The sequence below is a fragment of the Sinohyriopsis cumingii genome, chromosome 19 (assembly GCF_028554795.1).
Source record: "Sinohyriopsis cumingii isolate HCF-2022 chromosome 19, ASM2855479v2, whole genome shotgun sequence".
In the NCBI taxonomy this organism is placed as follows: Eukaryota; Metazoa; Mollusca; class Bivalvia; order Unionida; family Unionidae; genus Sinohyriopsis; species Sinohyriopsis cumingii.
Window position 1 is genome coordinate 70,953,137 of NC_142979.1, and position 144,179 is coordinate 71,097,315.

Here is a 144,179-nt window from a genome sequence, read left to right on the forward strand (position 1 = left end):
GGAGCCACATGGGTGTCCCTGTCGTCCCATAGTCCCTATTAAAATATGGTGGTGTCCACTGGTTGTGTGACTGCATGTGCAGTATTTATGGTAGGAGACTGGTAAAATGTTTAATGGAATAAACAAGAAGAGACTGAGCAGATACCGCATATGTTGCCATGGTGGCAAATGTGATGCAGTTTTGTAGGCGAAATGTGGCTCGAAACTATGAATTGACTGGCCTAATGTGGCGTAGTAAAACTAGTTCCCTTTGTTAGGGGATAGTTGTATAGTTTTACGGCGTGAACTGCTGACGGTACAGAAAATTTATGAAGCGAAACCGTGCAGATGTGCGGTTGATAGACAATCAGTTAAGTTGTGTGTTTATGTTACAGTGATCATATGAGTAACACATATCTGCTAGTATCGGATTTCGGATGCGGGAGGTCGTGTGCTCGAACTCCGGCCGAGTCATAACAATGGGAACATTGGGCTTTCTAATTTGCAACAGAAGTTGAATAGAAGACTTTCGAAATTTTAGGTAAACTTATGTGTTCTAGCGGAATCGCACCAGGGTTTGACACCACTCGGTCAAAGCAAATACCACTGGTTTGTAACAATATGTTATAAACACTGTCCAATGAGTTATATACTTTATGAGATATGCTAAAAACATTGTCCAATGAGTTATAAACTGTATGAGATATGTTATAAACAGTGCCCAATGTGTTATAAACTTTAAGTGACATTCAATAAACATTGTGTGATGACTTATCAGCTTTAGAAGATACAGTAAAAATACAATGCGATTTTTGAAAAATGTATCAGATGTATTATAAACACTATGCCATGACAACATCCCTTCGAGATATGTTATAAACACTTAAAAAATATTTTATAAATTTTTACATGATTTTTTTTTCATAAATAATATTGGACATTTTATAATCCTACTCAAATTAAGCACCATTATTAGAGATGCTAATATATTTTTTATTGTACGTTGCAAGCTAAATCATTAGACTTATAAAATACAGTAGAAACCCAATAGTATTTCTTATCCATCAAATAAAATTAAGGTATCAATTATATCTTATATTTATCAATCAACTAGTATTTTTTTTTTTTTGGTGCTTAAAATACAATAGAACTGTCTTATTTAGCTTGTATCTTATAAACGTTTTAAGATATTTATTTATCCTTATTATATATATGTAGTAAATTTGATATGACATCTCTTTAAGAAATATATCACAGATCTTAAAAAGTATATATCTTCTGAAGTTTGACAGATGTTATATAACAGTGTACTAGCATGTACTTCCATGCAGCGAAATTAGCCCACTATACTACTAAGATCATGGAAAGTTCCAGCTGCAAAGAGCTCTTCGGGATTACTAACAAGCTAATGTCAAGGAACAGATCTACACCATATCCATCTACCTTCTCTCCAGTCGACCTTCCGGACATGTTTGCAAATTTCTTCCGTGAAAAAGTACAAACCATAAGAGATAAGCTTGACAGCACAATTTCAATTGACTCGTCGTCACCATACAGCTGGGAGACAGAATTTCAGCGGCAACCATTACCAGCATTTGAACCTGTCTCTATGGATTTTGTATGTACAATCCTGATGAAGAGTGCACCAAAGTCATGTGAACTTGATCCAAGTCCAACATCAATGTTGCTTGAGTGCTTAGATCCAGTATTGCCTTCACTAGCTGATGTTATTAATAAATCTCTCTCATCCGGGGAATTCCCATCATTTTTCATAACTGCCATTGTAAAGACTCTGCTGAAGAAACCAACACTATGCCATAACGATTTAAAGAACTACCGCCCAGTTTCTAATCTCTCATTCATATAAAAATCTTAGAAAAGGCTGTTCTATCCCAGCTTGTATCTCATCTAAAATTCAAACAGTCTTTTTAGCAATGTACAATCTGCATATCGCCCTTGCCACAGTACTGAAACTACTCTTCTAAAAGTAGTTAATGACATTCTTTCTGCGTTGGATAGCGGAAAGATTACATTCTCACCCTCCTTGATTTGTCTGCAGCATTTGACACAATAGACCATGCTATATTACTTCACCGTCTCCAGCATGTATTTGGCATTCATGATACAGCCATATTGTGGTTCAAGTCCTACTTGGTCAACAGGACACAAATTGTTTCTGCAAATGGAATACACTCCAGCCCAGTTGATCTATGTTGTGATGTTCCACAGGGGTCTGATCTTGGACCTGTTCTCTTCATTTTGTACACTCAGTCGATCTCAAGTGTCATAGATCATCATCCAGTGTCCCACCAATTGTACGCTGAAGACACCCACATATACAAATCTAGCCACCCAACTGAAGTTGATGCTACCATCCAAGGTGTAGAGAGGTGCATTTCTGATGTAAAATCATAGATGACTTGTAACAAGCTGCAGATGAATGATGATAAAACTGAGGCCATTCTGATCACAACACAAAGACTTTCTCATTCACATACTTTACCTCAAACAATAAATATCAGCAACGCCAACATTAAATTCACACAATCAGTACGAAACCTAGTTGTTACTCTAGACAGTACTCTCAAATTGCAAAAACATGTCATGAACATATGCAAGGCTGCATATCTTGAGCTGAGACGCATCAGCTCAGTTCGCAAATATCTTTCAGTTGATGCCACTAAAACACTTGTGTGTTCATTAGTACTTTCAAGACTGGACTATTGTAACTCATTTATGTCTGGTTCATCTCAATATCTACTCCAGAAACTTCAAAAGTTCAAAACACAGCTGCTCGGATCATACTTAGAGTACCACGATCAGAGCACATCTCTCCGCTGCTCTGTACCCTACACTGGCTATCCATTCGATCCAGAATCAAACACAGATTTGTTTCTCTGGGCTACGTTTCACTGCTGGACTCTAGTCCAACATACCTATACGACCTCACCCATGTGTACACACCAGCAAGATACTTACGCTCCTCTTCTGACAACCGTATACTCACTATTCCAAGTATGAAAACAAAGTCATATGGACATCGTTCTTTTGCATAACAGGGCCCAGCAACGTGGAATGAATTGCCCACTGAACTTAGACACAAAGACACAGTGACCACATTCAAGAGGTTTCTCAAATCTCACTTATTTCGACTGCAGGAACAAACTTAAAGACCTAATAATGTTTCCTACCTTAAATATTCTCAGCACGTTTTTTAATGTTTTCTAATTTCATGGTGTTTGTTTTTGTAATCATGTAATTATATGTTTTTTATCTTATAGGTGTTGCCTAATGTTTTAAAGCGCTTAGAGCTTCTAAAGATTAGGCGCTATACAAAGTCATTATTATTGTTATTATTATTATTATTATTATTGATTATATCATAAGCATGACATTGATCATATCCAAAGCATCGAGTTGACTGTATTATCCATATATCACTAATCATATCGTAAGCATATCATAGCCTGTATCACAAGAATGACATTGTCTGTATCATAAGCATGCCATTGACCGTATAATAAGCGTGTTTTCGCGTGGAAGTCTTGCTTCTCAAGGCTGCGGGATGCTCACAACCGGAGTTAGTGGTCAGGGTAATCGTGATAGGTAAGCATTGTCTCAAAGAAATTAATTTTCAATGTAGTCACTGCAACAGATAAAAATACTGTTCCAACTATGTTTCATCCCCTATTTCATTTTCTATGGCTTCTGTCATCAGTTGGCCTTCTTTTCCAAACCGTTCTTTTATTTATTTAAAAAAAAACTCTCTTCGAGTATTTCAATAACGCGTCCGGATACAGCTGAAATTGTTGCAGGAATTAGAAACTTTTTAACGGCCTTCAAAGATTTTCCATTTTTATATTCTTTGATCCAGCGATGATTTCTTTCTGTCACATCATCAAATTCATTTATGGGCTATAGATATGTCATCTGTCCATGTTGTCTTGACTTAATAATATAGATTATAGACTGCATAAAGTTTTGGTAGAAAGCAAGTGTTTGTTGTTTCTTTATAATTGCTGGCCATTAACTGAAAACATTCTATATCTGACAATCTTGAGCTAATTCCATATAGTTCTTGGATTTCTTGTTCAGGAAAGGAACCATGCAGCTTTGGTATTTCCGCAATAATTTATGGCATAAGGTCTACTTGTTTTCTTTGCATTGTATATACTATTCAACATTTTAAAACGAACTTGCTTTGTTGCGTAAGATGGGAATTTCCGCAGACATTTTGACCAGATGAATTTATTTGTTCGCGGAGACGTCGTTGCTTTTCCATTTCAAACCAGCATCTATTCAAACTCGCCATGGTAATCGCTTTATCTTTGATGTTCATCTAGTACAGCTTAGCAATTCTGCAAAATAGATATGTATTCACTAATGTAATCGTAACGAAATTATTTTTTTTTGCCGGCGGATTTAGAAATACCGGTTACTGTCGATATGGCCCCTCAGTGATTTCAATTATCTTACCTATCTTGCCTTAGTCGCAATTCCCGCCACACATAGGTGATCTGTTGCTGCTGCTAAGAGTCCTTAAAGAGCATCAAAGAAAATTCACATGCATTTGTATTTCAGGACTAAAACGGATTTCGTGGTGATTTCATCTCGCAGCTGTTCTTCTGGTTCTATTAAAATACTTGTGTCGGTAGCTTTTAATGTCAATCACAATTCTTCTGGTGATAATGTGATCGGGTACTGTAATTGCTCAACAGGATGTCTTATCTAGGAGTAACACGTACGTGCACTTCTAACCAATTACCCTATTTTACTAGTACAACTGCAATGCAATCACATCAAATATCTGCCTGGGGAATATTTAAATCTCCGACGAGTGTGCGTCTGGGGACCTGACACGACATTGATTATGCCATTGATTAATGCAGAAACGATCGTTCTCGATTTCGTCCAAGAACCGTTACACGGAGAATTGCGTTCTTGTTGAATAACAGCCGTCATTATCTTTCTCTTCTTAGTTTAGTAAATGTTGCTTTATCATAAACAATGAGAAATGTAACTTGTGAGGATTTATCATTATAGAAATAATCCCTGGGTGTTTTCACGACATGTAGTGTAATCTTCGACCTACTTTGTTCGCGTGCTGATAAGATGAGTGCATACTGGTAGTGGTACATCAGGGTGGTTTCAACGGTTTATTACTATTTGACACTTAGCAATATTATATTTGAGCGTATATGAGAGTTTGGTAAAACTATTCTGAAACAGATGTTCGTCGAAAGGAAATTTTAAAAAGAAATCCGTTCATTTTAGCATCCCCTGCCACTTTCTCCAAAACATCGAAGGTATATTCTGCAACATCATCATTTATTGGTTGTTCAAAATCCATCACGTATATGTAATAATATAACACACAAACACCAAGTACATTTAAGTACTCGCACGTATAGATTTTGAGTCGTTGGAACTGACCAAAGACCCCCGATATTGCATATGTGAAAGAGATCTATAACAACGTAGTTTTTGATGGCACGCAGTACCGTTATACCATTAAGCCGTATCATTTATTGATATTGTACGCTACCCAGTTTTAGATCCGCTTAAGATTAACAAGTACGATCGAGACTCCTACACCTTTATGAAGTGAAGTTTAGGTATAGTAAAGTAAACTCCCTTAGTAATGAAAATAATTATACTATTTGCTACGCCGTCAGATTTTCCCCCGTTTTACCGGTTAAATTTCCCTTAACTCTGCTCCATAAAGTTACTACGTTGCATTAATGAGATAGGACGAATACCACCTGGGTGTCCTTTACATCCACGTATAGTTTCGTTGCAGGATCAGCATCGTCAACATATCTACTATCAAAGGTAACATACACGCCAGAGTAACTGTTTTATCTGGCTTCGTTGAAATCACACACGATAATACTCGGCAACATAGCAACTCTGTCGCCAAAGTTCATTAGGCGACATGACCCCAAAACAACATTTAAGACATGGCCAAGCAACCTGGCCAGCATGTTGCACGAGCAAGTGCGATTTACATTATTCGTGACGATATGTTCAGTTGCAAAGTTCTCGTTGTCTAAGAGATACAGGGAATCCATCCAGTGACATCCAATATTTTATGTTATAATAATCTGAAGTTTCAGATAAGGCTTTTGTGAGTAAAAAGGCTTGCCCAATCCAGGATCATTAAATTAGCTGACAAGCCTAATAACATTTTTCAGTATGTCTCACACGCAACGAGTTCGAATGGTCCATCACCGAGTATTACACCTACTAGAATAGGGTCAGACATTGCATGTTTGTATCCATCAAAATTAAATATCTTTAAGTTTTTGTATACCTAAGCAATGCTGTTTCCCTTATTAGACTTGGGAATGGCTTCGGATAATTTCTCCCATTGTCTATCCTGCTCTGCCTCTGAGACGTTGAATGTCAGTTTCCATACCACTTGAAAGTTGGATGAGGATGTCATAGATATATTAAACAATGCAGACATTTTTTTTTCTAATTGATTTTTACATCGCAGTTATCTCGCTGTCTTTACTGTCTTCACTGAACGTTAAAATATCATGGCCGTCTCTGCTGGGAGAATCAGTTTACCTTCGCAACTCAATATTAGTTTTCTTGCGCGACATCTTACAAGGACGTTCCTAAGTCTTTGTCATATTCTTCACCTAGGTTTTGTCGCGTTTCTTCCAACACGATCTCTAACCCGGTTAACTTTTCAAGGTAAACCGGATACATTTTGTAGCCTCTTTGACAAATCGATATGACACGTTGAAACTATACAGCGGTTTAATCTTTTCTGTTACGTTCTGAATGCACCGGGTAAATTAACTCCCACATACGATATGCGTCAAACTGCGTCTCTTCTAACGGTATTGTATAATAGTCAGCTGCGGCTTTCTAATAGTGAACCAAGTATATGTTACCTTATCTGTCTTAATAAGTAGCATCAGAATGGCCTGTTTTGAAACCATACCTACCTTTTAGGGTTCCCCATCCCATGAACCCCTGACCAGTGCTTCCCGAAGACATAAAAAGCCAAGTTTGCAGGTGGATGCACACGTCTGTAAAACATCACAATGGGGGGAAATGTTATGGGGAAATAGAAGGGGTTCTGAACAGAAGAGTCCTGATAGGTAAGCATTTGTCCCGACCGATCATTATGATACTACTTAATTAGGACAAAAGCGCCGGTTCAAATTGCTTTTCGTGAATGAGGTTGTCATAAGTGATGAAACATGGATATACCTTTCTGAACCCTACTCAAGATAAACACTATAAATTAACGAGCAGAGACCTCAAACTGCGCGTCGTGGTGTAAATGTCAAGAAAGCCATATAAACATATTTTTCCATGCAAGGGACCCAGGTCCACGTTCCTATGCCTGTCTCTGCTAGTGTCATTAGACATGATTTGAAAGGCTGTTCGTAAAGCTTCTTGGTAGTAAGCTTGTTGTTGCAATCTGGAAATTATGCAAGATATGAACCCTAGCATTATGTCCAAAACCAAGAAGTCAAAAACAGGCTTGAGGTGACAAATGGTATTCTAACTTGTAACACGATTACAAGAGCATTTCAGAGGAATTTCCGCGGAATTCGGATGATTCATCTGAAGAAAATATTTCCGTGAGAAATAGTTGTGCTATGTGAAAAAGTTAAACATTGCGGTTGAGAAAAAATATTATTTTATTGCAAAACTCTTTGAAATGTTGATAAGCTGTGACTTTTTATGAACTACTACTTTAAATTATGGTGACAGGTGTGTCTAAGACTGCAAGCGGGATGCATGTAGTACACAAACGACTGAGCCAGTGGGATTAGTCGACGTTTTCTAAATTTCATCGATTTTAAGAAGAAGAAAAAAATTTATAATTTTTTGTCTTTCTCTTACATAAGACAACTTAATCTTGGCAAGTATGTCGTATAAGAAATTATCTGATTAGTAGATATCATCGGAAATATTCTACGATATAATCATTTCCTCCATACATATTTTGTATGAATCAATTTCTAAAAAAAGTTTCAGTTTTCCATTACAAAATACTACAAGATTTGACTCTGAATAGATGCAATAAATTTCAGTCTGACGAAGCATTCCAAACATAAAGACTAATGTCTTCAATTAAAGTAACTAGCTAATAGTTGTATCGGTTGGGAGGGACACCAGATGATTGTGTTTCCTTTACATTTTTCAGACTGAAATGCGTTCAAGGCAGAAGGATGCACCACTACAATTCCTGAAACTTACCCAACCGCAACTTAACAAATATTTGGTGGCCGGGCGGACATAAATAATACTACAGGACCCACCACTGTGGTAAGACGGTTCCAAAATGTAACAAACAGAGCCACGGCGCAGAATTTTTAATTTGACGAAAATTATATCTGTTCATTGAAATGCATTAGCGCCTGAACTAAAACACATATTTTTGTCCAGTGGTTGTAAACTAATATTGTTCGACAGTTCGGGTCATATCAGTGCTTACATGCACATGTGAATTAATTTCCTCCTGTGTTTGTGGTCTTTGGTTTGTAATATGAAATACCTTTATATCCTGCGTGAGACTCTGGATTGGCTCTTAAAAGCGATATCGGTCTTTTCTTAAAATAAACTAGTTTCAACAGGAATACACCAGTTACAACATCGACTAAGAAGTTCCAGTGGACTGACATCTTGTATTTTTAGGATACACTTTAATATGAATAATACGTTAAAGAACCTCGCATACTGTGTACTAGTTTCATAACATGTCTGCAAAACGAGCATTTAGCTGTGTATATTTAGTGAAAAAGGAACATTGTATCTCCTTCACAAGACTTCGTCACATTTTTGTATTGAAAGTAAATTGCTTTGTACAATACAATGTATATTCTTATTTAACGTGTACTGTTAAAGATGAAAGTGAACATTAAAAATCTAGCAGCGACCCAACTGGTCGATTGAGACTTACATTTTGCCTACCAGTTGATTATTCAAGCTGTCAAATAGAAACCTACACATTATTCAAGGTACTGCAAATATTCATTTCAAGAATTACATCTAATATCATGTGTTAATACAGTGTAAGACGTATTATATATAGAACAAACAAAATGTTGGAACGGGATAGTGTTAAAATGTATCCCTTGTATTCCAACCAACTAAGGAAAGTACCTTTCAAGGAATAATTCCCCATAGGAAAACTATTTTTCGGATACAACTTTTCCACAAGACAAATGTCGTTCCAGCGTCAATTGGGAGACAGAACTGCTAAGGTCAATGTGACCAAGGGGAAAAAAGCATGTGAAAATAAAGTACTTCCCAAACTGGAATGGACAGTTGTCGATTTTTGAGCTTAAACCTGGAAATATGATTGTATGTCTACTTCAAAGCGTGCCTATTTCACATCAGTAACCAATTACATGTACTTTTCGCCTCTTCTGAGACATTTTTTTTTATGAACAAAAGCACTAATCAGTTCACCGTGATATTTAGTGACACGTAGGGTTTAGTTTAACGTAAGCCAAGCTCGTGACATACGAAGATACAATTTTTATATTATAATTTTTTATCACTGCAGTTCAAACATGAGCTTTTTATTGTACCACAACGGGAATATATTCATGTGCTTTAATATTGGCATAGTACCACTTTTCATTGTTACACTTAAAGAAACAATTCATTGTATCACCGATTCTGAAGAGCAATTTCCAATTTTGGCTTTAATAATGCAAGCATTTTTGTCCGTTTTCAGGAACAGGTCTATTTGATACGTGCCACAAACTGTTATGCTATACCAGTATTTGTAAACATCCAATATCATATAGCTATGAAGTCAGTAACAAAGTCACCCCTAATTTACGTGTGTAAGAGGAAGATTATGTTCTTGACTTTGCTAGGTAAATACAGAAATGTAGAATAATGCCTGATTGAAAAAAAGGGGATTCTATCTCATCATTCAGCACCTAATTATAAAGGAACACGTACATTGTACAGAGGATTTCTGCTGCCACAACAATAAACTCCTGTAATAACATGTTCTAATTTAAGATATCGTTATGTATTCTTGAAATATAATTGATGTTAGATGCTAACAATGCGCCAGATTTAGTGCACTCATATAGACTGGTACAAATTCAACTGCTCCGACCAGTCAGTCTTATGAAAGATTGTAATTGAGCCTGCCTGCAAAAGAAGCATCTGAAATATGAAGGGGTTATATCATTGTATTACTTACCTGTTTAATCACACCGCTCCGGTGGCCTAGTTTTTAGAGCGTCCGCCTGGATGCGGGAGGTCGTGTGTTCGAACTCTGGCTGAGTCTTAACAAAGACTTATTAAAAATGGTACTAACAGCTACATCGCTAGGAGCTCAGCATTACAGGTTAGTGTTAGGACTGGTCTGCCTGGTGTCAGGACAATGGATCTGGGTGAGGCATCATGCTACATGTCTGCGGCATGATGCCCCAGTGCTAGAGATCACTATAAATTGCCACACTACAGACATTGTAGTGATATGACTGAAAAATTGTCTAAGTTACGTTAAAAGACTATATCACATCACACCCATATAATCTATCATGGCTGATCTGGTGTTCGATGCAGATGTTCAGTCCGTATTTTCGAATTGCAAATCAAGACTATAACCATCTAGGTGTCATCTCCAATATAATTTTGATTGAGAGTCGACTGGATCCTATACTACTGTTCCATTTCGCTTATACCGTACATTTGCAAAGTAAAACCAGGGTCAACATCAATGGCGTCTTTTAAAAACACGAGGGGCATGTTGTGGGTATATTTTACATAAAATGTATTATAACAACACTCTTTGTTTCCATAATTATTAGCTAAGCATTGCATTTTCAATATGATTTCATTCCGTCATCAAACTTTGATATTTCAGGAAGAATTGGTGGTAAACATGCAATTCAAAACTGATCCGACCGAATAGTTATTTTTCCTTTACGTGGTATGTTTTCAAAAGTATATAACTAGCTTTTATTGCTATGCAAATTGGAGTCTAACTGACAGCAGAATTTCTTCCCTATACAATGATATAATCATTAGTCCCAGGGAATCTTTTAGTTCTTGTTCTTCTGCGCAAGGTTGTAACTCGGTCATTCTGTAGTACTACCATTATTAAAATTCATTGAAAACAAAATCGTTTAGCTCAGCATGTCGGTTTGCAGAGTAACAGGAGAAAAAATAGACTCACATAAGTAACAAACTAGCGAGGTTGAAGTGAATAGATTTATTTCTAGCGTTGTATTAACACCGTCCTAAAATGTCACACTGATAAAGAAACAAGTCAGTAAATGCTAGTGTAAAGCGCGCATAATGGGAATGGAAAGAAGTCAGGAACAATCACAGAAGTATTTATTGTATCCTGTTGGATATAATCACCTGGACTCGAGGTTGAAATTTGTTTTGTTGCTATATTGTCTATTCGTTTTATTTACTCAATAGTGAAATTTGCACCTTGTCCAAATTATAATAAGGCATAAGTTAATATAAAATACCTTAAAAAATGAATTCATTGTTTAGTTCTTGTCGTGTTATCCAACACTTCTTTGACGCCTGTAAAAATGGCTTAGCTGTCGACCTGAGCAGGCATCTACTACCATCCTCTCATTAAATACCAAATTACTATGTTTATAAACAATTACTGAAATCCATACTAGCAGATCCGTGTTACTCATACGATCACCCCAACATAAACACACAGTTTAACTGATTGGACCCGTAATAAATAGTATAAAAGACCTAACGGCACAATGTCAAACAGATAGATGTCTCCATGTGTTTTGAATGAAGGCTTCATTCTAGCTTTGAAAGATATTTTATCGGACAGAATTTCAGGTATATCCACCACTGCAGATTGTATATGCTAGTTTTTGTTAATTTTTTATATTATTTTTTACATTAGTTTATTATTGCCATCAATATACACATACAAATATCACAATTTCATGTTTCTGTCGCTGATAATGCTTTTTTATATCAGTTTAAACTTTCACACATGTAGCACTTAGTAATGAATTTAATACCATTTTTTCATATATATAGGCTCTTCATTTTTGTACATGAGCACCGAACTATCAACTGTGTCTAAATCATAAATACCTTCAAAGATAAATTCAGGGTGAAAATGTTGCCATAGTTTATTAGGCATTTCTTTGACAGGCTAGACTGTGACCAAAGCAAAGTGCAATAGATCACAGATTTTACTTCCGGGTCATCATCGATACATCATTATTCACTGTGCATTATCACAAAAATACACACAGACAGCCACACCATAATGCTCAAATTTTAAAGAATAAACAGTTACCTTTAAACAAATACCAAGAATGACAAAATCTACCTCTTGTAGGGGTGTAGGGTCAGAGCGCATTCCCTATCGAAAAGTTCGAATTCGCCGACACCATTTGCTGTCGGCATGGGGTAGCAGCTTTCTAGCCGACCCAGCACATTTGAACGACCTTTCATCGAGATATACCTGCATGAAATCGATAGGAATGTAATTTATTTTCTCAGAAATTGCGATCATAGCATTCGTTATGTATTTAATCCGCTGATACACGAGACGAAAGTATATTGTTGCTAAACTTTGACCTGGATCTGATCATTTGTATTCTTGGTCACGTGACTACACAACTCTCGCAACCGACATCTCAGTGATATCAGAGATCTTACAGTCACGTGACATCAACAACAGACCATTTTTAGTGTTGCTGTAGGAAAACAAATCGAACATATAAATAAAAGTCATGTCATTTTGATAGAAAAATGAAAAACATAAACTTCTCAAAATATTTATGTGAAAACAACGACGAAAATCTGTAAATGTTGCAGAAATTGGAAAAAAACCAGATTCACTAAGAAGAGCACGTGTCAATGTGGCAGTCACGTGACACCAACACAAAAAAAAAATCGCTGACACCTGTTCGGTGCTTCTTGAAAATGGTTTTCTCCACCCTGCTGCGATACCGACAGGTTTCTGTTCGTTGTTCTCATAATAAATATGTTGAGAATTAATTGTGCATTAAATTTATTTACAAACATTAAGTGACTTCTACATAATATGTCCATAATCTATGTACAACAAATTGGGAAATTTGTTTAATGTCGATATCACGTGACTATATGACCTCTGATATCAATGACATGTAGGTTCCGAGATTTGTGTAGTCATGTGACTCGGAATGCAAATGATCAGATCTAGGTCAAATTTCAGCAACGATGTACTTTCGTCTCGTCTGTCAGCGGATTAAAGACATGACAACTGCTATGCTCACGATTTTGGGGAAAATAAATCATATTCCTATCGATTTCATGTAGGCATATCTCGATGAAAGGTCGTTCAAGTGTGCTGGGTCGGCTAGAAAGCGGCTACCCCATGCCGACACCATATGGTGTCGGCGAATTCGAACTTTTCGATAGGGAATGCGCTCTGATCCTACACCCCGACATAAATGTCCAAATATCAAAACTGGGGTGGCAAGGGTCAGAGGAAACTCGGACTAATATGGTACCAAAACCGCCGATATCTGTACGTGTACAAATGTTTACTCCTTGGCCTGGGGGTTCAATCCTCCTCTCATGTTACTTAAACCTTAAAGAAACCACATCAACTAGAGGCTATGATAACCTTTTCCCTCTTCACCTGTACTATCTGAGCATATCCAACTTATCATAAGAATCCAAACATGTTCTGCACACGTGAGAAAGATTAAATTGCAACTAAACCTGATGAAACAGTTTTACATTGAGATGGATTGAACAATCAAATTGTATGAAGGTAGTACTGCACATAAGTAGTGTTATACTTTCTCTTTTTGATATCAGATTGGACCAAATCTTTACATCACCGAATATATTTCAATCATTACATTTACACAATTAACAATGTCTGTAAAATATGGTATTTATTTTATAAGATTTCTTATAAACTTAATAAGAGGTCTTGTAGCTTTATCATAAATGACACAACATTTAGTACATGTCATTAAAATTTATATATATGGTTACTTCGTATATTTGTAAATCTTATTAGTCAGGTTATTAATCAAGTTCAGTTTATATATATATATATATATATATATATATATATATATATATATATATATATATATATATAATACGTCCTATTATCGCGCGGCATCTGAACATTTCAAACAACTTCTACTCAGGCTTTTTTATAATAAGAAATATTTAATAATATACTTACAACGGCGTCCTTTTTTGCGTCATATCTAATACACAGGTGTTCGACGCGAGCTTGATGTTGAGAAAAAAAAACAATCATCCAAAGGAAAAAAGGTATACAGAGTGACAAAAATACCTTAGATTACCCCCATGACCCGTTCTGACATAGGACCCTCTCTATCATAATATATGTGCCTTTAAAAACGGAAATAGTAGAAGGAAATTGAAGGTCATTGGTGGAACGAAGTATTTGGAAGTTCCATACCTTCTCTCTTATATATTATGATAGAGAGGGTCCTATGTCAGGACGGGTCATGGGGGTAATCTAAGGTATTTTTGTCACTCTGTATGATTCTTTCCTTCAGATTATTGTTGTTGTTTTTTCTCAACATCAAGCTTGCGTCTAGACCAACAAGTTGCTCTCCGTCTTCTTTTTTTGACTGGCAGCGCAGTCAACAAAAAAAAAAGGTGGAGAACAACTTGTTGGTATAGCTCGCGTCGAGCACCTTGTGATCTAATACGGCAGCATCTGAGCATTTCAGAGAACTGTTTTGAGTAAGTGTTGCATTTGAATGACCCGTATGTGAATGTATACTCAAGAAATCCATCATGTAGCCGTCTAGTTTAAAAGTTGAAAGAAATACTTAGGCCCTTGCTCAGACAATAAATAATAAATCTTTGTTTTCCTTTTCATGTACACATTTAAGTATGTGCTCAAATCAGGTTCGTACCAGATCAAGATCCAATCCCGTTTTTGTTTAATTTTTGGATAATAAAATAGTGCCTAACACAATGTCATCAAATCACTTGCTTCACAATGTGAACAATACCAGTACAATTGGTCACCGCTTCGACAAAAGATTTCCATCCGACTTGTGGGGGGACTATTATGGGTATATTGTCAACTTGTGAGTTTCGTTTCGGTGTGGGTTCTAAGATTTAGTAGCATCAAGACAAGTTGATGAACCCTGCCATTTGTTCACATTCATTACAGTTGCCATCTCATACCTGTGGCATACAATTGAAGCATACGGAGTTGGGGTGAACAACACATATGTAATGTAATATAATATAAGACTCTGTTATTAATGGTACATATAAAATCATAATCAAATTTATGAAGTTTGAAAGATAATATTATATGTGTTATATTTACGAAATAGTTCCCATAATTATTTTTAATTTGATACCATATTAACGACGGTCACTGTACTTCTCATTTCTAACAGGACTTTCTCTTTTGAGCGCCTCCCTTCAATGGCCACATCAACATAACTAGAGCTAATAGACGTACCAGTTTGTATTTAACATAAGCACAGTCCCTTGATTCATGGGGAAACCAATGATAACACACTCTCAATTAATTGTGAACATAGTTGACAATATTTTATACGACACAACAGGTGGATAATCTCACTAATAGAGTAAATTGTTTATTTAATTTGCTTGCGATCCAATCTCAAAATTAATTAATTAATTATATCTGCACTCACAAAGTTGCACTTTATGCATATTTGTGTATACAGCAACCTATATACGGTGTGCACATTATTCCACAATAGTTAATTACACGCTGCAAATTATTGCTTCCTTACATAAATTTGTAGGTTCTTAAATACGGGTCTTTATGGCAATGCAAGTTTGGAAGCAATCATGTTACCAACATGATGCGTTTATCGTCGCCAAGATCGCCTACTGGTTAATCACATTTCATACAGAATATTCAATGATGTCCCTGTACTGATCTCATCCGTAGCCTGGCTTCTCGTGCAAACTGTTCCCCTCTTTAACATGCACCCCTCTGCAACATGCTCATTTCTGTACCCGGACCTCCCGTTACTTGAATATATGTAATCAGGTTTCCTATGTACACTGGCGTATGTTTTTGGTCTCGATAGGACCTGTCTAATAAAAACACAACCTGCTATCAATATCAGTTAATTATTATTAATCAAGCTGGCCACCTCTAAAAAGTCTCAAACATTTTGGCTCTATCAGTGTAAGGTTTAAGTAAATTTCACAGTACAAAATCATTCTTACTGATACATTTCAACCGGAGGTTACATTCAGCTGCAAATATATAATACGTTTATCAGAACATTTATACGATACCTTTAAAATGTATAAGATATGTTATCAACAATGCGGTGACTTCTAACCTATATGAGAGGTGTAATAAATACTATGCGATGAGTTATAAACTTTATGATGCATGTTACAAACACTATGTAATGACTTCTAAAATTTATGAGAATTGTTATAAACACTGTCCGATGAGTCTATACACTTTGAGATATGTTATAAACACTGTCTAGTGACTTCTAAACTTCATGGGAATTGTTATTACACTGTCGGATGAGTTATAAACTTTACGAGACATGTAATAAACACTATGTAATGACTTAAAACTTCATAAGATATGTTGTAACCATTGTTCAATGAGGTAAACTTTATGATATATTGTAATAAATTCAGAGTGTGCACATTGGGTTATAGCACCTCGTTTAAAGGAATTCTTAGATTTTTGTGATTACTTGTTTGATTATTGGAACTCGATCCAGTGGAAATATTCCTTAGTCCGAAATAATTAGCCTGTTACTAGAATAGGGATATACAAAGTAATATTTTAAACATAACCGCAAAAATTGATTATTTACAAATTAAGGGGCAAAAAGCTGCTATGGTACTTTTTGATCAGGAAAAAACCTTTGATAGAATGGAGCTCAATTATATACAAAAAGTCTTCGAAAAATTTGGATTCGGAGAACCTTTCGGAAAATGGATTAAAATACTATATAATAATATAACATCCAGAGTACAAAATAATGGAGCAATGACAGAACAATTTGACATAAAAAGATCAGTGCGGCAAGGATGGCCACTATCAATGCTATTATACGTAATAGCAATCGAAATGCTGAGCATTAGCATAAAACTAAACAAAGAAATTAAAGGTATAAAAGTTCCAAATATTACAGATGAAGTGAAAATGCTACAACATGCAGATGATTGCACCAACTTTTTAGATGATCCGAAATCCTTTGAGTACCTAATAAAGGAATATGGAAAATTTGGACAAGCGTCTGGATCTAAAATAAATCATGACAAAACGGAAATATTAGAGACAGGTAACTGGCGTGGTAGGCATTCAAGCATACCAGCCCATGTATTCAAAGATACTGTTAAAGCACTCGGGGTGTGCTTTGGCAAAAATGAAGAGAAGGATAACTGTAAAAAGATGGAAAGTGAGATAAAACGGAATGTCGATATCTGGGCACTTACGCCGTTATGTTTAATGGAACGGGCCCAAGTGGCCAAAACATATATGTATGTAAATCTTAATTATATAATGAAGTCCACCAACATAAGTAATATAATATTGAATAACATAGATAAACTTATAATTAATTATATATGGGATTTTAAACCACATTATGTAATAAAAGAAACTTTGTACAAAGCAAGAGAATTAGGGGGAATAGGGATACCAAGTCCCATAATTTTAAAAATTACCAATATTTTAAATAGATTTAAACTACTGAATGACGAACCTAAATTACCATGGGAGGGGATATATATATATATATATATATATATATATATATATATATATATATATATATATATATATATATATATATATTGGTTTGGTTTCGTTTTGCAGAACAGGGAGGGGATATATAAAAATAATAAAGTAATGAAATTATTAGAAACACCCAGGAAGTTTAAAAGTATAAAAGATTTATTAATGAAATATAGGGATAAAAAAGAATTTTGGGACCTGGACGAAAAACTCTCATATAAATGTATTCGGAATGACATAACCAAAAATATACAATGTAAAGTTGAACGGGAGAATTTATATGTTAACTGGAAAAAGGCATGGGGGCACTGGTCACAATTAGGATCTTTAAAAATACAAAGCCTCGCCTTCAAATACATGCATGATGCGTGGTTGACAGGAGGGGTTGCAGCGAGACGGCATATGGTCAGAGCACCGCCAAAATGTCCGCTGTGTAAAATAGGCACTTTTAATAAAAAACATGTAATTTTAAATTGTAGGGAAACACAGAACGATAGAAAAATTATAATTGATGAAATTAATATAAACAGTAATTTTAAACCACAATGTCTACTATATCTTGATGGTGATTTTAGCAAACCAACCTTATACAAAATTTCAAGTTTTATTGTCAATAATATTAAAAAGTGTGGCCCAATTAAATTTTAACTTAGAAAATACCTCAAGAGGGAAAGTACAGATAATGATGCCATGGGGCTATGTCACATGGCGCTACGCGAAGTGAACAGGCCCATGGAAGAGTCTGGAAAGGAACCCTCTTGAAAATAATCTAAACCGAATATCTATCCTTTCTGTCTCTAACTTCAACAAATATTCTTGTGAAATGAAATTGAAATTTAAATTTAAATTTATTTTAAACTTTAAAAAATGTTTGCAATTAGAAGTTCGGATTGCAACTCAAATCAAGTTAAATTTAAATTTAATTTTTTTTTATATTTTTTTTTAATATTTTTTTTTACTATTGGACCAATTTAGGAATATTTATAATTAAAAGATAGACCAGCTCCATGGGGGAGAAGCATAATAATTAAAAAAAATGTGAACCCTTCCTGGAGCTCAGTCTAATCTTATTAAGAAAGGTGATTTAACACATTCATAAGAATCAATAAGATTCAAAAATTAAGGGGACATCACCGTTCTTCCAAATTCATAAAAGTATAATAACGATCTTCCGTTGTATATAAACACGGAATATAATAGGAAAACCTATACACTACAAGAATTTGATCCAACAAGCTATCCCAACAAAAACACTATATAGCATACATAACCCATAACACAAACATATAACAAACATGGGATGTAGGAGACCCTAGCAAGGTCACAGGAAAAACGAACTAGGGGAAGTTAAACCGAGAGGATAAGTGAAATCATGCTCGGAGATACTCCCCTATAGATACACTAGGGATTGGAAAAATACCCGAACTCCTAATTCACGTTATAAAAACGATGAAATAATACATTACAACAAATCTGGGGGAATACAAAAACACATAAACAATCAATGTAATTAGGATGGGGGGGGGGGGCATCTGTCTGGTGCCCCCCCCCCCCAAAAAAAAAAAGTTACTAGAAGCAAACGTCAGAGAATGAAGTGTTAGTGAGTTTCCATGATGCTATGATTTACTTGTCGTAATTTCAGGTCGGAGCCACATGGGTGTCCCTGTCGTCCCATAGTCCCTATTAAAATATAATGGTGTCCACTGGTTGTGTGACTGCATGTGCAGTATTTATGGTAGGAGACTGGTAAAATGTTTAATGGAATAAACAAGAAGAGACTGAGCAGATACCGCATATGTTGCCATGGTGGCAAATGTAATGCAGTTTTGTAGGCGAAATGTGGCTCGAAACTATGAATTGACTGGCCTAATGTGGCGTAGTAAAACTAGTTCCCTTTGTTAGGGGATAGTTGTATAGTTTTACGGCGTGAACTGCTGACGGTACAGAAAATTTATGAAGCGAAACCGTGCAGATGTGCGGTCGATAGACAATCAGTTAAGTTGTGTGTTTATGTTACAGTGATCATATGAGTAACACATATCTGCTAGTATCGGATTTCGGATGCGGGAGGTCGTGTGTTCGAGTCATAACAATGGGAACATTGGGCTTTCTAATTTGCAACAGAAGTTGAATAGAAGACTTTCGAAATTTTAGGTAAACTTATGTGTTCTAGTGGAATCGCACCAGGGTTTGACACCACTCGGTCAAAGCAAATACCACTGGTTTGTAACAATATGTTATAAACACTGTCCAATGAGTTATATACTTTATGAGATATGCTAAAAACATTGTCCAATGAGTTATAAACTGTATGAGATATGTTATAAACAGTGCCCAATGTGTTATAAACTTTAAGTGACATTCAATAAACATTGTGTGATGACTTATCAACTTTAGGAGATACAGTAAAAATACAATGTGATTTTTAAAAAATGTATCAGATGTATTATAAACACTATGCCATGACAACATCCCTTCGAGATATGTTATAAACACTTAAAAAATATTTTATAAATTTTTACATGATTTTTTTTTTCATAAATAATATTAGACATTTTATAATCCTACTCAAACTAAGCACCATTATTAGAGATGCTAATATATTTTTTATTGTACGTTGCAAGCTAAATCATTAGACTTATAAAATACAGTAGAAACCCAATAGTATTTCTTATCCATCAAATAAAATTAAGGTATCAATTATATCTTATATTTATCAATCAACTAGTATTTTTTTTTGGGTGCTTAAAATACAATAGAACTGTCTTATTTAGATTGTATCTTATAAACGTTTTAAGATATTTATTTATCCTTATTATATATATGTAGTAAATTTGATATGACATCTCTTTAAGAAATATATCACAGATCTTAAAAAGTATATATCTTCTGAAGTTTGACAGATGTTATATAACAGTGTACTAGCATGTACTTCCATGCAGCGAAATTAGCCCACTATACTACTAATATCATGGAAAGTTCCAGCTGCAAAGAGATCTTCGAGATTACTAACAAGCTAATGTCAAGGAACAAATCTACACCATATCCATCTACCTTCTCTCCAGTCGACCTTCCGGACATGTTTGCAAATTTCTTCCGTGAAAAAGTACAAACCATTAGAGATAAGCTTGACAGCACAATTTCAATTGACTCGTCGTCACCATACAGTTGGGAGACAGAATTTCAGCGGCAACCATTACCAGCATTTGAACCTGTCTCTATGGATTTTGTATGTACAATCCTGATGAAGAGTGCACCAAAGTCATGTGAACTTGATCCAAGTCCAACATCAATGTTGCTTGAGTGCTTAGATCCAGTATTGCCTTCACTAGCTGATGTTATTAATACATCTCTCTCATCCGGGGAATTCCCATCATTTTTCAAAACTGCCATTGTAAAGACTCTGCTGAAGAAACCAACACTATACCATAACGATTTAAAGAACTACTGCCCAGTTTCTAATCTCTCATTCATATAAAAATCTTAGAAAAGGCTGTTCTATCCCAGCTTGTATCTCATCTAAAATTCAAACAGTCTTTTTAGCAATGTACAATCTGCATATCGCCCTTGCCACAGTACTGAAACTACTCTTCTAAAAGTAGTTAATGACATTCTTTCTGCGTTGGATAGCGGAAAGATTACAGTTCTCACCCTCCTTGATTTGTCTGCAGCATTTGACACAATAGACCATGATATATTACTTCACCGTCTCCAGCATGTATTTGGCATTCATGATACAACCTTACTGTGGTTCAAGTCCTACTTGGTCAACAGGACACAAATTGTTTCTGCAAATTGAATACACTCCAGCCCAGTTGATCTATGTTGTGATGTTCCACAGGGGTCTGATCTTGGACCTGTTCTCTTCATTTTGTACACTCAGTCGATCTCAAGTGTCATAGATCATCATCCAGTGTCCCACCAATTGTACGCTGAAGACACCCACATATACAAATCTAGCCACCCAACTGAAGTTGATGCTACCATCCAAGGTGTAGAGAGGTGCATTTCTGATGTAAAATCATGGATGACATGTAACAAGCTGCAGATGAATGATGACAAAACTGAGGCCATTCTGATCACAACACAAAGACTTTCTCGTTCACATACTTTACCTCAAACAATAAATATCAGCAACACCAACATTAAATTCACACAATCACACAATCACACAACCTAGTTGTTACTCTAGACAGTACTCTCAAATTGCAAAAACATGTCATGAACATATGCATGGCTGCATATCTTGAGCTGAGACGCATCAGCTCAGTTCGCAAATATCTTTCAGTTGATGCCACTAAAACACTTGTGTGTTCATTAGTACTTTCAAGACTGGACTATTGTAACTCATTTATGTCTGGTTCATCTCAATATCTACTCCAGAAACTTCAAAAGTTCAAAACACAGCTGCTCGGATCATACTTAGAGTACCACGATCAGAGCACATCTCTCCGCTGCTCTGTACCCTACACTGGATATCCATTCGATCCAGAATCAAACACAAATTTGTTTCTCTGGGCTACGTTTCACTGCCGGACTCTAGTCCAACATACTTATCCGACCTCACCCATGTGTACACACCAGCAAGATACTTACGCTCCTCTTCTGACAACCGTATACTCACTATTCCAAGTATGAAAACAAAGTCATTTGCATAACAGGGCCCAGCAACGTGGAATGAATTGCCACTGAACTTAGACACAAAGACACAGTGACCACATTCAAGAGGTTTCTCAAATCTCACTTATTTCGACTGCAGGAACAAACTTAAAGACCTAATAATGTTTCCTACCTTAAATATTCTCAGCACGTTTTTTAATGTTTTCTAATTTCATGGTGTTTGTTTTTGTAATCATGTCATTATGTTTTTTATCTTATAGGTGTTGTCTAATGTTTTAAAGCGCTTAGAGCTTCTAAAGATTAGGCGCTATACAAAATCATTATTATTGTTATTATTATTATTATTATTATTATTATTGATTATATCATAAGCATGACATTGATCATATCCAAAGCATCGAGTTGACTGTATTATCCATATATCACTAATCATATCGTAAGCATATCATAGCCTGTATCACAAGAATGGCATTGTCTGTATCATAAGCATGCCATTGACCGTATAATAAGCGTGTTTTCGCGTGGAAGTCTTGCTTCTCAAGGATGCGGGATGCTCACAACCGGAGTTAGTGGTCAGGGTAATCGTGATAGGTAAGCATTGTCTCAAAGAAATTAATTTTCAATGTAGTCACTGCAACAGAAAAAAATACTGTTCCAACTATGTTTCATCCCCTATTTCATTTTCTATGGCTTCTGTCATCAGTTGGCCTTCTTTTCCAAACCGTTCTTTTATTTATTTAAAAAAAAAAAACTCTCTTCGAGTATTTCAATAACGCGTCCGGATACAGCTGAAATTGTTGCAGGAATTAGAAGCTTTTTAACGGCCTTCAAAGATTTTCCATTTTTTATATTGTTTGATCCAGCGATGATTTCTTTCTGCCACATCATCAAATTCATTTATGGGCTATAGATATGTCATCTGTCCATGTTGTCTTGACTTAATAATATAGATTATAGACTGTATAAAGTTTTGGTAGAAAGCAAGTGTTTGTTGTTTCTTTATAATTGCTGGCCATTAATTGAAAACATTCTATATCTGACAATCTTGAGCTAATTCCATATAGTTCATGGATTTCTTGTTCAGGAAAGGAACCATGCAGCTTTTGTATTTCCGCAATAATTTATGGCATAAGGTCTACTTGTTTTCTTTGCATTGTATATACTATTCAACATTTTAAAACGAACTTGCTTTGTTGCGTAAGATGGGAATTTCCGCAGACATTTTGACCAGATGAATTTATTTGTTCGCGGAGACGTCGTTGCTTTTCCATTTCAAACCAGCATCTATTCAAACTCGCCATGGTAATCGCTTTATCTTTGATGTTCATCTAGTACAGCTTAGCAATTCTGCAAAATAGATACGTATTCACTAATGTAACCGTAACGAAATTATTTTTTTTTTTGCCGGCGGATTTAGAAATACCGGTTACTGTCGATATGGCCCCTCAGTGATTTCAATTATCTTACCTATTATAGTTGCCTTAGTCGCAATTCCCGCCACACATAGGCGATCTGTTGCTGCTGCTAGGAGTCCTTAAAGAGCATCAAAGAAAATTCACATGCATTTGTATTTCAGGACTAAAACGGATTTCGTGGTGATTTCATCTCGCAGCTGTTCTTCTAGTTCTATTAAAATACTTGTGTCGGTAGCTTTTAATGTCCATCACAATTCTTCTGGTGATAATGTGATCGGGTACTGTAATTGCTCAACAGGATGTCTTATCTAGGAGTAACACGTACGTGCACTTCTAACCAGTTACCCTATTTTACTAGTACAACTGCAATGCAATCACATCAAATATCTGCCTGGGGAATATTTAAATCTCCGACGAGTGTGCGTCTGGGGACCTGACACGACATTGATTATGCCATTGGTTAATGCAGAAACGATCGTTCTCGATTTCGTCCAAGAACCGTTACACGGAGAATTGCGTTCTTGTTGAATACCAGCCGTCATTATCTTTCTCTTCTTAGTTGAGTAAATGTTGCTTTATCATAAACAATGAGAAATGTAACTTGTGAGGATTTATCATTATAGAAATAATCCCTGGGTGTTTTCACGACATGTAGTGTAATCTTCGACCTACTTTGTTCGCGTGCTGATAAGATGAGTGCATACTGGTAGTGGTACATCAGGGTGGTTTCAACGGTTTATTACTATTTGACACTTAGCAATATTATATTTGAGCGTATATGAGAGTTTGGTAAAACTATTCTGAAACAGATGTTCGTCGAAAGGAATTTTTTAAAAAAATCCGTTCATTTTAGCATCCCCTGCCACTTTCTCCAAAACATCGAAGGTATATTCTGCAACATCATCATTTCTTGGTTGTTCAAAATCCATCACGTATATGTAATAATATAACACACAAACACCAAGTACATTTAAGTACTCGCACGTATAGATTTTGAGTCCTTGGAACTGACCAAAGACCCCGATATTGCATATGTGAAAGAGATCTATAACAACGTAGTTTTTGATGGCAGGCAGTACCGTTATACCATTAAGCCGTATCATTTAGTGATATTGTACGCTACCCAGTTTTAGATCCGCTTAAGATTAACAGGTACGATCGAGACTCCTACACCTTTATGAAGTGAAGTTTAGGTATAGTAAAGCAAACTCCCTTAGTAATGAAAATAATTATACTATTTGCTACGCCGTCAGATTTTCCCCCGTTTTACCGGTTAAATTTCCCTTAACTCTGCTCTATAAAGTTACTACGTTGCATTAATGGGATAGGACGAATACCACCTGGGTGTCCTTTACATCCACGTATAGTTTCGTTGCAGGATCAGCATCGTCAACATATCTACTATCAAAGGTAACATATACGCCAGAGTAACTGTTTTATCTGGCTTCGTTGAAATCACACACGATAATACTCGGCAACATAGCAACACTGTCGCCAAAGTTCATTAGGCGACATGACCCCAAAACAACATTTAAGACGTGGCCAAGCAACCTGGCCAGCATGTTGCACGAGCAAGTGTGATTTACATTATTCGTGACGATATGTTCAGTTGCAAAGTTCTCGTTGTCTAAGAAATACAGGGAATCCATCCAGTGACATCCAATATTTTATGTTATAATAATCTGAAGTTTCAAATAAGGCTTTTGTGAGTAAAAAGGCTTGCCCAATCCAGGATCATTAAATTAGCTGACAAGCCTAATAACATTTTTCAGTATGTCTCACACGCAACGAGTTCGAATGGTCCATCACCGAGTATTACACCTACTAGAATAGGGTCAGACATTGCATGTTTGTATCCATCAAAATTAAATATCTTTAAGTTTTTGTATACCTAAGCAATGCTGTTTCCCCTATTAGACTTGGGAATGGCTTCGGATAATTTCTCCCATTGTCTATCCTGCTCTGCCTCTGAGACGTTGAATGTCAGTTTCCATACCACTTGAAAGTTGGATGAGGATGTCATAGATATATTAAACAATGCAGACATTTTTTTTTTCTAATTGATTTTTACATCGCAGTTATCTCGCTGTCTTTACTGTCTTCACTGAACGTTAAAATGTCATGGCCGTCTCTGCTGGGAGAATCAGTTTACCTTCGCAACTCAATATTAGTTTTCTTGCGCGACATCTTACAAGGACGTTCCTAAGTCTTTGTCATATTCTTCACCTAGGTTTTGTCGCGTTTCTTCAAACACGATCTCTAACCCGGTTAACTTTTCAAGGTAAACCGGATACATTTTGTAGCCTCTTTGACAAATCGATATGACACATTGAAACTATACAGCGGTTTAATCTTTTCTGTTACGTTCTGAACGCACCGGGCAAATTAACTCCCACATACGATATGCGTCAAACTGTCTCTCTTCTAATGGTATTGTATAATGGTCAGCTGCGGCTTTCTAATAGTGAACCAAGTATATGTTACCTTATCTGTCTTAATAAGCAGCATCAGAATGGCCTGTTTTGAAACCATACCTACCTTTTAGGGTTCCCCATCCCATGAATCCCTGACCAGTGCTTCCCGAAGACGTAAAAAGCCAAGTTTGCAGGTGGATGCACACGTCTGTGAAACATCACACTGGGGGAAAATGTTATGGCGAAATAGAAGGGGTTCTGAACTGAAGAGTCCTGATAGGTAAGCATTTGTCCCGACCGATCATTATGATACTACTTAATTAGGACAAAAGCGCCGGTTCAAATTGCTTTTCGTGAATGAGGTTGTCATAAGTGATGAAACATGGATATACCTTTCTGAACCCTACTCAAGATAAACACTATAAATTAACGAGCAGAGACCTCAAACTGCGCGTCGTGGTGTAAATATCAAGAAAGCCATATAAACATATTTTTCCATGCAAGGGACCCAGGTCCACGTTCCTCTGCCTGTCTCTGCTAGTATCATTAGACATGATTTGAAATGCTGTTCGTAAAGCTTCTTGGTAGTAAGCTTGTTGTTGCAATCTGGAAATTATGCAAGATATGAACCCTAGCATTATGTCCAAAACCAAGAAGTCAAAAAGAGGCTTGAGGTAACAAATGGTTTTCTAACTTGTAACACGATTACAAGAGCATTTCAGAGGAATTTCCGCGGAATTCGGATGATTCATCTGAAGAAAATATTTCATTGAGAAATAGTTGTGCTATGTGAAAATGTTAAACAATGCGGTTGAGAAAAAATATTATTTTATTGCAAAACTCTTTGAAATGTTGATAAGCCGTGACTTTTTATGAACTACTACTTTAAAGTTTGGTGACAGGTGTGTCTAAGACTGCAAGCGGGATGCATGTAGTACACAAACGACTGAGCCAGTGGGATTAGTCGACGTTTTCTAAATTTCATCGATTTTAAGAAGAAGAAAAAAAATTATAATTTTTGTCTTTCTCTTACATAAGACAACTTAATCTTGGCAAGTTTGTCGTATAAGAAATTATCTGATTAGTAGATATCATCGGAAATATTCTACGATATAATCATTTCCTCCATATATATTTTGTATGAATCAATTACTAAATAAGTTTCATTTTTCCATTACAAAAAACTAAAAGATTTGACTCTGAATAGATGCAATAAATTTCAGTCTGACGAAGCATTCCAAACATAAAGACTAATGTCTTCAATTAAAATAACTAGCTAATATTTGTATCGGTTGGGAGGGACACTAGATGATTGTGTTTCCTTTACATTTTTCAGACTGAAATGCGTTCAAGGCAGAAGGATGCACCACTACAATTCCTGAAACTTACCCAACCGCAACTTAACAAATATTTGGTGGCCGGGCGGACATAAATAATACTACAGGACCCACCACTGTGGTAAGAGGGTTCCAAAATGTAACAAACAGAGCCACGGCGCAGAATTTTTAATTTGACGAAAATTATATCTGTTCATTGAAATGCATTAGCGCCTGAACTAAAACACATATTTTTGTCCAGTAGTTGTAAACTAATATTGTTCGACAGTTCGGGTCATATCAGTGCTTACATGCACATGTGAATTAATTTCCTCCTGCGTTTGTGGTCTTTGGTTTGTAATATAAAATACCTTTATATCCTGCGTGAGACTCTGGATTGGCTCTTATAAGCGATATCGGTCTTTTCTTAAAATAAACTAGTTTCAACAGGAATACACCAGTTACAACATCGACTAAGAAGTTCCAGTGAACTGACATCTTGTATTTTTAGGATACACTTTAATATGAATAATACGTTAAAGAACCTCGCATACTGTGTACTAGTTTCATAACATGTCTGCAAAACGAGCATTTAGCTGTGTATATTTAGTGAAAAAGGAATATTGTATCTCCTTCACAAGACTTCGTCACATTTTTGTATTGAAAGTAAATTGCTTTGTACAATACAATGTATATTCTTATTTAACGTGTACTGTTAAAGATGAAAGTGAACATTACAAATCTAGCAGCGACCCAACTGGTCGATTGAGACTTACATTTTGCCTACTAGTTGATTATTCAAGCTGTCAAATAGAAACCTACACATTATTCAAGGTACTGCAAATATTCGTTTCAAGAATTACATCTAATATCATGTGTTAATACAGTGTAAGACGTATTATATATAGAACAAACAAAATGTTGGAACGGGATAGTGTTAAAATGTATCCCTTATATTCCAACCAGCTAAGGAAAGTAACTTTCAAGGAACAATTCCCCATAGGAAAACTATTTTTCGGATACAACTTTTCCACAAGACAAATGTCGTTCCAGCGTCAATTGGGAGACAGAACTGCTAAGGTCAATGTGACCAAGGGGAAAAAAGCATGTGAAAATAAAGTATTTCCCAAAATGGAATGACAGTTGTCGATTTTTGAGCTTAAACCTGGAAATATGATTGTATGTCTACTTCAAAGCGTGCCTATTTCACAACAATAACCAATTACATGTACTTTTCGCCTCTTCTGAGACATTTTTTTTATGAACAAAAGTACTAATCAGTTCACCGTGATATTTAGTGACACGTAGGGTTTAGTTTAACGTAAGCCAAGCTCGTGACATAAGAAGATACAATTTTTATATTGTAATTTTTTATCACTGCAGTTCAAACATGAGCTTTTTATTGTACCACAACGGGAATATATTCATGTGCTTTAATATTGGCATAGTACCACTTTTCATTGTTACACTTAAAGAAACAATTCATTGTATCACCGATTCTGAAGAGCAATTTCCAATTTTGGCTTTAATAATGCAAGCATTTTTGTCCGTTTTCAGGAACAGGTCTATTTGATACGTGCCACAAAATGTTATGCTATACCAGTATTTGTAAACATCCAATATCATATAGCTATGAAGTCAGTAGCAAAGTCACCCCTAATTTACGTGTGTAAGAGGAAGATTATGTTCTTGACTTTGCTAGGTAAATACAGAAATGTAGAATAATGCCTGATTGAGAAAAAGGGGATTCTATCTCATCATTCAGCACCTAATTATAAAGGAACACGTACATTGTACAGAGGATTTCTGCTGCCACAACAATAAACTCCTGTAATAACATGTTCTAGTTTAAGATATCGTTATGTATTCTTGAAATATAATTGATGTTAGATGCTAACAATGCGCCAAATTTAGTGCACTCATATAGACTGGTACAAATTCAACTGCTCCGACCAGTCAGTCTTATGAAAGATTGTAATTGAGCCTGCCTGCAAAAGAAGCATCTGAGATATGAGGGGGTTATATCATTGTATTACTTACCTGTTTAATCACACCGCTCCGGTGGTCTAGTTTTTAGAGCGTCCGCCTCGGATGCGGGAGGTCGTGTGTTCGAACTCTGGCTGAGTCTTAACAAAGACTTATTAAAAATGGTACTAACAGCTACATCGCTAGGAGCTCAGCATTACAGGTTAGTGTTAGGACTGGTCTGCCTGGTGTCAGGACAATGGATCTGGGTGAGACATCATGCTACATGTCTGCGGCATGATGCCCCAGTGCTAGAGGTCACTATAAATTGCCACACTGCAGACATTGTAGTGATATGACTGAAAAATTGTCTAAGTTACGTTAAAAGACTATATCACATCACACCCATATAATCTATCATGGCGGATCTAGTGTTCGATGCAGATGTTCAGTCCGTATGTTCGAATTGCAAATCAAGACTATAACCATCTAGGTGTTTTCACGGACACCATATATATATATATATATATATATATATATATATATATATATATATATATATATAACCATCTAAGTGTTTTCACGGACACCTTATATATATATATATATATATATATATATATATATATATATATATATATATATGACAGGATGAACTGTAACAATGGCTTAGTTTTCAGCCTAAGTAGTCATCTCCAGTATAATTTTGATTGACAGTCGACTGGATCCTATACTACTGTTCCATTTCGCTTATACCGTACATTTGCAAAGTATAATCAGGGTCAACATCAATGGCGTCTTTTAAAAACACGAGGGGCATGTTGTGGGTATATTTTACATAAAATGTATTATAACAACACATGTAACGAAGGGCATGTGGTGGGTATATTTTACATAACATGTATTATAACAACACTCTTTGTTTCCATAATTATTAGCTAAGAAATGCATTTTCAATATGATTTCATTCCATCATCACACTTTGCTATTTAAGGAAGAATTGGTGGTAAACATGCAATTCGAAACTGATCCGACCGAATAGTTATTTTTCCTTTAGTGGTATGTTTTCAAAAGTATATAACTAGCTTTTATCGCTATGCAAATTGGAGTCTAACTGACAGCAGAATTTCTTCCCTATACAATGATATAATCGTTAGTCCCAGGGAATCTTTTAGTTCTTGTTCTTCTGCGCAAGGTTGTAACTCGGTCATTCTGTAATACTACCATTATTAAAATTCATTGAAAACAAAATCGATTAGCTCAGCATGTCCGTTTGCAGAGTAACAGGAGAAAAAATAGACTCACATAAGTAACAAACTAGCGAGGTTGAAGTGAATAAATTTATTTCTAGCGTTTTATTAACACAGTCCTAAAATGTCACAAGACATGAAAGAATGTAAGGAAGGAATGTAATGCTCAAGTCTTCTTATGATAGACTTGGAAATGAATTTGCATGCTACATTTTTAAAATATCTTGATTACCTTCGTACACTGATTAAGAAACAAGTCAATAAATGCTAGTGTAAACCGCGCATAATGGGAATGGAAAGAAGTCAGGAACAATCTACTACCATCCTCTAATTATATACCATATTACTATGTTTATAAACAATTACTGAACTCCATACTAGCAGATACGTGTTACTCATATCATCATCCCAACAGAGACACACAACTTCACTGATTGGACCCACAATAAATAGTAAAAAAAGACCTAACATTACACTGTCAAATAGATAGATGTCTTCATGTGTTTTAAATGAAGGTCTTAATCAAGTATTGAAAGATATTTCATCGGACAGAATTTAAAAAATATCCAACATTGCATATTTTATATGCTAGTTTTCGTTAAATTATTTTTTAAAATTGTTATTTATATTGTTTTATTATCACAGTCAATATATACAGTACATCAAAATTTCATGTTTCTGTCGTTAATAATGCACTTTTTAAAGTTTCACATATTTAGCACTTACAGAACTTGGGTCAATACCATTTTTCCTATATATAGTTTCTTCATTTGTAACTGAGCACCGAACTATCAACTATGTCTAAATCATAAATAAATCTAAAATACCTTCAAAGACAAATTCAGGGTGAAATTTTTGCCATAGGTTGTTAGGTATTTCTTTGGCAGGCGGGACTGTAAACAAAGCAATGTGCAATAGATCACAGATTTCACTTCCGGATCATCATCGATGCACCATTATTCACTGTGCATTGTCGCTGAAATACACTTGTTCTGCCACAACATAATGCTCACATTTTAAAGAATAAACAGTTACCTTTAAACAAATGCCAAAAATGACTAAATATAACTCCTGTATCACGACCAAAATAAGAGAGCAAGAAATGCGCTAAAAATAGACCGGCACTATATGCATGGGTACTGAACGGGAAGTAATAATAGTGACCCGAGTCCACGTATAACCGGTTTGGGGTATATATAGTACAAAACGGCCGATCTGTATATGTAAAAATGTTTACTCCTTTGTTTGGGCGTTTAATCCTACGTTCCTGTTATTTAAACCTTAAAGACACCAAACCACATAAAGGAAGATGTGGTATTACTTCGATAATTTTCTCCCTCTACACCTGTACTATCTGAGCATATCCAGCCGATAATTAGAAACCAAAAATTTTCTTCACACCGGGGAGAAATTTTTATTATAGCAACTAAATCTTATGTAACAGTGTTACACTGAGTTTGACTGGATAAATTCCATAAAGATAGTACAGCACATAAACAGCATTACACTTTGTCTTATTGAAAACAAATTGGGCCAAAACTTTACATCAACGAATATATTTAAATCAACTGAATTAACAATGTTTGTAAAATATTGTATTTTTTTGATAAGCGTTCGTATAAACTTTTAAAAGATGTCTTGTAAATTTAGTTAAAAACATTATGATACATGTTACTATCTGAGTATATCCAGCCGATAATAACACTATGTAATGCTTTCTAAACTGTTTGTGAGAATTGTTATAAACACTCTTCAAGTAGTTATAAACTCTATGGTATATTATAACAAATTTAGAGTACACGCATTTGGTTATAGCTCCCCGTTTTAAGGAATTCTAATATTTTGTGATTGTTTGTTTGATTATTTAAACTCGGTCCAGTGGAAATATTCCTTAGTCCGAAAAAATTAGCCAGTTACTAAGGGCAAACGTCACTGAGCGAAGTGTTAGTGAGTTTCCATGATGCCATGATTTACTTTTTGTGAGTTCAGATCGGAGCCACATAGTGTCCCTGTCGTTCCATAGTTCCTATTAAAAACTATTATGGTAGGAGACTGGTAAATTGTCCAATGGAATAAACAAGAAGAGTCTGGGAAGATACCGTTTATGTTGCCATGGTGGCAAATGTGATGCAGTTTTACAGATGAACTGTGGCTCGAAACTATGAATTGACTGGCCTAATGTGGCATAATAAAACTAGTTCCCTGTGTTAGGGTATTGTTGTATAGTTTTACGGCGTGAACTGCTGACGGTACGGAAAGTTGATGAAGCGAAACCATGCCGATGTGCGATTGATAGACAATTGGAAAGTAGTGAGATATGTAACCTTGCATTGATTAGAGTAAAATTTATATATAGAATGGGCACATTGGGCTTTCTAATTTGCAACGGAAGTTGAATGGAAGACTTTCGCAATTTGAGGTAAACTTATGGCTTCTAGTGGAATCGCGCCAGGGTTTGATACCGCTCGGTCAAAGCAAATTCCACTGGTTTGTAACACTATGTTATAAACACTGTTCAGTGAGTTACGAACTTTATGAGATATGTTATAAACACTGACCAATGTGTTATAACATTTATTTGATATGTTATAAACACTGTGAGATGCCTTATCAACTTTAAGAGATATAGTAAAAATGCATTGTGAATTTTATAAAATGTTTCAGATACATGCCATGACAAAGTTTATTCGATATCTGTTATAAACACTTTAAAAATATTTTATAAATTTTATATAATTTATTTTTTTCATAAATAATATTAGACATCTTATAATCCTACTCAAATTATGCACCATTGTTAGAGATGTTAATATATTTTTATTTTACGTTGCAAGCTAAATAAATAGACGTATAAAATACAGTAGAAACCCAATAGCATTTCTTATCCATCAAATAAAATTAAGGTATCAATTATATCTTATATTTATCAATCTATTAGTATTTCTCTTGCTTCAAATAAAATTGAACTGTCTGATTTAGCTTATATCGTATAAACGTTTTAGGATATTTAGTTAACCTTATTAGATATATGAAATAAATTCGATATGAATCACTTTATACAATATATACCAGATCTCAAAAGGAATACATCTTCTGAAGGTTATCAGATATTATTTAACATTTACTATTATAACTAGCATGACTTATGTTATTGATTATGGTATAAGCATGACATTAACCATATCCAAATCATCATGTTGACCGTATCATGACATTAACCATATCCAAATCATCATGTTGACCGTATCATGACATTAACCATATCCAAATCATCATGTTGACCGTATCATGACATTAACCATATCCAAATCATCATGTTGACCGTATCATGACATTAACCATATCCAAATCATCATGTTGACCGTATCATGACATTAACCATATCCAAATCATCATGTTGACCGTATCATGACATTAACCATATCCAAATCATCATGTTGACCGTATCATGGCATTAACCATATCCAAATCATCATGTTAACCGTATCATGACATTAACCACATCCAAATCATCATGTTGACCGTATCATGACATTAACCATATCCAAATCATCATGTTGACCGTATCATGTGTATAGCAATGACCATATCGTAAGCAGAACAGACCGTATCATCAGGATATCAATGACCGTATTATAAGCATGACAGGATGACATTTACCTAATCATAAACATATTGCTGCATCATAAGTATTACACAGACTGTATTATAAACGTACTGGTCGTATCTCATGCGTGACGTTGACTGTATCAACAGCATGACACTAACAGTATCAGAAGAATAATCATGTGCGTTATCCAATTGCTTATACTAATAAAAATGAAATTATCCCCTAGAGCAATTGTTTTATATATATATATATATATATATATATATATATATATATATATATATATATATATATATATATATATATATATATATATAGATAGATAGATAGATAGATAGACAGACAGAGGGTGAGAGATAGAGAATTATAAATATACACCAGACAGAAAGGAAAGTGCTATCCCTGGATTCAATAAGAGAATGCTTGATAATAGTAGGCAGAATTAATATTTAATACAATTATTACTATCATACAGGTTAGAGAATTTGTAATTCGTACTCTACGGACATTCGAACCCAGGTCCGCGGGTAAATGACACCCATCACCTTGCCTGCACACACGAGACCATATTCCATTACGACTAAGCACAAATCACCAAGAAATGATGTTACTCAATCGGTGTTATATGCACTCGTGTATAGCAGACACACTCGCATAACAACCTAGTAATTAATTTTCATTTATTTACAAAGTCTTTCCGGATTCCTATGAAAGAATTCCCTGGAGTATATAGGAACACGCTTGATAATAGAAGGCAGAATTAATATTCTCCTATAGAATCCATGGATAGCGATTTCCGTTCTGTCTGGTGTTTATTTATAATTCTCTGTAATTAATCCTATATACCTTGTCTGCTACACAAGAGTGATTGTAACACCGGTTAAAGATTTTCATTTTATGGTGATGTGTGCTTGGTCTTAATGGCAAATGGTCTGGTTTGTGCCGACAAGGCGATGGTGGGTGTCGTTTACCCGCGGACCTGGGTTCGAATGTCCGTAGAGTACAAATTAAAAATTGTCTTCTCCTGGATGATATCATTTTTTGTATTACATATATATATATATATATATATATATATATATATATATATATATATATATATATATATATATATATATATATATGTGTGTGTGTGTGTGTGTGTGTGTGTGTGTGTTCAGAATGTGACATTTATGACGGTTATAAAATGCATGTTAGCGTCAAATTCTTACATAAATGACAAAGACTGAAGAAGAAAAGAATTTATTCTAAAAGTTTGATGCGTGACTGAAAACTGTGTATGCAAATCATGTTATGGTATTTTGTTATAAGCCAGTAATTCTACAAAACACTTCCAACATATTGTCCTTAACTTCAAAGGACGTGTTTAGTGTCGACTGCATGGGTGAAATGATACTCAGCGAATGTACAGTAAATATCTTTTGCAACTATAGTCAAGGGTTATCAAATTATTGACCCGATTCTTGTATTATGGCATTGTGTGTACATAATCTTGTATATACTGACTCTGTTACAGGTCTTCGTTGTCCTGTCAATTATTCCGGTCTCGGCTCACAGTTACACACAAAATAAACAGTATGATTTACAATGCAGTAAATCACATGAAGCAGAAAATCGTTTACAGACACGTATATAATGATATGTTATAAACACCAAACATCCCTCTCTCTCTCTCTCTCTCTCTCTCTCTCTCTCTACAGTAGTGTGCACACTGTTGTACAAGATCCGTGTTGTACTGAGCAATGTAATCCTTGTGCAAACATTATAAATATTCGTATAGCCGTGAGATGTGTAATAAATACCAGTATCATTAGATTATCTATTTGCAGGTAAAATATACTTTGCGTGAAAATTAGCACAAAAGGCCATCGGGTCAGCGTCAAGATACAATATATTAACCGTAAATGAATATCTGTCATGGATTAGACCAGGTCACATGACATAAACACTCGTATTCCAGATTTGCATGTACACGCAAGGACATTTGGGACATCCAGTGTTTGGACTGAATCTCTGGAGCACGGTACGAGGATAACCATGGGCTTCCTGGGTTGTTGTAGATCCCTATGGCGCTGGAAAAATCCTCTGATTGTGATACTTCTGCCTCTTCTTCTTCTTCCATTACCATTGGTTGGCGAATCTAAGGTTAGTGTTTTATGGCATTGTACAGGCACCTGTATGATAATACTTAGAGATCTGGGCGGTATGGCCACTCTGCAACACGTGTACTATTTTCATATCCATTTAACTGTACATCTGTCATCTGTCCATGCAATTGCTCTGTTGTGTGTTTGTATGTATACACGTCTGTCCGTTTGTGTGTCTGTCTGGACCTAGTTGTAAGTATTAGACTGGTAGGCAAAAGGTCGGGGAGGGGCAGACTATAACCATGTGTAAATTCTGGACTTTGTTTTAGGGAGGAGAGAGGCATAACGACAGGACTGTGATTCTTACAAATATCCCGGCTCTTTCCCCGAATAACCTGAAATTAAGCATTATTATTACTTTGGACGTAGAAAAAGAATATAATTATGTTTATTACAATAGTTAAAGAAATAATAGTTATTCTGAGGTTAAAAAACAAGAATATCTTGGATGTATAGAAATCCACAGTCCCCACCTCTCCCCGAAATATAAATGGTTGATTCTTCATTAGTGTGATGAAAATTAAAATATGCGACGGGGAGCATAACAATTTGCGGTGGTTTATCCATTATTGGCACAAAGTGTATCCAAAATTAGCACTGACATTTGTTAGATTTTTTAAAAACATTTATGGATACATTACATATCAATGATTTCAACGTTTTAGCTTTATGGCAAAAATAGTTCTGGTGAAAATAAAGTCTAAATTACAGTTTCCTCAATTTCTGAGTAGAAAATTAATTTTCAACGTGTCTGAAGGCGTGAATGCCTGAACGACTTGTATCACCTGACGTAAACTAAAACCCAAAGGCGAGTCTAAAAGAAACATATTCATATTACTTGGACAGACTCGGACAGTTTCCAGATGAAAGTTATATTCACCTGTGTTTTGTAGTAGAATTCATAAGTAAACAGTACTCCTTGTACTGCTTGTCAGCGACTACAAAAGTGAATATTAAATTATATTTCAAATTCATATATACTAAGAATAGCTAAGAACTAATAGTCTATCCATCCATCCATCCATCTATCTGCACACACACACATCTATATATATATATATATATATATATATATATATATATATATATATATATATATATATATATATATCCCGAAACATTTAAATTACTAAATATATACCATTTACGAGCGTACATCTTATATATAGAGAATGCAACTCTAGTCAAACATACATTTTACATATTAATAAATTAATTAATTTATTTCTTAAAAGTAAAAGTTAAACATAAATGCGTTATTATGTTGTTTTCTGTTTAGTTTAGACGCACTTAAATGTTTTTAAAACATTCTTTATGGCGGAAAATAAGGAACAAGCAGTTAAAACAGTGTTAAGAAAATTTCAAGACATCGTTCCACACGTAACGAACTCAGATGTACTTTTTTAACCTCCTATACCATCTGAAATAAGGACAATGCATATTGACTATTTGACATATCTGCCCAGTATCTTTACAATTTATCTTCCAAAACCACATAACCCATTAGCGGGGACGTTTACAAATATGTACAGAAATTGACACTAAGGTATATACAGGAGCGAAAATAGCAAGGACACGTGCTTAGTATGGATACAGTTGAAGGTGAGATTTAGGATGCAGTACACCTATCTTTGTTCATGACCCGGAACAGAAGAAAATGACTATATATCAGCTTTACCAAAGTCTCTACTTTACATTTTGAATACTGTTACAGCAATGTACATAAACATTTTAATAAATACACAAGTATAAAACATCGACATTTATAAATATTGGAGTCTATTGAAATTAAATAAATAAAACTCAATCAACTTTACTATGCACGGAAAAAGTTTGATTTCTATATCAAAACAGTAAATTTGATCCTATGTGTACACGACAACGTACACGAAAATATAAAGAAAATATTTTAAGAAAAGATTAGATCAGGTGTCGGTTATTATTAAAGCGACCCCTGGAGGAAAAATATAATTCGGTCGTATTCGGTCATTGACATGTTGTAATGAGTACTATACTACAGCCGTTGTGTCAACAACAGTCTTTACATTGAAAAGTAGAAACATTAACCAGTTCTTTATTACCCTGTATTTCAATGTGTGACACCTGTCGACAGCATTTGTCGTCCTAATCAGATTCACCTTTTCACTGCGACGTATTTTGTACTGTTATAAAACTACTTCCCCACATCGTTAAGAATATCACATACCTGTGATCGACAGTGCTCCAAACCCATTGAAACCAGACACTATCTTAACGAAGACTATTGTAACTCCACTTCAACGAAATAGTCATCACATAGTAATAACATATTCGTTGGATTGTTTGTACAAAAATGCAAACTCAGCAGGTGTATTGCGAAATTTTGTAAAGGATGTTGTATGCCCGTTTAAAAACAATTTAAGTCCATGATTGTTTTTCTTGCACCACCAACTGGTCATTCACACGCATGCAGTTTATGAGTAGTAGTAGTAGTTGTTGTTGTAGTAGTTGTTCTTGTTGTTGCTGTTATTTCTTTCCGCAGTTCGCACTTGCTTCGTTAGTAGAGCATTGGACTTACAATTTAAGCATCGCCGGTTCTATACTCGCACAGGCCAGCCTGAGAAGGCTGCTTAGTTCCGTACTTGGATAAAAGCACTTAGCTCCCATTTCCGCGATATGAAATAGCCAGTAATGCTTCAAAGGTGCCATTAAATCCAACAAAAAAGCAAAAGGTCTCAAATTTCGCTCTTTCGCAACTTCTAGGTGGCATTGCTGCTGGTTTTGATGTTACTTGAGATCTAAACAATACGTGCGTTCTTAGATTATTATTATTATTATTATTATTATTAAATATATATATATATAAACAAAATCAAAAGAACACAGACTGTCTAATATACAAATATTCTAAACTGAATCAAAATAACAATCTAATACATATATATTCTAAACAGCATGTTAACAACGTTGTCTAATATACGTATATTCTAAATAGTATTAAAACAACACAGTCTGACTAATATGCATATATTCTAAATAGTATTTAAACAATACTGTCTGTCTAATATGCATATATTCTAAATAGTATTAAAACAACACTGCCTAATATGCATATATTCTATTTAGTATTAAAACAGCACTGTCTATCTAATGTACATATATTCTAAATAGTGTCGAGACAAAACTGTCTAAAATACATATATTCTAAGCTGTCAGTCTATTATACATAAATTCTATACAATATCAAACAACACTGTCTAATATACATACATACTAAATAGTATCGAAACAAACACTCTTTTCTGAATTGATTCAAAAACGCAATATTTATGATTTTCACATTTTGTAATTTCTTCAAAACGTTTACAGTAAAATACGTTTAGTAAGAATACCGATATGACGAATTTACGGTTAGTACGAATACCGATATGACGAATTTACGGTTAGTACTAATACCGATATGACGAATGTACGGTTAGTATGAGCCGAAACTGGGTACAGTTTGCAGCGTTATGAATGTATTATAATACGGATATAATGAATTTGGATATAAAGAAATGATTTTTGGGGGTTTCAATAGTTTCGTTATAAACATGCTTCTGTGTACATTTATTAAATACTTTAGCAAACCCATGTTCTCTGTTATGCTTATGACTGCATTCAATGACTATTAGACTGTGATGGAAATCATATACCGTACTGACGACAAGCCCCTAAATCTAAGGGGCCCATAAGGCAAAGAGGAAGTTACATGAAGCGACTGTTCATGATCTCCTATTTGATGACGACTATCCCCTGAATACAAAAACTGAGTCCAGAGTCAGAAATCTAGCTCTTTAAAAGCAGTTTGAGTTCTCCATATTGCTAGGATGGGTTAATCATGAACCAAGACAATAATCTACGTATTTAATTCTGTTTTGCAGGTATCCAAAGGCGCATATGCAGTTATCTTAATGGGGACTTTCTGGGTCCTAGAGGTTATGCCAATAGCCGTGACCTCGCTGATTCCAATCTTCTTGTTTCCACTTCTTGGAGTTATGGGAGCTAGAGAAGTGTGTTTCAACTATGCTGAGGTAGGAATGTGTTCACGAACTTTTAAGATCGATAGTTATTAAAATCTATATTTCTAGAAGGTAGCAGGGATAGGATTTGGTTGACTATTTACTGGAGACTGAAAATTGGATGTTTCGAATTTTCCTCTATCAATAATTTTAAAAAAAAATTATATGTTAGTGCACAGTTTTAGAAAATTCTTATTTTATATGCATGATTCTTAAGAAAACATCATTTTTAAATAATTATTTTCTATGCAAGGATATATATATATTGTGTGTGTGACAATATTTACTTATTTTTTTAACTAAATGTGTTTTCGAAATCAATACTCTGTCATTGTGTAACAGAGTACTGAGATCGAGTTCATGGTAAAGCATTACTACAAGAAGTTTATACACGATAGACAATATTGTTTCCGTGCACGATATAACCTTAATTTATTGCCATTTCCAACAGGACACTATAATGCTGTTCTTGGGAAGTCTGGTTGTGGCTGTTGCGGTTGAGAAATGGAATCTACACAAGAGGATAGCGCTCAGAGCTTTGACACTCGTAGGCCCGGAACCCAGATGGTATGCTTGTTTTCATTAAATGGGGAAGTAAATTGTATTCTCCAGTCTGAAATAAATATACGTAAATATTAAACATGAGATTGTCTTTCATCGTGTCACGTTTTCACACCGATGTCTTTGCTTTAGTCGTTTGTGACAAATACAAAAAGCTCTGTTGATGAATCAACGGTTGGTTGAATCTTCGTGCCCAATTACATTCACGTAAGTGTTGTTCGATACCAGATGCGCAGTTAGGCTTAATACATAAATTTAAGTTTTATTCCAAACTAGACGAGGGAAGAAATGGAAATATAGTGCTCATTTCTCTAGGTATGTATTATCAATATCTATTCATACAGCATGTAGGTATTGAATTATCTGTTTTGCTGATGTCATTGACCCAGAGTTGTTTCGAATCTTAATTCCAGTATGATTGTGAATGTGTTTTACTAATCACTTGTTTTTCGCTTAGTGATGACGCTCATTGAAGTTTAGGTACTTTTATATTAAATTTCGGCCAAGGAAACTAATGCATTTTTGGTATCACTGATGCGGTATTGTTCGCTTGTGATAATGAAGTGATGGCTTGTGTAACAGGGTTAAGGCCCTTGAAAATCTAAGCACAATGACTTTTTAACACCATTTGATATCTGTTCCACCCGATATTGAATTCTAGGACTTAATATTTTCCCACTTTGCATGGTCTTTGATAGATAATGCTTTCAATATCTTACACGTCATCTACTTTCTTAGTCACTTATTGTAACTCCGGCAAGGCAAAGTTCCTTTCAACACTTCACTATTCATATCTTCAAAGGTATATACTAAAATTTCACACCCATGTGCTTGTCATGTGACACGAAACAGTTATGTCGTCTTGTTAGGTAAATATCTTTTGTCAAAATTGCATTTTGTTTTTCCAATGTGAACATCGTCTCTATTCTTTAACATTTTTTTTCTTTGTCCTAATTTTCTGAACAATGGAATAAACACAATTTCTTCATCTTGATGTGTCAGTTCTTCTGGAGCATATCTGATGCTCCGGTGGTCAGACTGATTGTACGCTTTGACTGAAGCTTTCAGTCATATCGCTACGATGTCTGCAGTGTGGCAGTTTATAGTGATGTATAGCACTGGGGTATCATGCTGCAGATATGTAGCATGATGTCCCCTACACCGTGACACCAGGCCAACCAGTCCTAACACTAACTTCTTAACATTGAGGGCCAAGCAAGGCAGCTGTTAGCACCATTTTTATAAGTCTTTGGTATGACTCGAACCCGCGGCCTCCCGCATCAGAGGCGGACGCTCTAACCACTAGGCCACCGGAGCAGTGCCGATTCTTTCTAAGAAGCTTGGCTAAGAAACTCTCTGCCTTTGTGTGTTGGCCATCGCAGATGGTGTCGACTACTTTTATGAAGACATGTTTTAATGCAAGAACTAACTCTGAACTTGTTTTATAAACCAAAGAAACTGCTTCAGCTCATTTTGAAATCATATCGACGACACAAAACACAAATTTGTAACATCGATTGTAAGACGCTAAATGAGATATCTCAGGTAAATCTGTTTGCCGTTGATGGAGTAGGAAGAGAAAAATGTGTTACAGAGCATGGTTACTGGGACTACGTTCTCGTTCTAGTTGCATTCCTTTCTTTTTTCTTTATGTTGACTTCCTTTTTTTGGATGTGAACTTACTATCTTTCATTTCAGTTTTTGATTAGTTTTATTTTAGGTTTGTTTTCTTAGCAGAAAGCATATTTTTCAAGTGAACTAATAATGACACCCACATTAACACCCGGATCCAATAGGTTTCGAAATTATTTATTTTTGCTTTGTTTTTTTTTTTTTTTTTTTTTTTTTTTTTTCGTTTGCGGAGTGGAGGTGGGAGTTGGTATCGATTCTTGGACCAGGTAATTATGACAATGGTACTTTATATTTTTCCGAAAAACAGTTTGATTGATATGGTATGTGAATGATGCCTTCAGGCATTTGACGTGTTGTCAAAGTAATCAATCGTAACACTTCATGAGACTAGCTTCTAACAAGTGTGAGCGAACTTATACATTTTTTTCGCGACGTATGCCATACAGTGCATAAATCAATATTTCTTACAAGGATGCGACTGACATGACGTTACGACAAATACGGTCAAACAAACCCCGGCCGAACAGTTTAATGGTTCAATTTTAACAAAAGAACAAAGAGACGTGTCAATAACTGACACTTCGTAAAACAAATCCGAACGAATCCTCAGCTATTTGTGAGTGTTAGGTTTCGCATTGATGAGTATGTATGAAATTGAGTATCATCCTGATTAGCACACTTCATCTAAGTGTTCCTAATTAATTGTTTGGTCAATACCTGAACTTGGGATTTATCTCTTGGGCTTTTAAACACCACGACATAATGTGCATTGTGAATGATGGTGCAATGTGTTTGATTTTCTTGAAATCATTTTTGCGCAATGTAAATAATGCTAGCATTAAGAGGCTATTCTTTTCGTGTTTAAACCAAAGTTTAATTTCTTTTTTATCCCCTTCTAAAATGACATCGAAGAAATTTCACTCACGATCCCATCACCTTCGTGAGGAATTCCTTCTGCTGGCGAAATGAATTCTGCTTGGCTTCCTTGGAGAAACGTGCAAAGTGACTGGACAAATCCAGTACACAATTGCCACTCTTTGTATCACCAAACTGTACGTTGTAGAGGACGATCAAGCAGAAATGATTTGTGTTCGATAACATGTTTGACCAATTCGATTGATGACGATAAAGTGCCTCCCATCTTAGAAGATCTGACCTTCCCTCAATCACTTGAGAACTGAGAATGAGCTATGAGAGTCGTGTTGGGAATTCTATAATTTCAAAAACGACACAAGATATTTTGTACATTTTCACCATTATGTTTTCTTTCATGGTGTAACAAATTCACATTTCAGAAATACAGTTCGTAGTAGAACGTGTTTATTTTTTTCTTACAAAATTCATGGGGTAAGCAAGGTACATTTTTAAAAGCAAACAAAAAACTCATTCAGTTCATGGTACACAACGTATGTATATTTCAAACAATACAGTTCATGGTGTAACCAGTGTATTTGAGAAACAATTCATGCACGATATATGAACATTTTAAAACATAAACTTCTTGGTTTAACCAATGAACATTTCAAACAATGCTTTTATGACACAAAACGTATTAACATCTCAAATGCAGTTCATTATGTAACCAACGTACATGCAAACACTTGTGACAAATGTTCATTTTTCACGAAATACAGTTCAATGTTTTCTCTCTCGTGGTGCCACAAATTGACATTTCATAAAAAAAACACCGTTTATTTTTTTCTCCTCCATCATAGCCATCATAGAAAAACATACTGATATTTCAACAACAAAAAATCACATATAGAAAACATGGTCTCTTAAGGTTTGCAATTTATATGGGGCATTAGCTATCAGGTATTCTGTAATGATGACATTTCCAAAGTTTACTCACAAACAATTCTGTATAATGTTTGCAAAAATAGTCTTTGTTATATTACACACACACACACACACACACACACACACACACACACACACACTCCAAAGCGATGGCATCTTAACAGTAGTACCCTACTTCTTCTTTTTCTTCTGGACACTAGCTTCTTGCTTCATTTTCAGAAATTCGCTGACGTAACTTGAAAAGAATCCCGTCACTAGAGACGTCATTGACTAGTTGGTATTGTTATGTTGGAGGAAAGTGCCTAATTGTGTACATTTGTAACACTTTGTATTCATCATGCATAGCATGAAACGATTCGGTACACACACACACACACACACACACACACACACACACACACTTTTTTCTCTTCATTGCGACAAAGTTGGCCTTTATTAAGCGTTTCAACACACCTACAACATGCGACACCCGTTTTCCATGGCAACTTTTAAGGAAAAACAGAAAGGGATACGTTTGTCGGTGGAAAACTTTGAAACTTGAGCAAACTTTCATATCGTTGAATGTGTTTTACGTCGGTGTGTTCTTCAGCATTTCATGGTAACCTGTAGGAAATCATGCATATTTACATACCTAAGAATGCAAGGAACACTCATCGATGTTTTGATTTGTTTTTCGTCGTATGTGCCTGCATTTTACAACAAGCCTGTCGCATTTTTCCGTTATTCAAGCAAACTGTGGCGTAAATTCAAAGGTTCAATGTCCACTACGTTGCACTCTTTGACGATGTCTCTAGAATCCTATAATATTATGGGGACTTAACATTGTTTTCCCCATGTCACTATAATCACTGTGAAATCTATGAACGTCAGGAGTCCTATTGTCACTAATGAAGGGTAATATTTCTCCTCCTGAATGAGCGACTTATCTCTCTAACCATGTATCTATCTCTGCACCCCTATACCTACCCCCTCCTCTATTACACACATACACAAACACACCCACAGACACACACACACCCATAGATCTAAACGAGCTATGATAAAGGACCATTCAATTTATCAAAGATATACTCTATCTCTCTCATAAAAACACACCACTGTCTGGCAGCATGGCTGGCCAAACTGATGTGGGATTATTTTGCGGCAGCAATACGTAGGACTGTTTGTAAAGAGACCAAACCTGAAGTGAAACAAAACTTAAGTCAACCAAATTCAGATTGAGTGCGGTTTTTTACATTTTAGTTTGCTTCTGTTAATGTGTTGTTTAGGAGAGCGAATGTTTTTTTATTTTTTTATTTTTTAGGTTTTTCTTTCTTGTTTATTTAAAATAATATACTGACTATCACGTACGTACCAATTTACTTTCGTTAGAAAGGTTACTGTCCTTACCGTGCCAAACAGACAAACCATTTTGCATTGTTACTATATATAGCCCGACAGACACAATCTACATTATAAACCGAAAAGGTAATATTGCAATTTGCTCGAATGTATCATCCTATACTACTTCCAGATCACACAACAATTCCTTCCTTCAAAATGCACTTATTTATTAGGAATCTGATAAATTCATCACACTAGCGCGATCACTATACTCCAATTTCCAACAGTGTCCAGACTAATCTTCCAACCATGTAAACATTAAGCCATTCATTGGTAAAGACATCATGCATAGCAGTGCTGTGACGGGTTGATGGAACGCATAAGTGCCTTTTGAGTACGAGCTGCAAGCAAACAAAATATGTATCTCCCATGCACACTAGTCATTCTCATCCTTCAGTTAATTAACCACAGTGGCAGTACTGTGCTCTTAACTGTTATTCCATTTTCTCCAAAGTTAAATTAATGAATCCAACAGGATACTTATTTTAGATATTTTCAAGTCATATTTAGTGAGTCTCGCAAGGTATGCTAATAACAAATGCAGATAGTGACTTTAAAAGATGGCACAAAGTGGAAGCTGAAATTTTCGCGACAATTTAGATCTGCCAAGACTTTTATAGGACTTGCGTTAATGGGAGCAAGAGACTTACTGTTAAAAGGTACTGAAGCACCTAGCTCCGAAAAAAGTACTCTATAGACATAATTAGTGTGGGGGTGTAGTGGTTGTCTAGGGGTGGGGTTTTTCTTATAGACTTTAACGAATTATGAGAAGTTCCCCTGGTCCTTATTCAGAAGGTTAATTCTGGACACTATATTATTTATTGACTAAATATATTTATGGCTACGAGCCCCCAGTCAGCAATGCCGACAGTTAAATTAAAAGAAATACAAAGATGAAATTTAAACAATAACAATTTAATAAATGAAATTTAAAAGAATTTAAAGTAATCAATGTCTCTATTTCACCCAATGATCCCTTTGATCATCATTTGAGTTCACAGTGTGAGGAGATTTTTCCCTTCTTGAGTGCTACTCATCTAAATCTCTTCGTTCCCTTGTCTTTCTCTCCTTTCGTGATCTCCACTTCCGCTTCCTCTTCTATAATCCTTGTTCCTTGCCGTTATCTTGACTTCCGGTTCCTCTTCTAGTATCCGGAACCCTTGACGGTATCCCTTGAGGTCACCCGAAATTCACTCGGTATCTCTCACCGTCACCCGAAATTCTCTGAACTTCTCTCGTCCCCCGAAATTCTCTGAAATTCTTTCGTCCCCCGAAAGCTTCCTGTTGAAAGGTATAATGCATTAGCATAGGGTTATAAAATCTTCCCTCACACTACGTCACTGAACTGAACCATCAGTTTAAGGCGGGACATTTGGGTCGCGCATGCGCACACATCGAAATTCCCATACACTTCCGCCGCTTACAAAAATGGCGCCATAACACAATCACACAAAGGATTCAAATATCTACATACTGAGCCCTATCAGTATATACATACAAAATATTTCAAATATGATTGTACTAAAATATTACTACGATTAGTAATATGACTATCTATATATTTATATATATTTCCTACACAAGCGTACCAAATCCACAATATTCACATTCAAATGGTGATAAACGGCAATCCGTTACTCAATGGCAAAATCTATCATTACGTAAACAAATTTCTTGTCTACCAAAATATAACTACGCAAAGAATTACAATATTAATTCTTATAGCGGCTAGCGAGCAATACAATTCTTCACAAATACAAATCGTCCTTTCAAAATGGCGTAAACGTAATAATCCACGAAATAATATGCACACATATTACTAGCGAAAGAAGAGAACATTTTCGCCTCACAAATAAGGTGTACATAGTAACATTATGAATAATGATGCAACGAATCAACATCGTAATCAATCGTAAACAAAAGTACTAGCTAAAGGCATGAAAAAAATGCAAAGTATTAAGGTCATAATTAACTATTCATACTTCAATACAAGTAAAATGTATACATACGACAAATTCTCTTCAATTAACAGCAGTCGTATCAAGCAGAATCAACGTAACATCAAACTTACCTGATCGAAGCTATTTCATGAATTTCCTAAATTCCGCCAATTTTTACGAATGGCTAACGGAGTGTGTGTCACTGCGACTCTTAAACACCAACTGACGAATTTCAGGCTTGTACAAGTCTTATGCCAGTTTCTCGAATCAAGTCCCACCTACAACGCATCCCGATTGGATGGCGACGGACTCTGGTCATTTGATCGAACTGTCAATCATAAAAATGTCAGTCTGTGTGTCCCCATGTACTGTCCAGCCTACCATTGTCGGCTTCCGGCTCTTTGAAGTTGTCTACGTGACGTGTTCCCATGTACAAAGATTCCCGCCAGATTTCCACTCAAGAGCTCAAACAAAGACTGGGTTACGTAAGAGGATTAGCCAACTTAGGTACTTGGAAAAACAAAGCTTACCTGGCTCCACTTACAGACTTATAAATACATGTATAATACAAGGGGTTGGGGTAAAACATCACATCCCCCCACGCTTGAGAATAAAATCAGGATTTTATTCACTCAAACTAAAAAGCAAAAGTGTTACACGATATAAAGAACAAAATCAGCAAAATGAACTAAATGCTAAACTGAGTATGAACACGAAAATATAACAAATGATCTATATCATTTCGGCGCTTCTACTCATGAAATCTGCGCCTACGTTTTCAGATCCTTTCACGTATCTGATCTGCATCTGGTACTGCTGTAAAAACAGCGACCATCGCATCAATCGACCATTGGACAACTTTGCCTGCGCCAGATAGGCGAGTGGTTGGTGGTCGGTCTCCAATATGAACTTACGTCCATATAGGTATCACTCGAACCGTGATATGCCGAACACGATTCCGAGACATTCCCTCTCCGATACTGAGTAATTCTTCTCGGCAGCAGACAACTTCCGGCTGCCGTATGCGACAGGAGAAAGCGTCTTGTCATGCTCCTGGAGCAGTACTGCTCCCAGTCCCGTGTCGCATGCATCGGTGCGCAGAACGAATTCTTTATCCAAGTCCGGTAGACGAACAACTGCGTCGGATGTAAGTCTATCCTTTAGCATTTGGAATGCGTGCTCACACGCATCTGTCCAAACGAACTTACTCGGGGTCCGTTTCTTGGTTAGGTCAGACAACGGGCCCGCAATCGCGCTGAAATTAGCGACATACCTCCGGTAATATCCGGCCAGTCCCAGGAATGACCTCACTTCCGTTTTCGTGGTGGGGCGTGCGGCGTTTCACAACTGCTCCACCTTCGACTTCTCTGGAGACAGCGTGCCTTGGCTCAGGGTATGTCCTAAATAGTCTAATGTCCTGAAACCAAGGTGACATTTGGAAGGGCGGGCTGTCAAGCCCTCCTGACGTAGCCGCTCCAAAACGTCAGCTAACAGAGCGAGGTGTTCACCCCATGTCTCTGTAGCTAACAAGAGGTCATCCATGAAGTTGTGGACACCCCTATCGCGCAAGGGCTCCAACAACTTCCGCATCATTCTGGTAAAGACGCTGGGCGCGTTTTGTACCCCGAACGGCATCACCAACCATTGGTATGTCCCGTCGGGAGTAGCAAAAGCAAGCTTCGGTCGGTCTTCTTTCCTTACCGGAATTTGCCAATACCCCTTGGACAAATCCAGTTTGGAAAAATATTTCGCTTTCGAGACCGAAGCGAAGATATGTTCGGGGTCAGGTAGCATTTCAACTTGAAATTCTGTCACCTGATTCAGCTTCCGGTAGTCGACGCAGAACCGATGGGTGCCGTCCTTCTTCTGCACTAAGACTACTGGTGAGCTGTACGGAGAGTCGGCAGGTTCGATTACTCCCAGAGCAATCATCTGCTCGATTTCTTCCCTTACAACTTGTCGTTTCGCGTGGGGCAAGGGGTAGGGTTTCCGCTGAACTGGTCGGTCGTCCACCATCTTTAACCCGAACTCGACAAGCGTCGTCCTCCCGGGTTTTTCTGTTAGCACGTCGGAATATCCGGCCAGCAAGGTCTCTATCTCGTTCCGCTGCCCTTCAGTTAACATGGGGTCACACTCCACGTCCGACGGAGTCTCGGCCCTCGTTAATGGACAGCTCGGGACAGTGTTAGCACCTTCCGTATCGCCTTCGATATCCTCGGTGACTATCGCTGCGACAACAAAATCGCTGGCGGTCTCCCTTTCCCGGTACCTCTTGAGCAAATTGGCATGGTACAATTTCTCTTTCGTCGGTAGCTGTATCCGGTAGGTTTGACCTCCGACCTTCTTGGTGACGACGTATGGACCCCTCCAGGAAACTTGCAACTTGTTGTGTTCCTGGGGCAACAACATCAACACTTTGTCCCCTACCTCAAACTGACGTGGTTTTGCGCGCTTATTGTAATTTTTCGCCTGTTGCGCCTTAGCTCGTTTGAGATTTTCTTGCGCGAGAGAACAAACCTCTTCCAGTTTGTTGCGCAAGTCCGCGACGTACTGGTAGGTAGTGCGTACTTCCTCTACAGCGTGGTCGTCTGTCCACAGCTGTCTCAGTACGGCGATTGGGCCGCGTACGGTTCTCCCGTACAAGAGTTCGAAGGGAGAGAACCCCAAACTCGCTTGCGGTACTTCCCGGTATGCAAAAAGCATGGCCGGAATATACCGGTCCCAATCCTTGGGGCGGCCTTCGCACAATTTCTTGAGCGTGTTTTTCAAGGTCCCATTAAACCGTTCGACCGATCCGTTACATTGGGGGTGATACGGTGTAGTCGTGAGGTGTTTAATCGACATGAGACGATTCACCTCCGCCATCACACGACTCATAAATTGTGTTCCTTGATCGGTCAAGATCTCGTCGGGCACTCCGACTCTTGACCAGATCGCAAACAGAGCTTCCGCGACGGTTTCCGTGTCAATGTTACGCAACGCAACGGCCTCCGGATAGCGTGTAGCATAATCGACAACCGTTAGAATATATCGATTTCCGTGCGCAGACGCGGGTTTTATCGGTCCGATTAAATCCATGGCAACACGTCTAAATGGTTCATCGATAAGGGGCGTACTCCCCAAAGGGATGGGTCGCTGATCCGTTTTCGGTGCCATTCTCTGGCATTTGTCACAGGAGAGACAGAACCGTTTTACGTCTCCCTGGACCCCTGGCAAGTAAAACTCTTTTACAAGACGGTCACGCGTCTTAGCAATTCCCATGTGTCCACCCATGAGACTCTCGTGTGCAAGTTTCAGTACTTCGCAACGCTTTTCCTTTGGCACGACGACTTGCTTGAAGTGTTCATTGTGTTTCCTGGCGTGGCGATACAAGATTCCCTTCTTGTAGACAAACTTCACCGCGCCGTTCGGAGTTTCCCTTTCTGTTCCCGCTTCTGCGTGTTTGTGCAACTGCGCCAGAGTTGCGTCCTCCTGTTACAGCTTCCTTAACTCCGCTGGAATAACATTACTAACCGGTGTCGATGTAACTTGGATTGGCTTTTGTTTCGGCTGTCGACTCATGGCCCTGGTTTCAACAGCACTCACTGGCATAGGTGTGCAGGTTTCGGGGTTCGGCTGGGGTAACACATAACGGCAACCCAATATGACGTCATGTGATAGCCCCTCCAAGCAAGCAGCTTCAATTTTCCCCTTCACGTATGGTGAATCGAGGTCAATGACAGCTACTGGTAATGAGTCACGCGCGCAGTTCGCGTACTGAACTTCTATTACCTCCCCTGTATAGTCCTCCGGCTTGACATATTTCTTGTCGACAAGCGCGGGGACGCTGCACCCAGTGTCATACAAGATGGTGGCGCCTTCACCATTGACAGTTGCGGCCGCAAGGTTGGCTGGGTTGCGACTCGCTTCCGGCACACATTCCTTCTTAGCTACGACATTCACCTGGGTCTGCCTGCCCTTGGGACAGTCCCTGGCAAAATGCCCCAGGCGCTTGCAACTAAAACATGTCGGCGGCCCTCGCCGACTTGCAAGTCCTGGTTTCGTGGGTGAGGCCTGTCCAGGTCGATAGGTGGCATCCCTACCTGTAGGTGCCCCTCCGACCTTCCCGTCGCCCTGACGGTTACGGACAGCCGGCTCAACCTCCCCCATACGACGCGACTCAGAGGGTCGGGGTCGGTCAGCAACCCCGGAACCTCCACTCTTCGAGTGCGCCTGCTCGTATCGCTCCGCCATGTTAGCGATCTCTTCGAGCGTCCGGTGTTCTCTTTCTGCTAAGAAAACTGTCAACTCGCGACGGTTAGTACCCAGGACATGTTCCTTGAGTATTACCTCGCGTAGCCCTTCGTACGTGCGTTCGACTTCGGCCATTTTCATCCACTTCTCAAATAAACCTCGAACACGGTTGTTGAATTGAGAGTGGGTCTCTGTTACCTTTTTCACCGAGTCCCGGAAAAGTTTCCGGTAAGTCTCGGCGGTCAGCCGGTAATGGCAGAGAAGCGCCTTCTTGAGGGCAGTGTAGTCATCAGCCTCTTCTGCAGTTAAGCCGTGGTAGACTTCCCGAGCTGCACCTTGCAAAAAGGCTGAGACATTAATGGCCCAGTGCTGTTCAGGGACCTGATGAGCGCGTGCGAGTTTCTCAAACTGGACGAGAAAATCGTCAATAGCCTCCTCCCTATCATTGAAGCGTGACATGTTGATCTGGACTATCCGGTGGTCGATGAAAGGTCGGCCGGTTGTTCCAGAGCTTGTACTGGCGTCGTCCCGTCCGTTGGTCCTGGCTTCAACTCTGACCCTTTCCATCTCCAGAGTGTGAGCGAGTCTGGCTAGCTCCAGCTCTTTCTGGGCGTCTCGGTCCGCGGCTATCTTGGCTTGATCCGCTGCGATCTTGGCTAACTCTTGGTCCGCTGCTATCTTGGCTAGTTCTCTCTGGGCTTCTCTTTCCGCTGCTTTTTCGGCCTTCCATTCCTTGATCCTTTCTTCTATAAAGGTTGCCAGGCGATCTCCCTCGTATCCAAGATCTTCCGACCCCATGGCGCGGTATTCCTTTATCATTTGTCGTTCGGTAGCCATTATACTAATGTAAAGTGATACCTTGTCTCAAAATTCAAACAATATACAGATATTTGTAATACCAGTTTAAATACTTACCTGTCGACAACAACTAGTTTCGTTCAGGTAAGATATTTGTTCGATATCTGCTTCACACGTACTGCTATGAATGGAAAATCTACAAAGCCTGCACATATGACAATAAAAATACAAGATGAGAAAATCACAAAATTTCAAATACAAAGAATGGAAAATATCTCACACTGTTCACTAATACTTCTACCAATAACTTTAAGTCCCAAAATAATATATATGTCTAATTCATATCCCGGACGAAGCGCCCACTGTGGGGGTGTAGTGGTTGTCTAGGGGTGAGGTTCTTCTTATAGACTTTAACGAATTATGAGAAGTTCCCCTGGTCCTTATTCAGAAGGTTAATTCTGGACACTATATTATTTATTGACTAAATATATTTATGGCTACGAGGCCCCAGTCAGCAATGCCGACAGTTAAATTAAAAGAAATACAAAGATGAAATTTAAACAATAACAATTTAATAAATGAAATTTAAAAGAATTTAAAGTAATCAATGTCTCTCTTTCACCCAATGATCCCTTTGATCATCATTTGATTTCACAGTGTGAGGAGATTTTTCCCTTCTTGAGTGCTACTCATCTAAATCTCTTCGTTCCCTTGTCTTTCTCTCCTTTCGTGATCTCCACTTCCGCTTCCTCTTCTATAATCCTTGTTCCTTGCCGTTATCTTGACTTCCGGTTCCTCTTCTAGTATCCGGAACCCTTGACGGTATCCCTTGAGGTCACCCGAAATTCACTCGGTATCTCTCACCGTCACCCGAAATTCTCTGAACTTCTCTCGTCCCCCGAAATTCTCTGAAATTCTTTCGTCCCCCGAAAGCTTCCTGTTGAAAGGTATAATGCATTAGCATAGGGTTATAAAATCTTCCCTCACACTACGTCACTGAACTGAACCATCAGTTTAAGGCGGGACATTTGGGTCGCGCATGCGCACACATCGAAATTCCCATACACTTCCGCCGCTTACAAAAATGGCGCCATAACACAATCACACAAAGGATTCAAATATCTACATACTGAGCCCTATCAGTATATACATACAAAATATTTCAAATATGATTGTACTAAAATATTACTACGATTAGTAATATGACTATCTATATATTTATATATATTTATATATATTTCCTACACAAGCGTACCAAATCCACAATATTCACATTCAAATGGTGATAAACGGCAATCCGTTACTCAATGGCAAAAACTATCATTACGTAAACAAATTTCTTGTCTACCAAAATATAACTACGCAAAGAATTACAATATTAATTCTTATAGCGGCTAGCGAGCAATACAATTCTTCACAAATACAAATCGTCCTTTCAAAAGGGCGTAAACGTAATAATCCACGAAATAATATGCACACATATTACTAGCGAAAGAAGAGAACATTTTCGCCTCACAAATAAGGTGTACATAGTAACATTATGAATAATGATGCAACGAATCAACATCGTAATCAATCGTAAACAAAAGTACTAGCTAAAGGCATGAAAAAAATGCAAAGTATTAAGGTCATAATTAACTATTCATACTTCAATACAAGTAAAATGTATACATACGACAAATTCTCTTCAATTAACAGCAGTCGTATCAAGCAGAATCAACGTAACATCAAACTTACCTGATCGAAGCTATTTCATGAATTTCCTAAATTCCGCCAATTTTTACGAATGGCTAACGGAGTGTGTGTCACTGCGACTCTTAAACACCAACTGACGAATTTCAGGCTTGTACAAGTCTTATGCCAGTTTCTCGAATCAAGTCCCACCTACAACGCATCCCGATTGGATGGCGACGGACTCTGGTCATTTGATCGAACTGTCAATCATAAAAATGTCAGTCTGTGTGTCCCCATGTACTGTCCAGCCTACCATTGTCGGCTTCCGGCTCTTTGAAGTTGTCTACGTGACGTGTTCCCATGTACAAAGATTCCCGCCAGATTTCCACTCAAGAGCTCAAACAAAGACTGGGTTACGTAAGAGGATTAGCCAACTTAGGTACTTGGAAAAACAAAGCTTACCTGGCTCCACTTACAGACTTATAAAAACATGTATAATACAAGGGGTTGGGGTAAAACATCACAATTAGTTATATTTTCACAACCTTTGTGATTTTTGCATGCAGATTTCTACTCGCTGCATAACATCTCGGTCTTGATTTCTGGCCAGACTTCGTTCGCATGGTACACTCCCCCATATCCCAAAACAAGAGCAATTATAGTACCTTCCTTTTCAACCGGCCAATAATTTCTAATCAACGGGCTAATTCACATACACACACATAAAAGACAGCAAATTAAACCCAAACATTCGCGGTGTGTACTGCTCTTTCGTGTCATTTCTGCAAGTAACTCGATTTTATTCTTTTGTACTGCCTGTAAAGGCCCGTTTGATTTGAAGAAGGTGTGGGTGCTGCATCACGAGGAAACGAAATAAATAGAAATTGTAATTTAAAACGAAGAGAAAATTTAAAACGTTGAAATCGTCAGAATTATCGGTAAGTAATCCCTTGTCTTCCATAAACTTGCGATAGAATGACAATATCAGTCAAAACAAAAATGTAAATTACCAATATTTGTATGATGCGCGATGATGTGTTATGCCATTTATTAATTGCCACCTTAAATGTAACATTTACTGACTCTATATTCCATTCTTTCATTTTATATTTTGAAGGGGTTCCACAATGACGTTTTCTTTGTTATATTTACATGCGTTTGTAAATGATGCACGAAGTTCTCCAATGACCATCTTGCACTCTTCATTTTGTGCTCTTGTTTAACCTTAAAAAACTATGGAGAAAAAAAGTCCTACAAAATAATAACCACTCGAAATGAATATACATGTTAATGAGTAAAACGAATAATACATTTATTGCTAGGTTTTTTAAGAGGCCATTAATATATACTTGACTGAATGATCATTAAATAGAAACGTTGGCCACTTTGAAGATAAATAATCATGCAATATTTCTCTCTTTCAGTAGACTGTTTTCTGTTCACGGTTTGAGAATTTATCATTTTATTCCGTGAGGTCATATAATACACATGGCATCCACAAATTGCTGTTTTATTATGGAAACAGACATGGATCCAGCAAAAAAACCAAATCCTTTTGCCGACCAGCATATTGGAATGGTTGCGGACGTATGGTGAATTTTCACAAGATATTCCTATTTTGTGGAAAGTTTTCAAGAAACTGTGATCTAACTGAAGTTAACTTTAAAATGAACGGCAGGAATAATTATCAAGTCACCACTGATGCAAAAAAAAGGTTTTCGTTGGGTCCATTGAAGAGGCAAGCTGTATCCGCTAATTGCAGATTTCTGCCATGTGATTGATTTCGATCTCTCTCATCGTTACATTTATTATTATTATTATTATTATTATTATTATTATTATTATTATTATTGGAAATCATTTTAGAAAGTATCTTCTTATTACTTGGTATTATTGTGGCAATAATTCATTTAATTTGGTATCACAAGTGTTTCATAGCATATCACATATATCTGAGCATAACAGTTAGCAAGTGTTTGAGTGTGTTTGAGTGTATATAAAACCACTGAACTACTATTCATTTCTTACTTTTCGTTGGTCTCCTTTCTCATGGGATTTTTGGGGAATTTTAAGAAATTACATTTTTTCGGCACCTGATATCATCATGTTGTTTCCACAAAAGAATCTGTTCGTTTTCGGTAAGCATGAAGCGTATAAAAATTGATACCCAAGGATTTTTTTTTAATTTTACGGCTAATAGATCAATATATCAATCTGCTTCGCTTTCAGATAATTAGAATACTTAAAATTTAATATTCTGAATATTTCACTATTGTGATATATAATTTTTATATGGTGAAATATCATTACAATATTGTGACATATCACTTCAGTATGGTGAGATATCATTACAATATGGTGGCATATGATTACATTATGGTGACATTATATATCAGTATTTTTACATATGATTTTAATATCAAGGCAAATCATTTTAATATTGTGACATAATTTCAGTATTGTAGTGTGGGATATTTCATTATTGTGTTATACCATTTTAATATTATGAAATATCATTAGAGAATGGTGACACATCATTGCATTATGGTGAATGAATTCAGTATGGTGATACCTGATTTTGGTATCATGGCAGATCATTTCAGTTTTGTTGTGTAACATATCATTTCAATATTGTGATATTTCATTTCAGAATTGTGATATATTATTACAGTTTGTTGACATATGATTTCAGGTATGGTGAAATATGATTTCAGGATGGTGACATGGCAAATCATTTTAGTATTGTGACAATTTCAGTTTTGTCGTGTGGCATATTTCAGTATTGTGATATATCACTTCAGTATGGTGAGATATCATTACAGTATGATGCCATATCATCACGTTCTAGTGACATATGATTTCAGTATGCTGTTATACGATTTTTGTATAGTGACATATTACAGTTTGACGACATATCACGTTAGTGTTATGAAATATTACAGTATTGTGACATATCACTTCAGTCTTGTGTACATATCATTTGAATATTGGGACATGTCATTTTAGTAGTGGAACATATCATTTCAGTTCTGGAACATACAGATTCAGATTTGTGACATCATTTAAGTATTGTGACATCGTTTCAGTATTGGAACATGTCATTTCAGTAATGTACCATATCAGTTGAGTATTGTATTGTGATCTATCATTTCAGGTTGCTACTTGGTATCATGTTGCCATGTTGGTTCCTATCCATGTGGATGAGTAATACTGCCACCACCGCCATGATGATGCCTATTCTAAACGCCATCCTGAAGCAGATCAAAGATGTTACATTGCCAGGTAATTTATCTGTTGTTTTTTTTTTTGTACTAAGGACAGAGTTACGGTACGAATTACATCCAGCTCTTCTGGAAAGGCGCTATTAGTGAAGTGGGTCACCTTAGCCTCAATGGGAATTACACTGGACAACAAATTTTTACAAAAGTCATGTTACTGAAATAAAATTAGTCAATTCTTATCAATTTTTATGTGCTGAACACGAATATGACAGTCAAATTGCAAAATTGGCTATAGTTTTTTTGTAATCTGCAAGAAATTAATGTTTACATAACGAAATGCATTCCAATAGTAAAAGGTCAACTGTAATAGCCTACCTATAAAAAATCAAGTCATTGACTACATCTTAGATTTCTTCGCCTGTCTCTTGTACAGCTGTTCGGGAGCATCTCTGAGGAGTGCCCAGCAGTAGTCAGCCAGCATTGTAGTGGACCATTTTCCCTGGTATCTTTGTTCCATTGTTGCGATATCTTGATGAAAACGTTCGCCGTGTTCATCACTAACAATACCACAGTTGCTAGGAAAGAAATCCAAATGGGAATGAAGGAAGTGAATCTTTAGAGACATATTGCAGCCAAGTTTCTTATACTTCATCAACATGTCTTCTACTAGTTCCTTATAGTTTCCTGCCCTAACATTTCCGAGGAAGTTTGTAGAAACTAGGCAAAAAGCATTCCATGCTTGTTTCGCGTCACCTTCCAGCAAGTTGTTGAACCGGTCATCTTTGAAAAGCTCTCGAATCTGAGGACCCACAAAAACTCCCTCTTTAATCTTTGCTTCGCTGAGTCGAGGGAATTTTTCATGCAGGTATCGGAATGCTGGCAAAGTCCGGTCAATGGCTTTCACGAAGTTCTTCATCAAACCTAGTTTGATGTGAAGGGGTGGTAGCAAGATTTTCTGAGCCTCAACCAGAGCTGGGTGTTGGATATTCTTCTCTCCAATGGCTACATTCTGCCTGTGAGTCCATTCCTTCCTCATGTAGTGCATTTCCCTTGCTCGGCTATCCCACTCGCATAAGAAACACATGTATTTTGTATATCCTTGCTGCAGTCCCATTAAAAGGGCAACTACCTTCAAATCACCACAGAGGTGCCAGCTGTACTTGTTATACTCAATGGAATTCAGTAGCTGTCTTAAGTTATCGTATGTCTCTTTCATGTGGACAGCATACGCTACTGGAATAGATGGAAGAATGTTTCCATTGTGCAAAAGCACAGCCTTGAGACTCAGTTTCGAAGAGTCCACAAATAGTCTCCATTCTTGTGGGTCATGAGTGATTTTTAAAGCATTCATGAGGCCCTCAATATCGGAACAGAATATCAGATTACTTTCCTTTCTGAAGAAAGGCTCCAATTGCTGGTGGCGCTTTCGATATGCAGTAATTGTGACATCTTCTTCTAGAAGATTCCATTGTTGGAGTCTTGATCCTAGCAATTCTGCCTTGTTCTTTGATAAGTCCAAATCACGAATCAGGTCATTTAGTTCTTCCTGTGTTATTCTGTGTGGGGTTGATGATGCACCACAGTGAAAATCTGGATCACTGCATGCTGATGGACCAGGAGAAGAACAGGTCAACTCACCTTTGTCTTCGTCAGATGAATCAAGAGAATATTCTGCTGGAGGTTCTGGAATAGGAAGTCCCTCACCATGTGGAACTGGTCTCAATGCAGACGGAATGTTTGGGTAGACTATTCTCGACTTCTTTCGCTTCGTTATTCCGCCGGAAAGAGGAGGAACCAAGCAGAAGTAACAGTCATTTAGGTGGTTGCTTGGCTCTCTCCACACCATTGGGACTGCAAACGGCATTGATGACCTTTTGCAATTCAACCACTGTGAAAGCTGTGTTGTACATGTAGCACAGCATATATGCGGAGCCCAAGGCTTGTCTTGGTCACCAACCTTGCATCCGAAGTAAAGATGATATGCCTTCTTCACTTGAGAATTGATACTTTTCTTCTGGTTGGCAAATGTCACTTCCCCACAAATATAGCAAAAATTGTCCGCGGTATTAACACACTTTCGAGGCATTACTGTTCTTTATTGTACGTAAATGGATAAAATAATAAGTTTTATGTAACAGTAGCTTGAACTGTCTCGCACAACGTCTAAAATATTTTAAATGCTGAACCTATCTGATTGGGCTTTATATAGTACACTGCTTACGTCAGCTTCAGCAGCCGCCTGGCATTAGTATAATAGGCCTACACATGTATAGTACACTGCTGACGTCAACTTACTTCAGCAGCCGCATGGCATTAGTATTGCATTGCATCAGAAAATGATGCAATCAACTGTGGATGATGTGAGCATGATGGTATTATGCAATGTTACATCATTATTCCGGATGTTGCTGCAGTCCTACTGGAGAAATTTACACAGTGAAACATAGAAAATGAGGTATATGAATATCTTCAAAACGAGAGCCAATACAAATTTTTCACGGTTATATTCATGTTCGGCACACCAAAATACTACAGATTAGGGCCTTTTCAAGTCAGTAATGATTTCACTGTTGACCAGTGTTAGCATTACAGACCCCCTTGGGTCACTTTAGCGTCAATGGAAATTTAACATGGAGAAAAATCGTGGGTCACTTTAGCGTCAATGGAAATTTAACATGGAGAAAAATTGTGGGTCACTTTAACCTCAAGGGGAATTGAACATGGGAAAAAAATGGGATTTTTTTTTTTTTTTTAAATTTTATTTTTAAAAAAAGGGGTAGGCAATGGAAAGTCATTCTCTTTTCGAGAAATATGGGTGGCCCTGAAAAGGGCCTTTGGTTTTTCTTCTTCTTCTTCTGCTTCTAATTTCTTCTTTTTCTCCACCAACTTCTTATTTTCTCTCCTACACTCTTTCTCTTCTTTTTTTTCTCCTCCTCTTCTTTCTTCTCCTCCTCTTCTTTCTTCCTCTTCTCATTTTCTTCTTCTTTTTCAATTTTTTCGTTCCATGCTCTTATCCTTATCCTTTCCTCTTCATTCTCCTTCTCCTCCTTTATTTCTTTCATCACACCACTTATCATGTCCTTTACTTTTCTTAAGTTGTTAATCTCCATTTTTACTCTATGCGGACTATAAGAATAGTGGTCTTCATTTAGTCTCACTAGCATTTGTTCCATCATGCCCAAATTGTCAAGGACGTCTTGCAATGTTTGCAATTTATCGAGGTGGTTTGAAGCCATCTTCTCTGTAGAATGGTTTGAACGACGAATACTGTGGATTCTTATACGAAAAGCGCGGACGTGATGGAAAACATCCCCCTAAGACATAAAAAATGATCTTACCTAGATCATGACCAAACAACGCGCGGACGTGAAGGAAAACATCCCCCTACTTTTTCATTTCATATAATAAAACCCAAACTATACTCTCCACATACGCTAAGAAACCCATAATCTACTATTCACACAAACATAGCTGAGCTCTTACAAACACTAAGACACAAACACATACCCTCACACTATGAAAAAAAGAGTCAGTGTTTATATTCACACTACTCTACCTACACACATTGGCAAATTGATTGTTATTTCTTTTCTAGAGTATTGCGTAGCCCTGAAAAGGGCTGTTGGTTTTTTTTTTTTTGAACTCCAGATGCACCTATCTAATGATGGCACCTTCCTGGCCTGGCGCCACACACGCATCTTCTTCCCCAGTCTCCTTTCACCCTTCTTCTTGGGAGTGCAGAGGCGGGATATGTGGCTTCAGAATCCCAATTTTCTGTCTCTGGGATTCTGAAATTTCCTCTCTCCTCTTCTTTGTTTCTTCTCTCCTCCTCTTTCATCCTTGCTTCTTCGACAATGGCCTCCGCGGCCAGTTCATTTAGTATGCGCCTGGCATATTTCAGGTGCATCTGGAGTTCTAGCAGTTTCACAATTCTGGTATTCATTGTTTTGTCAACGAATGAACAGGGTAGCTAGACTGCCGAACGAGTTTCAATTTATAGTGAAAGCGCGGACGTGAAGGAAAACATCCCCCTAAAAAACATAAAATTGTTAGTTAGTTAGTTGGATTATAGTGGTTTTCGTTCTTTTGAACATGAACCACTTTTTTATTCACGCACTGCGTGATTTTTAATTACTCCTGGGGGAAGGAAAAGGAGCCTCATCCCCCAGGCTTTTATGTACTCAAAGAGTACTTTTTAATTTAGCAACTCAGGTGTAGGACTAACTAGTCCTTAACAACCTGACTGAAAGGCTAATAGACATGAGTGGGAATAGTCACACCACACACTCGTGTTTCTTAGTTGGATTGAAATGCCCCAGGTGTCAAACCAAGCAGTATGTGACTCCCGCCACGATTGGTCGGCAGCGATGACGTCACATTAGGACACCCGGTCTTGTGGCATTGACGAAGTGGCCCGCTTTTTTGATATCATCAATTGCCTTTCCCAGTCCCATATTCCGGTAGACAGAGCCTTCCTTTTTTCCACTCTGTTTAGGTGGTGCAGGTTCATCAGCTTCATCGCCGCTGGATGATGATACTTCCAGGGCCGCTGCCAGCGTGGAAGTTTCAAATTCTTCAGGGTCGTCTGCCAACATTGTCTGGATTTGGCTGAGTATGTTAGTAGAAATAGCTGTGGAAGCTTGATTTAAAAGTTCAGCCAGATGTTGTTTAAGAGACAAGGAGACGGTTAGGAGAATTTTTTTTTTTTTTTTTTTTTTTTTCTTTTTCTTTTTTTTTTTTTATTCATGAATTCCTTATTTATTTTGATTCCCTATCTTATTGGTTTGGAATGAAAACTTGTTTTATGGTTGTTTGTATGTTATTATGGAGTCCTGTTTTAATTAATTCCTATTTTCCTATTTTAATTTTTTGTGGCCTTAATTGGTTTTTATTATTCGGGCTATGAACGGCTGTGTCAGTCTGTGAACCCACGAGACCTAGCAGGCCGTCATAATTCCCAAACAGTGATTTTGTAATATTCGTCCTTAACTGGTTTTTATTATTCGGGCTATGAACGGCTGTGTCAGTCTGTGAACCCACGAGACCGAGCGGGCCGTCATAATTCCCAAACAGTGATTTGTTATATTTTTAACTGGTCTTTGATTTACTTTCTTAGATTTTTTTGAGTAGATTGGATTCGTGTATAAAACTTATGATATTTTTGAATGTTAGATTAATATTGGGGTTTGTGTTCATCAAGAATTCTGGGTATGTTGTAGGGGATCCAATTTTATGCTGTTTAACTTTAAACTTAGCCCTTTCTTTTTCAAGTGTATGGCAGTTGTTAAAAATATGCTCTATGTCTTCTGGGACCCTGCAGTGGTAGCAGTTAGGGTTATGTGGTTGTGGTCCTATGTACTGTCCGAAGCTGTTAGCCAGCTTGGTTTTGCCCGTGAGTATTCTATTTATGAATTTTTGTTCACTGCCTTTTGTTTTGGGTGGTTTCCTATTTCTACATACTTCTTTAATGATGGTTTTTAGTTTCCTGCCTTGAGTGCTTGTGTTCCATAATTCCTGCCATTTATTATCAATGAGGGTTTTAGATATGCTATTGAGTTCGCATATGCTATAATCTAGGTTGATGTGAGCGGTTTCGTTTAGTTTTTGTTTAGCTGTTATATCTGCCATATCGTTACCTGGTATGTTAATATGGGATGGTATCCACATAAATTCTACTTGTAAGTTATTATTGTTCAGTATTTTTAACAATAAATTGGTTTGCCTAAGATAGTTTTCTCTTGATTTGGTGTTGTTATTAAGTATTGAGTTTATGACGCTTAGCGAGTCACTTATTATTACCGCTTGGGGTATTTTGTTCTCTTTGATCCATTTGAGTGCTTCAAGTATGGCCCAGAATTCAGCTGTGTATATAGAGCAGAGGTTAGGTAGTCTTCGTCCTACTTTAATGTTAAGTTCGGGGATTACGTAAGCTGCTGCTGTTCTGGGTGGTTCTGTAATTTTGGATCCATCAGTGTAAATCTTAATGTAGTTGCAATATTTTGAGTTGATTTCTTCTGTACAGATTGTGTTTAGTTTGAGTTCCTGTTCGTTTTTATTGCCATATTTCGTAATGAGGGTGTTAACTGTGGGGTTGATATTTATCCATGGTTCTTTGTCATAGTGATTTGCAATTTCTGCTTGGAGTTTGTCTATAGGAAGTTGTTCAACTAATTGATGGACTAATTTCCCTGCTGGTATGTTTTGTGATAATTTAGTTCTAAAAGGTATGTTGCATTTATTTATAGCTAGCCGGGTGGGGTGTGTGTCGGGGTGTGTTGTTAGCCTGGCTGCATATCTGAGGGTGAGTTGTTGTCTTCTAAGGTGGAGCGGCAGTTCTCCAGTTAAGATTTGAAGTTCCACTAGTGATGTGGATGGTAGTGCACCAGTGCAAATAATTAGGGCCTTTCTTTGTATGCTATCTAGTTTTTTGAGGTTATTTTGGGGTGCCTAGTTGTAAATTTGGCATCCGTAATCTAGTTTAGATCTAATTAACGATTTATATAATGCTAGTAAGGTTTCTTGATTGGATCCCCAGGTGGTTCCTTTAAGGGTTGTAAGGAGGTTAAGGTCGTTATTGCACCTTTTGACTAGTTCGTTTATGTGGTGTCCCCAGTTTAGCTTGGAGTCATAATGCATTCCTAAAAATCGTGCTGCATTTACGAATTTAATTTCTTGATTTTGGATGGTGAGTTTGGGAAACTGATTTTGTAATTTACGTTTGGTGGTGAATAATACTGCTATGGTTTTTTCATGGGATAATTTGAAACCCCATTTATCAGCCCATTTCCCTATTTTGTTTAAACTTGTTTGAATATCGCTGATTACTTTGTGGTTGGAGGGGTTTCCTGCTCTCCATAATCCACTATCATCAGCAAATTGTGAGAGTTCAATTAGTTTTGATGTTAAGTTGGTGTCCAAGTCATTAATCATGATGTTGAAAAGGGTTGGGCTGAGTACGCTCCCTTGTGGTGTACCGTTTTCAAGTGTGTGTGGTTCAGAGTAGGTGTCGCCGACTCTGGTTGATATTTTACGGTCAGCGAGGAAGTTTTCAATGAATTTAAACATTCGACCTGTGATGGCGTAGTGGTTGAGTTTGGCTAATAAGCCTTTGGTCCATACAAGGTCTAATGCCTTTTCGAGGTCAATAAATACTGCAATTAAATTCCTATCAGCTTTGCGTTTGGAGTTGAACGCCAATTTAATTGCGGTTTCTAATCGTATTAGTTGATCCGTGGTGGATCTTTTGTTTCTAAATCCGCATTGATTATCGGAGATTAAATTATTGCTCTCTAGGTGGTGTTTGAGTCGGTTGGTGACTATGGTTTCCATGATCTTACAACTGTTGTTTGTTAGGGAAATGGGTCTGTAGGAGCTAATATCGTTAGGGTCTTTTCCTTGCTTGGGTATTGGAATTACTATTGCGTGTTTCCATTTATAGGGTAGTTTGCCTGAGGTCCATATTTGGTTTAGTAATTTAATAATTGTTTGTTTAATGTTATTTGGGATATTTTTGTATATTGTGTATCCTATTTGATCTTCTCCTGGGCTAGTTTCGTTTTTGGTTTTCAGTGCTAGGTCCCATTCGTAAGTTGTAATGTCTTTATTTAGGTTCGAGACTTTGGGACCGAGGTCTTTAAAGAGATTACTATGGGTTCTTTCTACTTTGTCCCTATGTAATTGAAATGCTGGGGTGTGGTTGGTGTTGCTACTCATATCTGAGAAATGCTGAGCTAGTCGGTCAGCCTTTTCTTTATTAGTAATGGCTCCAGCTATTTTTGGAGTGTTGTTAGTTGTCTTTCCTCTAATTGATCTAATCTTATCCCAGACTTGTTTGGTACTAGTTGTGATATTGATATTCGTGCAGTAATTATGCCAAGTTGATTCCTTTGCCTGTTTAATTATGTTTTTAAGGTTTTTCTCCTTTTGTTTATATATAGTGAAATCAATAGAGTTTTTAGTGCGTTTGAATTTATTGAGGGCTTTTTTCTTATCAGTGATGGCTTGTTTGCATTCATCATTCCACCATGGGACTCCTTGTTTATGTGGGTTACCACTAGTTTTGGGTATGTTAGTGGTGGCTGCCTTTAGTATGGTATCAATCAGGTCTTCGTAATATTTATTAATATTATCATTTTCTATGTTTTTGGTGTCTATTTTGCTTAGTGTTTCATTAAATGAGGTCCAATCTGCTTTTGAATATATCCATCTAGGGGTTCTTTTTAGCGAGTTGTATTGGACCGTCATCTGCAGGGTGACTATTACTGGAAAGTGGTCACTGCCCAAGGGGTCAGTTTGATCCACTCTCCAGTCCGCCACCTGGGTTATTGATGGCGAGCAAATGGTGAGGTCGATGGCGGACATGAGACCGTTTTCTGGGTTAAGGCGTGTTTTTGTACCGTCATTTAAAATGGCTAAGTTAGATTCTGCGGTCCATTCTTCAATCAATTTGCCTCTTTTGTCCGTCACACCTCCCCCCCCCCCATAGCTCGTTATGGGCATTGAAATCTCCACAGATGACGATCTGATTTACTCGTTTGTGATCATTTATTTGTTTGTAAGTAATTAAGTTAGCTGTGCCTGATGTTCCCCCTGGGTCATAAATATTGAATATTTGTATTTGACCCTTGCCTGTATGAATTATGAGGGACTGAATTTCGAATGCTTCGTTGCTACCTGGGGTTGGTGTTATGGTTATTGTTGTTACATTCGGGATGTTATCTGCTATATAGATGGCTAAACCCCCACCTCCTTGTCCCGTGGTTCGATTTTTGAAGTGACCTGGGGCATATCCTGGGAGTTTGGGTATTTGTTTGGTTCTACTTGTTATTTTTGTTTCTTGAATGCATATAATATCTGGTTTGTGTTCTAAGCTTTGTAATTTGGCTTTGAGTTCACTGATATTACTTATTAAGCCTCTAGCATTCCATTGCCATATTATAATGTTCCGGTTTGTTGTATAATCCATTATTGGGGTGGTCATTTATTGATTCTTTTGTGTTGAGGGTTATGATGTTAACTTCAAATTTGATTCGATTTTGCTTATTATGCTTATTATCTGTGTTATTTTATCCACGATGTAGTGGTGGTTGTTGATAAGTTCGGCTTTGATCTCTGTGGGTAACTTTTCTAGTGTCGGGTTTGGCAGTGATTTGTTTTTGGTGTTAGTGTTATCTGATTCTTCGGGGTGGAGTTGTGAGTCTTTGTGGGATTTGATTAAGAATGTATCTTGTTTATTTAATCTTGTTTGATCTTGTTTGACCTTGTTTGACCTTGGTAGGTTGGGTGTTTGGGCTGTGGTTAAAATTGATCTTACCTAGATCATGACCAAACAACGCGCGGACCTAAAAGAGACACTCACTCACTTTTTTATACTGCTCATCACTATTCTAAATTTTTTTCTTCATTAATCACTTCAATATACTATTCACATACGCAAAGCAATCCAATCCAACCCCAAATCTACTCTCCCCCACACCTCAAACACCCAAAAAAACCCACATCATTTTAATCTACTATTCACACCAACGTACGTGAGCACTTACAAACACACAATCTTATACACAAACACATACCTTCACATTTTAAAAAAAAGTGTTAGTGTTTATATTCACACTACTCTACCTACACACACATTGGCAAATTGATGGTTATTTCTTTTCTAGAGTATTGGGGTAGCCCTGAAAAGGGCTGTTTTTTTGTCTTTTTGTTTGCTATGGCAATCTTTTTTAGTTTCTAAGAATGCGATGTCCTCTGAGGATAGACTTTCTGGCGATAGGTCTGCTTCTTCGGAAAGAGAAGAAGAACTCTTTGGTGTCGATACGACAATCGACAAAGCCTCTGTCAGGTTCAGGTTGCTGCTGCTGCTGCTGCTGTTGCTGTTGCTGCTGTCTCTGAAGTCTGTACTTCTCTGTCCATTCTTCTTTCTCCCTGTTCACTTCTTCTCTGAAGAGCTCTTCTATCAGGTCTTCAGTGACTTTTAACATTCTCACATTCTCTATCTCTTCTGGCTTCGGTATCAGACTGTGTCTGACCCTATGCAAATTCACGTAGGCTTCGTTTAGCTTAGCTAGTTTGGAGCACATCTTCGTAGGAGGATGAGTCGACAATGGATGGTTAGACTGGAAACAACCCGGTTCTTAAAGTCAAAGCGCGGACGTGAAGGAAAACATCCCCCACACGGTTTTCGAGTCGCAACGTTTAATGAGTGTCATGAGAGGGATAGTAAGAAGTCAAAGAGCATCAATCAAACATTCTTATAGCTAAACAAACCACAAAGGCATTTTTTTTTTCAAAACACAACATTTTTTATTCAAAAATCACTTAACACTAACCAACAACTTTAACATATTTTAAACAATAATCCAACATTATAACATCAAACATTTTTTTCTTCAAAAAATGACAAACATTTTTTCTCAATTCACAATCTACTTTAAACAGGGCTGACAACGTTGTGAATGAAATTGTGATTTCCACTGTTGGAAGTCATTTGGCCATTGATGGACACTACGTTTCCTAGCTTGAGACAAAAGATAAGCATAATGGTCACAGAACCATCGATCTACTTTCACATCGTTTCTTGAAGAAGAACGAGGATCAAAATGAGTCACTAAATGTTCTAAGGAATAGCCCAGGCTGCGATGATGCAGAAAATACACACAATATTGTCCACACACCAAAGAATCTGTGCCTTGTAATTTCACATTATTGAATCGGGTGGTCTGAGCATTTCTTCTCATAAAGTCGATGATATCGTCTTCCAAAGGGGGCAATCCGTACGAATCGAAATATTCCACACATCCTTCTTGAGGAAAGTAAACGGCTACCCAGTGGGTTCCTGGGAGATGACTGTCGTCCGTGTTGATCACGTAAGCTTGATGGTCTTGAGGTTTGCGATGAGAGAGTTCATCTTTAGCACAGACGACAGGATTCCAAGAAGCCGTATACGAACTGTGGTTCAAAAGGTAATAAAGTTCCCAGGTATCCATGTTTTGTGTGTTTTTTTCTTCTTCACATTTAATAATAATTCGCCAATTCGATTCTGACTTTTTGCTTGAAAATGTCTGACAAATAACCGTTTCTTCGTTTCGTCTCCTCACTCTGATTCAGGAGAGCTTCGATACGATGGATCTCTTGAGTGGTTAATGGTGGACAAGAATGTTCACGCAAGTCTTTATACCACTGGTGCCACACGTCTTCGTCCGAGATGAGACTCCAAGCCTCGTCCAGGTACTCGTCCAAGTTTTCTTCTTGGCTCAACATCAGGCATTTATCTTGTTGAATTTGACTGGGATGATCGTTTTGACATCCATAGCACTCTTTCTTGATCAATTCCGTCATTTTTTCGGCCAAGTGTTTGGCAAAACAGGAGACTAAATGGGCTTCTTGTTCTGGCCATCTTGACTTCATCATGATCACTTCTTCTTTTTCCACGGTCTCCTCACATTCCATCTCCAAAGTTTCTCCGCTAGGTAAAGAGGGATAACAGTCTTCCATAGCTTCTAATAGTCTAGAATGACTTCTCTCAAACTGTTGATTTCTATGGTATTATCGAATTCTGCATACAGGAGGACGTTCAACGTTGGATTAGTAACAGCGGGGTCTCGGAATGTAAACTGAATTTCCACACGAATCTGACCGGATTTTATAGGGTGGAAATGTCCCTCGTCGCTGCTTTGGTCTGGAGTGAAATCGAAAGGCCACAAAGCATAGCCTCCTGCATAATCCTCGTACGTAATGCCGTGACTGGTGTTGGTTCCTAACTGGCCGGTGGCATCGTAGAGGGACAAGTACGATCTCAAGTAATTCTTTTGGGTAAAGTTAGGCTCGAAAGGTCTGGTACACAAGGTCTTGCCATCGCGACTGACTTCGATCTTGGACACGCTAAAGTGTTGAAACTCAAAAGGATTTTCATGGTAGGCTCCGTTGAAAGATGAATTCCTGACGATACCAACGATCAAACGCTTGGGTAACTGTTCTTGGAACAGATGATCTTCGATCATGGATCGCTGTCCAGCGGGAATGGTGAAGGTTTTCACTTCCACTCGTCGGATCGGATACTTGGCGGTCGTTCTGCTCAACGTCTGACTGACGTCGTTTCCCACTTTAGGTAACACTTCCACACGACGCACGTAAAGTCGGGCTTCTTGGATGATGGTTTTGTAAGTGGCGTCAGCAGCAGCCATCAAATGGAAAGCGGCACTGCTACGATTCAGTCTCAAGCGGACATCCACCCCGTTCAGCAAATACTTTTCTTGCAACCACATGTCCAAATGCAAACGATCCATCAGTTCTAAACTACGACTTAGATGAATTTGCTTTCGTCGTTCTACAAATCCCGTTGTATTTTGAGCATCCCAGCAAGTGTAATGCCGTTGAACTTAGTCGCTTGGTCAGGTTTCCATACCACGCAAGCATCCAGATGAGTGTTCTTGGCGTCTTTTCCGTACGTCAAGAGATTTTCCAGGTACGCTCGATAAGGGTAAGTATCCATGCTGCTACTGACTAGTTTGTTATTCAAGTACAAGTCCACTGAGCTGAACAAGGAATGCATGAAATTGCTGACGGGAGCTACTGTATCATCATTGTCTAAGTCAGTGTTGGGCGGTTCGATTACTTTCACTTTCAAGTACAAGTAACTGCTATTCAGATCGCTGTAATCTTCGGGCTGTCCTTTGATTTCAAACTCGATGGGAGCGGAATCCGTCAATGAGGAAACGGGATGAAATTGCAGCCACTGGGATTCTTGCATGGTCATCATGGTGGGGGGCATGGCAAACAGATCCAGTTCCGACTTGGAACAAGCACATGACTCTCGGTGCATCATTTTTTTCTCTTTCTCAATAATCGAAAACGTCTAAGTCTCGAACGGTTCTTCTTTTCTTGGCCTTTCTAGCTTGAAGTCTGGTGAAAGGGTGTTTTCTTCGTCGTCTCTTTCTGCCTTGTCCTTGCTGAATGCCTGATTCGGTAGCGTGCAGGGCATTTATAGGTGTGTCTCGGCGGCCCAAAAGGTCTTTACCCGTTTTCAGCAAGATATTTTTGCCTGCCCTCATGAAGGCTTCTTTAGGGTTTTGTTTGTCGATGATGACATTTTGGAGAAATTCTTTGCCTTGCGTCAGTGCCGCATCTTTCAAGGCGTGCAATCCGCGTGTCACCATCGGTTTTAACACCGGGGCCACCGAACGAAAGGCCGATTTTAACATATCTCCTAAACCGTGTCCTCGCTGTCGTGCAACCCCTCGGTACACTGGATACATGACTTACGAGTCGTGAGAAAACCGTTTTCGAAAATGGAGTTTCACCGTGACTTTTCCTTTGGTGAATGGAATATTTTGTCCCAGATCTCCTTTTATAGCAATGTTGACCGTGTCCAAATACGACTTGCTGACAGGCAAATAGTGAGGATGGACAAATTCGCGGTGGACGTGGTAAGTGTTTCCACCTTCCTCGTCAGTGGCTGTGGCAGAATTTACTTTGAAAGGATTGACACGCAGTAATGGTACGGAGGTGTGTCCCATCACGTTGTACTCCACCACATCGGAGTACACGAACATCAAATTCAGTCCTTGGTTCAGTTCTACCGGGAAACGAAAATACCTCGCAAAATGCATGTCGTTGTCAATCTCTGCTTTCTCAATTTTTTTGGAGTGCTTATCCGTGACCAAATTGAGGTCTCCACCCAAAATGTCATACAATCTAGGGCAAAATTTAATACGTATACTTTTTTCCTCACTTTGAAATTTGATGAGTAGACAGTGAGACTGTTTGTGGTACTCAATGGTGACACGTTTATCTACTTTGGTCAGAACTTTGTCAAATGTTGCATAGAATTTGTTAGCGATGGCTTCCACCAGATGTTGACCACTAAAATAATGGCCTGGGCTAATTTTAAAGTGATAAACGAAAAGAGGAGGAGAAGGGTCACTGCTGCTGTGGGGTAATGGGCTCTTTACAAGATGTGAGATATGTTGAAGACTGCCCGTCATCTGTTGCTGCAATGTTGGGTCCAAAATTTCGACGTCAAAAGTGTTTTGAGTTTCAGTGATGTTTTTGATTTGTGTTGGGTGAATCATTTCTACCAAAGCCACTTCCCAGTGGACTTCGTGATCTAAGGGGATGGCCTGAGGTAATTTGGCCGTGTAACAGCACAACGTGTTGTGGGGAAACACCTCCATGGAACTCTCACTGGGTAAGTTTAAGTAAAATTGGTTTTGATGACTCATAATTCCAGAGTTCTGTGGCTGTCCGAGGGGTTATTACTGGACGTCAGAGGAGTGTCTCCGCCCAAAATGGGGTTGTTGTTGTTATTGGAGTGGTGACTGACACTGGCACTGGACACAAGGTTCCCGTGGTTCCCGTTCGAGGTGAATTTCAGGGAGGGATTGGGAAGCAGGTAACCGATGCAACTGCTCAATAAAATGGTCCACAATTGTTTGTCTCCTTGTTGCAAACTCAAATTGGCAATGGCTGCCCCGATGACACAATACACCACGAAGATTTGGCAGAAAAAGACGATTTGCGTTTTAGGCACACGTTCTCCACACCACACCCACAAGGGTTGTTTTTGTAAATCTTGCACAGAAGAACTAGGTGAAGGAGGAGTGGTCGACGTAGCTGCGTCTGTGTGAAAAGGCATGATGGTCACTTCTTTTTATAGTCGATGACTTGCGAAGCGTCGATCCAAGAATCAAAACTGGGTGGATATCCTTTCCAACGTACTTTGACTTCTTTGACACGTCGTTTGACGGCCATGCACTCGTCCAGTGACACGAGACAATTCGGTCGTCCAGTTAGGTAAGTAACCTTTGTCGAAAGTGCGTTTGGTTTTGCCAATGCGCACCCAATCTCATACGGCCAACATTCCACTTTTCTTGGGGACAGCCCTCGTCGGGGACGTACCAAACAGACGCTCAAACACCAGCACTTCGTTGTCGGGAGTCACGTCTTGCGGGGCACGTCCGATGCTTCGATGGTAAGATTGGTTGTACGCTTGCACCAGGTGCGGTAAGATGTCGATGTACTTCAGAGTGTGGTGATGCGTAAAATATTTCCACATGCGTTCTTTCAAAGTGCGTTGAAAACGTTCCACGATGCTGGCTTTGGTTTCGGGATTCTCGGTGGTAAATAAAATGAATGTCACGTTTCTTTAGTTCTTTTTGGAAAGCTTGGTTCAGAAATTCGGTGCCTTTGTCCGTTTGCCATCAAAGAGGGTGACGACCGCTTTGTTTCAACACCCATTGCAGGGCTCGCACTAACTCGCTACTCGATTTGGAAGTCAAGGGCACGACCCAGGCAAATTTGGAAAAGACGTCGATGACACAAAGCAAATATTTGTAGCCACGATTGTAGCTGGCCAAATGAGAGACATCGGCTAAATCGGCTTGCCATTGATGATAGGTGCCTTCCACTCGGGTGCGACTTCTGGCAAACTTGCGTCGAATGGGTTTGTGTAAAGTGTAGGTAGCTTGTTCTTGTAATCATCGTTGCACTTGAGGTAAACGGAGACTTTTCAGTTGCGTTTTGGCAGCACGATACAATTTTTGAACTCCTGCGTAACCTGCAGGATGGGAGGGATCGTAGTAAATACTGGCTAAGACTTTTTCCATTATTTTGTGTTTGTGTGTTAATAAGGTACAAACTCTTGGAGGATGCTACTCTTTTTCTCTTGGGGTATTTTCTTGGATTGCAATGCTTTGCGTGTGCGACCGGCAATAGGTGTTGAAGAGGAGGATGTCTGAGCTGGGGATATCGGTTCTTGTTTCACTTCTGTCTTCACTTCTGTCTTCACTTTCTTTTTCTCTTGTGATGAAGAAGGGGGTGGCCATCATCTTTTTAATCCATCCAATTCTGGAGGTAGGTGGTGTTGTTAACCTGCGTACTTTTTCTGGTGGAGTTTGAAACCCTTCTTCTTCTGCTCCTTTTTCTGTCTTGGTCACTGGTACTGGTACTGGTACTGGTGATGGTGCTGGACTTTTCATCAAGGTCTTAAAATCTTTCAGAGTGGGTAGAGCTTTTTCGTCTAAAGCTTTCTGGTGAAAGAGTTGCAATCGTTGCAAGAGTTGACCGTACTTTTGCGATTTTTCTGTTTCGGACAAATCTTGGCGATCCATCAAGGACTGCAATTCGTGTTGTAACTGGGACATCTCGCTCAAATTCTTGCTTGGACAAATCCAGTAAACTTTGTAACATGCCCGATCTTTCTTGGACTTTGATTTTGGGAGAAGGTACTTTGTGAGCAGCAGCCACTGCCGCTAAATTGGAGGGTCCTGCCACTGGGGAAGTTCTTTTTGGGGTCATTAACGGAGAAGTTCTTGGTGTGATCAACGTCTCCAAGTACTCTTCAGTTCTTGGTGTCATCAACGGAGAAGTGGATGAACGTGAGGATGCCGGAGACGCAGTCACCGCCGTGGCAGGTCGTGGTTTGCGAGTGTAAAGTTGCGTCCTGGCCGAAGTGCCTCTCTTACGACTAGTTTTCTTCTGTGGACTTTTCTTTTTCTGGGGACTTTTTCTCTGTTTCTTTTTCTGGGGCTTCTTTTCTTTTTCCGGGGTGGTGTCTGATAAGAGGAGGGTCCCGCCACTGGAGAAGTTCTTCTTCTTGGGGACCTGGTCTTTTTCTTCTTGGGCCTTCGTTGGACTTTTTTCTTGGGTATAACTTTGGGGGCATTAGGATCCCATCTTAAGAGAGAGCGAATGATGACCCCTCCTAGAGTACCGCTCCCTCCAGGTTTCAAAATGATTTGTTTTTTGGTTTGAGTGTCGATGCGGGGATCGGCCAGTTGGACCAAAGCGACTTTGTTTCGATCGAGAAAGCGTTTGGTTTGATGAGGAATCTGAATGATTCCTTGGAGTATTTGACGTGCCGTCACCGTGAACCATCGTAAGACTTCTTTGAGACTAGCTTCTAAGACACGAGCTCGTATTTGTGGATTTTTTTCTCGACTGATGCCATACAAGGCACGAATCAATTTGACGGGAAGATGCGACTGAAGGGACGTCATGTTCACACTGTGTGAGACAGACGAAAAAGGGTCTGGGGTTTTTATAGATTTTTTTATGTGGAGTGAAATTAAGTCGAGGACGGAGACGTGTACAGGACAGGCCCTCCGTGTTGGCACCAGTGGTGAAACAAGTGGGTACGAAATCGCAAATCCTCGGGGGTCGTAGGTTTCAAATCGACGAGTAAATAGGCGTGTGGAGTTTGAGTGGCATCGTCGTACGCCTGAGTCAGCCAAGGCGTTCCTAACTGTTTGGATAAGACTTGCACTTGCGATTTATTTCGAGGGCTTTTAAACAAGACCATGTAATGCGCATTGAGACTGATTGTGCGATGGGCTTTACTTTGTTGAAACAAATTTTGGGTGATGTAAACGACACTGGCATTACGGTGATGCCCTTTGCGCGTAAACCACAGTTTAATTTCTTCTTCGTCTTCTCCTAACATGTCGTCGAAAATGACCAAATGGGTTTGACGGGAGTCAGAGACGATGCCATCGTCTTCTTTAGGAATGCCTTCCACAAACACGATGGAATCGCCTTGACTTTCTCGCAAGAGGCTGTACGCCGATGGCCACTCTTTGTAACACCACACGATCCGCTGAGGTGGCCGATCGATCAAATGATGTTTATGTTCGATCAAACGTTTGACGAATTCGGTTTTGCGTGACCCGCTAGGTCCAGCAATGAGCATGTTAAATGGATGGCGAAGATACAAAGCCTCCCAACTGGCACGATCTAAGTGTTCGTCGATGACTTTGACAGTAGAGGAAAAGGGAGCAGAGACAGCAGAGGTAGCCATAGTGTCAGGGATGTCACTTGTGACACGAAAACAAACAAGACAAGAGTTTATATACTTTTTTTCAGAACACGTTTATTGAATGTTTCAAACATGAATACGAAAGACAAAAATACATAAAAGCAAAAGGCTTAAGTACAAGGATAAAAGGCACACGATAACCATTAACGTGGAATAAACACAAGTGTTTGTACAACATGTTTTGGGTAATGTTCTAACCAGTTCTATAGTAGAGGGTAAGGTCACACAAGTATCCTCCCGAAAGGGTCTTTCAGGCCTGTTCACGACAGTCCCGTCCTGGGTGACGGGTTCTTCTGGCACCGTCACTAACACGGGTTGAAAAGTAACTGTTTTCCTTGAACAACTCTCGTGCATACTGGGCCACTTCTTGGGTCCAAGCCTCAAAATCCCATTCTTTCCAGGCACGGACATCTGTCCAATGGGGATGTAAGTCACAAGCTACACACACATCGTCATACACGTCTTGGGTAGCTAAAAGTTGACGAATCTTTTTTTCCCGTAGAGGTCGAGAAGTATCCAGATGAAACCGCAAGGCTTTGAGCAAAAGGAGTTTTTCGTGACCATTTAAGGCCATCGAGGTGGTAAGTACTGATCGTAAAGAGTCCACAAAGAATCATCTGGTAAACGAAATCCCAGAAAACAAGTCACTAAGACACACACCACTTGTCGACCCAAATTGAATGGATACAGTTCTTGTAATAATCGATGGTAATGATCCACGGTTTGAATATGGTCATTGAGTTCCTTCCACGGAATCTGTTCAATGACATGTGACATAAGCCGTGGCATGGCAGCCTGTTTTTATATTCTCTTTTTTTCGGATGCAATACACGTACTTTCTAGCCTGAGATCTTCGTTCTCCAGTAGGGAATCTAAATCTTGCATGCTGTAACCGAAACGTCAGAGTTCGTTTAGAAGTTTCCTCTTCCGCTAAGTAGATTCCACGTAACAAATGTTGGTAATCCTTTAACTTGTCTTCCTCAATGCGTTGCACTAGGTGAATCTCGAAGTAACCATAATTATGTACATGTCGATCATTAGCGACCTCAAAGTTTTGAACAATGTCTGACCACTGAAACAATTTCTGACGAATCAGTTCTCTTATACCATTCAGGTACCAGTGGTTAAAGATCTGGTGACGTAACGGATGAAATTGTTCTTAACGTTTGACTTGTATTTTCACCAGCTCTCGGTAAATGCGTTCTCTCAACTCCACAGGCAAGCCCAAAATGTTCTCTTGTGAAGTATCCATAAGTATATACACTGTTTTTGGAACCCTTGGGTGGTGGCCAATAGCCTCGTTTACCTTTGTGCCTGATGTAATATCCACTCATAATCAGTCTTCTTATACTTTGAAACAGAGCATAATTTAAAAACGGTTCAATAACTTTGAGTTTGCGTTTCACTTGTATTTTGATCAGTTCTCGGTAAATGCGTTCTCTCAACTCCACAGGCAAGGCACGAATGTTCTCTAGCAAAGTATCCATGAATAGGTCATACTAAATCCTCTTTTGTCTGACACAAGAAATGTACTGTTTGCACAGACATGGTTTTAATTCATTGTCGAATCTAAATCGTTTCATCACTAATCTACACATTAAAATTCGTTCGGAAGTTTCCTCTTTCACTAAGTTGACATTGCGTAAAAGATGTTGGTAATTCGTTAACTCTTCCTCTGGAATTGGATCGAGTACGTTTACAATGTAATAGATAGAATCGTCAATACCAAACCAATTCTTTTTATAACCAAGAGGTCGTTGATCAATGTCTGTCCAATAGAACAGTTTCAACTCAATCAGTCCTTGTATAGCATTCAGGTACCAGTGGTTCAAACACCGGTGACGTAACGGATGCAATTGTTCTTTACGTTTCACTTGTATTTTGACCAGCTCTCGGTACATGCGTTCTCTCAACTCCACAGGCAAAGCACGAATGTTCTCTTGTAAAGTATCCATAAACAGATTATGGTAAGTTACTTCAATGTCTCGGTCCCACTAAGGGTAAGTAATGACAATTCGGTGACCATCGAGCATGTTCTACGTAGGCCGAATCTTGCGGTTCCCAGTAATGAAGTGACACACCGCAACTGATGCACTTGACTTTATCTCCTTCGCCCAAGTAGAAAAATCCGGCTCTGGCTAATTCTTCGGTGGTCGGTCCTCCCAGATACTTAGGCCATTTTCCTTTGAACGATTGAAGACGATTTTCAAAGTCGCAGTATTCTGACAAACTCACAGGAAACGAATATTCGTCTTTCACAGGTTCGTTTCGATGAGGGTTGAGTGACATGGGCAGGAGTTTTCTCAGGGCTGGATGACATCCGTAGTGGGGTAGACGTGAAGGTGAACATCCCCCTTTAAAACGAAACCCAGTAAAATGTCCAAGAGGACGAGCGGCATCACTTTCGCATCCCTCAGGTTGGACACGCACAGCATTCCTTTCCATGATAGGGGTAGTGACACTAAAGTTCCCATGATGCTTTACGGCATCGCTAAGGTCACAACGTACAGCATCGTACCCATCGCAAGGCTCACAATCGCATTCCACTTCCGAAGCCTCACACCTGAATTGTGCCTTTCTAAACAACTTGTTCTGTGTTTCTCTGAAAGTATTCATCTTGTTCACTCGGTCTTGGTAGTCACAATGAACTATCGATCTTGACCATAGCCCCTTTTTATACTAGTCGCAATGCAGTCTCAAGCTTGTACATCTTTCCTTTTTTATGTTTTTTATGTCTTGTTCTGGAAGGTACCGTCTCTAAAGTACCGTCAACATTGTACCGTAGTGTGATGGGTGGAAAGGCCATAGAAAGGTAAGGGCAGTGCGGAGACCATCGAGTATGTTCCAGAATAGCTAAATCTTTATAGATACATAGATCCATTCGTAACTTCAGTCCGCAAGAGAAACACTGTACCTCGTATCCCAATCCTGACTCAGGTCCCAAGTAGACAAATCCTGTTCTAGCTAAAACATGCGAAGAAGGTAATCCTTCCCTATCCGTAGGCCATTTCTGAAACGTGTCCAATCGACGGGCACAATCACAATAGTCAGGTAAGAAGACTGGAAAATGGTAGGGTTTGAACTTGAAGTTCTCATCGGGTTTCTCACTCGATTCTTGCTGTGGCGAAGTCATCCTTCTAGCGGGTGACTATCCTCTTACAACCAATGTTTTATACCAACGTGTCCATACGGTAAGGTGAAATGATTGGGAAGTCGAACTCGCTTCTGGTACACGATTTGATAGACTTTTTCCAAGGGCCGACTGACGATGTCGTGAGTGGGTAAACGTACAATCTTGTTCGGTTGATAGGTGTTCACTCTAAAGTTTCCATCCTCTCCCGATTGCAAGGCTTCTTTCAATACCCCAAAGTTCACCACACGACTGGTACGATAATTCAGAGTCAGTCCTTTCACTTTGCACGTCGTGTGCACTTCTCCTTGTTTGTCCCGGTATTCGTAGCCGTAATTTTTAGGACCGCCACTGACGAAACTTAGAATCTTGTCGTCGGGATGCTCGTCTGTCCAGGCTCCTAAACGGTCTCCTTCGATGTCAGGGTGCTGCTGACTCGGGTGATGGATGTAAATGCAACTGTCCGTGTCAAAAGTACAGGACGTGTTCCCCTAACAGTTCTAAAGCTTCGTACAATTTTAAACGAGCATGAGCTGTCACGTAAGCCGCAATGATGACATTTCCAAAAGGGTCGTCTTGTACAAAGTCCAGATCTTCTTCGTAATTGACCAAGATCAAATCCTCGCGAACGACGTCCACGTGTTTCATGTATTTGGTTTTGTCGTGAATCATCTGGAAGTAGCGGGAAGGTTCTGTCAAATATTCCGTCTTGGGTAAACACGGTCGTTGTGCCATTTTACCCCACAAGCAATTTAACATCACTTTGGCAAACGATCGCCTGCCTTCGTTTTTCTCGATGTGGTCTAAAGTGATGCCTTCTTGTTCATAGTATTTCTCTTTGAATTGTATTTGGTCTTCGGGAGTGTGACACCAGGAAGGATAGCCGCTGACTTCTTGTTTCAGTTTCAAAAAGGCATCCACGTAGTCGGCGAAAATGCCTTTCTGACTGGGATCACCCTTGTGGTATTGTTGTGTCTTGGGAAAGTGGCAAATTTCGTACACTTCTAACAGTTGGTATCCCATGTCCATAGCTTTGAACAATTCTACGCTGACCCAGGTTCCCGTCAAGGCACGTTCTTCCTGGGTGTGCTGACAAGGTTGGTCTTGGTTGCACGTTTCGGCACAAGTACGGCACAATGGAAACATCAGTTTGCCTTGACAATGGTGAGGTAAGACGGGATGGTATAGGTTCGTGGGAGGCAAAACTTTACACTTGATCAAGCTTTCGTATTGTCGAATGTTTTTCAGGTCGATGTGTTCCGTTAACAATTGCAGGTGCCCTACAGGAAAGCGACAATATTTGCACACGTAGGGATACAGCGAACACACGTCCAAGTATTTGATTTCTTCTCCTTTCTCTTCGTCGGCTTGGTACAGCAAACAGGTGACATTGGTCCTTCCTCCGTACAAACTATCCCTCGTGTTCAGCGGGTCCATGAACTGGTAACTTTCCACGAAGCGTTTAAAATCGGGATCGGTTTTCATACGGTGATCGTACTCGTGTTCCCACATTTCCACCACTTGGTATCCTTCTTGTTCCAACTTTAAGCGACGCTGACATGTGTCCTGGTACAAGTCTTCCATGGTTCGTTGTAAAAACTGATTTTTAGTGCTACGGTCAGGGTAACAGACGGGACATCCGTGAAATAAGCAACCGTTAAACTCGTACACGATCTTGGGGTTTTCTAAGTCCCAGCCATCGACCGAATACGTTCCGATGGTCTTTTCACCCCCACCCACCCCCCACCCCCCGTTGCGGGAATGCTGAATCCACTTGTCTTCCTTGTCGCACAAGTAATGTAACCAACGTAGGGCTTTGACCGAGTATTGACGTTTGACAAAGTTGGTCGTTTGAGGGCTGATGACAGCAACGGTGTTTTCAGGCATGAATCGTTGCCTGTACACTAAGGAACACGCTTTGGCAATGGTGCAAGCTTCTTTCAAAGGATCGACCCCTCCGTGTTCCATGAACAGTTCTCGAAATTTTCCACAGCAACGCCGTAAAATGTCCACGTCGGAACGACAATACTTTAGCATTTCTTCTTGAAAGTCGAAAGGGTCCGAGGCGTGAGCCTGGTACCAAGCGTAGAAAGCTTCTCGTTGTTCGGTACGCATGTTGTCGGGGTCGTAATAGTGAGCCTCAGGTAAATGGGGTAGAACGGCGTGTTGATTGGCTTCCGTATTGAAAAAGTGTGGAAAGTACCCTTTAGCCATTTCTGTCATTCCAAACGTTTTAGGCATTCGACTCAAAGGCATGGCCAAATAGCTCATCGAATCATTAAACTGCACTTGTCCCACTTGCATGAAAATGATTTTGGCTCCGTTCAAAGTCACTTTAGGACGCTCGGTGCCTTGTTCCGTATAGTATCTCAAAAGAAACTGTCCATCGTATCCGGAGAAATTGTAAGCCATCACCGTGGCATGACGATGACAATCTCCGTAACGTTCGATGTCCTCTTGGCTCCACGTCTTGTCGATGGGGTCTAAGACCCATTGGGCAAAATCGGCTAACGTGTTCGGTCCCCGAAAGATTTTTTCACGCCCTCCAGGAATCTTGCTGCAGTGAGGGCAATGACTGAAGATAGATTCTTGAATGCACTTCTCGCACGCTCGATGAGCCACGCAGAAATTAGGAATGTGAATGCCGGTCTCTTGCATGCATTCGAAATCGAAAAAGATGAAATTGCCTTTCTTCTTGTGACCGTCCTCTTTCTCTGGTAGGGGTTGGTATTTTTGCACGTAGCATTGGTGTTCCAAGTCCACGATGTGATGACAAATGTGACATTTTTTCTTTCCTCGACATACGTGTGCCTTGGCATTATTGGTACATATGCCTTGTCCACACGTAGGGCACAATCTCAGGAGTTGACAAGCACATTTCTTCTGTGAACCTTGTGTTTTCAAATGTTGTTGGTAACAGGAAGGGCTGCCAAACGTGCGCAGACAAGTTGAACAAAGCACTGGTCCTTCGCTCAGACAGGGTGGAGAGGATAAACATCCTGGGCATTTCATTCCACAATGTTTGTGTTGTTCTCGATTTTTATGGCCATAGTCACATTTCTCACAATAATAAACATATCCCAGGAATCCAGTGATACTGGTAATGGTATCGAAATGTTCATCGTGATGATAAAGGTGAATGTATTTTCCATCCTTAAAATCTTGGCCTCGAAACAACAGAGGTCCGCGCACTTCTTGAGGGTGCACTTTCAAGGTGTAGCGTGGAGCTAGGACATCTTGCAATTTTTGCATTTCAGGAATGCCACAGGGTGTGTCCTTGGACAGGCCAGCTTGTTGTAACAGGAGTTCTGCTTCGTTTCGTTGTTTGGCTCGGTCCGATTGTCGAATAGTTTTCCAGGTTCTTTTCCATTCTACCGTATCGTTCTTGTTGGCATAGGTTCGTCCCACCACGATGGCACGGGCTAAACACATCTGGTCATGAGGGTTGTTAATTCGGACGAGACTCTTTTTGGTGCTGCGAAGGTCGTCCACCAATAACATCTTTTTGCGTCCAGTCCCTTGAGGAGGAGAGACGTGGGTCATGTCCAGTGTGGCTTTACCATCGGTGATGTCAAACTGGTCATTAGATTGTTGTACGTGTTGAATCTTGTCCATGACTTTGGAAGCGGTCAATTCTGCAGGGGTGCTAAACTCGATCCAAACAGGGGATTTCAAACCGTCGTGTTGTATGGAAAGTCTCAAGCGATCGTCTTCTTTGGGTTGACATTGTCGCTTGAGTGCGGTGAGCAAAGAATCCCACACCCCAGTGATAAACACTTCTGCTTTCTCTAACGGCACTTCAGCCTTGAAATCTTTAAACTTCACTGTGTATTTGTAAGCCGTGGTTCTAAATTTGCTAGAGGAGCGCTTTTCCGTCTCTGGAATGGAATAGTATTTTTCAGGGTTGACTAAGGGTGGTGAACTTGGTTTAGAGGTTTCAAATTCTGGTTCACTCATGTCCTCTTCAAAATCACTGGCATGAATTTGTGCCAAGACTTCAGCCCTGGTACGAGGCGATAGATCACGTTTCTGCCTCTTACTTTCTTCTTCTTCTTTCTTCTCGAATGAATAGGATCGTTTCATCTTGAGTGCAAAACGTCAAATGACTCAAGTTTAAACACCATAGACTAATTTATAGTCATGGCAGACCAGCGTATATAAAAGGGTGTGTGTCTTGTCCTTTCACTATTCATTTCACTCTCTAACCGAGCACAACGATGGAAGAGACTAGCCAAATCGAACGTTTCGTCAGAGCTTTGCGAGGGGTCATTAGAAAATTCTCTTCAGACCAGCCCACGGACTACTCTCCTTCCTTTCGAGATAAAAGTCAAGATACTTGCTATATCTGTCAGAAGAAAGGGCATTGGTCTTCAGAGTGTCCAGACCGTCAAAAAAGAAAAAAAGGGGCTAAAAAAGACAGAAGTCAAGATACCTGTTATTATTGTCAAGAAAAAGGACACTGGTCTCCAGATTGCCCAAAAAAGAAACAAGAGGAGTCAGAAGAAAAGAGGAATTCTTCAGAAGAAGAGAGGGATTCTTCAGAAGAAGAGAGGGATTCTGCAGAGGAAGAAAGCAGACAGGTGAAGAAAAAGAAGCAGGAGAAGAAAAGAAGAAGGGAAGAAAGTGAGGAGGAAGAAGAGGAAAAGCCTGTGACAGTGAAGAAATTTAAAAAACAGAGAGACTAAACAAGGAGAAAGAAGAAGTCAATGAATTTTTTTTTAAAGTGTTATGATGTGAATTGTGAATTGGACTGTAACAATGGATAAAAGAATAAATTAATGATATAAGGTAAGTGTCTTTGAGTTTTGATTTTAAAACAAGAACGTACACTCATGCACTCATACAAAGACACGTACTATAGGGGGTAAAATGGGTTGGTTTTTTTTTTTTTGTTGAGTTATTGGCAAATTGACAGGCTATCTCTTTTCGAGAAATGTGGGTGGCCCTGAAAAGGGCCTTTTTTTGGTGTAGGGGTGAGTTTAAGCAATCAACTTTAACTGCCTTAAGCCTTTGCCACGGTTAAGGCCTACTTCTGGACTGCGTAATGTTGATGATGATTGGGTTGAAATCACTAAGGGTGGAACGGTAGGCTTAGTCACAGGGTTAACGTGTTTAGCTCGGGAAGGTCGTATTCTCTTCGGTCGTAATAAAGAAGTCTGATACATTTGTTTCAGACTTCTTAACTCCGCTAAAATGTCCAACAGTACCGTGACCGTTTGTTTTTCACCCTCTTGTTTCTTTGCTACTACTTCTTCTTGCTGTTGTTGCTGTTGTTTTTTTCTTACCTCTTCTTCTTGCTGCTGCTGCTGTAGGAGAAATGCTTGTTCCGCTTCCTTTTGTCTTTGTATAAATTTCTCCAATTCTTCTTTCTGTCTCTGTCTAAAATTCTCCACTTGCGGTAATGAAGAAGGTAACTAAGGTTCAGGAACAAATTCTTGCGAGGTAAGAAAATCCACAAAATCCCAATTTACCTCTTCTGAAAGTAAGTCCGGGTTCCCTTGGGCGGTCTCCACTGCTGGTGCACCCCAATGAATCGTTTTCTGAGTTTCCGTCATGTTGAATCACTGTCACATAGATTGACTGCACACAAGCGCTAGCGAATCTATATAGACCACGTGACGTCACAGACTGCTCTCTTCGGATTGGATGCGGGCTGACTGAATTTTGTAACGCGTGTTCGGATTGGTGAATGAACTCAATCCGTTTCAATCCTTCCTCTACCTATAAATAAGCGCAGTTCACTGCATTGATTCACCTGTTCTCGTCGCTTCAAGATGTGGACCACAGTCGAATCATCCACCCTTGTGTCTTCCATGATGTTTAGGACGGACATACTCATGTATGTCCGGTCCAAGTGGACCGTTGTCGACAAGTCAGACACCAGTCTGTGGATACGAAGAGTGTATGTAGAAAGACAAGGTTGCCTCAAGAGGACACTGATTTATGTCCCTCAAGTAAGACGCAGCTTGAGGACAAGAAGATGCCGCAGATGCCCTTTATGTTAATGGATACATTAACATAAACCCAAAGGCCCTTTTCAGGGCCACCCATATTTCTCGAAAAGAGAATGACTTTCCTTTGCCTACCCCTTTTTTAAAAAAAAATTTAAAAAAAAAAAAAAATCCCATTTTTTTTCCCATGTTCAATTCCCCTTGAGGCTAAAGTGACCCACGATTTTTCTCCATGTTAAATTTCCCTTGAGGCTAAAGTGACCCACGATTTTTCTCCATGTTAAATTTCCATTGAGGCTAAAGTGACCCAAGGGGGTCTGTAATGCTTATTCCCATTGAGGCTAAGGTGACCCACTTCACTACTGGCGCTGGGTGGCCTTGGGAATGGTCCGGAAATGGGAAGCTCAGATAATCCTAGTAGGAAACGAATATATATATATATATATATATATATATATATATATATATATATATATATATATATATATATATATATATATATATATATATATATATATATATATATATATATATATATATAATAGATACACTTCATAGAGAAAAGGACTTTACTGAAAATGTATTTTTCTTCTCAAGATATTACTGTGGAAAACAAAACCATCTACTTGGCAACGGCAAGTGAAAACAACGCTATATATTTGGCAAACAACTTTATTGCAATAACTTCAGCAAAAGGTCATCATGCAATGACTTTACAGATATCAAAACAATTAAAGAGAAATAATCCCTAATGAACAGCGACGAGAAGATGTCACGCTGAACACGTGCAAAATGTATAGGATTTACGAAAGGACTCTCAAATCATTGCAAAACTCACCCAGCAATTTTATTACTCGAGGAGGGTGAGTGTTTAAAACGAGAGTAGTCATGCTGCTTGTTCAGTGACTGCGTAAATGCTCGTTAAATACGCATCGCTGCTAAAACATATGGTAACGTTAAATCACGTGTTGCGTGTGCTCCCGAATGGAATGCATGTCGTATTATGATGCTGCACTAGTACAGTGCATCAAACTGTATCAGTCTTCTACATTCATACAAACGTGAACACGAACAGAACAGTTCTATGTGTCAGCAAAACAAGAATGAATTGATGTCAAACTATGTTTCATTCCTAATTAAAAAAATACGAAATTGATGTTCAGACTAAATCTTTTTTCATAGTACAAGGTTATAGTGTTTGAGATTTTGAGAAAAACGTTTCGTCACACTTACGAAAGTACGACGTACATGTTATCATTACGTTAAAATCAAGAGTCCCGTTCATTTAGGAACCCACTGAATCATTCTGTCCAAAAAGCACACGAAGCATACCAAATTCGTCCCTCTAAAATTCGACAAACAAGCTAAAAATAAAATTAAACCAATCATATTAAATGGTAGGTACTGTGATATTTTATTTGATGAAATTATTCCCTAGAAACATTACACCTGCCCCTGTGAATTTCCAAAAGTGATTAAAATCCTACATCAAGCTGAGCACCAATTAGCGACTATCACGTTGAAAAGATTTCAACAAAGTCATAATTAAATTTGTGTTTACTTAACAGATACAATCTAATTAAGACAGAGTAAACATACGCACTAAGCTATTTTACATAAATAAAGACCATTCAATTAGCCAGTCTCATTTCTGGAGGATCCATATGTCAGAGTTAAATTGTGTGACTGAATAATGACTTCAATTACAATGATATAAAGTTAATATATAATGATAAAGTGATGAGGTTAATGACGTGTGTAGATTCATTGCGTAAACCGAGAGTCTAAAGTCATTAAAATTGACACAAAGAACAATATTTAGATTTAAGGACACAAGTAATCATCCAAAAAGCTAAAGATATTTTGTATTCTAAAACAAAATAAAAAATTAAGTCAAAATAATGCATTAAAATGACTTATGTAGTCTTCCCGTTCAAGGCTGTTGCTATCTCGGAAGTAAAATTGTATATCTTCCAATATGACAAATATGAAAGGATTCCGATAGAACAACACGGATGATTTTCTTTCCTTGTCTAAAACAAACAAACACAGAAAAATAAACAATAGTTTGGTTCTTTTTCGTCAGTTGTATCGTTATTGTACAATTATATATTTCCTGTTTCATGTAAGTTCTTCCCAAACCTCTTTGTTTTTATATTTTCGTTTTCCTGCTCGAAATTGTCTGTCTCATATCATTAATGTCTCTTGGCACCCTTTGCTGTTAATTGTGCTTTTGATTGCATTTTTATATCAGTATACATGATAGGTATACAAAAAACCTCTTCGTGAAACATTTCGTTTCATATTGCCCGACCCACCATATCATTAACCCTGTTTAACTTACTAATGACAAAAGTAACTACCTGGTCGAGCTTTTAAACATTGATGGATATAAAGTTTTCCATGATATCTTTCCACCAAACCCTGGTACTACTTCATCAAAGCCTTTAAATGTCAAAGACATGGTATATTCTGTAGTAATGTCTGCGAGTCTTAAACCGGCATCTCCAAAGCCTATCATATCCAAAAACAGTCACCCCTACTCTCTGTTAAAAATTGTATACGTTGTTTGGTATTTCTGAAAGTTTTGTGCATCTTTAATGAAATTATTTTTAATTTTAGTGAAATTTGTCCACCTTAAATCATTACTATAATTTTGTCGTAAGTGAAGTTGGTAGTTTTGCTCCAATTCACAAATAAAAAGTAGGTTCGTTAGCATAAATACTTGCAAAATTAAGATTTGATACTTATCAGGAGGTTTTTGATGTGCCAACAGTGTATTGAATTTTTACAGATTTCGTCTGGCTACTAATCAATATTCAAATATCATGAATCTTTCTTTTCCTTTATGATTGGAAGTATTGTGTATATTTAATTTGCATTGTTTGTTAGGGTTTATTTAGTTGATTTTTATATTTCATTATATGCGATTGTAATGTGACATTATATATTGGACTTAATCTTGTCAAAAATCAATTTGATTTCCTACTTTACCTGAATTATTGATTTTTTAAAATTTTATTCTGTAAACAACTAATGCATAGCTAAGATATTATTTATGTTTATGGGTTTTATATCAGGTTCATTATTATTAGAAGTAAATATATATATTATGGTGTGGGTCTTTTTTTTTATTTTTTTAAATTTCCCTACAATTTACCTGGTGTACCTGACATTGTCCGGGTTATATATATTATAATTTTAGCAACAGGCTTTACAATCTTTCTATAAAGTTATTTTCCATTAGATAGTTTGTTTTTAGCAAAATGTTAATTGTGACCTGAGGTCAAGTAGAGGACTATATAATCTTGTCCATGGAAAGATTTTTCATTCGTACTTAAGATCTAGCAGAATCCATTTGTATTATTGTTGTGTTCAGTACTCCTTTGGGGTGGAATTTATTTCTTCAAATTGTTCATTACATGTAAAGTTTCTCTGGAAATACAGAGTGCTCATTCAAAAATGATATTCTTGAATACAGACATTCACTGGGATTTATAATGAATTCCATCCTGGAATTATATTATTGTGATTCAACAAAAGACTGTTGGAACATCAGCATCATACAGGTCATCAATGACACATCAACACTTAAGTGGTGGACTTAATTTGGATTTCTACTAACGTTTTTTTCAGAACTTTCAATTATTTGGATGATTTGTCTGCAATTCTAGGTTTATTTTGGAATTTAATTCGCAAAACGGTAAGTTCTTTTTTATTTTCAATTCGGAAAATAAATTATTTGCTGAATGTTACAAAGCTTGTTGCTTTTCACTATTTTCTGTTACTTATTTTAAGAGCGTAGACTCGGAACAATAAATGTATGGATCAATAAGACGCATCAGGAGACCTAGAATTACTTTTAGTGCCATAAATCAAAAGGAATGATTGGAAATACTGTAAATGTTGTCCTACGTGTCACATGGTAGGAAAATCCAATCAGATGGTACCTAAGGCTCATCTGCAACCTCTTCCTGCATTTGATTACCCATTTAGTAAAATAATGGTAAACTGTGTTGATCCCTTACCTAAGACCAAGTCATGCAACCAGTACTATAATGTATGCGTCTACAAGATTCACAGAGGCAATTCCTTTGAGGAATATTATACAAAAAAAAATAAAAGCTTTGATAACAAAAAGATTCTTTCTCCGTTTGGCCTGTATACATATGACCAGTCTAATTAATGGTCAAATTTAATGTCTGGAATTTTCCAGCACGTTCTGCAGGAATTATGCATCCAGCAATTTAAGTCAAAAATGAAATTAAGGTACGACAGAACTACAATGGAGAGAACTTTTCAGTCTGGTGATAGGGTTCTGCCTTTCTTGCACATTCTTCAAATGTTTCTTCAGATTAGGTATGATGGTCAAGAAGAAAATGATTGAATTAAATTACAATATTAGTACTCCTATGTTGATAGAAATAGCCAGGTTAATCATTCAGTCAGTTTAGTTGTACCTGTCCCACACATGTAATGCAATCGGACTGTATTGGCTTTGGAGTAATCAATCTTCGGAATTCAGAAATTATGAATAATCTGGACCAAAAACTGCCGCAGCAGTAAGAAAGAATAAACTAAAACACTTGTTACTTGAATATGGGCACTTATTTCCGGATGTTTATAGACGAACAAATAAAATCTATTATGACGTTGAAATTCTAGATTTCATATCAGTTAAACAACATCCGTGCAGGTTGAGCCCTCTCAAACAAGAATGTTTGAGAAAAGAAGTTTAGTATTTGCTGGTGAACGATTTCATAGAACCGAGTAAAAGTGGTTGCATTTCACCAAGTATACTTGTTCTGAAACCAGACAATACTTTGTGCATGTGCACTGATTTAGGAAGGTGAACAGTGTGACTAAACAGATTCATTTCCATCGCCAAGAATCGATGATTGCATTGATAAAATTGGAAATACATAGTATGTCACCAAATTGGACCATCTGAAATGATTCTAGCATATTCTACTGACGGAAAGGGCAAACAAAAGTTTGGCATTCATGACTCCGGACGGACTTTATCAAAATAAAGTGATCCAGTTTGGGATGAAAGGTTCGCCTTGTACTTTTCCACGTTTAATGGACATGATTATATCGGTCCAGATACATGCGATGCTTACATGGATGATCTCATCATCTACAATGACACATGGAAAGATCACCTAGAGACAATTAGGAAATTCCTTGACAGACGCACTGATGCAAATTTGAAAATAAATGTATCCAAAAGAGAATTTTGCTGTGTTTCTGTTACATTTCTATGACATATAGTAGGGCACGGACAAGTTGAACCTATAGGTGATAAGGTCAAGGCTATACCTAAATATCCTGAGCCTATCAGTAAAAAGCAACTGATCCGATTTTTGGCTATGGCTGAATACTGTCAGAAATTTTGTTCCAATTTTTCCATAATTGCTCAATCCCTGACAAATTTATTGACCAAGAAAATCAAGTTTCGTTAGTCTGTTCAATGTCAGGAGGCCTTCGAAAAGATAAGTCCATACTTAAGAGTGCACCTTTTTGCTCGGCCCCAAATTTCAATCATCTAAAATGTCTATTGATGCATGTAATGTTAGAATTAGTGCAGTACTGATTCAAGCGACAAGCATGGAAGCATGGTGTAAATCATCCAGTGTGATATTGTTCTAAAAAATTAAATAAGCACCTAACGTTTGGCTTTGATATTGGCATTGCAACGTTTTGAAGTCTATATTAGTCCATCTCCTTCTCCGATTATTGTGTTTAATGACCACAACCTTCTTACTTTCATTGGCTCGGTGAAAAACAAAAATCAGAGATAATTGAAGTAGAGTTGGATGTTGCAGGAATACAAATATTGACATTAGGCATTTGAAAAAGACAATGTAATAGCCGATGCACTTTCACTTATATAGAAATATTGGTCTATTTGGCCCTTCCGAAAGGATATAAATGTATGTATGTGTATATGTTATTCCCATCATAGTCTGCTGTTGTGTGTCTTCTTGAAAAGATATCAAAACTAAATTTGAGAAACAGTTTTATTTAATTTGGAATTAGGGTTCTATCGGCTGCCCTAACCCTAACATGTTTCATTAGGCTCGTGCTTCTCCGGCCGGTTTCAGAGCATTTTCCTTTATTCAGTGATCCTTGCAGGTATTTGTATGTGTCCTATTTATGCTAATTCTGTGGTACTCAATTGTTTAGTATATGATCCCTTCTTGTTTGTAGGGACTGGCTTTGCAAAGGGTCAAATCGTTCGAGGAGTTATCTTTACTTATTTAATTAATAAACCCTAAGAAAGTAAAAATTAATCCTGCAAGGCAGGCCGGGGTTTCACTTATGGTGCGGACAGATAGTAGTCTCCCATTATATGTCTCCAACCTAAAGGGTTATCTCTTCTTCCCCACACCTTTTATTCCTTATCTAAGTTATTTGTGTTGTATGATACGTTTGAAAGAGTAATAAAAAAACACAACAAATATATCAGAGTAGGATTGGTTTTGTTGTCGGAGTGTGTGCTCTGTGTATGAGTTTGCTTCCTCCCAGTTGTCAATATCGTTTTTGTGTAATCCCCTGTTTGTGTTTTCTTTACGGTCTTGTATGCTGGCCTTCCCTTTGGGGAGATCAGGCGTGATCTGTACTACCACCTCGCGTGAGCCACGTAGAATTGGCATCACACTATCATTCACTCCTAACTCCTGTCCCGCGTGTATGTACCTGTATATTTATATGTTGGTTACTGCGAAGTTGCATGTTAGTTTGATAATTTATTAATTTAAATTTGGAGGGCCTCAACTCTATGTACAGGGCAGGCAGGGCTGGGTCGGGGGAGCCACGACGGCTCCGTTTGGGCACCACACCCCTGCGTAGCGGAATACTGCGTTGGCTTCCTACGAGGCAGGCATAGGACGCGATCCGGTAGATTTTCATTTATAAGTGGATTTCTATGCCAGTTAAAATAAATCTTAAATCTAGTCTTTATGGTTTCATAATACAGGTTATATAATTGATAAGGTTATTTTATATAGCGCTCTTTTTTCGTTAGTATATAGTAATTGCTCTGCATCGACTGCTCCATGTTTTTGTCGTACTGCATTCGTGATTCTGTATCTATCCGTGGCTGTTTTAGTTCATCGTAATATTATTATATGCTTTTTTGAATAAGTGTGTTAGCCACGTACGTGTATAGAAATATTGTACTGTATCATATATATGTTGTGTCATTCGTGCCATTTCATCTTATGTAATTTTGTATCACATGTACATTTCACTAATAGTTAAAATAAAGCTTTATTTCATAAATTGTTCTTTTTTTCTTTATGAAGAGACGTGTTGTGTATATTTAATTTGCATTGTTTGTTGTACTACTACCGCGCGTGAGCCACGTAGAATTGTGTATATTTAATTTGCATTGTTTGTTGGGTTTTGTTGTTAGTTTCTTTTTAAATTTCATTAAATGCGATTGTAATGTAAGTATGTTGGACTTAACCTTGTCCAAAGTCAATTTACCTGGTGAACCTGACATGGTCCAGGTTATATATAGTAATTTTACTAACAGACTTTCTAATAATAACTAACATTTTATATTGCAAACATTAAGATCTTTCTAGAAGGTTATGTTCCATTAGGTAATTTTTTATAAGAAAAATGTTAATTGTGATCTGAGGTCAAGTAGAGGACTATACAATCTTGTCACAGGAATGATTATTCATTTGTGCTTAAGCTCTAGCAGAATCAATCTGTATTACTGTTGTGTTCAATATTCATTTGGGCTGAAATTTATTTCTTTAAGTGAATTTTCTCTGGAAATAAAGAGCGCTTATGACAAAATAATATTCCTGGACACATATATTCACTGGGAATTATAGTGAATTCCATCCTGGAAATATATTACTGTGTTTCAACAAAAGACTGTTGGCACATCAGCATTATCCATGTCATCAATGACACATTAACACTTCAGCGTAGGACTTAATTTGGATTTCTGCTAAAATTTGTTCAGAACTTTCAATTATTTGGACGATTTGTCTGTAATTTTACAATTTTTGGGGATATAATTCGCGATACCGTAAGTTCTTTTTATTTTCTTTCATATTCACTTCGTATTCTAGGGAAATACATTAATTGCTCAATTAAAAAAAATCAAGCTTTTTTCTCTCTCTTTTATGTTACTTATTTTAATAGCATAGACATGTAACAATATTCCTGTGATTGGTTTTAGTGTCTCACATTGCATTACATTTGCATTAAATTACATGGTATTATTTATTTTTATTTAGCAGCCTTCAAGTTTCAATATTACCCGCAAAAAAAACCAAACATATCTAAGCCCATTACCCAATTCTACCCCTTTCTCTTCATTAATGTAGTTGTTATACTCTGACATTTTCGATATTCATTTGTATCAATGCACTATTTCTGATCCATGCATTGGCATATACACGTACTGCTAGTCCATGCCAATTTTCATGTACCTACTTGTGTATCTGGGAGACGGCTATTGCTACATACCTTATTAACACTCTATCTATGTAATGACATCATGTAATGGCGGATTTGTTAAATCGACAAAAGAATGTGCATGCTTATACAAATGGCTTCTTTCGAAAAGATAGTTGTATTGGTACTATCTTGCTCTCATATGACATTTTCTCGTTAAAAAAGTACCAATCGCAGCCCTCGAGCTTTTCCATTCCCGAACTACTTGTCTCGTTTTTCCGTTTAAATCTTACTGCAAAATATACATCAAACATTGAGCGGATCTGTCGACCTGAATGCCACTATCAATGGGCAATGCAAGTATGTATGTATGTATGTATGTATGTATGTATATATATATATATATATATATATATATATATATATATATATATATATATATATATATATAATCCGACTTGTTGATTCTATCTTGAATTTGATATTGCTTTGTTTTTTCACGCATTTTTTACACCTTGCATATTTGCGTTATTCAAGAGTTTAAATAGGAAATTCAGCAAATGAAGAATTTGGATAATAAACTGTTATCCATCTGATTAGACACAGAGGAAGTCGATGATCGTGTCGAAGATGACTACGATGTGGAAATCACAATAGAAGTCAATGGAATAGTGATGGAAGAAAAACCACTCAGGTAAGGGAATTTAAAGGTATAAATGAACTTAAACTCAAGTCTGCCTAAGACGTCTCTTCTATTAAGCAATCGTCTACCTCATGCAATCACTTTTTGTAGGTCCTTTTTATGAAAATTCTTTAGAAATAAACCATTATATAGCCGTGACCTTTTAAGTTCCCTTCCATTAGATTACTGTTGAAATAAACCTGGTTATTCATATGAGGCGATTATTTTACTTCGCAAAGGTGAATGTTTATATTAAGATTTGCTGTGCACTTGGTAAATTGGGCCTATAATGAATGTTGGCACTTAATCATTCCCAACAATAGCATGACATAAAAAGTTACATCTATAATGAATATCGGCACTTAATCATTCCCAACAATAGCATGACAGAAAAAGTTACATCTATAATGAATATCGGCACTTAATCATTCCCAACAATAGCATGACAGAAAAAGTTACATCTATAATGAATGTTGGCACTTAATCATTCCCAATAATAGCATGACAGAAAAACTTACATCTTACCATATCATATTATATCAAGCTGTCCTCTATTTAAGAATCTTGCTCTGCGTTTAACATGCCACCCCCCCACCCACCCCCCGTGTGAACACAGTAGACATATCTTGCACGATACATTTTTATAAGGATACTACTCCAACAATAGTTCTTTCGTGGGTATTAAGTGTTGTGAATTTGAAGAACGTGAAAGATTTTCATGTCTCTGATAGTAGAATAGTTTTGATAACCTCAGTGTCTGATCAGTGTTTGTTGAATCTGTAAATTGTGTGATTTGTAATCAGCACGACATCCACGAAAATGAATACCCTTAAATTCAGTTACTTGAAGCATCTTATGCACCTGACAATAAAATCATTCTCATAAGTAACGTTAAGCTCCTGGTGTTTAAGTCATTCTCATAAGTAACGTCCAGTTCCTGGTGTTAAAGTCATTCTCATAAGTAACGTCAAGCTCCTGGTGTTAAAGTCATTCTCATAAGTGACGTTGAGCTCCTGGTGTTAAAGTCATTCTCGTAAGTAACGTTCAGCTCCTGGTGTTAAAGTCATTCTCATAAGTAACGTTCAGCTCCTGGTGTTAAAGTCATTCTCATAAGTAACGTCAAGCTCCTGGTGTTTAAGTCATTCTCATAAGTAACGTCCAGCTCCTGGTGTTAAAGTCATTCTCATAAGTAACGTCCAGCTCCTGGTGTTAAAGTCATTCTCATAAGTAACGTCCAGCTCCTGGTGTTAAAGTCATTCTCATAAGTAACGTCCTGCTTCTGGTGTTAAAATCATTCTCATAAGTAACGTCCAGCTCCTGGTGTTAAAGTCATTCTCATAAGTAACGTCCAGCTCCTGGTGTTAAAGTCGTTCTCATAAGTAACGTCCAGCTCCTGGTGTTAAAGTCATTCTCATAAGTAACGTCCAGCTCCTGGTGTTAAAGTCATTCTCATAAGTAACGTCCACCTCCTGGTGTTAAAGTCATTCTCATTAACAACTTCAGCTTCATTTAAACCTTCCAGCCCCTGGTATTAAAGTCACTGTCATTAATATTACAACACTGTGATCTTAAAATAAGTATAAAAAAAGAGTGAAAAGCTCAATAAAATACTTTATTTCGCAAGCAAAGTGCACATGTAAAACAAAACGCAACAACTATGGTACTGAGAATTAAATCCAAAATAATCATAGAATTACTAGAATTACAGAATCAAGTACAGCATATCAAATCCTGAATAAACCTCACTGGAAATCCAAATTAAATCCAACGATGGAAGTGTTCATGTGCCTGTGGTGGCCCATGTGTGGTGATGTACCACCACTCTCTTGCTGCAGCACAATACTACAATCCAAGAATATATCCTTTTTTGCAATTTCAGTATAAATTCAAGTATCTTTTTCCAAGAATGTTATCTGATACCACTTTTTATTTTCAGAGAAGGATTATTTGAATTAAATAATTTGAATAAATACATTCCTTTACTTCACCTCATGTCACAATTAGCATTATATATATATATATATATATATATATATATATATATATATATATATATATATATATATATATATATATATATATATATATATATAATTACCTAATAGAGAGTTTACTTCTGGAAGGTTGCACGTACTTGCAAATAAAATCCTAGTTGTAATTAAAAGTGCATCACTCAAATTATAATATGAAGTTTAGCAAATAACAGTTAGACCTCGAAATTATGGGGATTTTTCAAAGTTCTGAACTCAGATTTAGATAAACACGTTATTTACGAAACAAACATCAGTGACTCAGGTCGTGTAGAGATGAAGTTGATTTTGGACAAAGTCATGTCCAACATACAATGTTACATTATTAATAGCATATAATGAAATGTAAAAACAAACTAACTAAAACACAATGCAAATTAAATATACATAACACTAACAACTTCCAACACGTTGTTTTAAAATTACTCACATTATCAACCTCTATCTCAAGGCATTCATCAGCAACCACAAACACTTGGCCTTAAAGTAACTCTCATTAGCAACCACAAACACTTGGCCTTAAAGTAACTCTCATTAGCAACAACAAACAATTGGCCTTAAAGTAACTCTCATTAGCAGCCACAAACACTTGGCCTTAAAGTAACTCTCATTAGCAACCACATAAACTTGGCCTTAAAGTAACTTTCATTAGCAGCCACAAACACTTGGCCTTGAAGTAATTCTCATTAGCAGCCACAAACACTTGGCCTTAATGTAACTCTCATTAGCAACAACATACACTTGTCCTTAAAGTAACTCTCATTAGCAACCACAAACACTTGGCCTTAAAGTAACTCTCATTAGCAACCACATAAACTTGGCCTTAAAGTAACTTTCATTAGCAACCACAAACACTTGGCCTTGAAGTAATTCTCATTAGCAGCCACAAACACTTGGCCTTAAAGTAACTCTCATTAGCAACAACAAACACTTGTCCTTAAAGTAACTCTCATTAGCAACCACAAACACTTGGCCTTAAAATAACTCTCATTAGCAACCACATAAACTTGGCCTTAAAGTAACTTTCATTAGCAGCCACAAACACTTGGCCTTAAAGTAATTCTCATTAGCAGCCACAAACACTTGGCCTTAAATAACTCTCATTAGCAACAACAAACAATTGGCCTTAAAGTAACTCTCATTAGCAACAACAAACACTTGGCCTTAAAGTAACTCTCATTAGCAACAACAAACACTTGGCCTTAAAGTAACTCTCATTAGTAACAACAAACAATTGGCCTTAAAGTAACTCTCATTAGCAACAACAAACAATTGGCCTTAAAGTAACTCTCATTAGCAACAACAAACACTTGGCCTTAAAGTAACTCTCATTAGCAACCACCAACACCTGGCATTAAAGTATCTCTCATTAGCAAAGTCCAGCTTCTGCTATTAAAGTCACTCTCATTAGTACCCTCAAACTCCTGGCGCTAGAGTCACTCTCATTTCGAAGTTAAAAGTATATAACAATCTTGTTATATTAGCGTGTTTGTTCATTATCTCTAGGAACAAAGTACAGAAGCATTACGAAACTACTGGGTACAAACCGAGAAACAGAGCTGAAGAGGAAAGGGACTTTCAAGAGTTAGCAAAGATCTTTGCGCTGAGTACGGCTTATGCAGCTAATGCTGGTGGTATAGCTACCTTGACCGGAACCCCTCCTAATATCATTTTAAAAGGACACATGGACAAGTAAGTTCCCAAAACGCTAGCAATTACATATAAATGCAACCGTTTTCGATGTTTCCCAAATAATCAGAGTTGCAAGGGAAATTAACTAAAATTTGACAGAAACAAAATTGTCAATGTAAAGAAAACATCACATTGCCATTAAAATTTATGACGTTATTATTTGCGCTAAAAAAAAATTAAAACAAATTTAAATTTCACTCATACTGACGCAAAACGACGCGTAGAAAAAATAATAAACCTAATATGGTGAACTTTTAATGAAAGACCTACATCATTTAAGTCAAATGCTTGATAGTGAGCAACGATGAATGGTCGTGTAATGTGGGCCGGACATGTTTTGTTTAGTGAAGGCACTAACGACTCATTATACAAATTATCATCATATCGGTCCTGAACTGTTTTTGTCGTTGACTTAAAGTATTATGACTATCACTGGCAATTACCAATATTATAGGTGCGTAGTAAGTTATACTTGCAGCCCAAAGTATACGTTTACTTCTGTCCAAAATTAATAATATCCGTGTATATGTGATCCCGTTCTGTCTTTTACTGAAAATATCTGGCAAAAAGAGTGAAAGTGGTATGGATTATAATATATATTCTTAAATAAAAATAAATTGATATTTTTATCGGATATTTGAGGAACTATTTAATTTTTAAGAAGTTATATATATATATATATATATATATATATATATATATATATATATATATATATATATATATATATATATATATATATATATATATATATTCGCTAAGAAAAATGTTTCGAATTAGATTTTACAGGCGTTACAATTTAGACCCTGGTTTAACATTTGCCAACTGGATGATCTTCGGAATACCTACCTCATTCATCGTGTTCATGATGACGTGGGTTTGGCTGCAGATTTGGTATCTCAGGAAACGGTACGTTGCTTTTCTCGACATACATACATACATACATACATACCGCTCCGGTGGCCTAGTGATTAGAGCGTCTGCCTCGGGTGCGGGAGGTCGCAGGTTCGAACCCCGGCCTAGTGATACTGAAGACATAAAAATGGTACTAGCAGCTGCCTCGTTTGGCGCCCAGCATTAAGAGGTTTGTGTGTACTGGTCAGCCTGGTCTCAGGATAATGTGTACGTTAAAAATCCAAATCACACACACACATATTTAGATACATACAATACATACATATGTACATACACATACATTTTCCAGAAACTTTATTTTGCACCACTTTCATTCGAATTAATGGAAATGCGGATTACAGTCGATTAATGAACAGTTTTTAAGTCTGTTTCCAATTATTACGGTTTAGAAGCAGAGACAATCAGAATAAGTGAACATATTACAACGGCTTCCGTATATATGTTGTCCCTATGATATTCGTAACACATAAGGAATTTATGATCCTGTCCGTTCGTGTATGGTGCACGCGTGTGATAGCAAAGTTCATGACCGATTTACTGGCAGAGCATTTTTTTACAGCGCATGGATCATTTACAGGTTACAGGTTACCGTACACTTTCAGAATTTAATTACTGCACAGAGAGGGTTGTACGTTATAGGTAGAGGGTATATAGAATTTACGGTATTATATCAGATTATTTGTAACTGGACAAGTTTCGGCTGGTCTGTAGTTGAAATATTTACATTTTTGCATCAATGATTTGTTGTTCTGAGTGTACTGTTTTGGTTGGTTTAAAGAGTGAAAATTATGATGGGGCAATACGATATACAATATATAAAAGTATACATAAGTATGCAACAGTGTCACTAAAGCAATGTACTTCATTCAAGGCCTGATCCTGCAATCTCACTTCGCTTTTGTGCTATAACAAAGAATAGGATTAACTAAAACAATATATGCGAATTATTTTTAATTTTATTTTAGATGTTTATGCTGTATAAAAGACAACCGTTCCTATGACGCGGTAAAGAAACATTTGAGAAAAGAGTATACCAATTTAGGTAGCATGACGTAAGTTGTTTGGTGTCTTTTATTATTTATTTATATTTTTATTTATTTAATAATATCTGGTTGAAGATGGGCGTAAAATTTCTGAACATGAAAGTTCTGTTTTACAAACGCAATCGGCCTTTAAAGGCAGAAGCGTAGTTTTAACTCGACGATCAATTTACGGCAGATTTTACGACATAAATGCAATGAATAAAATGCAAGTTAACATTCAAATATTCACATAAATGCAGAAAATAATGGAAGCACTGAATATTTGTATTTACTAAACTTGATTTAAAATGTGAACAAGTTGTTCTACGACATACCGATAAAGAGTCTTCGGTGAGTATAGTAGCATTCTGGTTTGACTAAAACAAAGTTGTCGCTGCAAGACCTGACTCGTGCGGGTTATTCAGTATCAAATAAACTGATTTATATTCGGAATTAGAAACGACACGTCGGGTCAAATAGTACTTGACGAAATGTCACAAATGAAGCATTCCGAAACGTGTCTCAGTAGCTCCGTTACTGTCTCGGTGGCTGCGTCTTCATAGCTAGCTTACGTCAGTAACATTTTTTACATGTTCATGATTTTATCAAAAGTTGCTTATAGGTTTATTCCAAACATGGAGACCTGTGAATTTTGTTTAGTTTATCGCTGTCATCATCTGGCTGAAGGAGAGAGGTAAAATACTGCAATGACCTCCAGGTCAGCTTCCATTAGAAATCTATGCAAAATTCTGATCAACAAAGTCTTGTTACAATAGAGTCTAAAGAGGCAAAATTAGGTCGGTGATGGGAGGGGGTCCCACCTCTCAACATAAACACTCTGATTTAAGTTTTATAGCTTACTATGACAAAAATATTAATTTACTTCAGTATGAAAAATATCCGAACGAGAGCAATAATAGAGTTGTCGTCAACGTTAGGAGCGATTGATAATCAACTAAGAAATGAAAAGAAAAATCTGGCACATGTTTTATACAGGCCGCCTGGATGACTACTATTCTTCACGTTACGGATGTAAATTGTTCTATGAATACATTTATGCCAGCTGTGTCTGGGTTAGTGTGTGGATTTAATAACCTGATGATAGTTGAGATATTCAGCAAAACAATAACTCCAGAGAACACAGTTTACCTCTTCAAGTTAGATGTACTTAATTGCTCCATTTACAGAGCATAAAGTATTTATTTGTCACCACTTATATTAAATAATTAAAGACAATGATTATTTCTTTTGATTCCAATCTCTTCAAATCTTTACCGTATTTTTAAAATGGATAAATTAGGAGAAAATTTATCATATTAACAACACCTTTCAAATTCATCTGTTAATAGATGTCTATACACATGCACGTTTGTTTTATTTCTATGTAAAAAAAAAAAAGAAGCCGTACATCATCAATGCACACATGCCTAATTTCATTATAAGCCGTACATCCATCAAGGCACACACGCCTAATTTCATTATAAGCCGTACATCATCAATGCACACATGCCTAATTTCCTTATGGACATATCAGAGCTTATTCTTAATTGTAGTTGTGAATTATAAACATGGTGCGTACTATTCTTAAAGATATTTGTGTCGTTACCATTTGTAATCCAACTTTTTCCATGGACAACTGATATAGACATAATAATTTTCTGACGTTTAGTAAAAGTCCATTTCTTTTCTTTTAAAAATTAGTCACTTTTGGAGTTTCATTGTTAAATCTTCATTTACAGACATACGATTTAAGTTGAAACAAAAGATGATTTTATCTCTTTTGGTTTGGTCTATTATATCACAATAAATTCTCTTTTTCTGAAAGTTTAAAATTATGCACACGATTACACCTCCTCTTCCTCAGCCCAATAAAACTAGTAGGAAATGGCTGTTTTGGAACACTTCCAGAAGAGATAACAAAATAATCTCTAGGGATTAGTTACAATAAAGACACATGCGTGTGGGGACTTTTCCAATTTTGTCCAAAATGTATTTATTTTTAAACATCTATGCTATTTTCTGCATCTATGTTTCTTTTAACGTAAATTTCAAAAACATATTACTTAGAATCACTGTCATTTATAAGCTCATATTCTTAATTGCGTTCCAATAATGATGTTGGCCAAAGCGTATTAAGTTTTAATTAATGAATGTCTCTATGAGGAGTTTCATTATTATTATTATTATTATTATCCCATTAAGGTTTGCTGAGGGTGTCGTTGCGGTGTGTTTTGTTCTACTTACTGTTCTTTGGATCGCCAGAGACCCTCAGTTCATACATGGATGGGGAGTTCTCTTTCCAAAAGGGTAAACAATATTAAATAAATTGTTTTCTTATTATTCTTCTTCCTTCACAAACTTATTGTTCTTTTCATTCTCCTTCTTCAGTAGTAGCAGTATTTGTGGTAGCATTAGTAAATATTGGTCGGTGGTCTGTCTTTTATTACTTTCTTGGAGGCATACTGATAAGGTAAATAGAGCGTTCTCCGCAACATTCAGACGTAACACAAATTTTCATTCATGACTTGATTAAAAAATGTGCATTGTCCTTGATAATTACAATATGATGGATGTATTGTGAATTTACCTAAACGAAACCAGTTTTAAATTGGACCGCAAGTTTAACTTTCAAATTTGTATATTGGCCTAAATTAAATATGTTCGAAATGATTAATATAGAACTAAAATGCAGAGAATGACGGAATTACAGTATAAGTCAGTATATCAGTGATATTAGTAATAGCTTTATTTTCTACAACGTAAGCAAATCAAACTTGGGAAGATGACAGCCGATTAAAAATAATATTGACGGTTTCCACTCCTTCTTTGGTGATATTTATCATCGTGTTCCTTTCGAAATTCAATTACGTTGTTTCATCATCATGACAGTTTTGTGAAGGATTCCACTCCTGCCATTTTGATATCCGTCATGATGTTTATACTTCCGGCCTATCCTCCACGCTGGTGCCGCAGCTGTCTGACGAAAAATGATAAAGAGGCTATACTTACCGGTACATCTCACTCATATTGGAAAATGTACACATTTTGAAGTTTGTTTGTTTTGTTGTTTATTCTTTTTTGTGCATTTTTATTTGTTTGTTTTTTTGGGGGTGGGGGTGGTTTTAAATCAGACTTGTACAATTACGAATCGCAGGTATAGTGTTTGTAAACATATGTGTATGGCAAAAGAAAACGTGTACCCAGCACTGAGTTGTTTTTCATTAAGTCGTTTTTCTTGTACATAAAGAAAAAGATAAAGAGCCTGAACTTGTAAGTTAAATTAATTAAATATTTCTCAATAATTTGACACTAGTTCTGTTTAAAGGAATCGTGCATCGTCACAGACTTAGGTCATTTATAATTATAATTTAAAAATAATTTGGTTTTAATTTCCAACAATTTGGAGATCTAATTGAAAGGTCTAAGTTACGGTAACATTAGGATCGTAGGACTTACGTTCCCCCACTCTTACTGACCAACTGTTTTTGTCATCTGTGTCGTTTAAGAACAGGAAAAATTACTTTTACAGTACCTAAAAAGGGCAATGATCCATTCACTCAAGATGGTTTCACCCCACTATTAACCTGGAAAGTTGTAAACGATGAGATAGCATGGGGTGTTGTGCTTTTGATGGGTGGCGGATTCGCTTTGGCAGACGGATGTAGTGTACGTATAAATCGTTACACCTCTCTCTCTCTCTCTCTCTCTCTCTCTGGCTTTATGACTCACTTCCTGACGGACATCTGACAGTCAGTCGGTCTTGGTATTGTTATACGTTTGCATGTCTGCATAGAGAACTATTTCTGGATCAAAATAAATGGCAGTATTAGTAGTATGATTCTGATTATATCACAGATGCATTATAAATACTCAAACTCCCGGAAATAAGGTTTCACAAGTAAAATATTTTGTGAGTTTTCAGTATCAGTCATCTTGATAACGAATGTTACTTCCTAGTAAAAAAACAAAATCATTAAGCAGTTTTATCGAGTATTTATAACACAATGACAGAGCAAAATGTTTCGACGCTTATGACAGTCACTTATATGCCATATTGTAAGTATGGGAATATGTACTGACAGACTTTCAAACTTTCACTCATTAAATTCAGGATGCTTAGAACTGTACAGTCCTTCTCGAGACCTGTTTAATTCTTCTTTCAAGCAAAGACCATGTAATTGTTTTATCTTAACGCCTTTGACTCCGTTCAATTGTGATGCGTATTTTGATCGAGATTTTGATGAACGTACCACAGAATGGATAAAAATATTCTTTAATACATTACATAAAACAGCAGATTGGTACCATATTTTTTCCTGTTACAGCAATCTGGGTTATCCGATTGGATCAGTACCAAGCTTGAAGTTCTAGGGACGCTGTCTCCTTGGGTTATATCTCTTGTGTTAGCTTCAGTAGTCGCCGCGGCCACCAATATTGCCAGCAATTCCGCAACAGCAACTCTATTCCTGCCAATTGTGGCAGATCTGGTCTGTACCGTAATTAACACAAAAAAAGATGTAATGCTTTCCATTGGTTTCAGACAGTTTATATATTCGTGTGCATGTTTTGCGAGCAGTATATTTCATAAAATGGTGATGTCATTTAAATGAAGTGCGTAAAACAGTGACAACCATTACCTGCAATTTTTATACAATTATTTAATTTTCGGCATTTTTATGTGCATATAAAGGAAACCAAATTAATGTTACATGCAACTAGTTTAATGGACACATATCTTTGTCAGACAAGATTTGTATACGTTACTTGCTAGTAAACTACTTGTACCTAATGTACGTATTGTAAGTGGTACAATCTCCCAATGATATCAGTCTGTTTCCAAAGGTCGTTGGGAAGCTGTGCCACAAAGAGAGACATGCTCGACCTATCTGGGAATCCAAATCAAATCTATCTAAACCCAGATCTCCACCCCCATTGTTTTGTATATTTGATTTAATTTATATTTGATTTGTTTTAGTTGTTTGTTTGTTAGTTTTAAACTTTTTATTCCATTACATGTTATAATAATGTAATATTGTTTACTGGATTTGATATTTGCAGAAATTCAGTTCAGTTTTTAGAAAACCTAATATTAGAACTTTGTATCTTAATGCTGACCTAGTTCCTGACCTTGATTCAGAATTAGTAAGAGCTGAAGTAAACAACTTCTTCTGTTTTTATTTATTCTTAGTGTGGGATTTAATGAGTAAAATCCAGGACGTACTGGGAGTACATGACTTTAGACATGTAAATAGTCTCTATTTCGAAATTCTAATTTTACAGGAATTGCGCAGTAGTGAGATTTAGTAGTGATGTTTTGAGAAATAATTTCAGTTGGCCTTTTAAACAACTAGACATCAAGGTGTTAATTCTGTTGTGACTAGTCGGAGTTTATTACTTGAATTTTTCTTCAAATTATTTGGATTCTAAGAAATTAATTCTTTTCCCTAGGAATATTTAAGTGTTCATACAGAATTCTTGGACAAAGACATTTATTGAAATTTTATTCGGATTCCAAACACCGGAATATTATTTTCTGTGGTTCAACAAAGAACTGTAGACAAATCGGTTATTCTTGGATTATTTCTGTTTGTTTTGATTCCTACAACCGTAAGTTCATTTCCTTATTTTTTACCTTGTTTTTCTAGGGAAATAAATTATTTGTTAAATTTTACAATTTTACAAAGCTTGTTGTGTTTACTTTCTTCTTGCTACTGTCTATGAGAGCCTAAACACGTAACAAAGAAAATTGGATTTTTCGTCCTTGGATATTTGAATTTTGGCTAAAATATTTGAGAAAACTTTTTGAAATTTAGTTTTTGACATATTTTAAAATCACAAGTATTCTTTTACAATTTTGAAATCTTTAGTGCAATCAACGCTCTTTTTCTACAATGTCATCAAAAGTGGAAATCTTTCTTTCAAGTCATATGCAGGAACTATTAGACCTTTTGAAAGAGATCAATTGATTTGCCAGAAAATAGTATCTTTCTGAGGCAAAAGGTTCCTTAACGAAGCAAGAAATAAAAAATATTTTGGTCCAGTATTTGGTAGAAAAGAACGTTTTGGACAAAAATGATTTGGTTTCGATCAGTAAGTCTGTATCAGACTCTGACATAAAAGTAAACGAATTAAAATTATAATACAAGATTAAATTAGAGTTAATGAAGCTAGAACTTCAGGAAGATAAACAAGAAAAACAAATGCAGTTGCAATTGGAAAAAGAAAAAAAAAATTGGTATTAGAGAAAAAATAAAAATAAATGCAGTTCCTATTGTAGAAAGAGAAAGAACAAATACAATTGGAGAAGGAGAAAGAGCAAATGCATTTACAATCCGATAAAGAGGAGAAAGTAAGACAAATGCAGTTACAAACCAAACAAATACAGTTAAAGATAGAGCAAATGCATTTACAATCGAAGAAAAAGGAGAGCGAGACGGACGCATAGTGAGAAGGAAGAGAACGAGTATCAATGTATCATACAAGAAATGGAACCGGCAAGTGAAAAGCACAATTTTACCTTGCATAGAAATTCAAATTATGTTGTCACTAAGAATATTAGTTTAGTGTCCCCTTGCAGAGAAAAAGGAGTCGACAAATATTGCCCTAGTTTTGAGAAAAGAGCGAAAAATTTGAAATGGCAAAAGGAGCATTGGACTCTATTATTACAATGTTAACTTACTGGTAAAGCTAGAGATATTTACCATTCATTGACACTACAGCAAAGTGCTGACTATGATGTGATTAAGGAATATACCTTAAAGGGTTATAAGTTAGTCCCTGAGGCTTATCGGCAAAACTTAAGAAACTATGAAACAAAAAAGAAGCTGACCAAAATCATGTCAAATTTGCAAGAGAAAAAGAGTAGTTATTTGATAGATGGTGCTTAGCCAAGAAAGTTGATCAAAACTATGAAAGTCTCAAACAACTTGTATTACCTAAAGAGTTTAAGAATTGTGTCCATACGGACATTAAAATTTATCTTGATGACCATAAGGTCGAAACATTGGAAAATGCTGTTCTTGCTACTGACGAGAATTCTATAGCACATACAGTTTCTTATGTAGGCAAGTCTTCCACTCAGTAGTTTTCTTGCAGAATAGTATTTCAGCCTAATACAAGCCCTTCTAATTCTCAGTCTGGAACAACTTTAAGATATCAAGGTTCTGATAGGCTTGATCAAAAATACTTGTCTCTTCCTACGTGTGCCTATTGCAAGAAGAAACGACACGTTATTTCTGATTGCTACAAATTGAAAAATAGGCCTCAGAGTCCAGACAGAACTATTCCAAATGCTCATATTTCTAAGAGGTCAAATACACTGTCATGCATTGAAAGCAATACATTTGTTGGGTCTAATAAACTCCAATCTGATTTTGTTATGAACAATTATGAACCATTCATATCGAAAGGTTCTATATCACTTTTGGGTGATTCGGCCAATCCTATCCCTATTAAAATGTTAACGGACACGGTTCTCAGAGTCTCGTATTGTCAAGTACTTTGCCGTTTATTGAGAAGTTTTCTTCTAATGAGAGTGTTCTTATTCAGGGCGTAGAGTGCGGCTTTGTTATTATTCCTCTCCATTGTGTAAATCTGTCATCAGATTTAGTATCAGGACCCGGGACAGTCAGAACAGTCGCTGTTTTACCCGTTGAGGGCATTAATTTATTACTAAGCAACGATCTAGCTGGAGACAAGGTTGTGGTTAATCCACTTGTAACTTACAAGCCTTGTTTAGACCAGAAAGTCGATCCAACTGAAAAAGAATTTCCTGGTTTATACCCAACATGTGCAGTTACCAGAGCTATACCAAAGAAAGATCTTGAGAATGTTCTTGATAAGGGAAGTATTCCTTTAGCTGACACATGTGATGGTCAGGCCTTTGACGAGCTCACGTTCACTACTTGCTTGGATCGATCAAATTGTATTGATCACAGTGAACCTGTTTTAACTACTCGTTCTCTTTATTCTAATCAGGGTGACAAACAACAATCACTTGTCGTCGAACAGGTAAAAGATCCTGAAATCTCATGTTTGTTTCAAATGGCCATTAGTGAAAATAAAGCCACTGACGTACCTGTCTGTTTTTTTCATTAAAATTGGAATTCTTATGAAACAATGGAGACCTCCCAAGGTACCTGCTGTTGACGAGTGGTCAGTGAACTATCAAATTGTGGTTCCAAAATCTTACAGACAGGGAATCCTTAGCCTGGTCCATTAAATTCCTTTGGCTGGTTATTTATGGATTAATAAGATTTATCACAAGATCTTCACTCACTTCTATTGGCCAAAAATTAAAAGTGATGTTTGTAAATACTGTAGATCTTGTCATACTTATCAAATGGTAGGAAAACCCAATCAGATGATACCCTTGCCCAAAACCAAGTAAGGTAACCAATACTTGTTGATGATACTGTGTGCGTCAACAAGGTATCCAGAGGCAAATTATTTGAGTAATATTGAATCTAAAACAAAACTAAAAGCTTTAATAAAGTTTCTTTACTCAATTTAGCCTTCCCAAATCTTTCCAATCTAATCAATCTCAGATTTCATGTCTGGAATTTTCCAGCAAGTTGTGTACGAATTACAAGCATCCAACAATTTAAATATTCTGCCTATCATCCTGAGAGCCAAGGGGCATTATAAAGATTTCCTCAGGCTTTGAAAAATATGATTCGATGATATTGCTTTGATACGGGTAAAGAGTGGGATGAAGGCGTTCATTTACTATTGTTTGCTGTCAGGGAATCAGTTCAAGAATCTTTAGGCTTCAGTCCCTTTGAACTGGGTTTTGGACACACTATGCATGGATCATTGAAGTTGTTAAAAGAAACTTCTTTCTAATGAAGATACCGAAATCAATCTTCTCGATTATGTTTCCAATTTTAAGTACAAGTTGTCAAAAGCTTGTGAGGTTGCAGGAGCAAATCTACACTCTACTCAATCAAAAATGAAATTAAGATATGATAAAAACTTAGAGGAAAGGAGTTTCCAGCCTTGTAAAAGAGTTCTGGCTCTCTTTCCCTTACCACAAAATCCTTTTCAGGCCACCTATTATGGTCCCAAACAGCTGACAGGAAAGTAAATGATTTAATTTACATCAGCTCGTGGGAGGCGAAAACCGAAACAACTATGCCACATACACATGTTAAAGGAGTATATTGAAAGATATAGCCAGGTTAAACATGCAATTAATTTAGTTGTACCTGACTCACTCTTTGAAGATTTAAATTAAGGAATATCATCGGATTTTACTGATACTGGAGTAACAAATCTTTGGAATTCAGAAATTAATAATTATATGGACCAAACACTTTCAAAATTGCAGCGAGAAAGAAATGAACTTAAACAGTTATTATTTGAATATGAGCACTTATTTCCGGATGTATTTACAAGAACGAATACAATTTTCCATGACGTAAATTCTAAACCGGTGAAACAACACCCGTACAAGATGAACCCTCTCAAACAAGAATACTTAAAAATAGAAATTCAGTATTTGCTGGAGAATGATTTCATTGGAATGAAAAATGTGAGGAGGCTTTTGATAAGTTAAAAGCCATACTTAAAACGCACAAGTTCAAATGTTGAATGCAAGGAAACGGCTATATGACAAATGAAGATCACACAAGCGCCCTAAAAGCGCTTGTTGGCTGAAGCAATTCGCGGTTAATTGAATTAATTGAAACTACGTAAATATCTGGGGTCGTTATACTAGTTCTAAGGCGTCTTAATAGAATAATACCTTAGTACACGTTACGCATTATACGCATTGCAGAGATATGAGAAATTTAATTCTTAGCTCAAATATTTGAACCTCATTTGAAATACCCTCCTCTCTCTCTCTCTCTCTCTCTCTCTCTCTCTCTCTTGCATACACACATACGCATACATATTGCTATCAGCAACAAAATATACCATCAAGGTAGCCTAGTCCCTAATAACGATAGTAATATTCCTTTTTCAGGCTATTCGTCTTCACATAAATCCAACGTACCTAATGATACCAGTTGCTGTCTCAGCCTCGTTTGCATACTTACTTCCGGTTGGAACTCCACCTAACGCTATAGTGTTCTCCAGCGGATATCTCCAAATCAAAGACATGGTTAAGTCCTACAAAAAATATGCCGAAATCCTCTAGTGATTAAAGCCGTCATTATTCAGATCTTGTTTATCATGCTCGACAAATATTGATAACATAACTTACTTCTAGCCTTAAATGTATAATTAAGTCTAAAAATATTGAAAAGAAACGAAAAAGTTCGATTGACAGCTACGGGTACTCCATTTTCAGCAGCTTTCCAGCAACAAGTTGGTTCCTATGATTAATACATGTCGAAAAAGAGCGAAAACAAATGTAAATTAATTTTGTCCCGTTTTTACTGTTTTCATTGATATTAGTCGCATTTAGTTTCTGTCTTTTTTCGGAAGTGTTTTGATACGCATACGCGTACGTGAACGAGATTAAAAAGAAAACATAAAATGAAATAATAATACAGTTGAGGTTTTTTTTAACAATATGTACAACTGAATTACGCGTGCAATATTGTGACTAGATTTGATCTATGGGATAAAATCTTTTCCATCAACAGATTTGTACAAATCTTGTATCGCCATTTATGTACAGAATGCATAGGTCAGAAGGCTGTATTGTCCTCATTTTCTTCTCTTTTCAGTTGAAAATAGGTGTCGTTGTGAACGTTCTGGCGGTGCTAATCCTTGTCCTGATGTGCTGTACATTAGCGGTAACAGCCTACGGCCTCGACAGTTTTCCACTTGCTCTCCTGGGACAAACCAACACCACTCTGAATGCCAGCACCATAATCCACGTCATGCCTTTTAGTAATTTTCCTGTAGGATACAATATTACTCAAAGATAATGTATGCATGCAGTAGGAATGTTTAGAGTGACTAAATTCATACTGATTATGATTTCCTTTTGAGAAAACGCGGTTCGTGAAAACCTATGCAAGACATCGATCTTCTTGTATCAAGCTAATTTTACTTTCCTGAATATTCATAAAAGATAATTCAGGGATACTTTATCATATGAAGGTACTTATATTCCAGATCACTGGCTTTTATTAGCATCATAAGATTGTGCTTATATAATTATTTCACACTACACCTTTGTATTGACGAAATCATGGAAGCCAAGCCTCAGTATCATGGACGTCTCAGTATCCTGTCTTAAGTACAAAGCCTTCCTTGCAAAAGTTGCTATATTGGCGACTGAAAGTTATAACCGTCGTTGAAATTCAGACTGTTTTGTTGTTGTTATTGTTGTTGTTGTTCTTGTTTATTTTCTTTAAGTTTACTTCATCTCTGGACAAAACGTTTCAAAGGCATGAAGCGGATGAATCTTGATTTGTAAAGAAATCAACATACCTTTCATTTGCTTTAAGGAATTTTGCGCTTGAAATGGGTCACTGTCAAGTCAGAATTTTCACATTTCAGAACAAAAAGTACTGTACATTTTTTATCGTACATTATTTTTCTTGGTATGTATTTCTTCCAACGGCATGATGAGGAAATACATTATGTGCTTGAAGAATATACGAAAACAAAATGTTTTTCTATTTGAAGCTTAATGCCCAGTTTTTTTATTATTATCGGGAACAGTCATCCTGTAATATCAGTCTCTTTTCCTCTGCTACAAATTAGTAGTGACATGTTATGCCTGTATGAAAGATATTATCGGCCATTTAACGCAAGATTACAGGCAGAGAGTCAAATCCTTCAAGATACTACCGCTAATTCATTTTCCCAACAATGGTACAATCTATGATTAAGATTTGTATAATGATTAGTTCACAATTTCTTGTGGAGCTATGAGAGAAAAGCGAATTTCTTGGTGATATATGTCTAGCTAGAAGAAATAGAAATGAACGCTAGATATCAATACAAGCTAATTTGAATTTATTTTCGATTCATTTGACCTTAGAGGTTCGTCTAGAAATGATATAGTTTCACTGGCATTCTACTGGTGCAACGATCTTAAGCCGACAAATAATCCGGAAGGCTACTTGCAAGGTCTGGACAGAAAATAACGTGTATTGTGTATTAGTATTCTCGAATAGGGAAACCAACCGTCTCCAGGGTGTTGACATTTACACACTACAACAAGTGGGCAGCAATACTGTCGTTTTATAGCAGTGAAACATGCCAACGTATTACTCGCCCTGATAGTGGATGTATGTTATATCTTCTTCTCTCCATATTTCAAATATTTTGCTTTGGAACAAAGCTTTCTGAAGCATATAGCCAATCAAAAATCACATAACACACGTCTCCATCTAGCGACAAAGAAGAGTGATCAGTGAGCTCCATTCTGTGATATTTACAACATCTCAGTGACCAGCAAAGACTAGCAGACCCCTCAAGATGCATGTATGTGTTTACCCGGTTTCAAAGTGCTTCATCATTTGAATTTGATTACTTGAGAGTAACCATTGGCATTGTCTTTTTCTAATATTTCTGACATTCGTCAAAAAAGTCAAATCGTCTTTTTTCAGCCACTAAGTTTTTGTTGAGAATATTTACTCAATTTTCCTTGTTTAATTATTTGAAGGCGTTTTTTTTTTTGTATTTAGTCGGAAAACTATGGTATCCATTTTAGCAGATCACCCGATGGCAACTACTGTTTACCGCTACATCACATGTGCATTGTTCACATCATGCGAGTATACTCCAAAGGAGCCCATTACATTATTGCAAGAAGAAGACGAAGAAGAAGTATATTTTGTGATCATATTTCGTAATTCGTATCATTATTTTCCTGTTGAAGGATCATATCATGACGTATAGGAACAATAAAATATATTTAACATTACTCATCTATCATTCATTTTTCAAGCTAACAGGTTTGTCTTGACGGACTAGTTTGCCATGGTGATGGCTACGGACCTGATGACTTGTCGCCAGAGGCAAAACTCTCGACCTTTTAAAAATAGTTCGAAACTGCAATATTGCTAGAAGAATGGATCTGGCAGACAGGTTTCGTAAATTCTGATCAATGCACCAAGCATATATGTCATGCAAAGTATCGATACTATTTATCAATGTAGGCCAACCAAGAAAGCGTTTCTGTCTTATGGTTTAACTTTTTAACGTATTGATACGAACACTACCGGTATTTGAAAGTAGTGATAGTATCAAAGATTGATACAATTATCATGACAACATTCAGATAGCTCATTTGTCACTCACGTGGATAAATGATAGATTGGTTTGAAGCTAAATATGTTTAATATTAAGTGAGGTTCATAACCATTCAGTCATTCATGCCTATGTGTCAGCATATATTTTCAAATCAAATGTCAAACTAGAGAGGCCGTGTTTGTGTTTAAATAAAACTTTATGTTTCCTGTAATGTCTATTTCAAAATAGTGTGGCGACGATGTGCTTCATCGTAATTGAAATAATTTTAATATGGCGTTATTTCCTATTTTAACAAAATTCCTATTCCATGGTATTATAAGTTTCTGTGAAGTGAATTGCTACATGCTGCAATTCATTACACGGGAAAATAAATTTATGTAAACATTTGGTAAATAATAGGGCAAACATATGATATGTTATCTATTTTAACATATTTCGCCTGCAGAAGGACGGTAAAAACGAAAGCTTGGACATCTACTCAACTGTTGTAAACTGTGTCACATGTTATCGTGATTAATATATACGACGTTACCTTGCGTAAAATGTCTAGGATATATATATATATATATATATATATATATATATATATATATATATATATATATATATATATATATATATATATATATATATGCTAGACAGAATGGAAAGTGCTATCCTTGGATTCTATAGGAGAATGCCTAATAATAGTAGGCAGAATTAATATTTAATACAAATAATAATATCATACATGTTAGAGACTTTTGAGAGATTCGAACCCAGGTCCGCGGGTAAACGTCACCCATCGCCTTTCCTGCACACACCAGCCCATATCCCATTACTAAGCACACATCACCCAAAAATGATGATATTTAATTGGTGTTATATGCACTCGTGTGTAGCAGTCACACTCGCATAACGACTTAGTAATTAATTCTCATCTATCTGAACAGTCATTCCAGATTCCTATGAAAGAAATCAAGGTATATAGGATGAATATATATATATATATATATATATATATATATATATATATATATATATATCATATCATATCATATCAAGGTATATAGGATGATGTATATTTATCAAAATAGGCGGTACACTTTGCCTATCGTGAGTGCAGTTTAATTTTTTTATATTATAACATGTCAACATATGACTTTATGTGATTTAGATTGGTCCAAATAAGAAAATGAAGTCATTGTGCAGTATTCTCTTTACTGATTGGCTGCGATTGTGGGAAAAAGTGTTGAACCCCGCCTTCTGGAATTTTTTAGGTTATCACTGGACATTTTGGGCCGCCAATTTTGTATTTGACTCGCGAAAGGGAATGGAAAAAAAAGGTCTCGTCTGTTTCAATATTGCAAGTTCACCCCCACAGGGGTTTGTTATATCATGTATAACATATCATAACATGAAAAATGTCAAAACCCCAAAACAAGAACTATAACAACGAGTAAAATTACCGGTATTGCTCAGACGAAAACGAGGGTGGGGGTGGCGATGGAAAGATGTAATATATGTAGCATGGAATCCACCCAATATACAAGCTTGGTTTAAATGTGAACTTACTGATGTAAATATACTCACATTTGTTCACAGAAGGATATATATATAAACCGATCTCCCCAACTGACAGAACTTTATCCAACCACAGCATATTTACGCAGTAAATATGTGATGCAAGTCCGACTCAGATTTGTTGACGTCTTCTGTACAAACTACTATTCCAAATCAAATACTGCAAATATTCGGTCTCAAGTACGTTACAGGAAATGTGTGTATTTCTGCATCCAGTAATGTTCTTTTAACAAAAAATATCTCATCGATGTATCTTTAGTTGTGAACAATGTGACATCACAATCATTTGACATTTTGTGTTGACAAATGTTTTTGTCGTTTGTAAAATGTTTTGCTGATTTGGATGGACGCTTATTCTTTGATGTATAATATGTATATAATAAAATGTATAATTTACTCTTACTATTTCAACTTTGTTTGGGACTATTTTTTACGCACAACTAATGAAAGGTACAGCGTCTGTCAGAATGAACGAAAATATTCATTCTTCTTTCTATCTAAAAAATTATACTAAAAAAAATTTGTGATAAAAAGAATCTCAAACGGGTAATGATTTAATATTAAATTTATGAAACTCGTTAAACAATGTCCAGCTTTTGCGAGCCTTGGCTAACAATAGTTGGACATTATTCAACTCGTTTCATACAATCAATATTAAATCTTTACCCATTTGAGATTATATATATATATATATATATATATATATATATATATATATATATATATATATATATATATATATATATATATATAATGGTACACAGTGACTCTGAAAAATGTCCAGCAAAACTTATCATTTAAGGCATTGACTTCACAAATTTATGTCCTGAGTGTACAAAAAACAGCATTTGGAAGCGATTCATATAACACTTATTCGGACCGTAAAATGCACAAAGTACTTCATACTAAAGAGGTAGAATACTCGTGTATATAAACTATATCATTGAGATCTAAACATAATTTGGCGAATTGTCGATAATTTCATGGAAGCATAGAAAAGCTATTAATAACAGAGCAGATAATTTTTGCAGTTAACAATACGTATGTTTCTTTGACGGAATTAGCCATTGTTTCGTATCTTCCTTACAAGATTAAACGTGTACATCCTCTCATTTCACAGACAACTGTATGCATTCAGTGTAATGCAGTATTCCAGTGCTGGTTTAAAAATAGACGCCAAAGGTCTAGAGAGTACAATACATAAAGTCAGCAAGTCCGAGAAGTGGTAAAACATCTGTCTAAATGATTTTGTCCAATGCTTGTAAAAGTTCCGACAGTTAGGTCTCGCGTAGGTCAGTAAAATTAATTATCAATTAATTAAATACATCTTTTCGAAGAGACATTGTCTTTCCTTCGTCACAAGCGCAGTGATTTATCAGGCCTATATTTGATCATGCTATTATCTGTTTCGTAGCCTGAGACATTCCAAAAGCGTAGAGCTGCAATCAAGTACTGATAAAGCCACTTACACAATCATTTACATTTTTTTCTAAAAGGACTTATATGGGCCACTTAAATATCTTTATACATCTTTCTGCCACTTTATGGCTGATGCCATGGTTTAATGTCTGATAAGAGAAACTATATATTTAGAGCACCTGCAGGTGGTTTATAACTGAGTGGATGCCAATTTAGTCCGTAGTTTAAAATTAGTCATGTTTATGTCAGGGAAAATTGGTTGTTATGACAATCAAATGATCAATATTGACGTGCTTTGATAAAAATTACGACGTGTGAGCTAAGTAAATATTAAGTATGTATACCGTTGTTCTCAATGATGCTCAATAACTTCGACTGATACGTTTTGGATTAGAAGATGCCCTTGAGCATACTGTGACAGAAAATCGCTTCAACGTTGAAGGTAACTATCTTCCTACTAATGAGCTCTCCATATTCTGATTAATAGGAAGTTTTATCATCTAGTAAATTATATTATAACAGTATTGTATAGGACGATGTGAGTGTAATGTAAAGCTTTTGTTGTATGTGTGTGTAACTGTGTGTTTATGTGATGGTTTTGGTTTTGTTTTCTCATTTGTATTGTTGCATGTTGATATGTACCAGCTACTTCAATTCCTAATGTTCGACCAATCAATAAAAAAAGGTGTTATGTTTGCATGAAACAACATATATATACCCCTTTTGGCTTCAACGGCTGTGATGAAAAATTGATTCCTATAAAAATTAAAAATAAACCTTTTTAATAAAACTGCGTTTCAGAATCACTAACTCATCATGGAAAGGATCAGTTGGCAGAGCTATTTTTGTCACAGCTGGCCATAAGATATAGTAAGTGTATGGCATCGCTCGGCATTTGTTTGTGACTTGTGTATTGCATGTCTGTGAGCAATAATTGCTATTTTTAAATTTCCCGCAAAAGAAGTTAGTCAAATTGTATCAAACTTTGGTAGAAAGCATCTTGGTATAAATGCTTTCTTAAGTTTAGGCAGATGCTGCTGACACGACATCAAGCTTTACCGTGGTTATTAAAAATAGAAACAGAAGCTGGGAGGGTGAAAAGATCAATTTTTGGAGCAACTGTTTTTGAAAATAAAACTTCATACCCAAAAAATGAAAATAGAAGGTCAATAATGTAAAACCGAAGCCTATATCTGACCGATATTTTCTCTAATTGGGTTAAGCTCATTTAGTTACTTTATCTTTGTCGCTCGTGTTTTCAAATTTTTACGTGTGTTTGTTTACCCGTCGAACACTCATTTTTGGTCGCACCCTCCCTGCTGCTGTTTCTTAACTAAATATGTAAATTTATCATGATAAATCCGTGTATGGTAGCTTGTGTTTTTGAAAAGAAGTTTTTGAACTTAATGATATCCATATACCCTGAACACCAAGTCTGTTGAATATTTCGCAGAGTATGTGTATCGGCTCCATTAAACACAACTAAAATATTGCAGTTATCTCTGATCACTTTAGATATTTGTGTATATCGTTGAGTAACATAAATCACGTCTGTATTTTTGTGACTGCCTCGAGAAAATATTCTTGCTGGAGTTGATTGTTTGTCCAGCATCACAGATATTATACTACGAGATTATTAATAAATCCATCGAGGTCATCTACAGATGGGGCTTCATCAATATCGGTGATAAAATCAATAATATCATCGTCCAACCATTTTCCGTTTCCATTAAAACCTTTGAGCACATCGAAGCATCGCTGATCGTCTAGGGATGGTGCCACTAAATATAACGTATCCCACTTAAACCATCTCATTATCATATTAAGCAACAATTGCATCTTACAAGACCCAGATAGACCTATGATAATTGCTCTGATAGAATTTGGTAGCGCTGGATGATGTTTGACTGTCTCTTATTTTCGTGTCACTGAGAAATCCATGACATCCATGTTATATAAATATAATAAACATTAGTGCTGTCGAAAACTACAATGAAGTGTCCCTGTGTCTGAATAGTGTAATTGCTATAGTGTAATTGCTACATTGGGACTATGGGAGGATATTCGGAGGAAGAAAATCACTATATGACAAGAATTGCAGAAGACTCGCTCTGTTGCATTTAGTGCTGCATGCTTGTTAGGGAGTCATGCGGAGGAAACTACGACTCCTGCTTTACAGTCTGGCATATATATATAGTTTTTCCTAGGAAACACTGAACTTCACAAAATCTAGAGGTCTGGGTGCCCAATGTTCTAACAATTCTTGTAGTGAGTGAAGTGAACACACATCCAGAGTGTGTAAAGTTAGTGGATGTACAGCTGCCTATATATAACACAACAACTAATCTGGTTAAAGTAAATAGATACGGTCGCATTGTTATATGCCGTGATAAAGAATACTTCAAAGAAAACTTTGTCGATGCGCATCGTGGTCCTGCTGATACAGAATTTCTTAGTAAAAGTTATTCAGTTGACAATGCTTATGCACTGCGACCATACTTGGCAGTACACGGCTTTTGAATGGTTAACAAGGAATAGACACCACGACTGTCCGTCAATAACAACTATTGACCTCATTCAGCATACGAGTGCATTGCTGGTTCCAATGGGTCATAAAAATAGTCCAGAACAACACCTTTTATGGCGATTGTCCATTTTATTTGGGAAGCAATTTCTTGTGCGGCTATTTAATTCAACACAATACAAGTTCTATATTATATTGAAATTGATAAACAAAAGCTTTATAAAACCAGTTGTAGGTAATGATGTGTTGAGCATCATTGCAAGATATGCATAGTTTACATAATACAAAACACACCGACAACCATGTGGCAACCGGAAAATATGATGCTTTGTCTCGAACTGTGCATGTGACTGTTGTACAAATGGACTGAAGCTGAGACCTGCCCTAATTACTTTATTCCAGATGGAAACATGTTCCAAAGTAAAGTGTAAGGCCATGTACAAGAACGGTTACTCAGTGTTCTACGCAATATGTTGAGCCAGGAGACTGGATACCTGGCCAGGATATCATATGACAACATTGGGCAGAAAGTGGCGAGGACTCGTGAATCTCCTCTAATGGAACTTGAATTTGAACAACAGGATGTAGAAGCAGCTTTTTCATATTGGTTTGATTTGGCTTGCTGTTCCCGTACGTTAGATAGATTGTTTTCCTCAAAGGAACTAGGTCTAGAAGTAAACACTGCTTCATTAGGAAAATTACCATGGGCTAAATACCCAGGAGAAAAACATCATTCTGGATATAATTAGTGTGGTCCTAGAACCTGACTTGATATCCGACTTTGACGAGCGAGATAAACGAAGACTTGGAGAATATCCAATAAATGCTATTGATCAAGCATGTCACGTTCATCAAGTAGCGTACACAAATCAAAATCTACAAAGACAAATTGCAGATGTGAAGTTGATTCACTTGTTAAATTCCATAAAAAATTAAATCTTTTAGAGGATCACTGGCTAATTGGTTGGTAAGATCTGCAATGAAAGGTAAACTAGTGCTAGGGGCCAGTAATTAATCAACCGATTATTATTATTATAACGGAATCGAATTTTTTGTGTAGCCCAAGAAGACATTGGAAAGGTAGAGCAGCGATCAGTAAACTCGCTGATGCAGCAATGTTACACTTTTTGTTGCTGCAAAATGGTTGGCACGACAGGCAATATGACAAATTAGCTACCATCACCTAAACAAATTCAATATTCACGTTTTGATGTCAGCACTCCTAATTTTCATCAAGCAGATATTTTGTTTTTACCACACGATACTATTACAATTGGTAGACGTCAATCACGTACTTACAAATACGCGTTACCCGTCGTTGACGTTGCAAATAGGTATAAAGAAGCAGAACCACTATCAACTAAATCACCAGCTGAAGTTGTATCTGCTTTTGAACGCATGGCCACTTGTTGAACGATTTAATCGAACACATGCTGAGCGGTTATTTTATATATGTGTGTGTGTGTGTGATTTGGATTTTTAACGTAGCTTTAACATTTTTTTCAGCCATATCGCTACGATGTCTACAGTGTGACAGTTTATGATGATGTCTAGCACTGGGGCATCATGCCGCAGACTTGTAGCATGATGTCCCACCCAGTCACATTATCCTGACACCAGGCCGACCAGTCCTAACACTAACCTCTTGATGCTGAGCAACAAGCAAGGCAGCTGTTAGTCCCATTTTTGTAAGTCTTTGGTATGACTCGACCAGGGATCGAAACCACAACCTCCCGCATCCGAAGCGGACGCTCTAACCATTAGGCCACAGGAGCGGTTATTTTATATCTGTATGCGAAGGAAATAATTCAGAGAGACAAAAGATCTCGTATATCGTTTACAAGACTACCAAGTGTAAGAGCTGCATTAAATAATGAAATTAATTGTGAAATTTCTATGAAAACCATCAATGCGATCACAAAAGAGATATACCAATACAACGATATGACTTCTTTTCAAACAACCAGTACTAGTTAATGCTACTGTGAGGTATTTATATGAACCTGGTGAACTCAAAGGTGGTAAAAAATGAGCAACTGCTCCTATTTGGAGTATTACAACGCATACAATTTTCAGCGTGGTAAGATCCACGGGTAGACCAGCAATCTGCAGACTAGATTCAGCTGCTCCTCAACGTGGATTTGTACGCGAGCAATTACAAGTAATTCCTTAGGATACACAATTACCACCGCGTTCACTTTTGTAAACTAGCGCCTCGACGTCGATTACATTCAAGACAGGTCAGCATCACATTTTCGCGTGTATAACTAGGACTAATTACTTCTATCCACGGTAAACTGTCTTGGATTATAATTTAAACATTGCCACGCCATTACTTTGTTACAGCTCGCACAACAATTTTTCTGTTGTTGTTTCAGCGTCATGACAAATTCAGCGTTGAGATCAAAGTCGCCTTTATTTTTTGTCACACTGTTTATAATTAAATTATTTTCTTACTACATCATCGCTATTGCCTTCCTGAGTTTGATTATTATATTATGTTAAGTCTGCGATAACCCTCCTCAGCTGAGATATTCTTCTAACTCGAGACACTGCGAGATAAACTAAATTTGATCACTCAATACGATCATCAACAATTCATATATAAGTATCCGAAGCAATTAATCCTTGTGACGAATGAATCGCTATAGCATATCCTAGCGTCCATGGAGTTTTGTCCATCGTTAACGCGCTCTCAACAACATTCTCAGGAACTAAAACAAAAGCATTTAACACAAGATTTTGTTTTCAACCGTAACCTGGAATTTCAACGTCGACATTTTGCCGTCATGGATCTGCTGGGCGATGCCACAATGGTACGGGTAGATTTGAAATCTTTACTTTATGTAACAGAAACAATCGTTCTTGAAGTGTATCACGAACTATATCTTTCTACTTGCAACTATCAAATCATCTGGTCTCCACATATTCCAACAATCATTCATAGGAGTTTCTGATATTATCTCACGCATTATTTCACACTGAATTTTATTTGCTTTTTCAAGTTACTGCTTCATTTTCTTCTTCTCTTTGTCTCCTTTCCTGTTTTGTTTGTTCAATATACTCATTTACTGCCTGGCTAAAAATGTTACACCGTCTAAAATCTTCATCACATCTGATCTGTGGAGTATCGGTAAAGACGCGATATACATCCTTGACACTGTCGCCATATTTCAAAGTATCAACATATTCGGGTTTTACATACTTGTCTCTGGTATGATATCCTAACGCAGCAATATTAATTAATTGGGTTTTATCTTTGATAGCGGCAATACCTTCAGGCGTACATTTATCTACTATCTTTGTTCTGACTCTTGGCAGAGGTTATGGTTGAGATTCAGGTTGTGGTTGAGGAGGTTGCTGGGGTGGTGGTTGAGCTGCTTGAAGACGGCCAGCAATATCAGCAGGTAATGTCTCAAGAGCCTTTTGTGTTGCCTTTGTAGCTGTAACAATTTTCTTTGTTAGTTCGACCATTGGTTTAAATAACTGTTCCGTACCTTCTGTAAATTCCACCTGAGACTCCAGACGCACTTGTAGTTTTTGCTTGACAGAATCACGAACAGGGAGATATTTTTGAATTACTTCTAGTTGTTCTTGGGCTAATCTAGTTGTGTACGATTCCATAGCTGGTATTCACACATTATTGATATAATAATGATTTAATTAGGCACACAATACAGCAGCAGGGAGGGTGACGACCTAAAATGAGTGTCCGGGTAGGGTAAACGAACACACATACAAATTTAAAAACACATGCGACTAAGAAAAAGTAACAAAAAGAGCTAACCCAATTAGAGAAAATCTCGGTCGATTAGATCCTTCGGTTTGATGTTATTGACCTTGTATTTTCATTTTCTCGTAGGAAGATTTATTTAAAAACAGACTTGCTCCAAAATTAGTCTGTTCACCCTCCCTGCTGCTAAAACACCTGTAAAATTGTAAAAGCAAGTATCGTTACATAATGGCTTCAATTTTATCACCCTGTTTCAAAAATGAGTTCTAGCTAGAATGGCTTTCTCACTATAACAAGCAAATTCCATTATATCGTCAAATCTGTATCCCGTTACGACAAAAAAAAAAGCCTTCAAACGATTTCTCTATAACTACGTGAAACAATTTGAAAAATGTGAGGAAAAGGCATACAGGCTTTCAAAATTGTGTAATCGATTACTGTCCGCTGTCAAATATGACCAAATATGCTAAAAATGGCAATAAATTAAGAAACGTTTTCAACCTTAATAAAACAAAACAACAAGAAAAAAGCTGAACATAATATGGTCAAATTTGACATAACGTATCCTGGAATAAAAAGTTCTCACACTTTTATAATTTTGCCGATTCACAACAAATATGATGAAGATTAGCAAAAAGAACTCTTGCAATTTTAAGCGACTTCTCTAGTCATTTAACCAATTTGTGCAAAAGCATCCTGGTATACAAGATTTTCAATTATTTATATGTTTAAAATTGTGCCGACACGCCATCCGATTTGGCCGTCAGTACAAAACTGATATAATCACGTCGACATTGCATTTACTCTTTGTTTCCTTCATTGTATTCGTATTGGTAAATTGATGATGTCATTTTCATGAAATCACAATGTAATCAATTCAAACATGGCTAAATAACACTACATAGATCGTTGACAATTCAAACATAACTCTGAAGCACTTAAACCAAGAGTTCAAAAGCCCAAGACTTACAATGAATCATTTACTTTACAAACATAAATCAAACAGCAAGGTAAGATAATTAACTGAAGCAAGTTAGAGAATAATGAAACATGTGATCAAATTGGAACAGAGGGTAAGACAGTGAATGCGAGGACTCCATCAAGTCGTTGCCCCGTAAGTCTCGCGGAGGTGGAATTGCTGTCATCACAAAGAACTCCATGATAAAACGTATTAACCACACCACAACATTCAATTTCGACCACACATTGTTTGAACTAGTCCAAACCACACTCACACTGGAGCAAAGGTCAGTCCATTTTTTCTGCCTATACCGCCCTCCGCCTAGTAGAAGAAACAAGCTGGCTGACTCTCTCCTTTTGGAGCAGTTTTCGAATCTCCTGGACTATGGAAATTCGATAGGTGGCAACCTGATTATTCTTAGAGATTTCAACTTTCACTTTGACTGTCCCGGAAACCCAAATACATCAAAACTAATAGATTCTAGTAATGTTTTCAACTTCAAACAGTCAGTTAACCAACCCACCCATAAACATGGCCACATTTTACACTGGATTCTTCATAGACCTAATGATAACATTCTACGGTCATCCCTGGTATCCCATGACCTTGCATCAGATCACCTCTGCATTATACGCCATCTTGATGTATCAGTCCCTAACCCTCCACCTCTATCTGCTACTAAGAGAAACCTCCGTATGATAAATAGAACTAAACTAATGCACGACATCCAAGCTAACCTAACAAATTGCTTACCTCCTACCGCAGAACAACTCGATAACTGCCTGCGTTCATTGCTCGACAAACATGCCTCAGCTACCAAGTGCAGAGTATCAATTCAAAAGTGTTCTCCATGGTATAGCAGTGTTAGGGACCAGCTTCGCACTGCTAAAAGAGACCGCCGTAAAGCTGAGAGGCTTTGGCTTTCCACCAGACTCACTATTCACAAGCAAATCTATGAATCCGCTAAGAAGAATGTCATAAATATAGTCCATGCAGCGAAATCAGCCCACTACACTACTATGATCATGGAAAGATCTAGCTGCAAAGAGCTCTTCGAGATTACTAACAAGCTAATGTCAAGGAACAAATCTACACCACTTCCAACTACCTTCTCTCCAGTCGAACTTCCGGACAAGTTTGCAAATTTCTTCCGTGACAAAGTACAAACCATTAGAGATAAGCTTGACAACAAAATTTAAATTGACTCTTCGTCACCATACAGTTGGGATACAGAATGTGAGCGGCAACCATTAGCAGCATTTGAACCTGTCTCTATGGATTTCGTACGTACAATCCTGATGAAGAGTGCGCCAAAGTCATGTGAACTTGATCCAGTTCCAACATCACTGCTGCTTGAGTGCTTTGATCCAGTATTGCATTCACTAACTGATGTTATTAATACCTCTCTCTCATTTGGGGAATTCCCATCATTTTTCAAAACTGCCATTGTAAAGCCTCTGCTGAACAAATTAACACTAGACCATAACGATTTAAAGAACTACCGCCCAGTTTTTAATCTCCCATTCATATCAAAAATCTTAGAAAAAGTTGTTCTATCCCAGCTTGTATCTCATCAAAATTCAAACAGTCTTTTTAGCAATGTACAATCTGCATATCGCCTTTGCCACAGTACTGAAACTACTCTTCTTAAAGTAGCTAATGACATTCTTTCTGCATTGGATTGTGGAAAGATTACAGTCCTCGCCCTCCTTGATTTGTCTGCAGCATTTGACACAATAGACCATGATATATTACTTCACCGTCTCCAGCATGTATTTGGAATTTATGATACAGCCTTACTGTGGTTCAAGTCCTACTTAGTCAACAGGAGACAAATTGTATCTGCAAATGGAATACACTCCAGCCCAGTTGATATATGTTGTGGTGTTCCACAGGGGTCTGTTCATGTACCTGTTTTCTTCATTATGTACACTCAGTCGCTCTCAAGTGTCATAGATCATCATGCAGTGTCTCACCAAGTGTACGCTGATGACACCTAAATATACAAATCTAGCCACTCAACTGAAGTTGATGCTACCATCCAAGGTGTAGAGAGGGGCATTTCTGATGTGATATCATGGATAACATGTAACAAGCTGCAGATGAATGACGATAAAAATGAGGCCATTCTGACCACAACACAAAGACTTTCTCATTCACATCCTTTACCTCAAACAATAAATATCAGGAACACCAACATTTAATTCACACAATCAGTACGAAACCTAGTTGTCACTCTGGACAGTACTCTCACATTGCACCAGCATGTCATGAACATATGCATGGCTGCATATCTTGAGCTGAATTCGCAAATATCTTTCAGTTGATGCCCCTAAAACACGTGTGTTCATTAGTACTTTCAAGACTGGACTATTGTAATTCAATTATGTCTGGTTCATCTCAATATGTGCTCCAGAAACTTTAAAAAGTTCAAAACACAGCTGCTCGGATCATACTTAGAATACCACGATCAGAGCACACCTCCCCGCTGCTCTGTACCCTACACTGGCTATTCATTCGATCCAGAATCAAACACAAAATTTTTTCTCTGTGCTATGTTTCACTGTCGGACTCTAGTCCAACATACCTATCCGACCTCACCCATGTGTACACACCAGCAAGATACTTACGCTCCTCTTCTGACAATCGTATACTCATTATTCCCACTATGAAAACAAAGTCATATGGACAACGTTCTTTTGCATACCAGGGCCCAGCAACGTGGAATGAATTGCCCACTGAACTTAGACACAAAGACACAGTGATCACAATCAAGAGTGCTCTCCAAACTCACTTATTTCGACTGCAAGACAAACTTAAAGACCTAATAATGTTTCCTACCTTAAATATTCTCAGCATGTTTTTTTTATGTTTTCTAATTTCATGGTGTTTGTTATTGTAATCATTTCATTATATGTTTTTTTATCTTATATGTGTTATCTAATGATGTAAAGCGCTTAGAGCTTCTAAAGCGCTATACAAAGTCTTCATTATTATTATTATTATTATTATTAAATCTGTGTCCACATGCTTGGAGCATTTATTTGGTGGTATACAAATGTCACAGATATTACCCACATGATCAAACAAGATCATTCCTCTTGTAACAAACGTGAACCATCAAGCTAACAATAACCCGAAATCTCAGACAGATTCCATACTGCTTCTACGTGATAAATGCCAACAACTTCTAAGAGAAAACACAGAAAAACCAAACCTTGCAACTGCCCAAGAATGAATACATGTCGCTCTGATAAGATAGCTGCAGAACAGAAAAATGCAAAACCATATAGTTATTAATGAAGGATTGTGCCTTAGTTGCAAAAATCGAAATACTTACTTTGTTTAACTCTAACGCATGCTTGTCATGACAAAGACCATTCAGTCAGCACATCATTTAATAACATGAAGCCTGTTATGTATATTTAATTTGTATAGTTTGTTCATTTTTTTGATGTTTTGTTTCCATTACATGCTATTGTAATGCAATATTGTATGTTGGATTAGACCTTCTCGCAAACTTAGTTCATTTATGCTTTACTTGAATTGATTTTTTAAAATTTCATTCTATATACAGCTAATAAATTGCTAAATTATTTTATATCTATGACTTTAAATTCAGAATTGTTATAAATGCAAAAAAGTTTATTTTAGTTTATGTCTAGGTTTTGTAATTTCCAAAGTGTATTTGACATAGTCCAGGTTCTGGTTTCTAACAATAACAAACATGTTTTTATTTTGGGAACAACAGGATCATTATTTAAGGTTATTTTCCATTACGCAAAAGTATTTTAAGAAAATGCTAATTGTGATCTGAGGTCAAGTAGCTAACTATAAAGTCTTTCTATTGAAAGGATTTTTCGTTCGTGCTTTAAGTTCTAGCACAATCAAGTTGTATTTATATGCGTCCAATGTTTTTTCGGGCTGGAATCTATTTTCTTCAAATTGTTGAATTCCAGCAATTATTTTCTCTTGAAATACAAAAGTGTTCTGATAAATTTATTGGATAGAGACATTCACTGGAATTTATAGTGAATTCAAACCTGGAATTATATCACTGTGATTAAACAAAAGACTATTCGCACATCAACACTCAAGGAACTACCATAGACATACCATCACCTTCAGTTTTGGATATAATTTGGACTTCTATTGAATTTTATTCAGGACTTTAAATTATTAGAGCTTGTGTCTGTAATTCTAGGATTCTTTTGGGATTTAATTCGTAATATCGTCAGTTCTTTCTCATTTTCACTTTCTATTGTAGGGAAATAAATAATTTATTGAATTTTACAAAGCTTGTTACTTTCACTAGTTTCTGTTTTTTATTTTAAGAGCATAGACTTATAACAAAAAACTGTATATGTAAATATGTCGAAGAAGCCATCATCAGTCATTTCAATATAGAAAGGATTAAAATCTTCAAGAAAAAAGTACTTACACACCATGTTGTATAATAGTTCCTGTAAGGATGCAAATTTCCGTAGATTTATGAAGAGTGTGTTAACTTGGAGCCAGATAATAATTAATTAGATTTATGGGGAAAGGTGCTTGTTAAATCGCTATGCTGCAATAGTCTCAAATATCTGTGTCGGGAGAGGAAGTGATTCTTAATTAAGCTTTCGTTTACTTAGCCATTAGACGACAAGAAAAGGGACTGTTAACTTCGACTTTATATCGGAATTGCCAGATTTGAAAATTTCCAGATCTGATATTCGGAATTCTATAAGTCATACTGATCGCAATTTTGGCACCTAGTTATAAAAGGCAGTAAATATATTTATTCCTGATTGGTTACGCTAAATAAGGGGCAGGGTTCTCACACGAACATTCGTTGGGGTTAAACTGCCCTCATCGAAAGAAGTCAAGTCAGTCTTCATCTTTCCTGCAAGAGTGAAAATTTATGGGACTCCAAGATTAAATTTTGAAGAAATTCTCTCGTAAAACATTTGTCAAAGGGACCGGATGTCTGAAAAGTCAAGGACACAATTTTGGCGGTAGAAGCGAACAAAGTTTGAAAGCACAAGGTATTTGCATCAATTTCATTAAGTGCGTTGATACCAATATAATGATTTGCTTGAAGTTAACTGTTTATATCTGCATGAATTTATTTGTTTAAATCCGTCGATCAGTTCACTTGAAATGAGTGTAACTGTGTTTGAGTTAATTTATCTGAATCCTTACCATGATCTTCTTTATAAAAGTTGACGAATTGTTTGAATTGGTCGTCTTGTTTGTATAGGAATTGGGTATTCTAAGATTTCATGCATTACTTTAGTTGATATGAGTTAGGAGAATCCGTGTGAATTCACCGATCCTAGATGATTTAATGTATGCTAAAGACTTGAATGTGTGTATTCGCTGAAAATAACGTAGTTAAGTCATCTAATGGAATTCATTCATTCGTTTGTGTAATTGAGACGAGAACGGAGTCGTTATGTCTCGTGTAATTTTAATGGGAACCAGTAATGGAATTGTCATTAGGAAGTACATTAATCTTGTGAAACTTGATTTTTTTTTTTTTTTTTTTTTTTTTTGGTCTGCTATGTTTAGCTGACCAGACAGCCTTTGATCTGTTCGGATTCCGATAGAACGATATCTGACATTATCTGTTCCTAGTAGGACAACTGACAGAATATTCAGGTCGCTTCTCTGTTTATTTTGTAAGGGGAAATAGTTCTACAGACGCATCCAATGACGTATCCACTGAAGTCTCTACTTACGTATCTACGTACCCACACAAAATTTTAGTTCCGAAAAGAGGCGAGACGGGAGGTCGGAAAGGAGGAAACACCATAGTAAAGTTGGAGTGGATCGGAATAAGCAGGTTATGAAGTTGTACAAGGCTACGACTTCGATCTTTCACTCGATTATACGATGAACTAATTCTACCATTAAAACAGATTGGCTATTTACATAATTATATTTATGTTGAAATTCGGTGAAAGATTTATTTAAAAAAGAAGTGTATCTTCCTGATGTAATGTATTATCCCAGTTGTTTATGTAATTTATTAAATTCTTTTGTTTTTCCATGTACAATGGCTCGTGTCATTCTGTTATATATCTCTGCTCAGATCTCTGTTTATTCCATCTATAATTTCATACTTTATTTTAATATTTACTCGATCCGGGTAACAGTACCGAGGGCGGTCACCCTCTAGATAACTATAACCAAATAAATTGGACACCTTATAAGAAGGTACAAACTCATAATATCACACCACTAGTAGCAACTGCTACAGTTCCAAATTGTACAAGTTTTGATACAAGATTTATAAATTATAAGGAAACCAAAATAAAGAAGCTTACTAATTAAATATTCAGTAGGATCTATCAGTCAAGACTGGATTTGAAAAAGCCGTTTAGAATTACAAAGACTAAATTATGCCGCTTTAGTTTTGCGAAGGCTGGTAACGCGTGCTGATACAGATTCAAAACACTGCACTGGCCGCCATCTCCTGTCTGCTTCATAGTACTCAGTGGCACTAATGAACCAACTTTCCATCGTCTTGTTATCCTGTCCTGTTTAGTAACTGTACAGAAATATGTAGACTCATCCGGAAGAGTAGGCACGATGCAAGCCAAGCTGTGAAACAAGAACATTCAGTCGTGCCACCTTTTCCGCATGACCCTGAGGCATTTAGAAGCAATGCTGCCATACCTATAATACCGAATCGACTTGAACACTGTGTGTCCTACTAGAGCCTGCTGCTTCAGCTAGAAACAGATAATTGTAATCGATATAATCAAGTAAGGGAGGCGGGAGGCCATAATTGCACTTTTAAGTCATCCTGACAGAAATATGGTACCTGAATTAGGACAGGTTTAATCTAAACGAGGAAAAGTAATTTGGGTTTGAATCCACATACACACACAACTCATACATTATAAGCGAGGTCTAGACAGGTGCAACTGTCGGTGATTCTAACAGTAATTTATTAGCTCAAAGATGTTTTAAAAAACGGGTTGTAATATGTAAAACATTCAAAATTGCGTCATAGGTTTTTATTAGAAAGCAGTCCAAAATGAAAATATCATTTCATTTCACATTAGATCACTGAACGGTCTTGTTAAGTATTAACGCTGTTGAGAATGTTATAAAATGTTATTTCTGTATAGAATGTATTTAATTGTTACCTTTATTTTTTTAAGGGATAGCATCATCTTGTTCATTGATAATAATTTCAGGTTTGATTGGAAATTTAATCTAGCACACTAGTTCAGTCCGTATCAGCTGTTATTTTGTAAGGTCATGGTCATCTGACGTAGCATATGGGACTGACTAAAATTGAACAAGAATGTTGTAAATGAACTAAATGTGTTGAAACCATCAGTAGCCATTGCCTAAGATGTAAATAATGAAGTTTCTGAATAAACGTAACTGTGATAAATAGTCAATATGTTCTTGTGATTATGTACAGGTTATTATTAAGGCGTGATGTGAAAGGATAGTACGCGCTACTAAAATTGGAATGCATTTTTGATGGAATAAGTTGATTTGACGAAAGAAAGGACGAAATAAGAAATATAAGAATTACATGATGATGGTTGGGTATTTATCGATGTGGACATTTTGCCTAAATCGCTCACAAAGCTAATATAAAGTCTTATTAAGTAAATTATACCCTATAAAAATTATATAACATCTACATCAAGCCATCAAAGGCTTGTAGTTCAATAGAGAATGACTATATGTTTAGAATGTTTACTTTGAACTATTGATCAAGGCAGGTAACTGCGAACCTTACTGGAGTCGATTCATTGTGTTGAAATATTTTCAAATTTATGCCTGTATACAAAAGATATTGTAACTACCCGTGCACTTGTTCCATATGTAAGGTGTAGTGTTCATACAGAGGAAAACTAAACATTTACAAATCAGAGGATAGCGGAAATTATATGCCTGTTATGAATGTAAACCTCGATAAAACACAATCTCAAACGGTTCCTTCGATGTATGTACAGATGTGTGACTGTACTTGATCATCAGAATATATAAACATGAAATAGGATATATGGTAAGTTTTATAATATATATATATATATATATATATATAGAGAGAGAGAGAGAGAGAGAGAGAGAGAGAGAGCGTCTTTACTAATATATTTTTTAATGGATCTTGGTCATATTGAATAATATTCGGTTATGAAATCTATGTAAAGCATCATACAAACTGTTTCTCAAAACTTCTCTTAACAAGGTGTGTCATCCATGGTCGCTTAATCGAATACTGTATTAATTAATATACGTAACGTTTGCCGCTCTGTGTATGCTGATTTGCTTGTAAACCTCACGTGGAAGCAAAGTAACGTCACAATTTCATAAAAATAAAGCATAATGCAAGTAATTGCATTACCAATTTCAAAAGAATTTAGAATCACTTACATTGACGGGATTCTAAACACGTGCTGTCGTCTAAATGTGGTTTTACCTTTCCATAACTAGTGGTGGGGTGGTGGTGCACTTTTGAGACAACTAGTATTCAATGACTTTAGGAGAATGAACAGTCTGGACTATTTGTAAGTAGAGCACTATGGAAATTCAACATATGGAATATTATGAAGCAGTCTATAAATGTATCATTAACTGTGGGGCACTCAATGGTCCTATGGAACTTTGAACATTAGATTGGTAGTTAACAAACAAAATATATCTAGGTGTGTGAATGTGGTAAGTATAGAAATTTCATGACTAACACTTATTCTTAGAAAAATACAGACAGAAAACAAACTTTACGTAGATACCATTACACGTACCATCACAGAGAAATCAAGGAAGTAACGGGTGGGTGGGTCGGGGTTAGTGAGTATATACAAACATACCAAAAGCCATTCCATTACACATTCGTACGATCACAGATACACCAAGAGAAATAGGCAATGGTCACTTATTTTGTTTACATACATACATACATACATACATACATACCCAAGAGGAAAGGGAATTAAAATATTCAAACATATATACTATTACATACACAGACAAAAGGACGGAAGGTGGTTTTAAATTTTGCATGTAAGACAGCCAATACAATTGCTGACAAACACGGTCCACAGATGTTGATCGCATTGATGGAAACGCAAGTCTCATATATCGTTTTCGATCACACATTAACAACGATCTGACAGAAAGAAGACAATCTTAGTTTTGGGAACACGTTATACACCAAGTATCTAGTCTACTTTTTGTTGTTTTGGTTATATGGTCATGATACGGGTGACGCTGAGTTTAACTCATGACAGCATTTAATAGTCGACGAAGTTGCAATCCAAGAATCGAAACGTGGTGAATAATTTTCTCAACATCACTTTACCTTATTTAATGCAAGGTTTTCCCCACTTTGCGTGTTCTTCGGTCAAGATGATGTTTGTATTGTTGGGCCGTAGTCTTTCTTTGTCACACAAATAACGTTATAAACGAATACATGTGAAGAGGCTTGGCTGCATAAAACTAATCTTGAAGTTCGGACCTCTGATACGAAGAAATGTGTGGAGACGAAGAGTGAAGAGGTGTGGATTGTGTTAACAAATCTTTGCCTCTGTTAAGCATAAAAAAGGTCCTTTTCAAAGCCAGCCCGTATTTTACAAGCAGTGTACTCATTTTGTCATAATATTGTGTGTGTTGTGTTTTGTGTTTATTATGTGTATGTGTTTGTTTTTGTCTGTATTCAAGGCAAACTATAAACCTGTTTGCTTCACTTGGTCTGTGTGATTGTATGTAGGCGTATATGCCATCACCCTTTTGCTATCTGTGATTGTATGTATGAATCAAAAAACAATCTCGTATCCCTTGCGTATGTGTCATGGTATGGTTGTGGGATTGTATGGATGCATTTATGTCAGTGTGTATGCATCAAAACTATATATGAAACACTTTGTATGGTCTCTTTTGGTATCAATCAGATGGTGCGGTTATGTAATAAGATTGTATGTCTGTAAGAAGGAAACAAACTAAGAACCTATCTCAGTTGATTTGCCCGTGTTACGTTATCTAAGTGATGTTTGTCTCTAAGAACAAGTATACGTCGTCAATATCTGCCCTTCATACTTTATATCACACTCTTACACATACGTTTCTTGGTCTGTTTATTTGTTTATTTGTTTCTTTATTTACTACCATCCTGTTTTGGATTACATTTCCACTGAACCCCAAGTGACCCAGTTAAAATTGACCAGAGAGTAATGTTTCTCTTAGGGCTCCATAATGTAATATGGGCTCCTAAGTTCCCTTTATACCTAATTTTTTAAGAGTGAACTATGATTGACAGCATTGTTGTAAACAAAAATCATAATACAGTTGTAAATAAGCATTCTGCGATAAACTAAATTTTAATTTGTCATCTTCTTTGTAGAAAGATCGAAGAATTTTTCAGAATGGTTATTGTATTAAGGTCTTCAGGTGTAAGATACCGACATTGTTTAATCTTTAATGTACACACGTGCGTATGTCGCGCAACTATTCCTGCAATATTTTAGATAGGTTTTCAAACATGGGGATATCATTATTATGTACATTTAAGTTGTATTTGCTAGTCTGTGTTCTCCATGATCACAGGATTTGTATAATTGTATTTTGGACTTGACCTTGTCCAAAACCAGTTGACTATATATTTGCCTAGGGACATTGATGTTTTCATTTTGTAAACAAATAATACAAAGTTAATATATCTCTAGAAGTGTGGGTTAAATATTAAGATGACTATCAATAAATGTAAACATATTTATTTGGGTCTGGGTCTTAGGGTATTGGAATTCTCCCATGAAGAGCCTGTTGTATTTGTTTTCCATATTCCTTATTATAGTTTTAGTAAAAGATTTTATGTTTTCAACTTAGTATTTTCTAGAAATGAGCTTTGAACCTAACACCCTGATTTTGTCTTTATTTTTATATAATCTTATTTACTTGAAATATTATTTATTCTTGATATAACATCTTTAGCAGAATCTTTCTTATTGTCGTGTATATATTTTCATTTGAGTGGACTTCTTGATTCAAATTAATAATGTTCAATCAATAATATTATTGGACAAAAACTTTAATTTAGAATTATAGTTAATTCAAGCAAGAACACCGTAGATTATATTATTCTTATTCATCAAAATAATGTTGACTCATCGTCACACTTCAATCCGTTATATGCGGGAAGTCGCGGGATCGATGCCCGGTCGAGTCATAACAAAGACTTACCAAAATGGTACTAACTGCTGCCTCGCTTGGCGCTCAGCATTAAGAGGTTAGTGTTAGGACTGGTCGGCTTGGTGTCAGCGGCGTGATGCCCCAGTGCTAGACATCACTATAAACTGTCACACTGCAGACATCGTAGCGATATGACTGAAAAATTGTTAAAGCTACGTTAAAAATCTAAATCACACACACATACACACACACAATCCATTGGCACATTACCACTTTTTTGAGACTACAGACAAGTCACCGCTTTCAATTTGGAATTTAATTGGAATAACACTGGAATTTCATTAGAATTTAATCCGTTTGGACTGTTGATAGAACTTTTTGGACTATGGGGGATGGGGTATTTTACACTACTGTAAATTCTTTTTAAGTTTTCACTTTGTATTTTAGGAATATAAATTGTTTGCTGAATTTTACAAAACAATGTTGGATTTTGCTCTTTTCTATTACTTTGGTTATGACCACAGAGTTGTAACAATAATTTATATCGATTTTCTTATCTTTACTACAGTCTTTAAATTTTGAATCATTTTCCTGCAGCTGAGGTCCAGAGATGGAAATTGAAACACGTAGCATGCGTGTGAGAGGGTAAGAGTTGAAAAATAACTAATATTAAAAAAATCGTTGAGACTTGACAAAAGCTGCAGATTTGTTCTGGGTTTTGGGGTATTTTTATGCTAGTTTTCTTCCTCTGCTTCTAATTCTTCTTATTGTTATTATTATTATTATTATTATTATTATTTATATCAGCAGCCATGTTGGAGAAGTGGGCCCTGGTTTTGTTAATTGTTGGTGTACCTACCGTCGTCTTTATGACCTATTTCCTACTCGATTTCTGTTTATATCGCTGGAAAAAGAAGTTGGCACGTGAACAAAAATTAATGTGGTATCGCTCGCCTGATGCTCCTCGTTTGGATATACCGCGTATACGGATAGCGAATGAATGTCTACGCCCGTCATACTTAAACAACTCAGCAATAGAAAATGGTACGTTTAATAATTCTTTCCTATCAGACGAAGAACAAGGACAAGACCGACACTCTGGCAAATTCTCTGATACAACGGAACATGATGAAGAACCGAACTTAACATATTCTGATGTACTGTTTGGAAAACAAGAAGTGCGAACGGAGGCAGATATAAAGAAAGTAAGAAACATGCGCTGTATCAAAATAGAATTGAAGGCGAAATCTAAACTTATGACTTGATTTATGTCAATCCGCTTGCACTAAAGATCATGGACTCTAAAAACAGATATTTGCTTTAAACCTTCTAGAAACAGTATCCCCCTTTTATATCCAATCCAATGAGGAATTCGATGGATCTCAGAGCTACAGTTTCGGGCATTAAGCGTTCGAGCGATTAGGAGATTAGGTGCAGCAAGTTCAATGGTAAAAACGACAAGATAGACAAAAGGAAGTTTTCTTCTGATCCTAATCAACGTGAACATTCTTTCACTGGATCTTTGGAGTGTTTGATAGAATTAATTTCGATTTAGTGCCAAATGTCTTTCCAGTCTTGACTTGAATTGTGAGAATCCACGATGTTGCAAAGAAATGCACTGAAAAGTCTTGAACAGTTCTGGGCTTATTGGAAGCGAAGTACTTTGTTTATCTGTAGTCAGCCAATTCAAGGCCGGATATAATTTAACAAAGTACACGAATTTCAAAGATTGCAAAGGAAATGTCAAACTATTATAACAGATATTCTTTATATTCAGATGTAATGTTTGTGTCTTGTAAACGAAATGCTCTCAGATTTAATTATTATAATTTTTGATGAATATTGGAATGTAAGAAAATCCGGTTACCTTACAGGGGGACAGAGTTTATCACATTCCGAACATTTTCTGTGACTAGTAAAACGTTAAAGGTGTGTTATGAAATGAATCGACAAATTTTCCTTATATTTAAACTAAAAACAAATCAGCCGTGGTTCCGTTAAGATGCAACATATTGTGAAGTACATGTGATTTAAAATGAATTTAAGGGTTAAGGAGGAACTGGAATATGTGTTCATCCCTTATTGTAATGCAAATTAGAAATGTGTGATTCAATTACTGCATGCATGTACGATGCCTTGTTAATGGTTACTTAAGAATCTTCTTATACCGAGCAACCTTTACACAGTAGCAATAGACGGAAAAATCATCATCATTACGCTGAAAAAATTAATAGATAGTATTGGACCGTTCTGTAATAGTGAACTAGTCAAACCGGTTTACATATCTTCATACACCTTTATGGGAAGACTTTGAGAAGACATAAATTTATATAATGTTCTCAACAGTTAAAGCAATACACCCTATAATAAATATACTAAAGCATCCCTTAAACACATTTAAATTTCTAAATCATAAAGAACACACTCGAACACGAGATTTCATCTTAAACTTTAATAAGAGAATGAGAAAATTTAAAACAAATAAGTATCTCAAAATGTTTAACAGTGACTCTTTCGTTTGAAGGAATATAACATAACTTGTATGTTTTAAAAGTTATTTCGCTTAAAATAAGTATAGACCACATACTCTTCGACCCGCGACCTCTCGCATCCTAGGCGGATGCTCTAGCCACTAGGCCACCTGATCAGTCCTCTAAATCTCTAGAAATGGTTATAATGTAATGGTAGTGATTCATCGATACTCCAACTAATTTCACAGAAATCAAGGGAAACATTCTGCCAGTCATATTTCCTTGAGAACTGCCATACCCAAATTCAAATGATAGTTGCTTCCATAGATTGAAATACCCGTGTGTGTTATTGGGCTATTACAAACATGCATTATCATGGTCAAATATTAAAGGTTTATAAAGTTTTCAAGAGTTTCTTCACTTCCCTAAGATTAGCAGTTAAATATTGTTTTTGTTTGATTGACTTCGCTTGCGAAGATTTAAGAAGGGGGATGCCCACGTCTAATGCACGCGTACTGGTGGCTGACGAGCCAAATACGTGACAGGCACGACCGTCCACAGAGGCTTCAGCGGAATATATGGGTTGCGGTGGGTGCTGCCGATGATTCCCGTTTTTTCTTCGCCATCGTTTTTCCTCCAAGCTGGTCCGTCTGTTCTGTTCAAAAGTGGCAGCGGCCCGGTGAACGTGTACGTCGCCAGCTTTCAAGGTCAGCATCTTGTGATGCTAATTGGCGGTGATCGATGCTACAGGTGGTGTGGGTCTTTTGCACGGAGTCTTTATATCTCTTTTGAGGTGACCCTCTATCACGGTTGCCAGTGGACAGCTCACCATACAGTGCGATCTTTGGCAGGCGATGATCCTCCATCCTGGACACGTGCCCTGCCAAGCGTAGCTGTGTCTTCAAGAGCGTGGCCTCAACGCTGGTAATCCCTGCTTGTTTGAGGACCTCAGTGTTGGTGATGTAGTCACTCCAGTGGATGTTGAAGATGGTGGGAAGGCAGCGCTGATGTAAGCGTTCAAAGAGGCGGAGATGGCGGTTGTAGGTGACCCAGGATTCGGCGCCATAAAGGTGGGTGGTCAGTACGACAGCCCTGAAGACGCTGATCTTTGTACCTCTCTTGAGACTGGCGTTGTACCAAACTCGTTTATAGAGTCTGCCGAAGGCGCTGTTTGCCTTGGCCAGTGTGTTGTCTTTTTCTTTGTCGATCTTGGCATTAGAGGATATCACACAGCCCAGGTAGGTAAACTGAAGGACTACATTCAGCTCTGTCTGGTCATTGAAGATGCTTGGTGGCCAGTGCTCTTCCTTTGGAGCAGGCTGATGAAGTACCTCAGTTTTCTTTAGGCTGACCTCAAGACCAAAGAGCTGGCAAGCTTCTGCAAAGCAGGATGTTACGCGCCGTAAGGCGGCCTCTGTGTGGGAAAGGAGGGTGGCGGCATCTGCAAAGAAAAGTTCTCTAATCCGTTTTTACATGTTCTTGGTGTGGGCCTGAAGTCACCTTAAGTTGAAGAGGTTTCCATCAGTACGAAATTGGATATAGATGCCATCTTCGTCTTCAAGGTCTTTTGTCGCTTTTTGGAGCATAATGCTGAAGAAGACTGAGAACAGTATGGGGGCTAAAACTCAGCCCTGTTTCACACAATTTACAATGGGGAAGGACTGTGAAAGGTCGTTATTGTTTCTGACTTGACCAATCTGGTCTTCATGCAGTTGGATGCCCATTGTAAGAAACTTTAGTGAACAGCCGAGCTTTTCAAGGATTTTCCACAGTCCAATTCTGCTCATCGTGTCAAATGCGTTCGTGAGGTCCACAAATGTGATGTACAGTCCTTTGTTTTGTTCTCGACATTTCTCCTGGATCTGTCTCAGGACGAGCACCATGTCAGTTGTGCCCCTATTGGCTCTGAAGTCACATTGTCTATCTGGAGCATGTTCTTCTGCAATGATGGGCAACATTATTGTCAGCAACACTCTGGCAAGGATTTTGCCTGCAATGGAGAGCAGAGTAATCCCAAGGTAGTTTGAGCAGTCAGACCCCCCTCCCCTCCCCCCCCCCCCCGTTTTTGTTCAAGGTGATGATGACTGCATCTTGGAGGTCTTGTGGAAGTTTCCCTCGCTCCCAGCAGCAAACGAAGAACTCGTGTAGTTTGGTGTGCAAAGCTGGGCCTCCCCTCTTCCATATGTCTGGTGGGATACCATCTTTTCCTGCAGCCTTTCTAGTCTTCAGCTTTTCTATGGCTTTTACAGTCTCTTGCAGTGTGGGTACCTCATCGAGTTCCATCTTTGGTGGCTTTTGTGTGATGCGATCAATAGCTGCCTCCTGGACAGTACGGCTAGTCTGAAGAGTGTGTGGAAGTGCTCTGACCAGCGGTTCAGGATAGATTCTCTGTCAGTGAGCAGCACTTGGCCATATGCATTCCGTAGGAACCTCTATATTTGGAAGGAATGACCATACACTGCTTTCAACGTTTCGTAGAACCCCTTGTAGTCACCAGTGGGGTATAGGGTGCACTGGATAGAGGTAGTACCTTTGTTGTCTATCAGTCAAATATATAGTGAAGTTATCTAACTTAAAAACTTACATTATAATTATCTAGCTTATATAAATTACAAATGTGACATTTAAATTCTGTAAATTTAAAAAATCAAAATAGTGAAAATTATACTGACATTTTCTAATTTAAAACAACCGAATAATAAAATTATGCATAGTTTACTTGTATGCACACCTAAACAGTTGACGGATATTTGTGTAAACAACTGGACTTTCAGGGTAGTAGTAAAGATGACTTAATGTTATTTATAGTTATTTAAAACAGTTGTTGTTCTAGGGTTTAACGCCATTTTTCAGTACAAGATAGGCTATACATGGCGGCCAGTATAACTGGTGGAGGAAGAACCCTGGAAAACCCAGGGAAGAACCACCGACCCACTAGAAGCTACTGGCAGGCTTTCCCACGTACCCAAGCTAGCCGAGCCTTGGACTCGAACCCACGCAGACAGAGGTGAGATGGCAGTGATCCGAAACGGCTAGCGCTTTAGACCACTCGGACACACGGGGCCCTATTTAAAACAGTGTATACCATTCAAGAAAATAATTTACACTTGAGAAATTGTCTTCAGGCGTTATCAATAAGCTAACAGAGCATCCGCCAACACCGGTACCTTTCATACTGTGGCATTTGGGGGTCGATCCCCGGCTGAGTCATACCAATAACTTACAAAAATTGTACTAACAGTGACTCGCCTAGCATTAAGAGGTTAGTGTTAGGACTGGTCGGCCTGGTGTCAGGATAATGTGACTATGTGGGACAAATGCTACATGTCTGCGGCACGATGTCCCAGTGCTAGATATCACTATTAACTGTCACACTGCAGACAACGTAGCGATATGACTGAAAAATCGTTAAAGCTACGTTAAAAATCAAAATCACACACACACACACACGCACACGTTTACCTGATTTCAGATTTTTGTCAAATGTTTCCAACATCGTTTCTAATTCAAACACAGATACTTCTTATACCGATTTACCATTTGCTGCTTAATAATGGGAACTTTGTTTCCATTAATTTATATACAATTGTTTTGTCAAATCATTGCAGATAGACCTTGCAAACTTGACAAGACCTTCGGGTTGTACCGTACATTTGGCGAAATATAAAAAACAAGTGTATCTGCTATATCAAAAGCATAATTTTTGGGTTTCTATCTGGCGATACTCTTTGATTAATCTTGATATCAGGATTAATAGATTAATGTTGCTTATTAATTGAATGTAACGGGTAAATTTGCATCTATGAAAAAAATTAAAGGATATCATCTTTACTGTTTGAAATCCACTCTTCAGCATTTTACTTCTCTTGTATGTTATATCTATTTAAATTATTTTGTAAACAAATCATAAATATTGGTATTATAAATTGTAAACATTTATGTACAAATTATTTATTTTCTAAAACAAGCCAGTTCGACTTCTACTGATATTTAACTTTACAGAAAAAAAAAGGATATCAGCGTTGTGAAAACAAGCTGTGAATATTACTGAAATAGCGATTACTCATGAATGGTACAAACCGAATTAAGAAAATAACTGATGGTGAAACTGTAGACATATCAGTATTTTCATTATTTGCTTTTGTAGAAACTATCTTAGTGAACATGACTCTAAATATGATTTCCTTTCGCGATTTCTTAGGTTTAAAGAATAGCAATGCGATATTACCTGGCTATATTTAAACATAGTGTATGGAGCAAAGCTATATGCCTGTATAACTAAGAAATAAATGAACAGTGGAGACATACACAAAAATGCAGTCAGCCTCTATCTCTCTCTCTCTCTCTCTCTCTCTCTCTCCGTAGAATCCACGGCTATAATATGTTTAATGCTTCAAAATATATGCAACTTGCTTCTATCATAATATGTTCATAATTGTTTGTACGGTAGAGAATATTGTGGTTTCCAAACCTGTATAAACGTCATGTCCAAGAATAATAAAGCTATTTACAAAATACCGTTGGCATCTTTTGTAAATGTTTTAGTGCATTTTGTCGGCAGTAGCCACAATCTAATAGTTCGTGCGCTTCGTGTTTTCTTCAAAATGCTGGTCCCTTTTACTTATTCGCCTTAATCCAACAACTAGTAAGATATTTACAGACTTTCCAAACAAATATCATCTTCATTATAAAGAAATCAGAGTAGTGTTTAGAAGTGAGAACTTGCTCATGGTTATATCATGTATTTGTTCGAGTATAATGCGAAAGAAAATATGAAACCATATTTGCTCACAAAACGTGACATAAATCCATACATTGGCAACAGTTTGTATTTGAAAAGCTTTTCTACAATATGTAACATTTGCTGGGCAGTATGAATAGGCCAAGTCAATTATACATGCTATACATCATTAATACAATGCATCTACTCGACATACACAAAACTTGGCTTTTGAGGAAATCACAAAATACGCATGTCATGTTATGATTTTTAGCTAGTTTCATCCATTCACCCAACCAACAATGTAGCTTGCGTTTTTCTATAGTGAAACATGAAGCGCGATAATAAATTTTTCGATGGCTAGACTGCTTGTTGGTTGAGCAGTAGTTGATTAGAACTCACGTCTGCCAACATATATTAATTTGTTTGTGATATAAATATTACACATGCATGAACTCCATTTTCTGTTATTTGTTTTTCTTTTGCTTTATTTTGTTAGTTTGTGTTTGTTTGTTTGTTTGTTTGGGGGGTTTGGTTTAAGTTTATTTTAAGAAATCGAATGGTTTCAATGCAGTATTAATTTATGTAAAGAAAATGGACACAATGCTTTGTGCTTGAGCTTGAGAAGGTGACGGCGACGTTAAGTTACCAGGACAGCATGATGCACTTCCAGTGCTAAAGGGTACATCCTCATGGATACATAGTACACTACAAGGAAGGCAGTGTGAATTTTCGTGTCATTTCAGGGACGCTAAGTGGCTGAGATGACCAAAGGCGCTCGCCTTTACAGATCAGTCACATCTCACCTACGTCATAATGCGCTTGAGTTTCTACTCAACCAATGGGGGTATGTTAGAAATCGTACCAGTAGCTTCCCGTGGATTGGTGATCCTTCTCAAAATCTTCTTGGATTCCTCCTCCATCAATTATACTAACAACTATGTATAGTCCCTCATGTGCCGAAAAATGGTGCTAAACCCCACAAAACCAAACATAAATTTCTTAAATACGACATCGCTGATTTTCACTTCAAAAACACGGTACAATGGACAGGTGATACACCAAGATTCATCAGCAAAGTTTGGAACCAACTGCTTAATAAAGATGTATTCAATAGGACAGAGCTTCTTTTACAAGGTGAAGAGGAGAAGTGTTTGATACATTTCTAAAAACACCTGTGTCTTCAGACAAATTATCTCGGTAACGTGTTGGTGAACTGCACTAAAATATTATGGCGTAATAGTCACGGCTAACTGTGTCTAACAATTTGCTTTAATTAATGATGGACACCATTACAATCTGTAGAATCTGAATTAGATGCATATAGTATACGTAACACGTGCTGCAAAAATCGAAAAGGTTAACATGATTTGTGTGATATATTGATTTCGTTCACTAAAGAGTATGTTGAGGTTCACCACATTTATGAACATTAATAAACATAATGATGCGTGCAAACTATAGAGAATTAATTACTAATGTAATTTAAACTAACTAAACAAAATTGCTTATGTTGAAACCAAAATTTCTCTCCCTTGTTTATTCGTACAAAAAATTGTCAATTATGGTACAAGACACTGCTGAATCGCATCGTATAATAACATATGCTTACAACATTGATGCACACCAATGCAAATTCGCCCAGAGTTAAAGCGACGTTAAATTCTTCAATAGTCAGCACATTTCCAGTTAAAGTATGCAAATAGGTTCGATAACTCTAAAACGCGGTTTATAATTAACTTGTGATAAATGTCATCCATATTTTTACAAAAATAAAGACACCATACATTTTTCAAACTCAGTTAGGAATGGAGAACCAGCTGTCAATTAAGGTTCTATTTTTTATGACGTCTAAGGCATCAATGCAATTAAAGCTTGTATATTTCAAAGACAACTAAGTTATTTACTCAGTATTGCTATTGTGGTTTCTGAGTTAGATAAAATTAATTGTAATCAATTAAAATGTTTATAAACATCGGTAACCTGATATAAAATATGACTCAGTTTACAATGTCTTCCAGAAAATCATCTAAATAATCAAACCAGAGAGAGCTGACTCTATTTAATGTATTTCCAAGCCTTTCAAGTTTAAAATAGTAAGTATGAAGAGTTCATGCACAATACTACACCCATCACATAAACACTTTTCTCTTTTTCCTATTCATCATAACTTTAAATGCATCGATCTTACTATGTATGGTCGCCTACCAAGTCACAGTCAATACAGCTGAATCAGCAACATAAGGCAGGCCTTTTGTCCTGGTATGGGGTAGCCAATATACGTACTTGCATACCATTATTTGGCCATAGATATGTGATTGGGTCAGTCATAAGTTTGAAAACTCTCTCTCTCCCTCTCTCTCTCTCTCTCTCTCTCTCTCTCTCACACACACACACGCTCGCGCGCGTATTATAATGGTGCTTTAAGATTAGAGTTACCAATCTGGGTAAACGCTTTCTACACCCAGCTACCTGAATATTTTGGCACAAGCGACTGAAACGCGAAAGTATTTCCGTGGCGTGCGAACGTTGTCCATCGCGCACCGCCGTGTTGTTTAATACAAATTAATCCCGCTCCAGTTACGAATGATAGTTCAGTCGAAAACCAATGGTGCCATATGGGCTTGCTTGATGAATGTCAATACATAGTATGCAGTCGAGCGAAGAGCTACTAAAGGGTCGCCTCCAGGTCACCGCGGACAAATGTTATGATCGCTCAATTGATGACGTGAGATCGTGCGAAGCGGACAGCATTAAAAGTGAAAATGACAGCTAGTGCTTTTAATGGGTAATACTGTTCGTGTTGAATCCCATACAAGTTAGACAGACCGGCATCCAAAGTAGGAGCTTCAACTAGGTGAACTCAAGTTTGGTAATATAGAATTTCTTGAACAGGTTACCGAGACCATTCTCAGAAAATTTAAACTCAACCCCGGTATTACCGCTAATGTATTTGCTTGAAACAACGACGTTTATGCGACGCAACTATTCCTATGTGGGGAGGGTAGCTGAGGATGATCTGATGTTGTTGAACAAAATAGATGGCTCAAAGACGCGGATCTATTATGTGTGGATAAAAT

At 37.2% G+C, this 144,179-nt stretch overlaps 3 protein-coding genes across 6 annotated transcripts; 1 reads left to right on the top strand and 2 right to left on the bottom strand.

Moving 5' to 3' along the window:
- The first annotated feature begins 36,066 nt into the window (after positions 1-36,066).
- LOC149775927 (Na(+)/citrate cotransporter-like) lies at positions 36,067-114,543 on the top strand. Of its 4 annotated transcripts, none has more exons than XM_089943069.1 (14): positions 36,070-36,466; positions 40,371-40,520; positions 40,960-41,075; positions 57,684-57,811; positions 93,674-93,761; positions 97,286-97,471; positions 98,252-98,380; positions 99,352-99,438; positions 101,611-101,715; positions 102,298-102,419; positions 102,938-103,074; positions 103,734-103,895; positions 109,376-109,513; positions 110,085-114,543. In XM_089943069.1, exons 1-14 carry the CDS (start codon positions 36,359-36,361, stop codon positions 110,286-110,288), a joined length of 1,860 nt encoding a protein of 619 aa, XP_089799195.1. In that variant the 5' UTR covers positions 36,070-36,358; the 3' UTR covers positions 110,289-114,543. The 4 variants fall into 4 exon arrangements, with proteins under 4 accessions (XP_089799197.1, XP_089799195.1, XP_089799196.1 ...); XM_089943068.1 differs by having other exon boundaries at positions 36,077-36,466; positions 93,668-93,761; XM_089943071.1 differs by lacking the exon at positions 109,376-109,513 and having other exon boundaries at positions 36,067-36,466; positions 93,668-93,761.
- LOC149775928 (uncharacterized) lies at positions 51,229-54,976 on the bottom strand. Its single transcript, XM_089943441.1, has 2 exons — positions 54,593-54,976; positions 51,229-53,792 (listed from the first exon to the last, which is right to left on the bottom strand). Exon 2 carries the CDS (start codon positions 52,892-52,894, stop codon positions 51,299-51,301), a length of 1,596 nt encoding a protein of 531 aa, XP_089799567.1. The 5' UTR covers positions 52,895-53,792; positions 54,593-54,976; the 3' UTR covers positions 51,229-51,298.
- Positions 114,544-129,374: 14,831 nt separating the features above from the next.
- On the bottom strand, positions 129,375-138,662 carry LOC149775929 (uncharacterized). The gene is made up of 4 exons (XM_089943541.1): positions 138,578-138,662; positions 138,073-138,369; positions 137,264-137,820; positions 129,375-129,488 (listed from the first exon to the last, which is right to left on the bottom strand). Exons 1-4 carry the CDS (start codon positions 138,660-138,662, stop codon positions 129,375-129,377), a joined length of 1,053 nt encoding a protein of 350 aa, XP_089799667.1.
- Positions 138,663-144,179: the final 5,517 nt, after the last annotated feature.

Coding starts and splice junctions, on each gene's coding strand:
- LOC149775927 (XM_089943068.1), top strand. CDS start 36,359: ATGGGCTTCCTGGGTTGTTGTAGATCCCTATGGCGCTGGAAAAATCCT. Junction 98,381..99,351: donor ATTTGGTATCTCAGGAAACG/GTACGTTGCTTT, acceptor ATTTTATTTTAG/ATGTTTATGCTGTATAAAAG. Junction 99,439..101,610: donor ACCAATTTAGGTAGCATGAC/GTAAGTTGTTTG, acceptor TATCCCATTAAG/GTTTGCTGAGGGTGTCGTTG.
- LOC149775928 (XM_089943441.1), bottom strand. CDS start 52,894: ATGGCTACCGAACGACAAATGATAAAGGAATACCGCGCCATGGGGTCG.
- LOC149775929 (XM_089943541.1), bottom strand. CDS start 138,662: ATGGAACTCGATGAGGTACCCACACTGCAAGAGACTGTAAAAGCCATA. Junction 137,821..138,072: donor ACTGCATGAAGACCAGATTG/GTCAAGTCAGAA, acceptor TTTTCTTTGCAG/ATGCCGCCACCCTCCTTTCC. Junction 129,489..137,263: donor TGAAGACACAGCTACGCTTG/GCAGGGCACGTG, acceptor ATCTGTTTCTAG/CTGAAGCAGCAGGCTCTAGT.